Genomic DNA, 144179 nt, shown 5'->3' on the forward strand with positions numbered 1-144179 from the left:
TAGTTGGAATATACCTTTTCAGCCTCTTTCAGAATCTCAGTTCCTGTCTTCGTTTTTCTAACATGTGGAGTAACACGGTAGTACTGATAGAAAGCATAAAGTGGAGTTCCCATTAATTGGCAAAATAGTAGACCAAAGCAGTATTTACCCCCGAGGAAATCAGGTGATAGTACCTTGTGAAGTAATTGAGTGATGGATCCTAGAGAATAAGAATAATTATGACAAGTTTAATCAAGTGTGACTTCAATTCTAGCTGCAGTTGCATTGGAGACTCTGGCACATGATAATCCTCAATAATCTTAAAAGTGACTTGTTTTCTGTGGCAAGGGTAGCTACATATTTTCACCAAATTACTTCAGGGCTATATCAACACTGTGATTCTAGAAATTAGTCTAGACGGAGGGACTTGTTAATTTTACCCTCCTCTATGACATCATGATGATAGAGCCTGATAAACAATAAGAAGGTATCTTGGATCCTCCCTGCTTGAAATGTGGTTCTCAGACCAGCAGCAGCAAACACTTGAAACCTTTTAATAGATGCAGAATTGCAGGATTTCGGGCCTCACCCTAAGCCTGCTGAAATTAGAATTTTCATTTTAGCAAGATCCTCAAGTGATTTGTATGTACCTCAACATTTTAGAAGCTCTGCACTAAATTCTTTAGAAGATGGCTGTATATCTGGGTATTCACTTTTCTTGAAGGGCAATTGGTCTGAGGTACAAATCTGTATTAATTCATGAGCAATAGCAAATGATTTAGGCACAGTATCAGGGTGTCAGAAGGGGCAAGATTAGAGGATTGGTGACAGGGAGGTCTAGTGAAAAGGTTTCTGGATGGATCTTTTGGATAGATCTAGAACATGACAGTGTTCGCCTTGTATGTGGACCCCCATTGCAGAAGAGACTCTCAGTAATCAAATGAAAGGTTAATTTACTTGCCCAAGTTCATACAGTTCCTATATGAGGAAAATGAAATTCAAACCTAGGCACTTTGGCTCCAATGTCAACATTAGAGATGCTGATGCCAAGCACCCTCAAAATCTACCTATAAAAAATTTAGTAGAGCAATCTACTGTTCATGATGCAGGTTCCTCAGTGAAGGGCCTGGTGAAGACAGTTGCCTCAGAAAGCGGGAATGCGAAGAAAAAATAAAAATAGAAAAAGGGTGGGGACACTCCCTTTTGCTGTGCATGCTTTGAGGACTTGGATGAAGAATAAAAATATGATTAAATAAAGTGTGTTTAGATACATGAGCTAGAGAATGACCAAACCACAACCCACATGTTGTGGCCTTCTCCAGATTCACTTTTTGGACTCTAGAACACATCAAGCCTAAAAGTCAGAATCAGGTAAGGATTTGGACAGAGAAGTGAAGCCCATATCTGTAGAAGTCACTACTGAGAAGAAAGAAACTAAAGTTCAAGGTTCATTTCCTGTTCTTCTCCTGGTGCTTGATTCAATTCTACTGTTCAGCTAAGTAATTCCTTGCTGGTTTATCATTTGGGAGTCCAGCCCCAGGGTGAATTAAAGATTAAACACAAAACATGACACTTCCACCACTCACAAAACTAGAAAAATACATTAGAAAATATCTAACTAATCTCAGAATTGACAAAGAATTTAAAATCCTAAAAGCAATGCAAGAAATAATAATATGTATGGGATGGTTTACATGTCTCATATTTCTAAACTTCAAAAACAAACTTCATATGATCTCCCTGATATGAGGAAGTAGTGATGCAACATGGGGGCTTAAGTGGGTACGAGAAGAATCAATGAAACAAGATGGGATTGGGAGGGAGACAAACCATAAGTGACTCTTAATCTCACAAAACAAACTGAGGGTTGCTTCGGGGAGGGGGGTTGGGAGGAGGGGGGTGGGATTATGGACATTGGGGAGGGTATGTGCTTTGGTGAGTGCTGTGAAGTGTGTAAACCTGGCGATTCACAGATCTGTACCCCTGGGGATAAAAATATATGTTTATAAAAAATAAAAAATTTTAAAAAAAAGAAAATGGAAAACTTATAAAATGTATTCATGGCAAATAAGACAGGCAAAAATGTTTTTAATAATAATAATAGTATTTAATGACTAAGAAAAATCCAGTTTTTCTTTTTTCCCTTTTTTTAAAATTAGTCTTCTTTTTAAAAAAGGGGAGAAAAAGAGAGCTAAATCAACAGTTGAATGTTTCACCACAAGAAGACACTTACATGACCAAAAAACGTATTTTAAAATAACCTCACTCATAAGAAAATAAATGTGATTAAAACACTGAAAATCTGTTTTTAATTCATTAATCTAACATGTAAAATAATTCTCAATGCTGGCCAGGTTTTGGTGAAACAGGCATTCTCATTTGCAGTTGACACAAGTATACATTCGTTCAGTTTTTCTGGGAAAAGCAGCAGACCCATGTGCTTCAAGAGACTTACACCTAATTATTTGACCTAGTTTTTCATTTCTAGGAATCCATCCCAAGGACATAATCATAATATGCACCAATATTTGAGTACAAGATTATGTGCTACAGAATTTTTACTGGAAAAATTATAGACAACTCAAATAGTAAACCATAGGGAAATTGTTTAATAAATTATGGTCTGGCCATGTAATACAAAAATATATGAGGCCATTAAAATTTGTGTTTTCAGATAGCACCAATAACATAGCTTGAATATGCTCGTGATAAATTGTTAATTTAAAAAAAGTCAGTAAATAACCTAAACAGATATGATTTAAGTAATATCGATAAATTCAAAGGTTGACATAGAGCTACATTCAGAGTTAACACTGTTTATATCAGATGGTAGTATGCTGCAGATGATTTAATTTTTTTATAACGCATATTTTTAATATAATACACATATGCTACTATTATTATCAGGAAACAATATGAATTTTAAAATTACCTGACCTGTTTTATTCATTGTTGTGATGTTTCTTATTCTTACCTTTTAAAATTGTTATTCTTACCTTTTCTAATATTTTAGAGTACTTTGGGGAATAGCTATGAGACGAATGAACACACAGAAGTGCTTTGAAATATCTTTGGAGAGGTCATTGGCGAACTCTCTGTTTTTGAAATTTTTAAAAATAGTTATATTATTTTGGCCTGTGCAATTTTTCCATTATTTGATGCTTATTTTAAAAAATACGTAGCAGCTTCTTTCCTACAATATTTTAAGGTAGTTTATGATAGAGAATATATGCAATATGTTATTTTGTAAGTAGATGGAAATGTTACAAGCAAATGGAAACTTAGGGCTAGAAGAAGAAAGGAAGAAGCAAATAAGCTATTGGTAGGCATTGCCATAAATTTCTGTGATTGAGCAGTAGACATGACTCTGTGTGCATGTGTGGCTAGCATAAAAGAAAAACCATTGAAAATGTTATAGGTCTTATTATCAGGAAGGCAATGGCATGCCTGGGGAATAGGCTAAGAGCGGGTGGGGAAAGGGTCATTAGAATGTTGGAGGAGTGGAGCATGTATAGTTTGAAGTCCTCCTTCAAAGGTGATTATGGTTAATGCTCCCCTGCCAGACATTCTCTCATAATTAATGTCTGGCAGAAATGGGGTGTTAGGAGAAGACTCTCCATGGCCCTCTCATCTTTCTGCAAGTCCTCTAACTAGAGGTGCTGATTACCATTATCTTTGCAAGGATTTTTGTGCAGGAGACAGCTTTTAAAGAGAGAGATAGTGTCTCCCTCTAGAGCAGAAGACAGGTTTGCTTCCTGTCCAATATGGTAAAGACAGTTTCTTCCTCTGGAGCAAAAGTCACATGGATTTGGTGGCGCCGATATAAAAGGTTCAGGTCTCTAAACACGGGGCTTTTCAGCTGCGATTCAAGGTCACTGTGTGTGCAGCATCCACCTGCACCCCTGTCTCACATCCATGGCACTTGGGAAGCGAAGAGAAGTGTGGCAGACACGGTGCTAATGCTGTCCGCTGTGCGATGAGTAGCGAAGTTCATGCACAGGGTGCATGTCTTTTGCTAGCATCTGTGAAGCTGGAAGACTAACTAATGTATTAGCTTGAAAGCAGGGTAAAATTGCAGACTGTCCACAGTTTCTGACAATGATTCGAAAGAGGAAGCTTTTCTTGAAGCCCCAAGCTCACAGGCTTGGGCAAGTCTGAGAAAGGATGCATACTGAAGTGAAAGTAAGAGAAAGGAGGAAATCATTTATAGCTAGTGAGGGCCCAGGTACATTTACTTGAAGGAAGTTAATTACAGTGAACGGTATATGAATTAATCAAACAGGTTAACGAGGTAGGTAATAAACAAACCCTAGTGATTCCCAAAGATCATTTATTGCTAGATATTAGTTAATACTAGATACCTTGCTATTTGTTGAAGCAATGGCTCAAAAATTTAATTATTTTTAAATATCTTCTTATTCATGCCAAAGAAATCAAGCTAAAAAGATGTCTTCTTTCTGTGTAACATTTGTACATAATGACACCAATGCGAGGCATGCTTAAGTCTTCACACTTCAAAGAAATGACCTTTAAGCCACACTTAGGGAAAGTAAGCTAAAATCAGTGGGCATTCCAGTTGCCAAGGACACTTGTAATCATTTCCTTAATTGTCTTTGACAATCTTATCATTAAAGATGTGGGACATTAATTAATGATGGAACATCTATTCCTGGAAAAACAGGCCTTGGAGGCACAATAGAGAGCTTATTCTCCGTACATTCTTTGTGAACGCTGTTTCTACAGTGTGGGTCGTCCATGTTGCAAGCGTTGCCCGGTTGGCGTGTAAACATTTGGAGCACTCGATTGTATGAGAATTGGACTGAATAAAACCAATGCTGATAATGCTGAAAATATGTTCAAAACCAATGTTCCCTAAAGAAGCTTTTATGCCTAGATTAGTATCAGTGTTTAATTGACAGCCTCTTCACTTGGTTAATTACTTGGTCTATTGTGGCAGGGAGAGGGAGAAAAGGACAAAAAGCATTTGTGTTATGAATAGTTGCCAATAAGGGAATCAAATGAGAGAAGTCTGAACACCCAGCTATAGAATACTATATTACATAAAGTCTTCCTTGTATACTGGATGAATTTTTTTGAATGACTGTCCTCAGAAAAATGGAAATTGTTGAAATAGGCCCTGTCTTTCAAAACACAAATTAGTGCCTTTGTGCTTTTAAGATGCCATGGAGGACAAACTCTGGGGCGAACTTTTTGCCTTCATGTACCTCTGTTGTAAAGACAAGGAAACAGCAGCTGAGATATAAAAACATATATTGAGGATTTATCCTTCGTACCTTTGAACTTCTTTATCAATTAAACGTTTTTCACAAAAGGAAACAAAAGACGTTGAGATACTATGAAAATACATGCACACATTTATTCTTTATATCTTTAATTTATATACTAGAGTTGTAAGAGCTGTTTCTTTTCTAGATTTTTTTTTAAGAATTTATAGCAATCCCTATTTATCTTGCAATAGTATGATGCTGTTCAAAGGCACTGAAAATTTAAATATATTCAGAAAAGGAAGCAGTTGTAGTTGTCTCCTGTCCTGGTACATCCTCATCAGTCTGACCTTCAAATGAAGTTGTTCCCCAAGGCTGAGTCGAAGGCTTAGCCTATGGCCTCTGCTCTTCTCTTTTTCCAAGTACTTCTTTGATGACCTCATCTAGTCTCCTGGGTTCAACTATCATCCACATACTGATGATGCCTTTCATTGTATTTCCAGCCTATGCTTCTTCCATGAACCCCACTTGGATGTCTGTGGAGTATCTTAAACTTACTGTGTTCCGATCTGAAACCTCCATGGTCCCCTTCTGCTCTGGACCTCCCACTGCCCTCCTGTTTATTGCTCCACTTTTTCTCCACCCCTTCTTTTTCCTACAACCAGAATAGATCCCAGAAACATTGTGGGTTATATAAAACAACCTCTCACCACTTTATCATTTCTTACGTATATATTACTATAGTCCTCTGAGACCCATCTCCTATTCTCTTCTCTTTCATACTATTATTCATTGTCTTTCTTTAAAACCTAAGCTCTTTACATATGCTACCTCATTTTAATTCCCATAAAGCATTCTGGCGTGAGCACAGTTATGCCAATTTTATAGATAACCTGAATATCAGAGAGGTTAAGGCATTTATAAGGAGCAGAACCAGACTTTAAGCCCAACCTTCCTGATTTCTATGTTTATGTTCTTTCTATTAAGCCACATCGTGTATGATATTCAGGATATTAAACACCTGTTAACTTAATGAAAACATTAGTCAGCCCAGTTGTTTTCTGTCATCAGATACTGATGGAATGAATACTTCATTTTCAGGCATTGGTTTTGTTAGAAACAAACCTGTATCTAGACTTTAATAAGCCTCTTGCTTCATATGGGCTGGAAGCTGAGCACGTCACTGTTCTCTGTGGGAAAATCAATGGGAACATTGGACAGGGAGCCAAAGAAAAGCAGAGGGAAAGAGCATGACTTGGCTCTACCAGTCAAAACTTGATCTGTGCCACGGATACTCATTCAGATGAATTTATGGGCTTTTTAAAAAGATCATCATTAGTGCCAACAGTCAAAGCCAAAAAGTCATGCCATGCTGATGGATGTGAGGGACACTACAGAATTAAGTAGTCAGGCAAGTCCTACTGTTTTATCGCCAAGTACATCATACTCGGATTAATATTTAGCAAGATGTTTACCTTTTTGTTTCGGTTGAAAAAAGAAATAGACCTCACAAGTCATCTAATTTGTCCTCTTCAATTTAGGCTAGATTGGTCTGTGTCCAGATGAATATCTTCTGTGTGCTTAAAGATTTCCAGACCAGAATTCTCCTCCGTTGCCTTATTCCACCAGAATGGCAGCGATCATGGCACTGATTTTATGCTGATCTCTGTACATAAATATGATATCAGCCCAACAAAAGTCAAGATTAGACGACATTTACCGAGCACTTATCATATGGATTCAAACAAAATAATAATTGAATGTGCTGAATGTGTTTATTTTCTGTGTATCCCCACTCAGAACATTCTTTTCAATCTATAAAAATGAGTTTATTATTACTGAAAGTGTAGTTTCTATCCATCATGCTTAAAGTCCAGTTTAAGATTTGGAAACACCAGGGGCACCTGGGTGGCTCAGTGGGTTGGGCCTCTGACTTCGGCCCAGGTCATGGTCTCAGGGTCCTGGGATCGAGTTCCTCATCGGACTCTGTGCTCAGTGGGGATCCTGCTTCCCCCTTTCTCTCTCTGCCTGTCTCTCTGCCTACCTGTGATCTCTCTCTGTCAAATAAATAAAATCTTTTAAAAAATTGGAACCACCAGCCACTTTAATAATAGAGGCATAATGGAATGTTATACAACCAACCAATTTTCTAAAGAATACATTGATACCATAAGATATCTTCTTAAAACTGGTAGATGCAAACAAAACTGCTTATCTAATTTGTTTCTAATCCCTGCATAACACATCCAGTTTGACTCTAGGATATACTTGGATTTAAAATTTACTGTGCCAAGATTGCAGTGAGATTTCCTAGATATTTATCACCAATGAAAGAAACGCCTGTAATGTTTATCCCAGAAATTCACACACAGAATTACAGTACCCTGCTGCTCATTACAGGTTAAGAGGCACGTACGTGGGGAATTCAATGCCTCAGTGATTGTCAGGGCCACAGTTTGACAGACATGGCTGTGTTCCTGCCAGAGGGATAGGTCTCTATTTCAAAGCAGGCAAAATGCGAGGATAAAAGTAGAGAAAGAAAAGAGCTCGTTAAGAAGTCAAATGAAAAAAATGATTAACAATATTTGGTGGGTAGTATAACCATAACATACCAGTTCTATGATTATCCCAGATTATAATTTAAATATACTAGTGGACATCTGACTAATTTGACTGTAATTGTCTACCTTATTCATTACATAGTTCCTTAAGTCTAGAATTTTATTCAATTCCTACACATACATACACATACACACATAACAATTAAATAAAATTCTAGATTTTAAGTATAGAATTCTCATCTCCTGGTCACTCTTTAAACCTTATAAGTGAGCTGATTTTTTTCCATCTGAGGAACTGAAACTGTTCATGTCAAGGTCACCAATGTTCTCCATGTTGCCAATCCCAACTGACATGCCCATCCTCATCTTAATTGGATTTATTAATAGTGTTCAACACAATTGACTATTCCCTCTTACCTGAAACACTTTCTTCTTTTAACTTCTATGAAACATATGCTTCTGATTCTGAAGATGCCCTATGACAAGGGAATTGAGACGGTGGTGCCAGACTACCTGGGTTTGAATCTTAGCTCATACACTCACTGACTCCAGGGGAATTTGCTTTTATTGACTATAACTAACAATCCTCTTATGTAAGACAAATGATACTAACATTTACCTGGTAGCATTCCTATAAGGATTCAATGAGCTAATATTTATAAAGCATTTAGAAAATTGCCCAGCACATAGTAAGCCCTGTAAGAATGTTAGCTGTTATTATTATTAGCTGTTCCTGACTACTTTTTCTTGGTCTTCTTTGCTGACTCAACTATGGGAAGAATCACCTGAGAAACTCTTGGAAATACCTGCGGTAAAATTTAGTGTAATAATTTTCAGTACTCAGTCTGGAATGGGCCCATTCCATAGACTTTGGAATATAAAACATATATATAACTTGATCCCCACATTGTGCCAACATGGAGTACTGAGGACAGGATTTACTGTAAAAACCATGCAAAACATATGAAACAATTGTTTTCAGACATTGGACACCAGACAGCACAGGACAGCGATTCTTAATAGATGGGAAACAAACGAGAGGAGCTGTACCGTGCCCAGCTTAATGCTTGGGGAGTCTCCAGGCTACCTCGCAGGGAAATGGAGCCCAGGCAAACCCCAGTAGTTTCCCATAATTTAAGAGATGGAGTTGGGAGTTCAGGGATACCAAGGTCAATAGAGTTTGCAAGACAAAATACTGGAGGAGAATTCTGCATAAAGACAGCATTTGGGAAATCTGCAGAGTCCCTCTGCTCACCATCTATACCTGAAGACTGATCAGCACATGCATGTAAGGAGACTGAAGCTTCGGGGGGAAGATTCAGTCTCTCTTTTAAATAAAAGAGTCAAGTAGAGCAATCCTAGGAGCTGTTATTCGGAATAGTTTATATACCAACAACCACAGTATAAAACCCTTGTAATATATATGGCACCAGGTAGACTACTCTGAAGGGTACTTTCTCAGTAGTGCAGAAAACTTGCTTGAGTCTGAAGGCTGCTCTAACTCTGGCTGACAAAGCTTAATGGCAAGGCTTGAAAGGACAAAATGATTTCTAAGTTAACGTAACTGCCTGTTGGAATGGAAACTGAGAATGTTTAATGGAATACAAGACTATCTAATACTCAGTAAGGTGAAATTCACATCTAGCATTTAATAAAAAATACGAGGGGTACAAAGAAGTAGAAAATGTGACTCATCAGAAAAGCAATAAAAAATGAAATCTTGCCATTTGCAATAACATGGATGGAACTAGAGAGTATGCTAAATGAAAAAAGGCAGAGAAAGACAAATACCATACAAGCATTTCACTCATATGTATACTGTAGGAAGCAAAACAGATGAACATAGGGGAAGGTAAGGAAAAATAAAATAAGATAAAAGCAGAGAGGAAGGCAAGCCACAAGAGACTCCTAACTATAGGGAATGAACTGAGGGTTGTTGGAGGGGAGGCGGGCAGCAGACAGGGTAAGTGGGGGATGGGCATCAAGGAGGGCACTTGTGATGAATACTGGGTGTTATGCATAAGTGATGAATGACTAAATTCTACTCCTGAAACCAATACTACATGATGTGTTAGCTAACTTGAATTTAAATAAAAACTTGGAGGAAGAAAAAAAGAAAGAAAAGCCAATGAATACAAATAGATTTAGAAAGGTCACAGATGGCAGAATTAACAAGTAAAGACACTGCAGTTGTTATAACTGTAGTCCACATGTCCCAAAAGAAAGAGGAAAGCTAAGGATGTTAAGAGAGCCATAGAAGATATTTCTTAAAGGCAAAACTGGAATTTTTTAATGAACACTATAATGTGTAAGATGAAAAATACAATGAAGGATACTAGTAGCAGATTAGAAACTGCATAATATTAGTAAATTTAAAGAGAATATAAAAAAATAATTATTAAGAAAGGAAAAAATCCTGAAAAAAACTCTACAACTTTAGTGATCTTTGGAGCAACTTTCAACAGCTTTACATATATTTAATTGGAATGCCCAAAATGGAGGGAGGTGGGTAACGGGAGAAAAAGTTGGGAACAAATAATGCATTAAAATTAAAAAATTTGATGATTAAAGCATTAAACTCACAGATCTCAGAATTGCAATGAAACATAAACACAAGAGACATGAAAGACTATAAAAAAACCATACCAAAGTATGGTACAATTGTACAATCTGATGGTACAATCAGACAGTACAATCAGATTGCTTCATACCAACTGAAAAAAAAATTTTTTTAAAGATACATTTGCATTCAGAAAATAAAAATTAGAAGACAGCGCACTTGCTATGAACATGCGATGTATGGTACTGTTGAATCACTGTATTGTATACCTGAAATAATATAAACTGTATGTTAACTATATTGGGATTGAAATTTAAAAGATAAAAAACATTGGAATAATATTTTTAAAGAACGTTTAAAAATTATGACATAATCCACATATCATAAATTTTAATTTTAATTTAAAATCCTTTTAAATTGTACAATTCAGCAATTTTTAGTATAGTCACAATTCCTTGCAACCATTACCACTATCTAATTCCAGAACAATTTTATCACCCCAAAAACAAACTTGCTCCCATTAGCAGTCAGTCCCCCATTCTCCACTCCAACCCTAGCCACTACTAATCAAATTTCTGTCTACAGATTTGCCTGTTCTGAACATTTCATATAAATGGGAACATACAATATGTTACCTTTGGTGTCTGGCTTCTTTCACTTGGCATAGTGTTTTCACAATTCACGGATGTTGTAACATTTATTAGTACTTTATTTCTGTTTATGGCTGAATAATATTATTGTATTGATATACCATATTCTTTTTATCTATTCATCAGTTGATAGACATTTGGATTGTTGCCAGTTTTTGGCTGCTATGAATAATTACTCACATTTGATACTACTTTTTGTGTGTATTGATACTATTTTTGTTTATATTTTAATTTCTTTTAAGTAAATACCTTACAAGTGGAATTGCTATGTCGTTATGGTAGTTCTGTTTAATTTATTAAGGAAGTTCCAAATTGTTTTCCACAATGGCTACATCATTTTATGTTCCCACAAACATAATGTATGAGGGCTCCCTATTTCTCCACATCCTTACCAACATTTATTGATTACTGATTATAGCCATCCTAATTCTGTGAAATGGTACTTGCGCTTTTGAGTTGCATTTCCCTAATTAATGATGCTGATGGTCCTTTCATGTGCATATTTGCAACATTGTTGTGCAGCTATCACCATCATCCATTTCCGGAATTCCTTTCATCTCACACAGTCAAAATTCAATACCCATTAAACCATAACTTCTCATTTCCTACTCTCCTAGTCCTTGGCAATCACTATTCTTCCTATCTCTATAGATTTGTTTACTCTAGATACCTCATATAAATGGAATCATGTAATTTTTGTACTTCTTATGACTAGTTATCTCACTTAGCATAATATCCTCAAGGTTCCTCCATGTTGTAGGCTGTGTCAGAATTTCCTTCCTTTTTAAGGCAGAACAATATTGCATGTGTGTGCGTGTGTGTACTACATTGTGTTTGTCCATTCATCTGCTGATGGAAACTTGAATTGCTTTCATCTTTTGGCTATTGTAAATATTGATGCTATGAACATGGGTGTACAAATATATACTTTACTGTCTGGTTTCAATTCTTTAGCTTGCTCATATGGTAATTTGATTATTTTTTTAAAGAACACCATACTGTTTTCCATAGCAGCTGTATCATTTTACATTCCCAACAAGAGTATCCAAAAATTCCAATTTCTCCACATCCTTGTCTGCACTTGCTATTTTGTTTTTGGGTTTTTTCTTTTTAATAACAGCCATCCTACTGGGTGATCTCTCACTGTGATTTTGATGTTTATTTGCCTAATAATTAATGATATTGAGCATTTTTCATATGCTAATTGGCCATTTATATATATATATCTTCTTTGGAGAAATGTCTTCTCAAGAACTTTACTCATTTTTTATTCAGTTTATTTGGTTTTCTTTGTGTAGTTATAGAAGTTCTGTATATATTCTGATTCATAACCCCTTACCAGTTGTATGATTGGAAATATTTTCTCCCTTTCTGTGGGTTACACTTTCACTTGATTGTGTTTTCTGATGCACAAAAGTTTTAAATTTTGATATAGTCCAATTTATCTATTTTTTTCTTTTGTTGACTGTAGTTGTTGTAAGTCTGGTCCATTTTGAGTTAATATTTTATTATGGCATAAGACAGGGTTTCAAATTCATTCTTTTTCATGTGGCTAGCTAATTGTCTGTTTCATTTGTTGAAAATATTGTTCTTTTCCCATTGAATTGTCTTGGTGTTTTTGTAGAAAACCAATTAACCATAAAAGGAAGGGTTTATTTCTGAACTCTAAATGCTAGTCCATTGATTTGTGTATAAATCTTTATGTCAATATCACACTGTCTCGATTATAATGGTCTTTAATAAGTTTTGAAATGTGTAAGTGTGAGTTCTCAACTTGGTTCTCTGCCAAGATTTTTTTGCCTATTTCAGGTTCTTTGTATTTCCATAGGAATTTTACAAAATCTTGTCAGTTTCTGAAAAAAATGGTAGCTGAGATTCAATGAAAATTTCATTGAATCTGTACATCGCCTTGAGTATTATGACCATCTTAACAATTTTAAATCTTCTAATATATGAACATGATATGTTCCCATTTATTCAGATTTGCTTTAATTTCTTTCAGTGATGTTCTGTGGTTTTCAATGAATGAGTATTAAATTTATTTTGTTAAATTTATTCTTAAATATTTTATTCTTTTTTGAATGGATAAATGGAATCATTTACTTAATTTTATTTAAAGTTTGCTCACTGCTACAGCAGAGCTAAGAGCAGAGTCAGACATGGGGCTCAATGTCATGACTCTGAGATCATGATGACCCCAGCTGAAAACAAGAGTCAGTTGCTCAACCAACTGCGCCACCCAGGCACCCCTCTAAGAAGTTTTTAGATTGCTAATTCAATCTCTTTATTTGTTACAGATCTATTCAGATTTTCTTCTTTAGTCAGTCAGTAGTTTTTGTCTTTTTAGTAATTCATCAATTTCATCTAGGTTATATAATTTGTTGACCAACAGTCTCTCATAGTATTCCTTTATAATCCTTTTTATTTCTATAAGCTCAGTAGTAATGCCCCTTCTTTCATTCCTGATTTTTTAGGAACCTAAGTTTTCTCTCTATCATAACTGTAGTTAAACTTACATAAACTTTGTTAGTCTTTTCAAAGAAACAAACTTTTCACGTTCCTGCTGGTTCAGTCAATGGAGCATGCAACTTGACCTCAGGGTCACAGGTTCAAGCCCCATGTTGGGTGTAGAAATTGTTTAAAAATTAAAAATATATATATTTAAAGAAAAAGAAAAAAGATAAACAACTCTTGGTTTCAAATATAGCCATATATGGCTAAACTTCCCCCTAAGCACTGCTTTAGCTGCATCTCTTAGGAGCTGGTGTGTTGTGTTTTCCTTTGTTTATCTAGAAGTTCTTCCTAATTTTCTTTTTTATTTCATCTTTGACCCACTGATTATTTACAAGTATGTTGCTTAAGTTCCCCATATTTGTGAATTTTCCAGATTCCTTTCTGTTACTTTTTTCTAATTTTGTTCCATTGTGGTCATATAACATAGTTGAATGATTTTAGTACTTTTAAATTTATCAAGGCTGTTTTATGGAATAACATATGTTCTCTCTTGGAGAATGTTCCATATGCACTTGAGAATGGGTATTCTGGTATTTGGAGTGGAATGTTTTATAGATGTGTATTAAGTCTAGTGGTTTATGTGGTAATGAAGTCCTCTAATTCCTTGTTAATCATCTGTCTAGTTGTCTTATCACTGAAAATGGAGTACTGAAGTATCCAACAATTATTGAATTGTCTGTATTTCTTTTTAGTTCTGTCCATTTTGGCATTATGTGTTTTGGGACTCAATTCTCAGGTGCTGTGCTAATAATTCTTGTATCTTCTTGATAAGTTAAAGGTCCTTTTTTATTATTGACAATGGGATACATAAAATGTGTAAATTTACACACAGATATGTCACTATTTGTAATTTTGACAAAAGCTTTTTAAATTTTTATTAGAATAAAAATTCTAATAAGTTCATTTCATGAGATTCCCATCAAAAAGGAAAAAAAAATATGTGGTGAGTTTGGAATACTCTGTACCACATTACCAAACACATTCTCCAGGGGAATAACTTCCTTTTTGATTAGGTATTAATGAAAATGGAAAATTTGACTTATAATTTTACACGTCAGATAAGAAGAAAAGTTCTCTAAAAACTAGCTTCTACCTCAAAATAGTTAAGACCCCATTTCTCCTCTACTGCACATTCTTTGGGTATTGGGGTTATAGGACACTATCAGAAAATTTTCTCTGCCAGCAGGCCATTTGTTTGATATTTCCTCTGTTCCTGGCCTCTTGTGTCACAGTACTAGGTGAGTTGTCACAGCAGGCAGAAGGAGTATTCCTAGGACTTAGCTATACTCAAAAATGACTGCAAATTTCATAACTGTATTTCATTAGACCACAGCTCATTGAATCTTCAATTCAACTTTCTATTAACCGGATTCCAAAAAAGGATCATGTCTATGCAATAATGCCACCCCAAAAATAAAGGTCAGAATGACCAAGAGAAAGTCAGAGTGGAAAAGGATAGTAGTCTTATCTAGTGTTGTTAAATTATCTTTCTTTTGATGATTTTATGAAAAGAGATGAGACATATACACATTGCTAGGGCCTTCCGGGATCTTGGAAGGAGACCTGCACAAAAGTGAGGGACCTGAAATTTACACTTAGGTAGCTTGTTATACATCCACCTCTGGTACCAACTCAAGAAGCTTTGTTTTTTTGTTTTTTGTTTGTTTGTTTGTTTTAAGATTTGATTTATTTATTTGACAGACAGAGATCACAAGTAGGCAGAGAGGCAGCCAGAGAGAGAAGAAGGGAAGCAGGCTCCCTGCATACCAGAAAGCCCCACGTGGGCCTCGATCCCAGGACCCTGAGATCATGACCTGAGCCAAAGGCAGAGGCTTTAACCCACTGAGCCACCCAGGTGCCCCCAAGAAGCTTTGTAATAATAACTGTCATTCAGGCATAAGAGCCATTCCATTGCTGAATGTTAGTGCTCTTCAAACCATCACCAGAAACACTCTTTTCTTACACACTCATTTGGTTAACTACACTCACCAAGCACCCACTATATGCTATTGTTCTGTACTCAGCCCTAGACATGCAATGATGTGCAAGATATACATGCTGTTTCCACTAAAAGAGCTGAGAGTCAAAGGCAATACTTGTCCCTCCCCAGCTAGAACACTTCAGTTTGCCATTAGCCATCTGCCTTCTTAGTCCTTGTCCCGCCGTGACGAATTCTTTAGGCTACTTTCAGGCTAAGCCTGGCCTGGATCACCATACCTCAGCTCAGCTCACAGGACCCACATGGCTTCCCATCACACTGGACTGTAGGGTCAGATTCCTTATCCTCAGTTACAAGGCTCCTATTGCACTCCCCTGAAAGACTCAGTGAGCTCATTTCACTGTGTTCCCTATCCCATTACCCCCGTTCAGCTCATGAGAACTCCCTCTGCCATTTGCCCTTTCCATCCAGATACTCTTCTTTTGGATCTTCATTACCTCACTTACAGAATTACCTCACTCTGTGCAGAATGCTCCTCACACTGGGGAACTACTTTACTCAAAGCCACCCACAGCATGCCCAAAGCCTCCCTGGATCAAGTGCGATAGTCTGTCTGCATCCCTTGCCATACACTTTGGGGAAAAATTATAGCCTCGCTTTCCACATAAAATCAAATTACTAATTATCATTTAGTCCTCACCAGGAGTATGATACATTGTATTTAGTAATCATTTTTTTTAATACGTGGTTTTAGGTAATAACTTTCTATGCTTACTTTCAGCTAAGAAATCATTCTTTTCTAAGTGGGATTTAGGAGGAAAAAGACTTACAAATGATGAAATCTGGTCATGTTCATACACAACAGTAATCTTTATTGTATGATTCAGGGCTAGAGTTCATTGAGGTGGTGTTTGGCTGGCTTAGTTAGGTTGGCTCCCCAAATTAGCTTTGCTTTCCAATCCAGATGTAGAAGTGTGAAATGGTCACCAGCCAAATGCAGAAGGACATACAATCTGGCTGCAAAACATGGTGACCTAGCTAGCGGAAAGATGAAACTCGACACAGACCTGGGGATGTGCTCACACTCCACGCCGGGTGTTTAAGAATCTGGTAAGAAGGACCTTTAAGCCTTGAGGGGAAATGGTGAACTTGAAAATGTCTTAGCTGAAAGGTGCAAAAGGCTCAGACCAGACTTCTTTGGGAAGGCGGTCTCTGTCCTTGAGGATTACATAGAGTAAATCTATTATCATTACCACAGCCTGCTAATGATAATCGGGGCGCGTGTAGACTGAGCCAAAATTAATTATACGCAAGTCAAATATTCCAAGTGCATAAACAGTCTCTGTGAATCGATGAGACATGTGTGGCCCGAGGATGAGGGGATAACAGGTGTATGGTCGTTGTTTTCTCAGGGCTGGTCACATGAAAGGAGAAAGCAATGATGCGTGCAGCTGTATTTATATCCTGTATTCAATCATGGAAAATGCAGCATTCAATTTCATTGTCCACCCATTGAAAGTAAGTCTGGAATAATTCTTTTAGGAACCTCACAAGTTACTGGGACAGAATTTAGCCCTTAATTATTCAGCTCTGTTGGCTTTTAAAATGTAATCCTGGTCAGTAAATAAAGTGCTTAGAAATCTGTGAAGTGGAGGTAGGTAAGACATATATATTTTGTGAGAGTCTCTTAGATATAGTGGCACCATCCCATCTGAGCAGGCACAATGCCTCTCTTAACAGATGGCTGGGAGAGAAGGCAGCCAAAAGACCATGTATGAACAACAAATGTGCTTGCTAAGGGCGGGAGTCCAAGTGGCGAATGTCGAAATTGTTTTCCATCCTAAGCTTGCCGGCCTGTGGCAAAGGGAGTGGGGAGTCAGTTGACTCTCGTACGTTAAAGTAAAATGATCAAACAGCTCCCATGACTGTAGGGAAGGAGACCAGCAGACTTGGGAGTGGCAGTGTTTTGAACATGGCATTACAAATGCTTATCGTCCTTGTATCCTAACATGGAAATTCCTCTTTGTATCTGTTAGCATCATATTTTATCTGTTTTTCATTTATATAAGCTAAACCATGGGTGTCACATATACACAGGCAATTTGGCATCTCTAGAGATGAAAAGTATTTCCATTAAAGGGATTGGGTGCAAAATTACTTTGCTCAAAAAGAGATTATTTATAGGAGGTGAGCTGTCTTTGAGGGCTTCTCCCTTTCTTATTGTGCTCTAAGCAACTTTCCACCAAGAAAATTTGGGTATAACTAGTTTCTTATCTTCTGTCTTGTGCAAGTGCTATAAAGACGTAGTGAAAAATCTTAAGTTTTGCTTGCACAAGTCAAGACCTCTGGAGTATAAAAGTGCAATTTATGTGAATTTTAAGGCTATGTTGTTGAATGATAATTTTTACATGAATGAGAATTTTTCAATATAGTCTATGGATGGAAGCAAAATTGTAATACAAACACCATTTTTTGAAGTCCAGCATCAATGGGTGAAGGGTGTGTAGTTTGCATTTGTGTATGAGGATGGGTGCTATATGCAAATGACTACGTACCTTTATTTATTTTCAGTATTCACCCCAAATGGTACCAAAACGTGACAAAAGATGGAGCAAACAGATAGAAGTACAGTCTCAATTATATTATCATTGGGTTCCACTCATGTTATATACAGTGCGGAGATAAAGACATTTAAAAAATATCAAGCACTTTCATGTTTTTTAAATAAATGAGACTCTTTACATAAAACAGGACTTAGTTACTGGCTCAAGAATTCTCCCATCTGCTGAATCTAAATAATGCAGCAGACACTTGTTGATTATCCTAAGATAGTGAAGCAGTTTTGTAAAATACTTTCACAGGAAGTCTTTCTTGCTCTTATTGCCACATTTTGTCCTTTGAGATTTTACGATTAAAATCACTCATACTGACAACTTGTGTTACTTAAAAATATTTTATATAATTTACCCAATCCAGGGAGATTTTCTCAAACTTTTATCAAAACCTAAATATTATTTATTATGGTAACATTATTGAGTTGCTCATCTCTGGTTTAAGATAATGTTGCTTTAAAACTATATAGTTTAAAACGACCTCTTGGTCATTGCTGAAATTGCTAACTTCTGTTCAGAATCTAGATTAAGTTTAAATTTTTAGTTACCTTAAATTTTATAGAGCTATAAAATAGAGTTAAAGCTTACATAGTTCTGGAATAAGAATAGTATTTTTATAAAAGTAGAATATATAATTTAAAATATTGAAAAATCTGTTTAATACAATGAGACATCCATGACCGTAGTTTGAATTAATTATTGAGCTAGTGCTGCCCCCTACTGACACTACTAGGAAACTTGATTTACTTGTTCATTACCGTCATTACCTTGCACAAAGCCAGTTAATATAGGCTCAACTTCTCAATCTTGCTTGCACATTAGAATCACTTGGGAAGCTTTTTAAATAATCCCCATTCCCAACCCCTAAAAAAATACTCTTTTTTATTCCATATGGCCTGACATCAGTCACTTTTGTAAGTTCCCCTGAAATTAGAATAGGTATCATATTAAGAAATGCTACTTAAGGCACGGAGATCAAGTAGTCACAGTTGTACCCCTGCGCCGGCAGCCTTTAACACAGCCATGAACACCAGTCTCTGTCACCTGTTCTCCACTGTCAGTTTCAGAGACGTACTTTCCGGTCCCCAAATTTCCCGATTAACGATCGGCCAGGTCAGCGCACATGCACAGCAGTATATACAAACATACAAGCAGAGATACATGCACATTCACAATGGCAGAAGCTGGCTTATCCTTCTGCTTCCTCTGCACCTCGTTTCTTACTGTGAACTTCCAACCAAAACTCAGCTTTACCAGTATAACTCACAAGGCTCTAAAACGGATACCTATTGGTCCTACTCAGAAGAAGAGGGAACCGCTCTTCCTCTCAGCGGCCTGGGGTGAGAAAATGGTTCGCTATTCGCTTGACCCGGAAAACCCTACGAAATCATGCAAGTCAAGAGGTTCAAATCTCCGTGTTCACTTTAAGAACACACGTGAAACTGCCCAGGCCATCAAGGGTATGCATATCCGAAAAGCCACCAAGTATCTGAAAGAAGTCACTTTGCAGAAGCAGTGTGTGCCATTCCGTCGCTTCAATGGTGGAGTTGGTAGGTGTGCCCAGGCCAAACAGTGGGGCTGGACACAAGGTCGGTGGCCTAAGAAGAGTGCTGAATTTTTACTGCACATGCTTAAAAACGCAGAGAGTAATACTGAACTTCAGGGTTTAGATGTCGATTCTCTGGTCATTGAGCACATTGAGGTGAACGAAGCCCCCCAAGATGCGGCGTGGGACTTAACAGGGCTCATGGTCACATTAGCCCATACATGAGCTCTCCCTGCCACATTGAGATGATCCTTACTGAAAAAGAGCAGATTGTTCCTAAACCAGAAGAGAAGGTTGCACAGAAGAAAAAGATATCCCAGAAGAAACTGAAGAAACAAAAACTTATGGCCCGGGAGTAAATTTGCACAGAATAAATGCAAATAAAAATTAAAAAAAATAAAAAAGAAGACGAGGGAACCAAAATAAGAGGATGGTATTGAAATTGAAAGCAGGACGGCGTGCTTTTTATCTTGAAGTAAAAAGTGTGTGTCCACTTCTGTGTGCGCATTTTTGTGTCTGTGTTTCCTGTTTTCTTCATCGGAATGTAATTCCAAGGAAAAAGAGGCTTTCTGTTTTAGGAAAGTACTTGGCACCCAGTTGTCATTTAAGAAGCATTGTTTTATAGACCAAAAAAAAAAAAAGAATGCATGACTGAGTAGGCTTACAAATGAGACGGGGTGAGAGATAGTTGGATTATAAATAAATGTTCAAATGTGCAAGAAGGAAGAGGGAAACGCAAGTTGAAGGAAAGAAAACACCAACTAAAAGATTGAAAATACATATTGCGGGGCGCCTGAGTGGCCCAGTGGGTTAAGCCTCTGCCTTCAGCTCAGGTCATGATCTCAGGGTCCTGGGATCAGCTCTCTCTGCTCAGCAGGAGGCCTGCTTCCTCCTCTCTCTCTGCCTGCCTCTCTGCCTACTTGTGATCTCTGTCTGTCAAATAAAATCTTTTAAAAAAAAAAAAAGAAAGAAAGAAAATACGTATTGCAGTTTGAAGAAAATGACAGAATGAAAAGAAAAATTTTTTATTTAATTTGTGGAAATCTGTGAATTCTGTCAAAACCCAACTATTCTAAGACTAGCCTTAGAGGTTATTTAAAAATGCATGGCTAGGCACAAAACTAATGAGTCACCCCTGGAGGATTCCAGAGAACCACTCATTATTTTGATAACTGGCATTAAGAGAGAAATATTCAGTCATTTGTCTTGCCTTTCTTATCCAAACTTTATCACTAGGTAATGAAATACTAGTATACTTCTGTAGAACTATTCCAATTAATAAATGAATAAGAAGTCATTGAATTAGAATATCATTATTTTTTTACCCACAATGTATGAATGGTTTAGTCACTGAGTGTTGAAAGTTGGCAACAGGACAAAAGGAGTGATGATCAGATATTAGATGCCTCTAGGTGGAAGAACACACCATACCTATGAAGCAGTCTTGCTAAAAAGAATTGAGCCTAAATCTGCTGACTCCTAGGTCAAAATAGCAATTTTGTTTCCCAAAAATGCAGTATTTTATTTTTATCACAGTTACACAATATACAGAAATATAAAAGCACCCCCAAATCTATTAAACTATACCACAGAGATGCAATCAACAAAATCCTATCCTAATGGAAGGATATTCTATAGAACAAAAACCTGGTTTCATAAAAAATAAATTGTAAAAAAAAAAAAGTAGAGTAAATAGAGGAATCTATACATTAAAATCTCTTAAAAACCATACCAACTAAGCACAGTGTAAGCATGGTATTTGAAACCTAATTGCAATAAACTGTAAAAAAAATTAATAATATTTATAGGCAATTGGGATTTGAACACTTACTGGATACTTGTTTTTAAGGAGGTATTACTTTTTATGTGTAATAATGATATAGTTAAATTTTAAAAAATCCTCACCTTTTGAAATAAATACTGGAATATTTGTGGCTAAAATAATATGTATGAAAGTTATTTGAAAATAGTACAACTGAAGAAAGCTAAAGGGGGTGTAAACACTTTGGATTGGCCCTGACTGTTGATGAGTATCTGGAAGGGAGTACTATCTTTTAATTTTAACATCTTTTAATTTTAATTATCTTTTAATTTTAATAATTGAAAAATTATCTCCTGAAAACAGAGCTTCCTCATGACAACAGGAGAGATTGGGGAAGGATTTTCACCCCAAAACTATTTTAGACATGGAGAACAAAGAAAGTAGAAAGAGGAAAATATTTTTAATAGATTATATTGTGTCCACAGTGAGCTATTTATTCTCACTGTTTTTCTCTGGTTTAAATAATGTAATATAGTCATTTCAGCTTGCATGCCAAGAGCATTTTCATTTGCACAGAGGGAGAAAGAAGCACTCTCCGTGCTGGGGATTCATGGGAAAGAAAAAAGAGAGAAGTAGTTGCATAAGTGTTGCGTCACTAGCACGTGAGGAATATTTATTCATTCTTCCCTGGAATATTTTTATATTGTTGCTATTTAGAAGGTGTTTTTACTTGGGGCCTTTGAATTTTTCTTTCCGGTGGAAAATAACTCAGGCGGTTGCGCTTTTTCATTCTAACCCATAACATGAACCGTCAGCAAGATGTCAGGAGGTCCCGCTCTCCCCACCGCCTCAAAATGCCCTTTTGTACCTCGGAGCAGGAGCTTGGTTCCTAGAGGACCAGATACAATGACCGACCTGGAATTTAGACATCTGGTCACCTACTCGGGTGTTTCCAGCAGGGGGAGCAGTGAGTACGGATTTGCAGACCCAGGAAAGGATGAGGTTCTTTGGATGGGAGAGAGGGCAGTTAGACACCCTGTTCTAAGCTCTGGTTTCCTGCTTCACCTCAGTTTTGCAGACCATGGAGCTCCTGGTTGGTAAATGAGTAGCCACAAGCAGATTCTATTCAGTCTTTACCCCACAGGCATATAAGATTCTTGTGCTAATGGGGAGCCAGGGGTCATAAATCCAAGATTCTCTCTTTGTGTGTGATTTTAATTCTTCCTCAGAGCTAGAAGAAACTTCAATTCTCTCCCTTTATTTAAGTCTCCCATACCCTTTCCTCTTTGCAATTTCCATTTCCTCAAAGCCCAGCCAACAGTGAGGCAGGAGCTTATTTTTGTACTGCTCACTTTAGGTTAAGGACAGAGGCTCAGGATGGGAAATATGCCCTGTTGTGTCCAACCAGGTGTCCCTTTACAGGCCCCAGTGATAAAGACAGAGGGTACAAACCTTGCCCAGAGAAGCCCGAGGACGAGTGGGACAGCTGCTTCTTCATTCACAGTGAGTCAGCAAAGGTGAAGCCATACCGAGTGCTTTCTGTGCAGAGCTGTGAGGCGACTAGCTCCGGTGGACAGGCTGAGACACTTGGCACCTCTTCCACTCTCTGCCTTTGAAAATGAACCAAGCCACAGAAAGAAAGGCTTAAAGGGACCGTGAGAGCAGCTGGTCCACTTTGGCCTCACCGTAACACTCTAAGAACACACCAGCCCGGCTCTGTCAAATCCTCATTCTATAAAAAGCAAGAGAGACCAGCACCAGCTTAGCTGCTTCCGTGACAATGCATGTGGTTTAACTCCTGGGCATCAGCGGCCTCCTTCATTGATGGTTCTTCCCACAGAGCCCAGGGAGAAGAGAGCTCGAGACACTGGGTCCCATTAACATCATTTTGCTGCTGTTGTTTAGGGCAATGCGAATTAGTGTTCATAATGTCTCTTGCAGAAAGAACTTTTCCTCTTGCATCAGAAAATCTGTATTCTAGATTAGTGCTGCTCAGACTTTGGTGTACCTAGGAATCACTTGGAGATCTTGCTGGACTGTGGTTCTGGAGGAGGGTCCAACCTGCCCTCTCAGTGTATAGTCCATAGGCCAGCCCCATGGCACCCTTTCGGAGCTTGTTAGAAATGTGAAAGCGAAGATGTGCAACCATTTTTTTCCTTCTGTATGTTCAAAGATCTCTGATGCTGACATGCTGCTGCTGATAATGATAACAATAATGATAATAATAATAATAATTTAAAAGTAGCTCTTATTGGGTACTTATTGCATTCTAGCAACTATATACATATTCACTCTAAGGCAAATAACCCTGTCTTTATTTCACATATGAAAAACCAGAGAAACTAGACCTAGGACGCCTGAATGGCTCAATCTATTGAGCCTTTCTATCTTGGTTTCCACTCAGGTGGTGATCTCAGGGTCAAGGGATCCAGCCCTGAGTTGGGCACCAAGCTCAACGCAGAGTCTGCTTGAGATTCTCTCTCCCTCTGTCCTTCCGCCCCCACCCCCTGCACCCACGTGCAAATTTCTCACAAATAAATAAACAAATCTTAAAAACAAAAATAACTAGAGCTCAAGGAGGACAACTAAGTTCTTCAAAGTCACGTGGCTGGTAAGTGCCCCCATCCAAGTTTATCAGTGTCAAAGCTAGAGCTGTCTTCACTGCTCCATGTCGCAGTCACTGAGATCCTTTACACGCACGCCTCCCCACTGACCCCGGTGAGATTCCCTGACTGCTTGCTTCCCCAGCCTCACCCATTGCTTGATCTTCCCACCATTTTTCCCCCTCACACTTGGTTTGTCTAGAGCATCTGCCCAGGACCTTGTGCAACACAGCTGGTTAAAGTGGGACATTTTAAGTTTTGGGTGGAGTATGGTATAGTAACAAGAGTAGATTGGGAGTTTGTGCAGCAGACCTCTCTTCTTTTCTTCCTTTCCTCCTTCTCTCCTCCTTTCTTCCTTTCTCCTTCTTTCTATTCATCTCATTCTTCTGCCCTTCCCTTACCCTGCCTCTCTTTCTCATTAAACATGTGCCCAGCATTGTGGGTACAGTAGGAATCAGGTATAAGAAATCCCTGTCTTCAAAAAGCTCTGAGCCCAGTGGGGAAGGCAGGCATTGTCCTGGGCTGGATGAAGAAGCGTAAGACACTATGGGCTCAGTTCATAAGCTGACCTGACTGAGTTTGGGTCTCACATGTAGAAAGGGTAGGTCCTGATTAAGCTACCAAGAAGTTGTGACAAGTCATTCAATTTCTCTAAGGCCTTGTTCTAAGGCCAACTTTTTTGGCAATGACACATCCCTTCATTGTAAGATGGGAAGGCAGTGTAGTTCCTTTGAAGAAGCATCATCACTGCTTTAAAGAGTTTGAAGCCCACTCTGAGTTGTTCCAGTTAAGCCTGATTTATATTCATATAAAATAGAGAGCTTGCTGATATTGGAAGCCATGTCTGAAATTGCCGGTGTGAAAATAAGCAGCCATAGAAAGCACTGAAAGATGTTAGTCAGTGAGTGATTCATAAAAGCCAATCTGAAGAGTGAGATCAAATTTGCCAATTTTATCTTTGGAGAAATTAGACAAACAAGGACCACGAAGATAGATTTCTGTTGAAATGATTTGCTATATTTTCTGGGTAGGGAAGGCCTTTTTTTTTTTCTGAAATCCTTTGCTTCCTAACTTTTTTGGCAATGACACATCCCTTCATTGTAAGATGGGAACGCAGTGTAGTTTCTTTGAAGGAGCATCATCACTGCTTTAAAGAGTTTGAAGCCCACTCTGAGTTGTTTCAGTTAAGCCTGATGGTTCAGTCGCATCCTGGTGAAGCTTTTTTTTTTTTTTTTTAAAGATTTCATTTATTTATTTGGCACAGAGAGAGAGATCACAAGTAGGCAGAGAGGCAGGCAGAGAGAGGGGGGAGCAGGTTCCTTGCTGAGCAGAGAGCCCTATGTGGGGCTTGATCCCAGAACTCTGAGATCATGATCTGAGCCGAAGGCAGAGGCTTTAATCCACTGAGCCACCCAGGCACCCCTCATCCCCGGTGAAGCTTTAAAAACCTGGATAACCCATAGGATTTGCACCAAACCTCGCACTGATTCCTAGTGCGCCACTGCCAAGCCTAAATTACATCCTCTCGCTGGGTCCTGGGATCCTGACTGGCAAAGCAGAACCCCTTTAGCAACCTCACGGGATTGCAGTAGGATTCAGTGAGAGGACATATGGTATTAATGTCTCTACATGGAGCAGCAGCTCAAAAGAGTTTAGGCAGCCCTCCTCTCCACCATTGGTCAGCCTCTTCAGGAGAAATGTCACTGAGACAAAGTTCAATCCAGAATCCTTTTACTTCAAACTTGAGATGAGATCAACTAACTGGTACCTGCAGAAACCAAAAGATATTTTCACATTCTTCCGTTATTCCCTCACAGAATCTCAAAGTGTTTACACCTCTGTTTTCTCAAGAGAGGGGGGCAACCCTGTGGGCTGTGATTCCTCCAGGACCCATGGCGGGTAGTGAGAGCGCAATGAGAACCCCTTGGTCCCCAACCCTGGAACATAGCCCAGGTGGAGAAGTACTATGGTCAGGATTTCCATTACATATTCTCTCTGCTCTTGGATTCAATGAAGCACAAGCCAGCAGGAAGAACTTGAGCTCACCTCTTTCAGAGGTGAACATAGCCCTGCTCTTTCCTCCCAGTGACTTTTTGATCCTCTGTCCAAACTCAGTTTCCTTTGCTGTGTCCCAACCAAGCCTGTGACTTTCCGTGTGATTACTTTCTCCTCTTGGGGACCATAACGGTTTTTTTATTGCTACCCCTTAGAAGTTTAAAGTACTGTCCTGCCAATGCTGTTATAATTTCCTTACCATGTGGAGATATTATTCCTATCCAGACTCAGCCTCAGCCCAACTTCTGAGATTTCTAAGAGGAGGTATGCCCTCTGACTTCTTCTGAGACACTCTTCTACCCTAAGTCTGGCTTTTTAGTTATTAAGTGTCCTCTCAGGTTTATACTTCAAGAACAATTCTGAGTTCCTGCTCACAGCTCAGTCCAGTTTGTGGCTTCTAATGAGGTCCACTGGGTTAGGACCAGGTTTTCCTGTTGACACCATGGCTCCTGTTCAGTTGTACAGATAAGTGCAAGGCAATGGACAGAACACCCCATGGAAAGCCCTGCATCTACGGTTGTAGTCCCAGTTCTGTTGCTGATACTGACAAGGGGACCTTCTTAGGCCCCATTTCTCATCTGTCAATGAGGAGAGCTTGAGCAGGCCGAGGTCAAGGGTTCTCCTCCCTCAGCACATGCAAAAACCATCCCAGCAGTTGGTAAAAATTGTAAATTTACCAGATCCAGATCACCATGTTTTTAAGTAAGCACTAAAAAGTCAGGTTAAACATTAGCCATTGAACTTCACCTTGATAAATACTGGATCTGTAAGATTATATCTGTGGCTGTATTGGAACTCTCACCTTCTGGTCCAAGTTCAAGTACTCTCAGGTTCCCCATCTGAAAACCTCAATGTTTCTGCCCCCCCTCACCCCACCCACCACCATGTTCCTTCCACCTAGGGAATATCTTTCCAGAGGCTTTCTGAAATGTGATTACCCTTTCCGTTCTGGTGATTTTCTTAGCTGACCTAAGTCAAGAATTATATTAAGAAGGTCAGCTTAATAATTATATTAAGAATTATATTAATTTACAGGTGGGAATGGCTACTCCACAGTACTTAATGCTTGACAGAGTAGATTTTCCACATATTTTTTGTTACATGAATTGCCAATTTAATGAATTGAACCATGATGAGAGGGAGAGCTGGTTTAAAAAAAAGAAAAAGAAGGAAAAACTTTAATCAATGTTGATGTCTATCTAGGGATATTTTGGAAATTAAAATTAAATAAAGATCTTCAGACATAGGGTAGGAGACAATTTGAAGTTGAGGATTCTCTCATGGTCCCCACCAAGAAGTAGGAAATCAGAGCACCTGAGTCTACCCTGGGTATCTGGGACATTTTTGGCAGGTTTCTGCATGGCCACTTCCTCTTCCTCACTTGTTGGATCACAGAAGTGTTCACACATGGTTTTCTGTACAAGTTCTTCTGTTCTTGCAATAAACATAGCCCTTGTCCTGTTTGTTATTCTCCACATATCCCTTCATGAGCTTCAGGCTCAGAATCCCTTGAGGGCTCTTGATTGTTCTTGTGATGAATTCTGAGCTCCTCCATGTGGTACACAAGACCCTTCAACATCTAGTTTTCTGCCCATCTCTCTAGACTATGTCTTGTTCCACACCCTTCCCACACATAACAATGTCCCAGTATTCTAGCTATGTGGAATGAATGGCAAGAATTGTAATTCTCTAACTGGTTTTCTTTTCTCCCATTGTCAGCAATGTCCTTCACACTTTGTCTAATAAACTCCCAATTAATTTGAAAGACAAGGTTAGGCACCTCCACCACAATAGGCCCAGGAGGCGCCTAACCTGTTCCCTCAAAGATGTCCATGCCCTAAATCCTGGTACCTGTGAATATGTAACTTTACAGATATAATTTACATTACAGACTGTAAAATAGGGGTATTAACCAGCATTATCCAGGAAGGGGGCACATTGTACTCACAAGGACTCTTAAAAGCAAATAACTTCCTCTGACTGGAGGCAGAAGACAGATGCAGCAGAGGGGGAGTTGTGGGGACTCCAAGTAGAGAGACTTGAGCCCCCAATATTGCGGGCAGGCTACAGGAACGCCTGAGAAGAAATAGGAGTATTGTCTGGAAACAAAGACCAGATCCTGGTTGCCAGCCAGCAAAAAAGGGCTGGCTGCAGTCTGATAACCACAAGAAACTGAATCTGGCAAACAATCAGATTGAATTTAAATGTTCCTTTCAGTAGAGAACTTTTTATGCTATTATTTGGACTCTATAAATCTGATGACACTTCAGAACAAGCCCTTGTTCACATGCTTTACCAAATAAGAACAATCAGTTTAGGCTTAACATTCAGGGAAGAGGGAGGCCTTTCCTGTTTTATTTAACTCTCTGTCTGTGATAAATCCAACACTGCACTTGGAGATAACCCATAGAAGTGATAAAGGAAGAAGCTGAAATTCTCCTACCTGACTAATGTGATTATACAGCGCTATCTCCTTCACCTCCAAGTGCTGTTTCAAAGACTTCCTCTTGTACAGACAGTAACACAGCCAGCTTGAGATGCTAAGTGATATTTAACCCTTGGCATTTTCTTCTTGCCATTTGATTTTTGTGATAAGTAGGTCTTTTTTCTCTCAATGAGAACTGATTGACACTTATGTTCCCCCTAATGCAGTAGTAAAAGATTTAATAGAAGTGGAACATGGTTGCTACAGTATATTTTCAGGCACTAAAGATCGAGCAAAATGGAATAAGGGCCAGGTGGCGGTATCTGCAAACTGTGCTAATAGCTCCATCAACAGATGTTTAATGTACTTAGAGTTATTCTCCACATCCTACTGTTGCTAATACATTTCCTCCCATACCTCCTCTCAACACAAAAATTTTGAGAGGAAAGGAAACATTAATAACTCCAAAGTGTTTAATTTTAAAGGATATTTAAATCTAAATACTGGTCATAAGGTGACCTATTTGACCACTGGATGACTTATTGCAGGCTCCAATAATTTTGTTGCCATCATTAGTACAAGTTGTTAGCCAAGGGAAAGCTTAAAAATGTAGAGGTCTTCTCCTTTATTTACCCTTGGATTGAACACTGCTTTGAAGTTATTTTTTGATGGATCAGAAATCTAGAGGCGCTACACCATGATGTTTTAGCCTTGGGTACAGGCGAGGCCAGCCAGCTGCCTCACTATGTACGAGGAGGGTGCTGGCCTTCTAGGGAGAACCCCTGCTTTCTGTCCAGCGTTTTCAGTTCTATGGTCAGTCCATCAAGTCAGGAAACCAAAATGGAGGAGACAGTTTAGAGAGTCACAAGTCAATTATTGGGGCATGCATTTATTTTTTTACTACAGTGGGAAAGAAAGAATGAAGAGTGACTCCCCCCTGGTGCAGTACCATCTGTGAATACCTGGGGAGGTTTTCTTCTGTGATTTTCTGGGCTCCAGGTTGCTAGTTACAGATAATAGGGCCTGGGAGTGGGGGGAGGTGATGAGCTAAAGGACAGAAGAGTTCTGTGAAGGGAAGATAAGCAGGCATGATAGTTTGGGAGCACATGGTGGTGGCCTTCTAAGAGCTTCTTAGAGCAATTTGAAGAGAATGTGGCAAGGGAGGGAGGAGACAAAAGTGGGCCAGTCCAAGGGGAGTCCTCTATCCAGGCAGCTGCATGGACAGATCCTCGTCATCATGTACCCCCTCCTTGTTTCTCTGTTCTATCTCCTTTACTTGTTTTCACCTGATCAGATCGTCAAGCTTTTCCATTTTTGGAATTTTGATATGGAGGAAGAGGCTTACACACAATGCTGCCTCAGGCTCATGAAAGTCATGGTGCAGCCATGGTTGACCATTCCCATTTGACAAATTTTAATCTTTAAAGTAAAGTATTCTCAAAGTGGGTTAGATATAATGTATTGCATTGGTAAATGAGCATAAGAAGGGAAAAGGCATCTTAAAACAAAATGGCAGTGTGTAGGTTTTCTGTACCGTTCTTTTTAAGTTAGCTGTCAACAACAATGGAGAGAATAACTTCTTCTCTAAAATTAGGCTGGAATGAAAGCACCAGAGGGAGGTTGAAAGAGCTTTGGAAAGGAAGCCAAGATGCAGTCTCTGGTTTGTTCCTGATGAGCTCTAAACAGTTATGAAAGTTTGGGAAGGTCTCCCAACCTGTGTGGTCATCAGGGCAATTCAATGACCACCACTGTCCTTTCTAAACCGGGAAATGTCTCCTGATCCTAATCATCAGGTTTTGTTTCTGCTTGAGGGAATGCCCACTAACAGCTCTGCTTATAACCAAGAATAAAAGGCAGGTTAAAGTAGAAGCAAAATTGAGTAACATGAATCCTTGTTCTAATGCAGATTGAAATTGTAGAAGGACTCATTTTATGTGAGATTCTATTTCTACTTAGTAACATTAGCAAATATAATTAAAAGTATTTTCAGTGTAGTGTAGACATGATGATTTGCCTAATTAAGGCATGAACTTGAGAAGAGAAAAGGCATCTTAAAATGAACCAACAGGATGTGGTCTTTCCATAATAATTGAGTTCCACAATATGAAAAATATCAACAGTTAGGCAGAAGAACCTGCTCCCTTGAGAAGTAAGGGATGTAGTGACTCCGAGTAATGAATTTTTCTAATGAAGAAAGGCACAGAGTAGAAGTTGAAGACCAAACAGAGAGGAAAACACAGATATTAAAACAAAATAATATTTAAAGGGATTACAGTATGACTTAGTCAAACCATAAATGGTAATTATAAAAACAATGATGTGAAATATAATGGGAAAGCATGATTGAGATATAAAAAAAGAATCTTTTCTAACACTTTTAATTCATGTCAATGAGACAGAATTCATAGGTTACATATTCTGTTTTTCTACTTACCTTTTTCTGATTGTAATGTTCTTGAAAAATACAGAAAATATAAAGAAAAAGCACCATAAATCCTATATCATAGTAATACTGTTTACATCTGGTGTATTTCTTTTCAGATATACAAATTTAAAAATAAAATTTGGATCATACTTTATAAGTGGTTTTCTATATTTCTTTTCCTAGTATTGATTTTCATGAATATTTCCCCACAAGATCAAATAGTATTTAAGAACCTGGTTTTAAGTGGGCCTATAGCATTTGTTGTCTGGATGAAATCATTCTCCTATTGTTACAAAAATGCCACTTTGGGGGGCACCTGGGTGGCTAGGTCAAGGTCTCGGTCTCAGAGTTGTCAGATCAAGCCCTGCATTAGGCACCAGGCTCAGCATGGAGTCTTTTTGACATTCTCTCCCTCTCTCTCTGCCTCTCCTCCCCCCAGCTTGTGTGCTCCCCCTCTCTAAAATAAATCTTTAAAAAATAGAAGTCACTATTCATCATCACATGGTAATGGGCAGTTAGGAGCAATAGATTCAATGATCACATAGTAGCATGCACAGATCTTAATCCTAAGTGGGGAAAAAAAGTAGGAAACACAATAAGATACATAACATAAAAATCACTCATTTAAGTAAAAACATGTGCATTTAAAACAATAGTTCACAGTGCACAAGATCAGAGCTCAGCACACATACTCATTCTGTAACACAGCCTCAGCAGCATTGACTAACGGTGAACATGTCGTACCCGCTGTGACTTACAGTTCCATTCCTGGGCAAAGACCTGACAGAACTATGGATATATGTTCACCAAAAGATGAACCAGAAGGTTCTCAGCAACACTATCAGCAAGAGCAAAACCAGAACATACCCAAATCTCAACAACAGAAGGGAAATGAACAGCAAATAGTTACAACCTGGAATGTTATACAGCAGTAAAAATAAGCAACCTTCACTTGCACACAAAAACATGAATGAATCCTAAAAGCACAACATTGAGCTGAAGAAGCCAGATATGCAGGAGAGCAAATGGTATGGTCCTGTTTCTAGAATGTACAAAGCAAGCAAAAGTAATCTCTCCTGCTCAGTCAGGAGAGTGGCTCCCCTTGGCCGACAGTGACTAGAAGGTGCCCAAGATAGGCTTGTGGGGTGCCAGCCACATCTGCTCCTTGATCCTGGGGCTGATGGCACAGGTGTGTTCAGTCAAGCTGCACACTTAGGATAGACGGAACTATTTTTTATGATATTGCAGGACAGAACTTTTTTTTTAAGTTATACATTAAACACATTAGAGTGGTTGTCTATCAAGGCGGAAATGAAAAAAATGAATCAAATTTTTTTTAATCAACTTTAAATGTATGGCTTTCAAGAGCTTATTGCTGAGGAATAACAAAGAATTTCTTAATTTAATCATGGGTTTTAGAAGAGTAAGTTGTTCACTTTTTGCCTCAGGGCTTTTTAGAAAATGTATGGCAAAGGATGAAATGACATAAGCCACTAGATATAAGTCTTATTACTAAGAATTGGGGTAATTAAATCTTCATACGTCTCCAAAAGTGAAATGAAGTGTGGTAATTATGATTCAGAAAGCAACTTCCTTTGCCTTAATGTAATGTTTTTAAAATGGTACCTTTTTAGTAATTTTCATTTTTAGAACATGGTATTTATTTCTTTTTGCTTTTCTTTTCTTCACATTTTAACCTCAACACCAACCTTTCCAAATGTTGTTTAACATCATCACAGGCACTTCCTGCTGGAATGGGCGATTTTTCCTTCCAGAACAACCTAAACAGATTAGAAATCACAAAATGCTTCTGATTTTAATTCCCAGTAAAGAATTGCTAGAAGAGTTGTTTTAGGTTATCCTGGTGACATTTATTAAGATCAGAAGGTGCAGAGATAAGACCATCAGAAATGTTTATCTTATTTAACTATTTAGATCCTCCCACACCTGCTTAGTTCAGTGACCCTAACTATCCTATAATTGCCTATACTAAATGCTCAGTGGGTGTGAGGCAAGAACATACCAGCTGAAGCAAAATGCATGTGGTTTTCTTTTACATCTGTTTTTGTGGATGGTTCTAATTCCATTTCATGGATAAGATGAAAAAAAATTTCACTAATTGAGTCACTTATGATATGAGCCTATTGTTAGGCATGTAGGAAAGCTTTCACCAGGCACTCTAATTTTATTTTTCAGTAGTATAAATGTAATTGAAATAAAAATTTAATCTACAAGTAATTTTTTGTCTCCTCCAATTCTTTTTGTTTTGGAAAAAAGAGGATAATTTTTATAAAGATGTTCAGCTTAAGTTTTGCCCTCTGGTGTGACTTTTTTAAAAAGCAATTTTATAAAACATCTAGCAATTGAATCGTTTCTTAGTATGTCATTGCTTTTTCTTTGACAGTTTCTTTGGACATGAGTCTTATGAACATATAATTTCAGAATGACGTCCTCTTTCTTTTTTTTCTAATGACGTCCTTTTTTAATGAACTGCAAACTCATCTCTGCGTCAAACTCCTTCTCTGCATCCTTATTTTTTCTAATTGCTCATTTTCGCTAAAATTGCACACTGTGTCATAATATTGGGTTCCAGTAGACCTCCCCACAACTCGTGTATGTACATCTATCACATAGGGAAATAGGTGCGAATGTATAGAACTCTTCGTTCTTGAGGACATGCAAGGAGTAGAAACACAGAATCATGTGCTCTGTAGTTTACTGAAGCCCCATGGAAAACCCTACTGCAGTAGCTATGCAAAGTTCTGGTTAAACATTGTCCTAGCGTTTGCTCTGCTCCGTCTGTTGTTTTTACGCTAGACTCAGCTCAGGTTGGAGGCAGTATTGACTTTGTAATTAAACCATTTTACCTTCAGAATTTTGTAATCACTGCATTGAAAGCCATCTGTTGTGGTAAGAGGGTAAACTCTTTTTCCTTTCTATCTTGAAAGAAAAAAAATCTACAGTTGCCTTTTTTTTTTTTTTTTAACTTTCAGAGTCCTGATTTTAGGGCCTTAATCTGTTAACCGAGAGGAGGAGGAAATTCTCTCTGAGTGACAGAAAAGGAAGCCTGTTGTAGAACTCACAGGAAATACAGAGAAAATCCCTGCTGTTCTTTTCCAAGGGTCTATTGTTTCCATTTGCACAGGCAGAGCTATTATTATTAATTTATTAGAGAAAGCATGGGGTGATATTAAAGACAGGTTTTGACACATTACAAAGTGTTGGAAATTTTCCTTGCCAACTTGCCATGATATGGTCAGGATTCTAAAAGTGTGCTTTTTTTTTTTTAAGATTTTATTTATTTTATTTATTCATTTGATACACAGAGAGAGAGCATGAGCAAGGAGGAGGCAGAGGAAGAGGGAGAAGCAGATTCCCCATTGAGCATGGAGCCTAAAGTGGGGCTCGATCCCAGAACCCGGAGATCATGACCTGAGCAGAAGGCAGACACTTAACCATCTGAGCCACCCAGGTGCCCCTAAGAGTGTGCTTTTGACGTGGGTAGCCTGCTTCTTATCGCAGTGAATAAGGAGGGCTCATGACTCAAACAGAATGTTCAGAGAAGGGGAAAATACTTTTTACATAAGTGGCTTAGGAAATGTATTGGCTTTGTGGTGATAAAGAAGCTCTACTTCTTGCCTTCTCTTCCCGGAAAGAAGAGGAAGAAGAGTGGCCCCTTCTTGCACCTCTGTTAAACCTTTTTTAAAGAGCCTGAAATAAATTCCATCCCTCATGCTCAAACGGTCCATACTGCCTGAACTACCAGTAAATTGCACATTTTGCATTGAGGAAATGTAGCAAAAAGGGTTTGAAAGTACGAACTTTAGAGTCAGAACAGGACCCAAGTCATGGCCATATCACTTTTTCATTTGTGGTTGTGGGGAAGTCATTTAACTTCCCTAACCTGAGGTCCTGTCATCTATAAAACAGTGAAAATAGAGGTATTTCTGGCACAGGGTTTCTATGGGGTTTTTATTAGATAATGTGGCCAAATGCTTTGCACAGTGCCGGGCATGTGGGAAGCACAGAGGAAATCTGTTTGTTTCAATCCATTACATTGCTCAGTTGCATGTAGCTCATCAATCAAAATACCTGGAGATATGGTTTAATAGTGGACTGTTAAGGCAACTTTGTAGTTCTCTTTGGCTGACATCATATTATGTACGTCCATCTGGGGAGAGAAACAAAGTAGGGAAGTAACTGCCAAGTATCATAAAACTCATTATTAGTTGAATCATTCCCCCCCACCAATAACTTGGAGACTGAGCAAAAAGTCCAATTCAGAGATTCCTCTTAAATGGCCTATGGCAAGCCAGCAATAGCTGACTATCCCTTGGGACGGGTGCTATCAGGGCGGGTGGGGGGGGGGGGCGAGGAACAGGGCGCAGTATCAATCCTAGGCAGAACAGTATTGTCTCAGAATGGAAGCTTTAACTTCCTGATGCTTGGATTTAATTCAATCCTGCTGCTTCCTAGATATGTGACTTTGGGGAGCCCACCTAATGTCTCCAGTGTCTAGTTTCCTTATCTGTAAAATGGAGAGAACAGAAGTACCTACCTCATAGGGCTGATGTGCAGAGTTACTAAGGTAATGGCTATAACCTGTTTAGCACCATGCCTGGACCACAGCAGACACTCGGTAGATTTATTTTTTATTTACTTTTATTATAAGAGAGCCATAATGAATATGTGATAACTGCCTATTGAACAACTGTTACCACCAATGTCATGAAGGTTCACAAATAGTTAAGAGTATCCAATTTCTCTTACACATTTACTCACTCTCTGCCAAACTCAGAACTTTATTCTTTTATAGCATTATTGTGACCATATTAATAGAAGCTATTATTAAAACCATGCTTATGTCAGACAACCAATAGGTCCTTTTACCCTGAAATGGAAGATGAGTAATTTACCTTTAGCAACACACAAAAATTACTAGGCACATAAAAATTACTTAAGAGTGTTCATTCAGTTGAGTGTATCAATAACATAGTTGACCCTTGAAACCATGGATGTGAGAAAATGTTATAGGATGGTTCTGATTACAAATGATATAAAATACAAGCAAAAACTTCATGAAAATGTATCCTATCTGTGTTTAGAAAAATAAGAGATGCGTAATTTTATTTGTCATCTGTTATGATGAGCTCGTAACTGTTCATAATATTCCAAAACAATTCTGATACCTATAAAAAGCATTGTAAACTCATAATCCAGCAGCACATTACGATATGTAACTGTTCTAAATGGAAGAAAACTTTAGAAAATCTGTGAAAAAAATATATAAGCTTCAAAAGAAACTAAAACTAAGATAAGGAAAAGAATTTCTAGAAATAGAAATTATTTCAGCAATTCCTGGGATTTTTAACTGTTTGAACATTCCATGGATTTAAAAAAAAAAAAAAACCCTATCTCACATGCCACAATTAGTTCATAAAGCAATACCTTCTAGAACCCTGAACATCAAAGAATTTCTATCTTCCTTAAAAGTCAATCTGGTTTACAATCCCCATGGAGTAGGGAATTTCTCCTGGTTGAGAGATAGGTGCTTTCATGAACCAGCTATAGCTTAGCAACAGATCAATGGTGCCCCCTTGGGCTGTGGACCAACTCCTTCCCTCTGAGCATGGAGGATAGGGAGAGGTGGGATGGAAAAAACCTTGAAGTCTCTCTGGAGGGAAAACTGTCCAGCAGATATCACAGCTGAACAACTAATCTGGCTCTGCTTGGTCAGTTACAAGTATTCCTTCAGGCATTTATGTGAATATTATTAATAACATGCTATCATTAACCTTTGTCCAGTTCAAATACTTTTCTTATTCTTATCAGCACAGATAAAATGAGGTAAACCAGATGTGAAAGAAAGCTCGGGAACCCATCAGCTGTGCATCAGCCACCCGATTGTTCTTCCGTGGTTGTTCTCCTCTTGCCAGTCAACCCGTTACAAAGTCCACTGCTTTGATCTCAATCTGACTCTATTTGACAAAGCCCGTTGCAGATGCTCATCGTGGAGACAGCAGATTACAGACAATGCCGTGCAAAAGAAAAGCTATCTTCTAGCTGTGGATACACTGACAGCTATCTCTTTAATCTGGGATATGCTTGTTTCGAGGAGTCGGGGTAACGAGGCGGCCGTGGAATGGAAGGCATCTATTTAAGCCAATGACAAAATCTTTCCGAGACAGACCAAATTCCGCAGCAGCAACCAAGTAAAAATTGTTTATTCTATAAAATCATGGAGATTCATTTTCAAAAAGTGGCTAGAAACACTGATGATTCCCCACAGGCAGCCACTTATGCCCCACTTGGGCCCAGAACCCATCCATTTTCAGCTGTTGCATGTAAGCAACAGTAATAGAAGCAGATGATGGGGACTTAATGCGGAATACAACTAGTAAAAATACATTTTGCCCTTTGCTATCCCCATGATTTTGGAAAGAGATCTTGATTTCACTTTGGTCAACAACTATGGAAGGAAGAATGTCATTTTAACAATTTAGTTCAAAGTAATCTTTATTATAGGATATAAGGCTTCAAGTTGTCGAAAGTGCAAAGCCCTTTTCTCTGTAATTTGAAATTTATCAGAATTGAGCAAATGACTGTGGATGTCAAAAGAATGACCTTTGAGTTTGAGCCTCCTGTTGAGGTGAGCATGTTGCACACTGCTCAATTCCCTCCCTGCCTCATCAGCCCTAGAATGTCAGATAAAATGGCATTGTGTTCATGCTAGACTTCAAAATCTTAGTCATTTTTTAAAAGATTTTATTTATTTCTTTGACAGAGAGACAGAGAGAGAGCATAAGCAGGGGGGAGTGGCAGGCAGATGGAGAAGGAGAAGCAGACTCCCCACTGAGCAGGGATGGAAATATGGAGCTCTACCCAAGAACCCTGGGATCATGACCTGAGCCAAAGGCATTTGTTTAACCCAACGAGCCACCAAGGTGCCCCCCAAAATATTAGTCTTTAATCTTTTAAAGTTAATGAGTAAAACCAAAGCCCTTTCTCAGTTTCACTTCCCTTTAAAAATTGAAAGCTACACTTATCTTCAAGTCAAGCAATCTCATGCTCAGAGTGACATCATTCTAGAGCTGACTTGATGCTTCTCCCCCACTCTTATCATTCCAGCCAATCCTCTTGTCATTCACATTTGAGAGCTTCTCACATTCTAAGCTTCCTATTTATTTACCTCCACTAAACACATTCTCCAAAAACTTTTACTTGTCTAAATGAAGCAGTTATTGTTTTAGTTCTGGTTTCAGCTGGAAGGCTACAAATAGTCTGCTATATTTCAGTTTTCATCTTGCTTGCCTTGGGCAATTGCAACAATATCTCTAAAATTTATTTTGTGCAAATTGGTCATCAACCAATCATTCCCCTTGACTTGGGGCCAATACAATGAGATAATGCAAAGAATTTCCTTGAGAACATGGCAAGTATTCAAGGTTGTTCTATTTACATATTTGGTTCATCAGGTTCAAACAGGGCTGCTCAGAGGCAGAATTCTCAAGAAAACACACTTTGGCCTCAGGTCACTAATAAAATATTCAACGTTGTTTGGGATTGCCACTGTAACTACCCTTTAATTACCAACTCCTAAATCTTGATAGCGTATACATTACAATACAAAATGTTTTATATTTCTTCTAATTACAAAGTAATGAACAAAATTTAGTAATTGTAAGAAATTGTGAAACAGAAGGTCTCCTAGAATTTCCTCTACCCTGGAAATTCATTAGCAACAAAATGAGGCCAAATTCCCTCCCCAACATTTTCTTGTTATGGTTATACCTTCCTGCAAAATGTATGTCTTCAAGAAAAGTGTGATATTATGTAAACTAGTTTGTTATCCACTTTCCCACCCCCTATCACATGGAAATGTTTTCATGTTTCCATGTGTTTCAGAAGAGCACCAGGTTTTAAAACTCATTTGGGGTTGGGGGAGAACATCTCATTTTGTAAAGTGTTTGCTTTCAGAAATAGCTAATGTTGCTCCAAATATCAACTGAATGTGTTAAGCTCAAATGGACAGCAAGAAGATATTGCTCGATGAACCTATTATCCTCCTTAAATGCTAGCACTTCCAAAGTCTCAAAGAATATGGAGGATTCTAAGCATGACTTCTCGTTCTTACTGCCAGCGGGCGGACCGCGGCGGTAGCTCCATGGATACCCGGAAATCCACACCCTACCAGGGATCCCTGTGACGTCAAAAGCAGGAACTGTTCTCTGGCTCTTTCCCTATTCTTGTTTCTCACCCCTCACGCTTTTCTTCTCTTTTTTCTATGCATATATTAGATGATGTTTCTAATTTGAATATGTTGCAGGAGATTATCATTTCCATGACAGCAAGAGTACAGGGTTTATTGGGAGCCACCTGCAACCCATTTTCATGTTCTTTTTAAAAGTGAAGAATTTGACCGCATGAGAAGAGCTAGGGCTCAGAGACGCTATGCAAATTCATATAAGAGTATCTATCTTGTCTTGAGTCTTCTTTCTGTTTCTCTTTTTTTCTTCCTTTTCTTTCTCTCACTGTGGTAACCAGGGCATAAGGGCAGCTGGAACATGTGGCTTCTTATTTGATCAAGGGTAATAATCAACCAAGCCCAGAGGAAGGTAGGCCAGCTTTCCTAGCTCACCTGTGAAATAGAATCTCTTTACGTGGTCTCCAATTGTGAGTCCATCTGTGCCACCATTAAGGAGGAAAAAATGGACAGAAATAAAGGCCTTCCCCCAGCACAACAAGAATGAATATTTAAAGTTCATTTGAATATGCATATGGAAGGGCTGCCACTGGATGAATGGAAAGGTGTCCTTTCCTCCTTTCTGTGAATCTAAAGAGCCGCAGATGGGTTGCTTTTGTTGTTTGCTTGTTTATTTTCATTTTCTTCTCCTGCGTCATCATTTTTGTCTTTGCATTCCTCTTTTCTTCTTTTTCAGATTTTAGGCAGAGGGCACAATTCTCAGGATTATACCAAGAAACATGAAAACAAGAAATTCTATATTTGCTAATCATGGTTTCCAGAACAAATGGTCTCTGTTTGTGAAGAAAGACAAAGTAAGGGAATTCATTCCTGGGCTTTCACAATATTTGCTACCCTAATATGTTTCTTCCAGAACTTGAGGAAAATTTATACGGTATCTTGGAGTTCCTATGAATCCTGACTATTTTTCAAATACAAGTCATTCCAAATGATGTTAATAGGTGAGATTTCCCAAGTTTCTGATGGAACAGCTCATTAAACACCCCTGGGCTTCTGGGCCATACTGATGCTACAAGCTCCTTTCTTGACCATGTCTGGTTCTAGATGCTATTTCTGGGGTGTAAGACAGATTTTAATTACTAGTGCTGCTCTCCATGCAGACAAGCATCAGAAAATAAAATGAAGTATCCTTGGTTATCGCCATTGGTTCTGGAGAACTCATGTTACACCTCAGCGCCAGAGTGCTTGGTGCTCAAAAAGATTTGTTGAGGTAGGGTTGGGGCAGCAGGGTGATGGACACTGGGGAGGGTATGGGCTATGGAGAGTGCTGTGAAATGTGTAAGCCTGATGATTCACAGACCTGTACCCCTGGCACAAATAATACATTATATGTTAATAAAAATAATTTTAAAATTTCTAAAAATAAAGGGAAAAGAGAAAAAAAAGATTTGTTGATTGACATACCAATTACTTCAGAAGAGGCTTCTAGAACTGCTAGTGGAAGGAATTGATAGTTGGCTGTGGGATGAGGGCAGTGAACAAAGAATTGTCTTGACAGCTATGAGCTTCAGAAGGGAAAGATAGGGAAACACAAACAGGAGAGGGTCATTGTTGGAAAGTGAGATGATTAGGAATGAGAAGAAGATATGACAAAGACACCAAGAAAAGTCACATGTTATCCTAAAAGACTGTTTTGATGTTACTATTTTCACATTATGACTATTCTGAATTTTATACGCATTCATGAAATCAAAAAGACAAAGCATTAAATTTCCAGGTTAAAAGAACAGCCATATTACAAGCACAGAAGGACACTTTCACTGCACTTCTAACCCTTACTCTGTCCTCCAGGTCACACATGGAGATGGAAGAGTGAGTCTGAGGGCTGAGTTGGGGGTCAGGAATGGCATAAGGATATCTACTGTGTGCTTTATAAAAAGCTGGAAGTTTAATATCCACCTCTAGATTAGCCTAAATATGTCTATGGCATTTTATTCCTATATCAGAACTTCCTACTCCACTTAGGGACAAAGAGAATAATATATCTTTGTGTGTTCTCCATACATGTGTGTATAATGCATTGGCTTAAAACCTACACTAATTCAATTCAAGAAGTCAGAGAATCCTGTGAGATGTGCCCATTAATTTGGATTTTGCAGAAATCTCCACCTCATCATTAAGCTTTGTGGGTGTATAGCTTTGATAATTGATCTTGTCTTTTGGATGAGGGAAACCAGATCATGTGGTCATTTTATTACTGATGTAGAAATTAAGAAAGAAGAACGGAGTTGAGTAGAGAAGTCTTTCTGGCTAGATTCTGCTTTCACTCACCAATCACCAGGTCCGTCCCATTTTTCTTCTGCCAGGATTTTGTAGGAGAGCTTGGAAAAACAAGACTTACAAACGGATGGGTCCTGTTGCAGGTACTGACAATGTGTGTAAAGAGATAAGGAACAGTATGTGAATAGTGAGAAGACATATAACAATTAATGCATCCAAGTGATGCAGCTAAGCCCGGATGACAACATCTCTTCCACTATGTCACTCCTTAAAACCTCCACCTCTCCTATAACTTCAATGACTTCTACTATGCCAGTTACTTCCCTGTAATCCATATGCTTGCTTAAACTTTTCCCACTCAGAAAGAAGAAAAACAAACAGCCCTCTTCTAACTCTATAGGAAATTTTAAAGAATGTTCCATACTCACTATCTTCCTTTTCTCACTTCCCACTTACAACTCAGTCCAAATCTATACAAGCTGACTTTTGCTCAGAATCCTCCACTAGAACTGTCCTCAAACAGCCCACCGATTTCTACCTTTCCAAACCCAATAGATATTTTCCAACCCTTTTCTTATGGAGCACCTATACTACATTTGTCCCTGCTGACCATCACATATTCTTGAAATTCTCCCACTTTCTTGACCTCAGGTCACAGCTTTCCCCTTTCTCTACTCCCAGCTCTGACCATCAGTCTCCTTCATGAACGTTCTCAGTATCTTCTCTTTAAACACAAGACTTTTCTCAGGGATCTTCTCTTGGCCCACTGTTCTGCCTACCTATGATTCTCCCTGGGCAGTAAGTTTGTCACTTACAGTTTTAATTAACACCTTACCCTAATGACCAATAAGCACAAATTTCCAACCTTTGCTGTTCCCCCCAAGTTTTAGAATAGAAACAGGCCCATCCAAGCATACTTCAAAAATATCTCAAAAAATAGAATTAATTTGCATGAAATGATTACATTTCTTGTGACCCTTCACCCATATATCTTTCACGGAAACACACATGCTCCTACTTCCTAATCCCTTATTGGCATCACCACAGACTGGCTCTTCTCTTTCTCATCACACTGTCCACCAGGTCCATCCCCCATGGCCAATTAATCAAATCTGTCTTCTCTTGTTTTGAAACCTGTTGAATTCATCACTAGAGTTGAGGCCTAAACCACCTTTTACCTGGAATATTGTAGTATCTTCCTCACTGATTATACAGATTGTAGAAACCCAAAGAATTCCAAGCACAGCTTTTATATAGCACACAGGGCTTCGTCCTGTGAGTTATTTGTACTCCAATAGAAGAACAAGCACATAGACCTGCCTCAGAAAAACCAGTCCCAGCGCAAGTTGGTCTCCTCAACATAACTTAGAAAAGTCCTTGATTGTTCGATGCTACTGTTTGAACTGACCTTGGGTTGAAAACTGGATTTTATTCCTTCATGGGGATGTGAGGAATATTTGTCCAAATAATTCCTTTTATCTAAGGGAATGTGTGATACATCTAGCCTTGAAAGCAGAAGGCAGATGAGTTGCTAGGCTATTGAGAGGTGTGTTTGCATGGATAAATACTTTCAAGGGAGGGAGCCATGTGTTTATAATCTCATCAATATTAACTGAACTTGAAAGAATGAATTGTGACATTGACATTGATAGGGGATCAAATCATGACCTCCACAGTGCCTGAATTTCACTCAGCATGGTTGCTCGATTTACCCTACTTCACTCTACTTGTGTTCTCCATTGGGCAATTCGTTCATCATCTCTCACCTAGACCACTGGCATATCCTCAGGGACACGCGAACATGGATATTTATGTGTCAGAAGGTCTTTTTTGACAATGAGACCAACAAGACTATTTTGTGATTGTCTATTCTAGAGGAATCAAAAGAGTTTCTCTTTACCTACAGGATAAATGTTAATGGAATTTGTTTAAAAAGTGATTAGAGAAGAAAATTTCAGTAGTACCAACAAGTTTTATTTAACACTTCATGAAATGATAGTTTCCATTCAGAAAACTGCAAAATGGGATGGAAAGCAGGAAGCTTTTATAGGATAAAGGAAAAAAGAACAAGGAAGGAAGCAATAAAGGCCAGAGCCGGCCTGGTATTTAGGGATCGGCTGACAGGTTATACCACGTTATTTGTCAAGGGCGGCATTTACAGAAACACTTAGTGATCTAAGTTTCTGTTTGCTGACATGGCACCCTGGACAAGAGCAGCTCCATCTGTGCCTAGAAATTTATTTCAACAAATATATTACATAAGGTTTTAGTGAGGTTGAATGTTCATATCCAGTATCAATATGGAAATAATTCCCACTTAAGAATATTTAAATAATGTGGTCATTCCCTAAGAATTTTATTTTAAACACTTTCAGCGTGACGTCCGTTTTCCCCATTCCCAAAGTAGGCAGGTAAAAAATCATTATGGGGATATATTCATAGTCTAAGCATGCCAACTCCCAGACATGCTAAAAACTGACTGAGATGTCACAGAGGTTTTGTCTCCTGGACATCAGACATGCCAAAAGCACCTGGAAAATTTAGTTCATGGATGACTTCGTACATTTAAAACAAAAATCAAGTGTATGCATTTTCATGTTGGGATTCAGTGAAAACAATGCTAGATTAGAAAATATTCTAGACCATAGTATTTCCAATGAATCAGAAAATTACTTTTTCTTTTCTTAAGTCTAGATTTTTTTTTTTTGGTCTAAATTTCATCTGTAGAAAATTGGTTAAGCAAATTATAATATATCCATCTGAGGAAATTCTAACAGCTACTAAGAATCTTCTGGTAAAGGAAACTAAAGGACAGAAAAAACGTTCATCATCTACTACTAAGTGTAAACCAAGTGTGCACAGAGAGATGCTCTTGGGTTGTATATGCATAGAGGCATGTGTACGTGTATAAAAATAGCATTTATAGATTCTATTTGTAAGATTGAGTTTATATGTGAATTTTTCCTGTTATTTTGCATTTCTGAACATCTTTTGCTTTAGGAATTAGAAAAATATTTAAATCTCTGCAAGGGAAAAACCTGCTCCCCATCTTACCTAACAAAACCATTTATTACTACCTAACTGCCTCCCCAGAGTTAGGAACACTGGCCAATGAGACTTAAACTGCCAAAAATATACAGTTTATATCACTCGCTGCTGCATTGCTGAACTAAAATCTATGGGTAACACTCTAATTTTTTTTTATCTTTTTAAATTAAGATTTTATTTATTTACTTATTAGAGAGAGAGCGCACGCATGGGGGGTTGGGTCAGAAGGAGAAGCAAACTCCCTGCTGAGGAGGGAGCCCAATGTGGGACTCTATCCCAGGACCCGGGATCATGACCTGAATCAAAGGCTGATGCTTAACCAACTGAGCCTCCCAAGCACCCTAAAATTGTAATTTTTTAAGCCGAATAGGTTCTCCCAATTTAGGGTTCACTTTTCCCCATTGTAATTTAAGAAATAATTATGAGATTTTTTTTTAATTTTTTATTTTTTATAAACATATATTTTTATCCCCAGGGGTACAGGTCTGTGAATCGCCAGGTTTGACTTCCTCCAAACTTAACCGGCCTACTATTTAGGAGCATACTGTTGACCTTACTGAGAACATAAACAGTCATTTTAATACTATTTTGTATATGTATTAGATACCATATTCTTACAATAAAGTGAACTGGAGAGTAGGAAATATTAAGAAAATCATAAGGAAGAGAAATACATATATAATACCATGCTGTATTTATAGAAAAAAGTCTGCACATAAGTGACCTAGGTAGTTCAAACCTGTGTTGTTCAAGGATTAACCATACACACCTCCCAACAACATATTTATATTTCTACCACATATGTATTTCCATAAACAAGTAATACTTTATGTTTTCTTAATTTATATAAATCTTGGATCTTACCTATTTTCTCAAACTTGCTTTTTCCACTCAACATGATTATGTAATGACTTATTCTTGTTAATATGTGTAGATTTAATTCATTAATTTTGCCTAAGTATAGTATTACGTTGCATGAATTTTTTTTTCTTATCCATCTATTGATGGTCATCTAAGTTCATTCTAATTTTTTTCTCTGTTGCAAATAATGTTGTTAACACCCTACCTTCTGTCTTGTTAAGCAAAAGTGCAAACATTTATTTAGAATGTGTATGTGGAACCATGACTTACAAAGGCATTTTCCAGGCAACCAATCAACCAATCGGTGAGTTAATCAATATTTACTGAGGGCCTAGACTACTAAAAGAAGTAATTAGATCTTAGTTTTAGAATAGAATATATTTCAGCATTACGATTCAAAATAAAATCAAATCTAAACACAAAAATAATAGCACGACTCTCCTTTCCAAGTCATGTTTCAGATTGGTGACTATACCAGGGCAAGCCCAGTCTTGGTCAGTGTTTCTACTTTGTGCAGGTCTAGGCCCTTGTGAGATGACAGTGATTGTTGATTCACCCTGGCTCTGGCTTCATTGTGTTGTTTGGTACACAGCATCTTGAGCAATGGACCTAAAGGTGATTATTCATTCTATATTCAAAAGTGTTCCTTACCATGCAATTTTAATCAAACGTGTTTATTGGAGAAATACATCAGTAAACCTAACAATCACCTCAGCCACCCCAGAATTTATAGTCAAGTCCAAAAGACAGAAAAATAGTATGTGATGTGTCATGCTGAAAAAATAGGTCTAGGATCTAAAGGGAGTTTATAGGAGAGACACTAACTTGGACTTTCCAGGGAACCTTCTCAGACAATGCAACATCTATACCAGGAGGTTGAGTAGGAATCATCCCAACACAGGAGAAGCAGATGAAGAGGAAGAGAGTTTATTTTATTTATTGAATTCTTGTGTATTAACTTGTTTTAAATCTCAACCTTGGCCTCAGTTAAGCCTCTATCTGCCTATACGTCATTGAGGTCTATCAAGGTCTATTTCCTCAGCCTTTCAATATCATTTTGTCACACATTAGAAAGACCGAGGATGGAGCCAAAATTTTCCATTAAATGAGGTTGCCTTCGGTGTTGTTTGTGTCAAATGCCAATGTCCTGAAATATTTTAAAGCTATTAAAGCTATTGATTTTTATAAGCATTTTATCTCTATTGACCATTTATCATTCACATTGCTACATTTTCTACTCTGACTATAAAACATAAAGGAAATCCCAGTACATACAGAGTGATTACTTTAGACATCTAAAAATCCTATGAACCTTCCATCTGCAGACAAAGTTCCAAAGAGCATATGCATTATATTGATTAATATTAGGTCCAAGCAGGAAGAATGAAAAAGCCCTAGGCCCATGCTAATGAGTTTGGGCCTTGTTCTGAGATCAAAGAAAAGCTGGAGAATGGTCTTGAGCAGTATGGTCTGTTAAGAAAGATCCGTCTGGAAGTGATGGAGAAATGGACTGAGTTGGGCTAATACCAGCATCCCAATAAGAGATGAGAGTTTGCTTTGGGACATTGTCCATGAGTACAAGGAGGATGAGAACTCAGAAAGATAATCAGAAGGAACAAAGGGACCAGAAAAGGGGGCAAGGAGGAAAAGGTGAAGATAACTTCCTGATTTCTGGCTTCCAGAGCACTATAATGACAAGAGGGAAAACAGGGGGAGAACACAATCTGAGAATGAAGCGAATGGCTCCCACTCTGAGCGTGCTGAGCCTTGGGTTCCTGCAGAGCATCTTGGAGGAGACGCCCAGTAATCGACTGTTCAGCTTAGTGGCTTGGGAGAGTGCTTTTGGTTAAGCTAAAGGCTTTCCTGATAGCAATAATAAAGAGAACAGAAAACACCTTGTCCCCAGCCTTGCAGTTATGAAGACATTAGAAATGTCCAACACTTAACAATTTTTTATTATAATTGTAACCATGTATATTTTTTGAAATACTAATTTAATTGACTTTTAAGGGGGAATAAAAATTAATCAATGAAAAGTATTTTCTTCCTAATATAAATTTTCACAGAAAAAATCTCATATATTTTAAAAGATTTTATTTATTTGAGAGAGAGAGTGAGAGAGAGAGAACACGAGTGGGAGGAGGGGCAGAGGGACAAGTGGACTCCCTGCTGTACAGCAGAGCCTGAGCATGGAGCCCGACAGGGGGCTCGGTTAGGGGCTTGTCCCCAGGACCCTGAGATCATGACCTGAGCCAGTCAGATGCTCAACTGACTGAGCCACCAGGTGCCCCAAAATATATTTTTATAGCTGTTTATTACAATCCTGTGAAAACAAATCAGACTGAAATAAACATTGACAGCTCACTCCCAGAATTACTGATTAATCAAAGAAAAATTTACCTCTTTTGAAACTGGTAAAATATGTATAGACACAAATTATTTTTAAATATTGCTTGTAATAATGTTTTCATATCTAAACAATCAGACCATATTGTATCCTGTGAGAGTCACTTCTATATAACCATATTGGGATAGTTAATGATTTACTACATTTTGCTTTTTTCCTTTACTGTTCCATAATAGATTCTTATTTAATTACACCAGCTTAGGTTATCTTGATACACGAATTTAGCAATATAGCAGTCTACATTACAAATAAGGGCATACAAGAACAGTTGGCATTGCATTCAGTAACATTACCGATTCCACTGGGATTTGAAGAATAATGATAACTAAGAACAGTTACTATTTGTTTAGCCTGTGCCATATGACAGAAACTATCTTGCCAAGTATTTTATAAGCAGTAGCTCAGTTAGCCCTCACAAAAACATTTTGTGATAGATAATATTATTAAACCCATTTTACAGATGAGGAAAATGAGGCTCAGGAAAGATATTTGTCACATAACTAGTGTGGTCTCAAGCACAGATTTGTCTGCTCCATAGAAAGCATTTTCTGTGCTTCTCCACAATTTGTCTCTATTTTAAAATCATAGCTTGTGTTAATCCTGTCTTCATGTTTTAATAAAAATTTGAAAAACCAGTTCAGCTCTGCTGTGTAAGGCAAATAGGTGGTTCTTGGGGCAGTGTCTTTCCTAGAACTCAAGACTAGGATACTTCTTAGTCCTTACTGCACCCTTATCTCAATCTTTAATGGTCTTATCTTTTTAAATACAGGGAACCCCAGGAAAAGCCATACAAGCCACTTAGCATTGAAGTCTGTGATAAAGTCAAGCTATTCTCCCTGGTTTCCCCAGTTCACTTGTCCATTCTTCCCTTATATTCCCTGGGGAGAATTATTTGAGAGAACTGCTAATATGCCAAAAGGCTATCTTTCATCAAAGGATTAATGAACTCTCAGAGGGGTTTCTTTTCCTTTTTTTTTTTTTTTTTTCAAATTTATTTGACAGAGATCACAAGCAGGCAGAGAGGCAGGCAGAGAGTGAGAGGGGGAAGCAGGCTCCCTGCTAAGCAGAGAGCCTGATGCGGGGCTTGATCCCAGGACCCTGGGATCATGACCTGAGCTGAAGGCAGAGGCTTTAACCCACTGAGCCACCCAGGCGCCCCCTTTTCCTTTTTCAAAGTTTTATATTTTATTTTATTAAGTTATTTGTTATTTTTTTTTTATTTTATTAAGTTATTTGTTAAGAAAGAGAGATAGCATGCAAGACAGCTGCAGGTAGAGGGAGAAGCAGGCTCCCTCAGCAGGGAGCCCAATGTGGGGCTCCAACCCAGGACCCTGGTATCATGACCTGAGCTGAAGGCAGATGCTTCAGCCACTCAGGCGTCCCACTTTCAGAGGGTTTACTTTGTCAGTGTGTCGTCCAAATGCCCCAACCCCTCCCTCAGGCAACTAAAAACTCAGCTTCCTGTGAAAATACATCTGGTACCATCTTCAGGCACACTTGTTAGAAAGTGTCAGTTAGATGACGTTTCTTTGGGTAGCAGAGTGTTGAAATGAATATCATAAATTGTAGAAGTATCTGGACAATGAGTAATAAGTGAAAAACAATAATGTATGGGGAGAGGGGATGGCAAATAGTACAAATATATAACCAAAAATTCAAAGACGAGAAATCTTGCCATTTTGCAATATAAAAAATGGGAACAATTTTATTTTCCACAGGGATCATGCGTAAAGCATTAATAAGCTAAAGCACACAAAGCTAAATGGCAAATCTTGATTAACAAACTGCCTACGAAGCTCATATTTGCCTCCGTGTGTTTAAAGATGCTTGAAGGCTGTAAACCATGACCCTCATTCTATCGATTGGTAAGAACACCACCCTTGTTTTTAACTAATAAAAACAATGGTTTCTCTTTACTTTAGAGCAGGTATCATATTGAGTAGTTAATTTTTCACTTTTGTAAACGTGTTCCTCATCCAATTCTCACTTAAAGACTCTATGACATCTATTTTAAGAGGTAAAGTCACCACATCACACTGAGAAATTTTGGTTTTGACCTGCTTTTCACCTTTAGTTCCCTTAAACTTTAGGGTCAAAATTAATCACGTGGGCAATATAGAAAATGCCATTTAAAAGCAAGAAAATATTTTTTTTTCTTACCTGGTATTTAAATACATTTTTCAAGGGAGGAAGTCTGGGGTTGAATTTGTGGAAAACAAATAGAGAATTCTATTAAACCTAATTTTATTGGCTGAAATACTCATTTTTGAAAAGAGAACCAAATTAAGACCTTCATGAAGAAAAGCAACACCTAACACTAATATCATGTTACATGTCAATTATATCTCAATAAAAAAATAAAATGATGATATTGATTTCCTTAATTATGTGTTGTCACAGAACACATAAAAGGAGCTTAAAGGCTATTTTTAGTAGTAGGTTCTAGGAAAACAGTGGTGTTCATTGAAAATATTTTAGCATTTCAGAATTCATAAAAATCTCATCTTGACATTCTTACCAGCCTTGTCTAATATACTTTTATATATATTCACAGTCGTATTTCTTATGCTTCATCAATAAGTCATTATGATCATTAAAATCTGAAGGCCTAGGGAGTATCCCTCTAGATTTATTCAGGATGCTCTTCCAAACTCTCTGGGGACTGCTACATCTCTCTCTCTCTTTTAAGGCTTTATTTATTTACTTGTGATAGGAAGAGAGTGAGCAAGAGAGCAAAAACAGGGGAAGAGAGGGAGAGGGAGAAGTAGGTAGCCCGCTGAGCGAGAAGCCCCACAGAGAACTCGATCCCAGGACCACAGGGTCCTGACCTGAGCTGAAGGCAGGCACTTAACAGACTGAGCCACCCAGGTGTCCTCTGCCACATCTTTTCATCTTTTACTTCCCCTCATAGGTTCTTTATAGGTTGCGTTCCTGTCCTGAATACTCATCCTGCCTGCTCAACACTTCCCCCTCCACTACCTCCTCCCCAGCATCACCGGCTTCCCACTTACCATTCCAGTCTCAATATGTCACTTCTTGCAAAAAATTTCTCTGACCAGCTATTCCCACCCCATCCCTGCCCTGAAAATATGTTCATGGGCTCAGCTCTCATTATTTCTCTGAGCAGGCTTTACTTCTTTTCACAATGTCAATAAATTGTTTCTTGGTTGTAACCAGTTGTGTAAATGCATAGCTTAATGTCTGCCTTACCTCATAAAGTGTAAGGGAGGGACCTTGTCCTTGTTAACAGTGTGAGCATACTTGTTGTTTGTTAAAATGTGGTATAATACTGAGTATCTCTTGGAACCTTCAACATATTAACTCCCTGACAAAACTTGGCCAAGCCTAAGAAGTGACGGAGACATTTCATTAAAATATTCAAGCTATAAATAAATTTTAAGTCTTGACATTAAATTAAATATTTATAAATAATGAGACAAAGTTCTTAATAGGAATAGGAATCTAGAAGTATTCTATATTTGTATGTATGTCCGAAGCTTCCTGTGCTATTGAGTGAACAGAGAGAACTAGAACCTTCTAGTTATGACAGAATTTCTAGATATGACAAATAAAATAGTCAAACGGATGAGTGGTCACTTTTATCCCCATAAACACCTGCATGAATATGACTTAAATTATAGACATTAGAAAAGAATTTGAGGGAAAAAATCAGGGATCTCCCCAACTGGATTAAATTCTACAAAAAAAGGAAAAAAACCCCAAATATATTAATTTGCTCATTCTGGAAATAGACTATTTTTTTATAATTTTTTATTTTTTATAAACATATATTTTTATCCCCAGGGGTACAGGTCTGTGAATCACCAGGTTTACACACTTCACAGCACTAGACTATTTTTATGAGAAACATTTCTACCATAATATTATATGCCCAAGATCAATAAAAATTAGCACTATTTATCAGATTTTGATATTGGAAAATTGAAAGCCCTTTTACCAGTCAGAGCAGAGACAGGACCTTATTTTGTAATGAAATATCTCAAAATTAATGAATAAATTACTCATTGCAGCTACCAATCTTTCCCAGCCATTGTTAACACCTATAATCAAGAGTAACTGAAATTTATTTTCTTTTCATTTAATTGGTGTGCTTTTGGAACAGACAAGTTGTGTTCTCTGCCATTTACAAACCTGAGCATTTAATTTAGAATTCAATAATTGAATGAGATAGTACAATAACATTTTATATAAACTCATCATTTCTTATCTTTCTCAAAGTACAAAATGTGCCGTATGCCATAATCACTATTGTTTACTCTTCTGGAAGGTTTATGTTTAAATTTCTATAACTCACCTGCGATTATAAATCTGCCTTCAAAATATAGTATGACCAGTTTCCTACTTCAGGCCTCAGAATAGTTCAGAGCTGTTAATGGGAGACTTGTATAACAATTAATTTTTCTCCTTGTTATAAAGAAATATGAGTGCCTATAATATCCCTTTTTAGGGAGTTCCAATATCACACTCATTTGTCTCCTGCTTTTTTTTTTGAAAAGTTGAAACTTTGATTTGGATTTCAGAATTCATTTATTTCAAAGGGTTTTCCCTTATTTCTTTCTTTTCTTCTTCTTTTCTTTCTTTTTTATTGGGGGGGGGTGTGGATGTGTGAGTGGGGGAGAATACACCATTGGAGCTCACTTTCAAGAATTGGCAGTATTTTTTGTCTTGTTTTTGTGGACTGCATTTGTATGAGCATAAATTCAGTGGTTGAAAAATATCACCAGTGAGCCTCTAATTTACTATTTATCAAGTTTTTCTGAAAAAGAGGAAACCCATAGTGCTGTGGACTGGTGGCGTAGGCAGAGCAGGTGTACACTGAATGGTTAAATGGAGATCCTATCACTAAGGGCTCCAAGGATAAATCTGGAAGGACAGAGGACAGACAAATGGGCATTGTGTCTCACTACTCAGGATGGCACAGTTGTCAGCTCTGGTGTTCTAGAGATCTAGCTCTGGGTACTTGTCGTATCAGTGTCCTGTTAGAGAGACCTACCCATTGCTGCCTGCTGGACCCCCTCACAACCTGGCTTCTCTCTAGCTCTCCTTCTCTCTCTTTCTTCCTGCTTCTAGTCATATTCTACTGCTTGTTTGCTTCTCTAGGCTGTGTGCATGAGGTTCGTAGTCACAGTTCCTGGAGAAATCTTATGATTGGGTTAGGTAGATACCATTTAATATAGAACACCACTGCAGGGCAAAGTTTGGGGAACCTTTTCTCACAGCCTACTGGTCTACCTACAATGCTCTTGTTTTTTTGAAGTGGGACAGTTCTTCATTGTGCAAATCGGTTCCACACATTACAGGATACTCACATCCTGGGTCCTGACACTAAATGCCAGTGCACCTGCTCTCTTTAGACATCACGGTAATAAAAGTATTCCCCTTCCCATTTGCAAAATGGACTCTTGATCTGGACAACCTTGAGGGTCTCATGGAATTTTCTCTTTCAAAGCAGAAACAAAGAGAAAGGTTTTAGGTCACAACTGTAACTGGAATTTAGCTTAATTTTTTAAAAACTCATTTCTAAGCTGAAACCATACTTGGAAACATATAACTGAGGAGAGCTCTAACTTGTACGAGTATAGTACTACCTAGAGAGAGGAACATAAACCAGATTGCTCCTGACCTTTAATTCTATAGTAACAATATACCTGGGTTTTCATTTTTCTTCAAGCTATTATAAAATAGGCTCTTGGTGCCTAAATTGTATTAAGAATCCACTGAATTATTTGAAACATTCATTTTTCATTATGAAATTTCTATTATAACTGCTATAACATAATATTTGAAAGGTAGTACCCTGAGAATTGAATTTATAAACCTTTAACTTTTTTATTTCCAACCTTAATTTTGGACTTCCCATAAGCATGAGCTTGCACAGGTCACTTCTTTATAATTGATACTCCACAGCTTCTAAAAATTAATTGAAGAATCATTTATTTACTTTTTTTTTGATAGTTATTTTAGTTTTTATTTAAATTCCAGTTAGTTTAAAAAAAATCCAGTTAGTTAATACATAGTGCAACTTTAGTTTCAAGTGTAAAACTTAGTAACTCATCACTTACATACAGCACCCAGTGCTCATCGTAACCAGTGCCCTCCTTAATACCCATTGCCCATTTAACCACCTCCTTCCAGCAACCCTCAGTTTGTTCCCTATATTTACTTTTAAAAACAGAAACAATGGGAAGCCTGGGTGGCTCAGTGGGTTGAGGCCTCTGCCTTTGGCTCAGGTCATGATCCCAGGATCCTGGGATTGAGTCCCACGTGAGGGTCTCTGCTCAGCAATGAGCCCGCTTCCCTTCCTCTCTCTGTCTGCCTCTCTGCCTACTTGTGATCTCTGTCTGTCAAATAAATAAATAAAAATCTTTAAAAAAAAAAAAAAACAGAAACACTAAAAAGCTAGGCAAGATTCTTTAACTACATTAAAATTAACCTAAAGAGTAGCAGACAATGCCTTGAGCATCCAAGCTTTCGATTCATGAAAGAAACAATTCTCAAATTCTTCTAATTCATGCATGACTGGTACTGCTTCTCCAGCAGCATTTGGAAATATGGAAGATGTTGTTAGTGGTCACAAGGCTGGGTGAGGAGACTGCTTTGGTATTTAGTGTTTGAGGGATGGAGATACTCAGCCTTGTCCAGTCTGCAGGATAGGCCTGTAAAATAGAGAACTGTTCTGCCTAAAGCCAATAGTGCCCACTCTGAGAAAATTATTATACATCTAATAGAGATAAACTCAAGTACCACCTCATGGGGAAAATAGCAAGTTAGTCTTCTTGATGTCAAAATTTAGTACCTTATCATCAGCCAGGAGCACATGAAGCCCAGAGACAATGTTCACTTGTCTTCTGCACTCTCTCTGCTCCAGATCATTTTTCACCATCTACAAAGGGGCTATCAATCTACAGTCAGCTATTTACACTGTAATGCTCTGCAAATAGGGTTAAGGAAAACTTTAGAGCCACTACTAACATACTTCTTTTTAATCCCTTCTATCTAGTCAGTCGCCAGTCCTTTGATTGTACTAAATGATGTTCATGCCTCTTCGGAATGATGCTTGGCCTTTTCTCCCGCTCCTGTCACTAGCTTCCATGTAGTCTCAGCGCTTCTCAGTGGGACATCTGGATGAGAGAAACAGCCTCCAAATTAGCAATTGGGCTAGTTCCACTTCTGTCTGGTCTACTTCCTTTTCCAGCTGTGGCTGGCAGTTTCTCAAACATCGCTTCCCCCATACTGCTTTTTACTCAAAAATCTTCTGTGAGTTTCCATTTCCTATCATCTCAGCCCTCATCATTACATCAGAATTTAGTAAAGGTATTGGCGGAGGTTATTTGGTTTTTTTTTTGTTTTACTGTCTTTGTATTTTAATTTTCATCGTTTTCAACTTGCATTTTCCAGTGTGTCTCCACAAAACAGATGCTGAATACATATTTAATTACTATACAATGGAAATTTTGTTCTTAATTTTCAAGACTTCTGTCCAAACATTTCTTTAAAGCTGTTTTGTTCTTTCCTTCAGTCCAAGCCCTTATTCATTTCACTCCCTTTTGTACTCTAACGATTTTACTACAGCAAATAATAGAACATTTATGGCTATTTCTCATGATTTGTTACTGTTGCAAAATTTTTCTGCTCAATTAATTAGCTCATAAACTACACGCTACTAAGCACGCTACTGAGCAAAGGGCAGCAACACTCCGGCAAGTCCACAATTCATTGTTTATTGCTTGCTGAAAACAATTCCACAGTTTGTCTTCACCAAATTACATCATGATGTATAATGGGTATTTGGGGCTTACAAATCCTTTAAAAATGTATCCAGAGATCACAGTATAACCCAGTCCCTGACACAAATAATCTAAGGCCTGTCGTGCGAGTATAGGAAAAGGCTGTGAAGTTAACGGAGGTTTGCCGTTACAGGCCATGCTCTTACAACAGACTTCTCAGCTAAGACACATAGTAAAGAGAAAGAAATAGAGCTAGAGAGATGGTGTATCAAATTCTATTAACTCATGTGGAATGAATTCCTCACTTCTAAATTTCCCTTTGTATTCAAATGATCCCTGAACACTCCTTCACTCTCAGTTTCTAAGCCAAGTATTTGATGAAAGACTGCTTCCAAATCTGTAGAAGTTCAAATAGTCTATCTTCCACAATTTCCTTATATTTATATGCATGGATATGATTTGTAAATATTCTTGAATTCTGATGTTTTGACCAACCAGCTGTAGTCTTAAATTTAATAGCCAAAGGAGCTTTGCCAGCAAATCCCAAGCATTCTTCAGAAACAGTAACAGCTCTGAGAGAGATCAAGGCTTTAAAAATATTTTCATACTTTATTTCTTTCATTTCTTCTTATCTCTCTTAAGTAAAGAGGGAAAGCATTTATAATCTCCATTCAGTTACATAGAATTGACATATCGCTATGTAACAGAAATCATCACTCTAATGCCCAGGATTGAAAGTCAAGCAACTTTGGTCTAGAATGAACTTAATTAAGTCTTGACCCTGTAAACATTTCCATAGGAGGTAGAGCATACACATTTGACTTTTGGTCAAATAAGGGATAGTAAACAGTGATTCTGAGACCCTAATAAATTAAATTTATTTTAAGGCATTAAATATTTTCCCTTTATAGACCAAAGATGAAGGAGCACATAGATTTTCAATAAATTAGGAAGAAAAATATTAAATCTTCATAGCTGAAATGTTTGCATCTTCAAAGCCCCACTAGTTCCAATGATAATGTTTGAAACTATAATTAATAATGAGATCACATTTTAAACCATTTGTGTGCAAGGCAAAGTCTGCAAATATATCCACTCATTAAGGAGTTCTCCATAGTTTTGTATCAGTGACTTGAAAAACAATGTCCTGTCACTGTATACTCCATTTTCTTTACTATGATGGCAATCTGAGTGAGTAATATTTGAGCAGTAGAGACTTTTGGTTTCATTCCCCACCCAACATTATTGATTTAAGTGCCTCCGGCTGCTGTTCCCATGAACACAGTATTGATGGGTGGTAAAGAGGACACCATTTCTCTACCATTCGTTCCATGGGAGTCCAGGGTCTCTTGAGCTGGATACTGATTGGAAGTTCCATACATACACTGAGATGAGGAGGAAGGAATTGGTGTTTGTAAGCTGGATGCTGTAAAGGAAAATATAATCAGTGATTGAATATTGACTACAAAAAATTTTTGATATTTTTTCTTTGCAAGTGCCACTCACTCTAAGCCTCTTTATTTATTTTTGTATTTATCACAATATCTATGCTATTTTCCCAGAAATTGTTTTTTCTTCTGCGCAGTTCACAAAGGAAACTCAATTTCAAACTTAAGTTAAGAGACAACCTTATCACCCAAATAGATCCCAAATCTACCTCCTCTTTCCATCCACACTTCTATTGTTCAAACCACCATCTTCACTGCTTTCTCACACCATACACAAAAATAAATTCAAAATTGATGAAAGACCTAATGTGAGAAAGGAATCCATCAAAATCCCAGAGAACAGAGGCAGCAACCTCTGTGACCTTGGAAGCAGTAACTTATTGCTAGACATATCTCCAAAGACAAGGGAAACAAAAGCAAAAACGAACTATTGGGACTTTATCAAGATGAAAAACTTTCAACAGCAAAGGAAACAGTCCACAAAACTAAAAGACAATCTATAGAATGGGAGAAGATATTTGTAAATGTCTTATCAGATGAAGGGCTAATATCCAAAATTTATAAATAATTTATCAAACTCAACACCCAGATAATCCAGTCAAGAAAAGGGCAGAAAGGGGCGCCTGGGTGGCTCAGTGGGTTAAAACCTCTGCCTTCAGATCAGGCCATGGTCTCAGGGTCCTGGGAGTGAGCCCCAAATCAGGCTCTCTGTTCAGCAGGGAGCCTGCTTCCTCCTTCTTTCTCTGCCTACCTCTCTGCCTACTTGTGATCTCTTTCTCTCTGTCAAATAAATAAATAAAATATTAAAAAAAAAAGAAATGGGCAGAAGACATGAACAGACATTCCTCCAAAAAGACATGCAAATGGCCAACAGACACATGAAACAATGCTTAACATCGCTTGGCATCAGGGAAATACAAATCAAAACCACAATGAGATATCACTTCACACCAGTCAGAACTAACTGCTAAAATTAACAACTTGGGAAAAAACAGATGTTGACAAGGATGTGGAGAAAGAGGATCTTTCTTACACTGTTGGTGGGAATGCAAGCTTGTACAGCCACTTTGGAAAACAGAAAGAAAGCTCCTCAAAAAGTTAAAAATAGGGCTACCCTATGAGCCAGCAATTGCACTATTAGGTATTTATCCAAAGGATAAAAACATAGTGATTTGAAGTGGCACCTGCACCCCAATGTTAATAGCAGCGTTGTCCACAATAACCAAAATATGGAAAGAGCCCAGATGTCCATTGACAGATGAATGGATAAAGAATATGTGGTCTACCAATGACCCAGCAATTGCACTACTGGGTATTCATCCTAAAGATACAAACGTAGTGATCTAAAGGGGCACGTGCACCCGAATGTTTATAGCAGCAATGCCCACCATAGCCAAACTATGGAAAGAATCTAGATATCTATCAACAGATGAATGGATAAAGAAGATGTGGTATATACACAATGGAATACTATGCAGGCATCAAAAGAAATGAAATCTTGCCATTTGCGACAACATGGATGGAGCTAGAGCGTATCATGCTTAGCGAAATAAGTCAAGCGGAGAAAGACAACTATCATATGATCTCCCTGATATGAGGAAGTGGTGATGCAACATGGGGGCTTAAGTGGGTAGGAGAAGAATCAATGAAACAAGATGGGATTGGGAGGGAGACAAACCATAAGTGACTCTTAATCTCACAAAACAAACTGAGGGTTGCTGGGGGGAGGGGGTTTGGGAGAAGGGGGTGGGATTATGGACATTGGGGAGGGTATGTGCTTTGGTGAGTGCTGTGAAGTGTGTAAACCTGGTGATTCACAGACCTGTACCCCTGGGGATAAAAATATATGTTTATAAAAAATAAAATATTAAAAAAAAAAAAGAAATGAAATCTTGCCATTTGCAACGACATGGATGGAACTAGAAGGTATTACGCTTAGCAAAATAAGGCAATCGGAGAAAGACAACTATCATATGATCTCCCTGATATGAGGAAGTGGAGAAGCAACGTGAGGGGCTTGGGGAGTAGAAAAGGAATAAATGAATGAAAAGATGGGATTGGGAGGGAGACAAACCATAAGAGACTCTCAATCTCACAAAACAAACTGGGGGTTGCTGGGGTGAGGGGACTAGGGAGAAGGTGGTGGGGTTATGGACATTGGAGATGGTATGTGCTACCAGGAGTGCTGTAAAGTGTGTAAACCTGGAGATTCACAGACCTGTACCCCTGGGGCTAATAATAAATTATATATTTATAAAAAAAATTCTTTTAATTGTATAAAAAAAGAATATGTGGTATATACATATATATACCAGAATTTTACTCAACCATCAAAAATAATGAAATCTTGCCATTTGCAACAATGTGGTTGGAACTAGAGGGTATTAGGCTAAGCAAAATAAGTCAGTCAGAGAAAGACAAATATCATATGATTTCACTCCTTTTTGGAATTTAAGAAACAAAATAGATGAACATAGGGGAAAGGAAGGAAAAATAAAACAAGACTAAATCATAAAGGGAGCTAAACCATTAAGAGACTCTCAACAATAGGAAACAAACTGGGTTTTGTTGGAGGGGAGGTAGGGATGATGGGGTAACTTGGTGGTGGGCATTATGTGATGTAATGAGCATTGGGTGTTACATGTAACTGATGAATCACTTAAGCCTCCCTCTGAAACTAATAATACACAATATGTTAATTAATTTATTTTAAATTAAAAACAATTTGAAAACAAAAACAAAAAAACCACCGTCTTCTTTTACCTGAACCAACATATCAGCCTTTTCATTGGTCTCATGACCCTCACCTTTGCCACACCCTCTCATTGTGCAGGGAGCAGCTGGGATGATGTTACTGAAGTGTAGAGTAGACTGTCACTCCTCTCAAATGCTACGATGATGACTTCCCATTACTCTTAGAACAGAATCCAAGCTCCCTGCCCTGGTTCACAATACCTTCTATGAACTCGTCTCTGTCCGCTGATTTATTTTACTCTACTGTTTTCATTCACTATGCTCAAAACACACTGGCCTTCTTTCTGCCCACTGAATTTTCCTTGTTCTCCTTTCGGAGACTATGCACTTATTATTTCTTCTGCCTAGAACTCCACCATCAGGTCTTCATGTCAATGCTTCCTCATGACTCAGCTTTCAACTCCAATGTCTCTGCTTCAGGATTCTTTTCCCAACTATGTTACCAAAAGCAGTTTCTCCATAACTATTTGCCATTTTACCCTACTTAACTGACTTCAGAGTATCCATCATTATCTTTTTAATGCATTTGTCTATGCATCTACTGTCTTAAATCTCCTTACTAGAATGTAAACTTCTTATAGATAGAACTCCATCCCAATCACCGTTATAAACTCATGTCTATAATGAAGTTTGGTACATAGTAGTAGATTCTCAAGAATTTGACCAACTTGCTCCCCGACACTACATTTCCTTCATGTATGGTTGCTGGCTTCTCGTTGCTGTTTATCTCGTTTTTCTAACTACCTGCTCTGTCCCTGAAAACCAGTCATTATAACTAAGGAAACAGTGGGTCCTAACTTCCCTTGCACTTCTTACCTCTTACTCTAGTCTCTCTTTTCACTCAGAAGCCCTCTTTGCTATTTACCTATAAGCCATCTCTGACAACTAAAGCTTAGAATCCATCCTACACCCAAGCTATGTTCCAGCAAAGCTTCCACTATCTCTACGAGTAAACAGAACTAATAGTAACAATAGCAACACGTACATTTTAGTCTGATGGTGAGGAAACTTCCTGAAGTGGAATTTTCTGCTTCATTAGAGTAACCTAGAAGCAATGACCATCTGCAGATAGCATGAGATGAGCTGCTAAACTCTGCTCAGGGAGCATCTGTGATGGTCACCGAAAAGGAAGAAGTGCTTCCTATTGAGTTATTGGAAAAGCACACTGAGAGGGGAGAGATGGAATTTATCTCATCTTCCCTTATGCTTCAGTTGGGTGTCAATGCTCTCGATTTATGCTAGCTTGAAATCTATTCCACTGGAAGATTTCAACCATTGCATATAAGCATTAACACTCTGCCTTGATACTTACATGCAACTATACTTGTGCTATGGGAAACTAAATATATATATATATATATATATATTTAAATTATAACTAAATCTATCCATATATATATATATATATATCCACATATATTTTTACCCCTTTTTTCCCAATGCACTGATGTATGGAGTTCCTACTCTGTGGCAGACACTTGGTGGCTGCTGCTGACGCATCTAGTATGTCACAGAGATTTCACAGGGAGAGCAACCTGGTTGCAAGAAGATGCTAGGGGACTTCATGGCAAACACACAGTTTTGCTCATTTTTACTTAAACTGTATGTATCAGAACAATAAAAATAACAACATTTTCTACAGAGCTGTCTAATCCCATTTTACATATAATTGAGAAAACAACAGTAACGTTTATCCCAAATCACCACTGTTTTCAACCTGGAGTGGCTTTGGGGGTACTGCTGGGGATTATGGGGTCCAAAGACACCTCTTGGCACTGCCCTTGGGTCCAACAGTGAACAAGAGAGAGTGAGAAAAAGACATCATTCCTGCCCTTGTAAAACTTAAAGTCTTTCCAACTGCATCTGATGGATTTGATTTATTTTTTGCAAACATAAGAGGTGTCAGCTTTTGAAAGAATAACAGATTTAGCACTAGATTGTGCAGTGACATATATACTGGAAAGACTTCAGATCCAAAGTGATAGGTCACCTCTAGGAACAGGAGGGCCCGGTTCACCTCAACAGTCACCCTCCAAAGTAAAACTACATACCTGAGGTTCACAGCTTTTTAAAAATGTTTTCAGGAACTACTAAAATAATTTACCTACTACTGGAGTTCGACAGGCAACTGAAGGTGATGTGTCTGCATAAAACGAGCTGGTCTGCTTTCTACTACTGTCATCTAAAAGGTTAAGTGGATCGTGGATGTCACTGTAGGGAGGCAGTGAGCGAACACTGCTGATGACGGACACGTGCTGATTCACCATCGATCCAAGTCTATGAGGCTCTGGGTAGTTTACGTTGCTTCCATAGTATCCTATAACAGAAAATGTCAAGCATGTACTCTTCACTTACTACAGAGAATATTCCAGGAAGGAAAAAAAGGGACAAGGTAATAGAGTAGAACCCTAAAGATCCATGGTATTACATTCACATCTCCATTTACTATAGAGTTGGATCCATGCTTGTATATGATATGGTTCACTATGCTGGTTTTTTCTTTTTAAAAATACAAAGGAGTGGGACGCCTGAGTGGCTCAGTTGGTTGGGCGGCTGCCTTGGGCTCAGGTCATGATCCCAGCGTCCTGGGATCGAGTCCCACATCCGGCTCCTTGCTCCGCAGGGAGCCTGCTTCTCCCTCTGCCTCTGCCTGCCATTCTGTCTGCCTGTGCTCGCTCTCTCCCCCTCTCTCTCTCTCTGATAAATAAATAAAATCTTTAAAAAAAATACAAAGGAGTTATCCTATTGTTAATTTTCAGATATATAACTACACCTCTTTCATATATTTTCCTCTTCTGAATTAACAGGATCTTCCTATAAACAAAGAAAGCATGACTAACTTCTCATAAAGACTACACTACTTGTCAAATACCAATTTTATCCACAGATTTAAGTTTCTGGAAGAAGGACTGGCCTACACTAAGAGAGAGGACACTGAGCCTTCTTTGGGGGCTGAGGAAGTCTACAGATCTTTCCAACTCCCTAAACTTTAAGTGTTTTATCAGATTAACAGGGACATTGTTTGGGTCCTTATGTTGTAAGATCTGCTGCTAATTCTCCAGAAGAAACATTATTCACTAGAAATATTTTCAAGGGACAAAACATTCTTCTCTTGGACTTATTAAGGGAGATCTCAAACAGTTTGACATAGTTATTTTTCATCATTTGTGGCATTTAGAACAGCAACTTTAAGAAACCACAGGAATTAGGGACATGTTTATATGTGGAAGAAATGAGCTCCATATATATAAGATTCCATGAGCTTTAGAAACTTCACATGGGGTGACATGCTGCTCAGCAGACGTGGAGCTCACTGTCTGATTTTTGCCTTCTTGCCATCTCAAAACCCAGAAAGATTCTTTAAAAATTTCAATACCGTTAGGTGAACTAGGAGGCAATGTTGTTCCTTGACAGCTGGCAGCCCCTGTGTTGCTCAGGAAATTGAAGCTTCCTGTGTTTAAAAACTGCATACTGTGTGTATCTTGGCTGTGTGAGGATGGTCCATAGCTGGAAGGTGGTCGAGAATTATATGGAGACCCAGCACAGCTGCCACTGAAGAAGTCTCTAGAAAGCTGCTGTTCACTCCAGGCCATGCATCGACCATGCTCAGGACGATGAGGGTACAGTCCTGATGGAGGGTGAGGCTGTGCCCTAAACACAGTCTGATAGTTAGAGTTAGTCCCATAAAAGTCATGGTTGGCTTGAGGGTGGGTAGAATAAATGGACTCTGGGAATGTTGAGCAGTGTGATGGGGCTGACAGGACGGGGCCCACACTTGGAGGTCTTCCTGCCATTGGCCCCTGGTTAATGACGCTTCCTCGGCTTGCCATGGCTGGAGAAATGGGTGGTGTCATCAGATGACCAGTACTCTGGGAAAGCTCCATTTGACCTGGAAACAAATTCACAGAGCATTCACCAGTGGCATATTAAAATAAATGGGCACACATCTTTAAAAATTATCTAAAAGATGTATTAATATATATATTTTTCTAATTTGGTTCATTCCCACTCTCTAAAAATAACAGAACTGGGGAACACTAAAAACCTGGGTTTAAAAGATACCATCATAAACAATGAATTTTGGAACACTGAAAAAAAAATAAAATGAAAGATGCCATCACAATAAATAAATAAATAAATAACACCATTGCAATATATGTATATTTCACAACATGAAGACATTTAGTATTAGTAACTGTGGAAAAAAGTCCAGGATGTCTTCGTGCTTCCATGGGTACGAAGATAGTTACAGCTCAAGCTTGGGAAGGTCAAGGGATCTTCACATTTCTTCATAATTAAAAACCAAGCTGAATGCTAAGTGGTTGATTTTTAGGGTAAAAGGAAAAGGCAGTAATGTCAAAACAACCACAGCTTCAAAGCAGCGGATTCAAAACATCATGCAAACACTACTGACGAACAATGAGTTATGAATGCCACCTACTCCCTGAGAGTCTGATTTTCCACTGGTGGGATTGTGCCCCTGAGCTAAAAGGCCCTTCCAGGTTTAAAATTCTGTGTGTCCAATGAAGTTATACCTATGAATTTCAGAAAAGACATAAGGCAAGAAACAGACTTAAAATAGTATCTAGTAATGAGTTCAAGCCAAGCCACTAAGCATTCAGATGTACACAAAGGGAGCTCTAGACCAGAGAGGAAAATTATTGTAATGGTTATCCTAAAATGACCATATCTACTTTTTAGTGAAGGAGACATAAACTCAAAAATAAATAGGAAGACCATTTTTTTGACTTTCAAAGCATCTTCAAGATTTTATATATAACAAATCTAATTTTTTCTTCTACTAAATGAAAATAACTAATTATTTGTATTTCCAGCATAGCTGGAATGTGGTATCTATGTTCATAATGGTATTGATAAAAGTGTGAATGACAAATGCTGAAAAAGTCACAAAAATATAAAGCTTTAAGAAAAGTTAAGACAAGCCTTTTTTAATTCTTGGAATGGCTGGATGTTACCCAGTTTGAAGAAAACAAAGAAACAGCCTCATGAGAGATGGCATGCAGCTTGAGTGTCCCATAGTGTACCTGGGAGTGGCATGGTGTCTGTAGTCCCAGCAGGGAATGGGGGCAGAGCAGAGGGTAAGCCTCCAGGATGGCTGGATGACAGAGGAAGATAGGCTGTTTCCACATGGCTTTCATTCTTCACGGTGTCACTGGAAACAGTGCTCCCTTTATTCCGGTTGGCCAGAAAGCATGAACTTGGAGAAGCAGTGAAGGCAGCTTTACTTGCATCTGGAAAGATTTTTTTTTTTTTAATGGAAAATCTAACATCATTCCCATATTCCTAATAAAGAGCCCAAAGAAAGGGAACTGAAAAGGTTTTAGGGTTATGTCATAAATCTGGAAACTCCAGAGGATATCTTCCATGGGAACCAAGGCTGGCAGATCTTGGGTTGTGGCAGTGGTGCTGGGGTTTTGTGGTCATTATAATCTGTACCTTTGTGAGTGTGAGGTGTGTTCTGAGGGGACACTAAGGAATCCACTTTGGGAGTGGACAGTCTTCAAAGTGCAAGTCATCACATCCCAAATAGACATGTTCTCTTCCTTCTCCAAATTCCTGTAGAACTTATATCTATGCCATTTATAAGGTGGTATACCACAGGTGTTATCTCGAATTATGGTTATTTTTTATTATAATCACCTCACCACCTTCATTTAAATTCTCACAAGAACATCCATTTTCTATCCTCCAGAACTTCCAGTAAAATCTCTTGACTACTCTATGTGTAAATAGCGGAGAGAAAAAAAAAATAGTGTTTCAATAAGTGTTACCATCCTGTGTTAGTTGTGACATGCTTGGGAAAAGAAACCTCTGAGCTGTTTACACATGTACTTACAAACTCCTGAATTTAGGCTCAAAGAAAGAAACATGCAAAGCAAGATATACTTTTAAATTACCTGAATTCTTCATATACTTGTCCAGTAAATTCTGTAACTCCTGCTCTTTGTCATTATTGAACTGGGTCTCCATGGCAAGGAGAATGTATTCATCCAGAAGCATTCGGATCAAATGGAAAGAACCTTGTTTGTGGATGGGAATGGGGAGAGGGCAATGTCAGATGAAAGGAGGGAGAGAAGGAGAAGGAGAGAGAGAGAGAGAGAGGTCGAGTTATCTTTGTGACCATCTCACAACACTTTACAAGGAGCAACTGAAATCAACAAATACTTGTTGGACTTTAAATGACCTGCTAAGACCAACATGCTTAACCTGAGTCTCTAATCTTTCTGTGTACTGCCTGCCCAGCTTACTGTGTGTACTGTCCTGCCAGCTCTTTGGCCACTAATTACATCAAAGGAAAATACGGATGAAAGTGAGACATGCTTTATGCTTTAAGAGGGCACACACTGGAGCGTGATAAGCTTTAGCCTGGGGAGAATGAGCTCTACTCTGCTCTATTTCTGTTTACTTTGTACTAAATAATTAGACAATGACCACTAGGGTCTGAAAAAATGTATCAAGTAAGATGTCTTTCTAGCCTGAAACAAAGTTCTCCTTGGTTTGGACAAAAGCAAAAGAGTCATTTTCATTTGGAAGTTGTCCTGGAAAACCTTAAACTTCTTTGAACTATTCCACAGGCTTCCCAGCAAAAGGCTGGTTTCATCATAACGTCAGGCTTCAACATATATTTTCAGAAACCTTACATTTAAGCAAGAGATTTCAAATAAAAGACTCAAGACATTTTGTTCATCCCTCAGTGCAAGTTCACTGATTTTATCTAATTCCACTGAGAATTAAACAAAAACAATCTAGTTAACTATAACCTATTTATAATATGAAGATTTCTCAAAAAGCAACTACTAAATGCAGAAGTGCTGTCCACGAGCTAGCATTATGGCTGCAAAATTCAGAGTCCCAGCAATTTTAGGAAAACGAAGGTTTTCAATTTTTGAAAAAGCTAACTTGACTCAATTTGTTTCATAAGTCAAGTTGATCAGGAAAGATCTTTCAGAGAAATATGAGAGCATGTCTTCTCAGCTGCTCTTTGATTCCTGGAGTGCACCTATGGGGTTCCTGGAAAAGATGAAAAATTTGCCATACTGCAATGAGTAGTGTCTTTGTAAAATGATGTACTAATGATTTTTACTTGCTTGTTTAACAACAAAAAGGTACTGATGGAATGTAATAATAATAGCTGCTATTCATTAAGTGTTCAACAGGTACTAGACTCTGCTTTTTTCATGAATATCATCTCACTAAAATGCCCATACAGCCCAATAAAAGGAATATTCATCCTCCCTTTTTTTAAGGGCTTCAAGTTCTTATCTAAAATCTAGTTAGTTAGGATACAGTGTAATATTGGTTTTCAGAGTAGAATTCAGTGATTCATCACTTACATATAACACCTCATATTCAACACAACTAGTGCCCTCCATAGTACCCATCCCCCGTACAGCCCATCCTCACCCACCTCACTCCCCCCAGCAACCCTCAGTTGCTTTATAGTTAAGAACACTCCATAGTTAAGAGTCTCTTATGGTTTGCTTGCCTCTCTCTCTTTGTTTTTCTTCTTTCCCCTATGTTCACCTACTTTAGTTCTTAAATTCCACATATGAGTGAAATCATGATATTTTTCTTTCACTGACTGACATTTCACTTAGCATAATACACTCTAACTCCATCCACATTGTAGCAAATGGCAAAATTTCATTCTCTTTTATAGCTGAGCAATATTCCATTGTATACAGACCACGTCTTCTCCATCCATGCATCAGTCAATAGACATTCAGCCTTTTTCCATAGTTTGGCTCTTGTTGGTAATGCTGCTATAAATATTCATCCCCTTTACAGTGAGCAGAGGCAGCTTGGGTTAAAACCAAGCCAGAGAGAAGCAGTATTTTGTTAGGATTTAACTGCCTGTGGCCTGAATCCACAAGCCAGGGTCGTTACTACCATTGTCTATTGGCTCGATAATCAGATCTGAGAAGTGACAGTGCCCCATGTTTAAAAACCAACAGGAACTGTGACTGGAGAGTGAACGATGTGTTCAGGGAGGAAGAGCCTTATAAAGTACATGAGATACCAAAACTGGATGCATTGTTCAAGGTGAGGTTATGCATTACTCGAGCACCAAAAAAGCTCCACTTAAGCAGGAAGTCTTGAGCCCTCTTCTTTAAAGATCTTCCATTTTGTTTGCTGGTCTACAAGTAAAGGAACAAAACGAAACTGTAAAATCTGCCATCTCGTTACTATATGCATCCTACATAAAATCAAGAGGTTGAGAAGCTGTCTGACAAATGGACAGATGGCATGACGTGCAATTTATTTTATCAGATATAGTGACCTGTCCAGGGATTTTAATGTCTGTCTGTCTTTGTTGTCATTTTTAAGGCTAATAGATCTTTATTCTGTATGGTTTTGTTACCTAACAGAACTGGACAACAAAATAAAATAATTCACAAATTATTTTTGTGAATAAAAAATATTTTGTCTCATTTTTCTTTGACAGAACTTCAAAAAAGAACAGAAGGTGAAGTGTCAAAGAAGGGTTATATATTTCTGTGAATGATTAACTCTAACTTCTCTGCTCCTGAATGATAATCTGTTTTCTTCCAGGAGAGAAAAAAAAAAAAAAGTCCCTACTCTACAACTAGTTTCCTTGATAGGGCATGGCTAACACCAACTAGTGATGGATCTATTTGCTCTTACTGCCTTGCTTCATGATGGATGACTTGCACATTCTCAGAAAGAGTTGAAAAAACATAGAAAACACAAAATACTGTGCTCCCAGAATTTAAAAATAGAAACACTTAAAACCACACTTTCTGTCAGCATTTATGAAAATTTACTTTTACAAAAAGGGCCAAGTCTTCTCAATTTTTGTCTTTCACTATTGATGTTACTCCACTGTTAATTTTATGGACTGACAGGGAAGGCATAGTGCCTTGTAGTCCTTTGTCAAAAAATGGTAAATAGAACTGAATCTGCCTGACACTCTCAAATCTGGCCTGTTTTTAATTTTGATATTTGAGCATATTATTTACAAGTCTTCAAATGCTATTCAAAGCATTTTTACACACAATCACCCCTCCCCCATCATGCAAGAAATTATAGCCAGTTTAGCATTTACTATGTGAATCTGTCATTGATATATACCTTAATAACTCTCTGCTCTACCACAGTATCCAACCATTCAATAAAAGCCTCCACAGTGGCATTCTTCTTAAGAAGATCTTTCAGTTCTTGGAACACTGTGATAGAGTCATCTACCATATTAAAAAAAAACAGCAACAAAAACACAATATTATTCTATTTTGAACCCAAGAGAAAACCTGAAGCTAGAAATCATTAAGAATTCTATAGCATAAAAGGAAAAGACAGATGAAATTAAATATGTTATAAATAAAATTAAATAAATTAAATAAATAATTAAAAGAATTATTTCATATCCTGAGAGTAAGTAACAAAAACATCCTTAGTTATTTACTCTTCAAAATTTGAATAATAATTTTAGGTCTCTTGGTACAAATTGGAATAAAATCTTGTGTATTATATAAGTATGTTATATACTAAGGAAGAGTAAATTGTCATTTATAGCTGATTATTGATTCTGAATCCGAAGATTTCATTAAATGCAACAGATTCATTGAAAACTGATGAATGAGTTAAGCCAAACTAGTTGATCTCCTGCTTTCTGACCTATCCTTTACCTTTAGGGAAAATTAAATTTTTCACTGCAAAACTGAGCTGCTTACATGAAGAATCTTTTATCTTTTAAAAGTTAAAGGGGCCATTTAGGACTATCATTTATTAAAGAGTTTGAAGCTTACTGAATCTCCAAGGATAATATAATTTTTGCTAGGAAACAGAAAACAAAGCTGAAGTTGGACCACCCCAGAGAGCAGCCAATCATTTGTGCAACAGCCTATCAGAGGCTGCACATGTCTTTTCAGAGAAAGAGAGCGGGGAAGGAGTGGTTTGCTATAGCTGGGAGACAGAGCCTAGTTGTCCAATCACACATATTGCCTTTGTAAATTTTGTCGGATTGTCCAAAACTGGGCAGGGAATTTCTGCTTTGAAAAACAGTATTATGTTGAAATATCATTTTGATATGCATCATATATTATATGAGGCTAAGAGTGTAAAACACAGGGAAGTGTATATGCATGTAATGTAAAACTGAAAGAAAACCGGGATGCCTGGGTTGCTCAGTGGGCTAAGCGTCTGCCTTTGGCTCAAGTCATGATCCCAGAGTTCTGGGATCAAGTCCCGCATCAGTGTCCCTGCTCAGTGTGGAGTCTGCTTCTCCCTCTGCCTGCCGCTCTCCCTGCTTGTGCTTATTCTCTGTCTCTGAAAAATAAATAAATGAAATCTTAAAAAAATGTAAACAAACAAAAAAACTGGAAGAAAACTCACAACACTCAAAAACATTTCCACTATTTCCAGGTTATTTTTAGGCAATGAGATTATGAGTGGCATTTATTTTCCTCTTAATATTTTCTACATTTTCCAGGTTTTCCACAATCTGTACCTACAATTGTTTTCAAGTAGAGGACAATCTCTTCTAATTAAAAAAGTTTCTAAAAACCAAGTTTTCTCAAACAGTTCTTTTTTGGTCTAAGGGGACTCCCACTCCCACCTCCATCAAAGAGTTATCCAGCCCAATATGTCAATGGAAGCAAGGCTGGGAGACCCAGCTCTAAACAGAGGGAAAACTTACGTTCCGTGTAGATATCAGATTCAGTGTCTGTGCTGCCAGAAATGGTGAGAAGGGCCTGTGATCCAATACTATTCAAATCAACCTTTTCAATATCAGATACCATGGAATTCACGACATGCTGGTCAAAGAGAGCTGGTCTGGCAATCTGCGTGAAGAAAGTATAAAGACACTAAATCATATTATCGATGATTTATCTAAAGGAAAATTTGGCTACCGGAGAAATAGTTCCTTGAAAGAAGAGTATCATGAATGTTTTCTTATTTTAAAACTAAAAACAATAGCTGAGACTTGTGATCATCTCTGTTAAAGCTTTGAAAACTATTTTTGAAACTAGAAAATTATTTTTTTAGAAGATTTTATTTATTTGTTTGACAGAGATCACAAGTAGGCAGAGAGGCAGGCAGAGAGAGAGGAGGAAGTAGGCTCCCTGCTGAGCAGAAAGCCCAACGCAGGGCTCCATCCCAGGACCCTGAGATCATGACCTGAGCGAAGGCAGAGGCTTTAATGCACTGAGCCACCCAGGTGCCCCTAGAAAATGAATGTTTTAATCCATGGTCACATAATAAGGATTTCACAGGGTTACATTTCTTATCTGGAACTATCACAACAAGGTCTTTTAAAATTTAGGGGACTAGAAACTTTCACAAAGCAAACAATTATCTGGGGGGGAGGGGAAATACATTTTAACAATATACAAACAGTAATTTAAGGATTACTTTCTTCTCCCTATTTAAAAGACCCAAATCAGTTGGTAGCTTAACATGTGTTATTTGTGGATTTCACAGTATCAAATATCACATGGGTTCAGTCACCACAACCTTAATTTTTATTAGCTGGATTCATGTAGCAAATAACAGTTTTTCATTTTATACTGCATTCAGAAGTTTTGTGTCTTTTTTACTTTTTATTCTGAAATATTAAATTTATAAAAAAGCTGCAAAGATAGTGCAAAATATTTCCATATACTCCCTATTCAGCTTCTTCTAATACTATCCTCTTACCTAAGCATTGTTTATTGCCCAAATCAGGAAATTAACATCGCTACAACACTGGTAGTAATTCAAATTTCCATCCATTTTTCCACTAATGTCCTTTTTCTGTTCTAGCATACACTCTGGCATCTCATGTTGCATTTAACTGTTGCCTACTTGATCTCCAATCTCTGAAAATTTCTTACTCTGCTATCAGGTAATTCATTTTTTTAAATTTGGTGACTCAAATACCAGCATACCTGAGCAAGATGTAAGAAAGATGTTTGTCGTTTCAGGGAGGATACAAATCTTCGCACAATAGGTATCTTCTTATCGGTTAGAGCTTCTGGCAAGTTTTCCAAGGATGAAACAACCCACTGTTCCCAATTTTTAGCAAAATTCCTTATATCTGCTAATAAGCTACACACACACACACACACACACACAGAGAGAGAGAGAGAGGGAAAAAAAGCCTATGTATTAAATGCTAAATTATTCAAAATGCATTACATAAATGTAGTTTAATGGAGGTATACTGTTATTCTATGATTTCAAGAATATGACTTCGAACTCGGATAGATTAAGCCTAGGTCTGCCATTATCTCCTTGGTCAAAATAGTCAGTCTCCTCAAGCTCTGGTTTCATCTATTAAATAGGAATAAGATTAGTATTTTTGTCACAGGATTGATAGGAGGATTTTTATAAGATAATTCATGGAAATTTCTCTGGTCTAACCTTGTATGCAGAGAGTAATCAATAAATAATACCTTATTAACATTAGCTCACGGTTCAGTCATTTTTCTATAAAATATTTCTGGGGAAATATAAGTATGCATCTTGATTTCAACAGCTTCCTGAGAGACATCACAGAGGGATCATAGTGCCATTTCAGATATTTACTGTTAGTTTCTAGTAACCTATTCTGATAGTCCAAATATAACTGTGAGATACATAATTGAAAATCTACTACAGGACCCTATTTAGAAAATTGCAAATGTTAGTTGTGCATATACACAATATTTGTATATATACACAAAAATTTTAAAAAAACATTAACCATCTACACACTATATCCCAATAAAAGAGATCTAAAATTACATTTGGGATGGCACTTATACTGATAAGCAGTAACATCATAGAGGAAAAAGAACAGAAGTGGAGTTCGAGAGCTCTCAATTAAAATCGTGGCTCTCCTTCTTACAAATTCATTGATTCTGGGCAAATAAATTAATTCCTTCTGCTGCCAGTTTCCTCATTTGTGAATATGGTATCATAATAGCTTCCAGGGAATAGTCTGACAAGTTGTGTTTTAAAAAAATCCAATTGTTCAATGATAAGGAATAGGTTAAATAAAGTATAGTATTTTTCAGGTGCTAGAAATCTATGCAACCATTTAAAAAGATAATGCTGATCTGTATTTTATATGAAAGATTTTCACAGCATACCACACTAGTATGTATACCATGGTTCCTTTTTTTCAAAATGTGTCTATTTTTCAGATACTCTTAGAAAAAAGTCTACGAAATAATAACCTAATACATTAAGAATGTGGAGAGATTATGAGAGCTTTTTAAATGTATTTGTGCATGTTTTTCATTTTCTACAAAGAACCAGTTGCCTACTTAATAGATAAATACATAAATAGTCATTTCAGGTGGTTGGAGGAGTTAAGTGAAATAGTTTATGTAGTCTCAAACCCATGACGTGTTTAATAAACGCGAGCTATTATTTATTAGATCAGTTGCATGGCCGGATGTCTGCCATTAAGTGCAGCCATTCTGCTGTGATATAGAAGTGTTTTTTTTTTAAAGATTTTATTTATTTATTCGAGAGAGAGAGAGACTGAACATGAGCAGGGCAGAGTCAGAGCAGGGAGTCCAATGTGGGACTCGATCCCAGGACCCTGAGATCATGACCTGAACAGAAGGCAGACGCTTAACTGGCTGAGCCGCCCAGGTGCCCCTGTGACATAGAGGGGTTAGGAGTACTTAATTCAGAGCTCAGACTAGATGTTTCAAGGTTACACATCGATAATTTAAAAAAACGATTGATTAGAATGATACCAGCTACTATATAAATAAATAAAACAATCTAGAGAAAAAGTAAATAAAAAATTTGTTTTATCAATCATCATGCATTTATTGAGAATCAACTATGTTCATCTGACATGTATTTGTGTTCCAAAATACTAAAACAAATTTCACTTTTTCATTACACATTGTTTACAGATCAAAATTTGGCTTTTTATTTTCAAGTTTTTATTATTCACACATCAGAAAGATTTTATGAAAAATCTTCAGGTGTCATTTCAATTTGAGATGTTTACATTGAAGTATAATTGACAACATTATATTATTTTCATGTGTACAACATAGTGATTTGACATTTGTATACATGTGAACTGGTCACACAATAGTCTAGTTACCATCTGTCATCAGGTGCCAGAGAGGATGGGGGTCTCCAGGGGTGGGGGCAAAATGGGTGAAAGGGATCAAAAGGCGCATGAAGACACATCTTCATTAAAAGAAGGTAATAGTTCTGTTATGCTACCTTATGATTTTGCAATTAAGACCAAAGTTAATAATAAAGATAAAATAGTTCTTTAATTTTTATCATTGTGGTTATTTTCCATCAGTTATCCCCACTTACATTCCTTTAGCCAGTTTCCATTGAAAAACTTTCTCATTATTTCAAGGTCAATGACACCTAAATATTTATTTTTCACTTGGGTTTCACTCTATTAAAAGGATTTCAGGATAGTTCCATCAATTTTGTTCATTGAGGTTTCAATATAAGGATTGAGGCACATCTCCTAGCTACTACAAAGGGACATGAACAGGCAAGTAATCTTGATAAACAAATGAATTTCTACTTAATGTTTTCCTTTAATATGATGGATAGGGTTAAACCCTACACTAAGAAATTACCAGTTCTATTGACTGAACCTACCTTTCAGGCATTTCTTGCATTGTTGCAGGAATGAGAACATCTGTAAGAACCTTAATCACAGCAAAAAAGAGTTAACATAAATCCTTACTTAGTATTTTCATAGAAAGACACTTATTTGTCAATTACTTTGTATTCCTAGCTTTCTAGAAAATGATATATTAACTCATTTCTGGAAGTTATATTTTTATCTCTGAAATGAATGTGTGTGTGTGTGTGTGTGTGTGTGTGTGTGTGTGTGTGTGTGAGGGGTGTGTGTGTGTGTGTGTGTGTGAGAGAGAGAGAGAGAGAGTGAGAGAGAGAGAAAGGCAGGGTGGAGATCTAGAAACATTACAATACTAGGTTAAGCAAGTAACACTGCTATACTGGGTCCAGAGAGTTAATTATCAGAACAGAAAGAATATTGAAAGGAAGGGCTAGACTGAGCCCTAAACATGGACAAGATGAATAGGACTTGAATGAGAACTCATAGAAAGAAGAAATTAGATAGAGATGACTGATCCCAGCTCAGGAAAAATTAGACTAAGGAAGTGGGGACCAAATAGGATATGGGCAAAGCAGATCCACAGAGCCCACTGATAAACTGAGTGGTCCGGCTTGACAAAGACGACCAAGAGGTCTAGAGGAAAACGTATTTTAAAATTTGGGTAGACGCTAATCTACAAAAGCCTATGTGTCCTAGCAGCAAAATGCACATGTATTCCATGTGTATGAGAGAGTAATGTATATGCCCAGTAAGTTAGTTAACAATGAATTGACCTTGGTAATCATGTGCTGTTTTATAGACTGAAAGCTGACCCCTCCTTAGAGATGGAATGAAGGTGCTGCAGAAACTCGTTCTACTGTGCCTCCCTAGGTACCCCATGAGGAGTGCATTTAAAGGTCCTTAAACTTAGGACTTTAGTGTTGGATGAAAAAAAAAAAAAAAGACCATTTGGAAAGGAAAATAAAAAAGAATATGCTTTAAGGATATTTCTTGGAGGTACTGAATGACAGTCCAAACAACTTTACCCAGGTTGAAATGCAGTTTTCTCCCTCAGCTTGGAACCTTAGTGTTGCTCTAACTAAGGGACACACTACCAAGAAATTAGTGTCTCCATCTTCCCAGATAAATGTTTGGCTAGAAGGCCAACCAGCTCATCTTGGTTCATGATATCTTTGTGACCCTTCTGCAGACTTATTTGGTCTGAGAACAGAAATCAAGGCTAATTCATTAAAGCTAGAGATTTCCAGTATTTTTAGGATGTTAATCCCACAAGGGTACTTCAATCTGCTTTTCCCCCAGAACACCAATAGTGAAAAAGCCATTATGCTATTTATTCATTCTGAGAACACCTTAAACAGTTACTAAAAATTAACTAAATTTTCATGTATTATTAGCAACTATAGGACAGTTAGAATCATTCTTAAATGTAAACAGAAATTTTGTTTTCATATAAATGTACATTAAAATACATACTTATTAAATATTGCTTTCTCATCAGAAAAAAAAATATTGTTTCTCCATCCAGAAATAACAAATTTATTGTAAGTAAAATGGGAAAATGTAGACACAATGCTCATTAAAACATACACTGTTTGTGTTTAAGACACCCCAAAGAGCTTACCTTATAAAGAATTGAGTCACAAACACAGAAAATGTCAATGATAACAGGGTTTTCAAGCAGGGGAAGAAGATGATCAGGCATTCCTTGCCAAAAGTGTAATAAGAAATGCTGGATCTAGTTATAAAGCAAAAAGTATATACATTAAAATTCTTTCTTAATGTGAACTCATAAAGAACAGGACAATAATGATCCGCGATGCATTCTTTGTCACCCTTACCTCTTCAAAGTTTCCATTAATTGCATTGTCCAGGATGCACTGGCAGTGAGTTTTATACATCATTATGAGGGTATCAACCTATTTCAAGGAAGACAGTGCTTAACCAAAGAGTCCTTTCAACCCCGCCTTCATTTCTTTATGCATTCATTGGTTCATTCATTTATTCAGCATGCATTTTTTAAACTCCTGTTATGTACCAGGCATTGTGCTCAATGTCGAGGAATCAAAACCAAAGGCACAGTTCTTATTTCCAGGAGCCTACAGCCTTGTGAAGGGAGAAAGGCAAGCAAACCAACACTTACAGCATAGCGTCATGTGAACAATGAAAAAAGGTGATTGTTCAGGGAGCTGTGAGCCAAAGCAGCCTTGTGTTTTTCTACCTAGTAAGAAGATTATCTTTGGTTGCAGGAATAAACATAAAATGGTGAAATATATCACCTCTTCATACAGTTGTAATAAGTGGGTTCTTGGGCAGTGTTGCCTAGTGGTTTCCAGTGTGGGTGGTGGGGTCAGCTAAAATCAAGTGCTCAGTTCTCCTGCCCTACTGTGCACAGGATGCTTGGTCTCCGAACCCTAAGCTTTTTGTCTTTAAGTAGGACGAATGATATATTACCCAGATTCAAAAAGATATGGTGCACGTAGAGCAGTGTCTGGTACACAGGAAGATCTTACTAAATATTATCTGAAATTAGTAAGAGCAAATGACTCGAAAATATACCCAAGAAAGATCTGAATGGTGAGTGTCTATTAGAAGAGTCTCTGTTTCCATGTTACCACAGACATTTGGATAGCATAACTAAAAGTTGTAAATATATTCTAAAATCCACAATGGTTTATTACTAAATAATATTTCAACAAACAAAGCTAAGCTTAGAAGTGTACCCACGGACTGCCTAGGTTTGAATACCAGCTCTGATCTCTCACTCACAAGCTATAGGATGTCAAGCGAGCCACGTAACATTTGCGTGTTCTAAATTCGTCACCTGGAAAACGGAGATGATGATAACAGTAAATTTCTAATAGGGCTGTTATGAGGACTAAACAAATTAACGCAAACAAGGTGGCTGGAATAATCCATAACACATGTTGAGAGATTGACTGCTGGAGCTATTTTTATCCCAACATGGTGACGGTGACGGTGATGGCAGTGTCTTACTCTAACCTGCTCTCCAGCCTTTATCCCTACAGCCTAGTGAGAGCACACACCCCTGTGGTGTAGCTCAAGGCTCTATCACAGTGATGTGCAAACTTGTTAATCTCCCTGCAAGATTAACTGTATGCTGACTACAGGACGCCTCTAGCAGAATATGTCACCATTGATGGAACTGAGACAAGCTCTGTACTTTAGGCAATATTACATTTTTAAAATTTATTTTTTATTTATTTCCAGCATAACAGTATTCATTATTTTTGAACCACACCCAGTGCTCCATGTAATCCGTGCCCTCTTTAATACCCACCACCTGGTACCCCGATCTCCTACCCCCCCGCCCCTTCAAAACCCTCAGATTGTTTTTCAGAGTCCATAGTCTCTCATGGTTCACCTCCCCTTCCAATTTCCCCCAACTCCCTTCTCCTCTCCATCTCCCCATGTCCTCCATGCTATTTGTTATGCTCCACAAATAAGTGAAACCATATGATAACTGACTCTCTCTGCTTGACTTATTTCACTCAGCATGATCTCTTCCAGTCCCGTCCATGTTGCTACAAAAGTTGGGTATTCGTCCTTTCTGATGGAGGCATAATACATTTTTATATAGGTTGCCAAGACTCATGTTTAAAAGTAAGGATAAAGACAGTATGAAAGATAGAGGCTTGTCTCAAGAGAAGTTAGTGAGTATGTGGTTGGGGGGTGGGTGGCAACTGCCTCGAGTGACACCATAAAGAGGTAGAAAGTGGCCCCTCGGCTTTAGCCAACCCCCCACCTCACTGGGATCAACTTCTCCCTGGAAAGTCCCATCCTTTCTGCTTCAAGAAAGCAGGGGCATAAAGTGCTTCACTTCAGCCGACCCCTCTTGCTAGAAACTGACAAGTTATCTGGGGAACTTGGCTACTGGCTAAGAGGGTAAAAAGCAGGGTCCAGCTGTCTTCAAGGGACAAAGAGAAGTGTTAGTCCCTGGTGCTCATGATAAGGACCACTGGGAATGTCCTTAGAAACCAGGGGTTATTTAAGCATCCTGATACTTGAGTGAGAAATGATTTACCAGTTTTTTAAGTTGACAGGAAGGAATTCCTTGGAGACTAGCAGAGAAACTGAAAGAAACTACAGGAAGATGTCCTCACTTCTCTTTTTTCTTTGCTCCTCTCCCCATCCCATCTGTCTCACCAGGAATATTTACACAGCAAACATCTTCATGATATGTTTGCATGTAAACAATTCTCTCCACATGGGGGATCCAACAATACCCTCCCCAAAGAACCATGTTGCCTGGAACGTCACTGATTTCCACAGGTTTCCCCACAGACTGCCATATGTTAGCATTTACTGAAGTCATAATATCACATAACATCTATAACGTTAAAAAATGATGTGATAACCTTGAGAAACATGATGGGAGAGAATGATACAAAGTGGACACACTTCAGGAGACTTGCTTGGAATCAGCATGTGGGAATTATCTTCAATATTTTGCCTGTTCTTAACAGGAAGAGTAGGTCATCAAAATGAACCCCGTAAGTTACTGTGCATCTCTACTTACCTGTCAATAGATCTTTTTGTCAATATGTTATTATATTGCCAGTTTCCACAGAAATCCCACTACTAATGTAATCCAGTTGGACATTAGTTATTCATACTCCTCTTGAGGTGCTCTTTGTACCTCAAGAATATGAACTGACTTAACATATATATATATATATGTTAACTATATATATATATATATATATATATATAGTGTTTTCCTTAAGGGGCACCTGAGTGGCACAGTCGGTTAAATGTCTGACTCTTAGATTCTTCTCAGGTCATGATCTCAAGATTGTAAGATCAGTCCCAGGACTGGCCCCACCCCTGGATCCCCACTCAGTGCAGAATCTGCTTAAGATTTTTTCTCCCTCTCCCTCTGTCCCTCCCGCCCTGCTTGTGCACGTTCTCTCTCTATAAAATAAGTAAATAAATGTTTTTTAAAAAAGGTATTTTTCTTAAGTACTAATGACAAATTAACTTGGGTTGAAAGAAAAATGCAGAAATCATTTGCCCTGGTTTAATACTAATAGCAGGAACTGTTAGTCATTCAGTAGATACTTAGAAAATGACTTTAGAAGTCCAGAAATAGAGGAGGATTTATCCTTAGACTTTACTCTATAAGCACTGAAAAGTCACAGTGAGGCTTATTTATGAACTGAATCCCATGAAACTGCTTCTTCCTTAACTTTCAAAAAAAAATGGAAATATATAAGGGAGCACAGAATTTTCTAATGGAAAGGAATCTTTGCCCACTTCTAGTATAGTGCTTGCATTCATCCAGGTATCTACCCCTCAATGCTTGGAATAAATTCCGTCCCAGGGAAGTGTCTGATGACTGTTTACTGAAGTGATATGAGGCTAATTAAAACATAAAGCTTATAATTAAAGAAATTGTATGTGATATTTTCTTCCTTGATACTGAGTTTTAAATAAAAAATACTCTGTAGTCTTTTGAGGTTTATTTTACCAACTTCTGATTACATACTATCATGGAGATGGTAAATAATTAATTGGAAAGTGTTTAATCAATGTTAGTAAACATTTGTCCCTCCTATAAATCAGTCAATTATGTTTGATTATGCAGATTTCTGACTGCTTCCTGCAAGTGCCATGAGATTCCCAGCAAATTGAGATATGGAACCAACATATCAGAAAATCAATAGAGAAGTATCTTTAATTGATACCTTGTCTTTAGAAATGCATCCTTGGTACACAAGGTGTTGAGCACTAGGGAATTCTGGAAGAAGTGTTCCAGTTTTTGAACTTAGTGAATATTTGCGAGTGAAGCCACCCTATAATAGGAAAAATGGAAAGAAATAGATCATTATCAACTATTTGGATCCAAAATACAATTCTAATAAAATAGAAACCCATACAATTTCATTCTTCTTCATCCTGCAAACCACGACGACAGTTAAGGAGATTTTGATAAACTGTCTAGATCATTCAGCTGAATAAACAAGACATGTCGGCAGAGTTATTGCTTCTAAACCATAAGCAATTTCATAGTCAGGATATTTTTCTTACTTTGGGCTTTACTTTTGAGTATTGTCAGTTTGCACAACTTTTAGAAATTTAATTTTAATTCACACTTGTTAATGGCACAAGTTTTGAAAGATCCACTTTTAGAACTATTGCAATTATGTTAACTATAAGGGATCAAGAACTGCCAAATCCAGTATGGATTACCAAATTATTTGTGGACTAAGTAAACAAGACGATAAGAAGTTAATTTATGTAGTCTCAGAAATAATTAGTGGTAGAATTGTGAGTGGACTCTAAGTCTTCTGATTCCCAAATTAGTACCCTGAACTTTCTCACCTCAACCTTCCCCTACCCATATTTAGATAAGTGTTCTCCTTCCAAATCCCTTGAGGGGAAAGTACACCTCTGGTAGTTTTCAGAAAATTAGAAAAAGTGGCAAACAACAAATAATATACAATGCTGCAGGGTTGACATAGTTACAAAAAATCCACACAGAAAGGGAAAATGCATATTTGTGACAGAACCAGATCCTCAGTAAATCAGTCTCCCCAGGTCATAACTGATTGTTCTTGCCCCTCAAATAACGATTTAACAAACAGGTTTGTAATAAAAAAAAAAAATTGGGGCAAAGAATGAAATTGTGATTATGGTAAAGGAAGCAAGGTATTCCTGGTAAGGACAAAATTTCATTCTTTCTCATAGTTTTCCTATATTTTCTTCTAGAGTTTTTGTGTTTCTTCATTTGTCTTTGCCATATTGAAGAATTAATACTTACATAAGTTGGGTTCTTACCCTGTCTTATCATTCACAAACTTTGTAGACTTACAGACTTATGTGCTAAATCAAGAAGAAGTTAGGAGGACTTTTCAGTCTTTAATGCAGATATCTTAGATATTTTGATTTCTTATTGACTGATTTGATATAAACTTTCCAAAAATTTTATATTAAAAGTGCAGTATGTTCAGGTTAGGTTTTAGTTTTCATCCTTGTACCCTCTATTTTCAAGTATGGATAGAGAAGAATTATTCTGATTAAATAGTTTTTAAGAAATTAATAAAGGGGGGCACCTGGGTGACTCAGTTGTTAAGCATCTGTCTTTGGCTCAGGTCATAATCCCAGGGTCCTGAGATCAAGCCCCACATTGGGCTCCCTGCTCAGTGGAGAGCCTGCTTCTGCTTCTCCCTCTCCCTCTTCCCTGGCTTGTGTTACCTCTCTCATTGTCTCTCTCTCTGTCTGTCAAATAAATAAATAACTCTTTAAAAAAATTTTTAAGTAAAAAATAAATTTAATAAAGAACTACTATATACATGATTAACTATCATGAACTGATATGTTAGCACAGTTAATCCCAATCTACTCTATTTAATCAGTCTTAATAATTCAAGATAGGCACTCAAATTCTAATTATAGGAAGGTTAACACTTTTTTCTTATATCTTTTCTCATGGGTGGAAAATCATGTTTATTTGTCCCAAGAAGTAATTTAGTGAAATCAGAAGAGAGAGAGAAACAGAAACTGAAAAAAACGTCAATACATAGTGTTGTGTAAAATCTAAGTTAGGAATTAGAGAATAGTCTCATTTCCATTAGCAAATATAATTAATAATCAAAAAAATTTCCCCAAAGAGGGGGAAAAACAGGTTCAGAAGATGTTTAATAGGTGAGTTTTATCAAGCATTCAGGAATCAGATATTTTCAAACTTAGAGTTTTTTAGACAGTGGAAAAGAAGAATCTTGTTCCAGTTCATTTGAAAACTTCTTTGCCAAAGACAGACAAGGACAGAAAAAGAAAGAAAAAGGACAGGCCAGTCTTGGTTATTATCATACTTGAAAGAGTACTGAACAAAATATTAGCTAACCAAATCCAAAAGTCTATAAGAATGGTTATAACCAAGCTAGGCTTAAATTCACCACATTGACAGAAGAAAAGAAAGGGGAGGGGAAAATACCATGTATAATCATCTCAATTGATACAGAAAAAGCATTTGTTAAAAATCCAGCTACCATTCACTTCTCTCTCTGCCTATGCTAGAAAAATAAGAAATTTTCCTTAATCATTCAATAATCAAAATATCAAAAAAATCAAAATAATTATCAAAAATCCATAGCAAATATCATACTTAACAGTAAAATACTATAAATGTTCTTTTAAAAATCACAAATAAGATAAAGTTGCCTACTCTAGCATCTTTTGTTCAACACTGTACTAAAGTTAATGACCAGAGCAGTAAGGCCAAAAAAAGTAATGAAAGAGTACATATTGAAAGGGAAGAAACAAAACTAGCATTATTTACAACTGATGTGGTTGATTACATTAAAAACTAAAACAAACTGCACAAAAATTGTTACAATTAACAACAGATTTTTTAGCAACACTGGTGGATACAAGATAAATAAAAAAGTCAGCTGAATTTCTAAAACCAAGGAACAAACATTAAGAACCTGCAATAAAAACAACACTGTATAAAATAACAACAAATATTAGAAGATGCCTAGGAATAAGTCTAACAAAAGAAGTGCAAAATGTCTTTAAGAAAATGATCAAACTGGGGCACCTGGGTGGCTCAGTCAGGTGAGTGTCTAACTCTTGATTTCATCTTGGGTCATGATCTCAAGGTTTTGAGATTGAGCCCCAGATTGGGCTCCATGCTGGGCAGAGAGTCTGCTTGAGATTCTCTCTCTCCCTCTTCCTCTGTCCCTCCCCCCACACACCCTCATTCCCTCCCCAAGAAGAGAAGAAAAGAAAAGAAAAGAAGCTTTATCAAAGGATATTAAATTATAAATAAGAAGGTTCAGTGTTGTGGAAATATCACAGATTGATCTACTTCTTCAATGCAATTCCAATCAAATCCCATCAGGGTTTTCTATGAAAATTAATAAGCTGATTCTAAAATGTGTGTAGAAATGTAGAAATGCAAAAAACCAAGAATAGATACAACACTCATGTAAAGATGAATCAGCAAAAGGAAAACAGAAAAATTCAAAAATTTGTGGAAATTAAATATACTCTCAGAAAGAGAGATCACAAGTAGGCAGAGAGGCAGGCAGAGAGAGGGGAAGGGAAGCAGGCTCCTTGCTGAGCAGAGAGCCCAATGTGGGACTTGATCCCAGGACCCTGAGATCATGACCTGAGCTGAAGGCAGAGGCTTTAACCCACTGAGCCACCCAGACACCCAAAATTAAATATACTCTTAAACAACCAACAGATCAAAGGAGAAATCACAAGGGAAAATAGAAAATACTTAGAGATGAATGAAAGTAGAAATATGACACGTCAAAACTAGAGGATGCAGTAAAACTGGTGCTAGAGGGGAAATTTTTAGCTATAAATGCTTACATTAAAAACCAAGAAAGAAGAAGAAAAACAAGAAAGAGTGGCGCCTGGATGGCTCAGTAGGCTAAGCCTCTGTCTTTGGCGCAGGTCATGGTCTCAGGGTCCTGAGATCGAGCCCCACGTCAGGCTTTCTGCTCAGCGGGGAGCCTGCTTCCCCCCTCTTCCTGCCTGCCTCTGCCTACTTGTGATCGCTGTCTGTCAAATAAATGAATAAAATCTTAAAAAAAAAAAAGAAAGAAAAATCTCAAGTCAATAATCTAAATGAACAACTTAAAGAATTAGGAAAAGAACAACCTAAACTGAAAGTGAGCAGAAGAAAGGAAATAATAAAGATCATAACAGAGATAAATGAAATAGAGAATATACAAACAATAAAAAAGGTCAATGAAACATAGGTTAGTTCTTTAAGGTCAAAAGTGACAAACTCATGGGTAGAGTGACTTCAAAAAAGAATAGAGAAGACTCAAATAACTAAAATAAAAAACAAAAAACTGGGGCGCCTGGGTGGCTCAGTGGTTAAGCCTCTGTCTTCAGCTCAGGTCATGATCCCAGGGTCCTGGGACCAAGCCCCGCATCGGGCTCTCTGCTCAGCAGGGAGTGTGCTTCTCCCTCTCTCTGCTTGTCTCTCTGCTTACTTGTGATTTCTCTCTCTCTCTCTCTTTCAAATAAATAAATAAAATCTTAAAAAAAAATAAAAATAAATAAAAAACTGATTCCACTAAGCAAGAACTGTAAGACTGTACATGAAAACTGTACATCAACAAGTTGGATAACCTAGATGAAATGGATTAATTCCTAGAAGCACAAATTCTACCAAGGTGGAACAACAAAGAAAGAGAATATCTGGATCAGTCTATAACAAGTAAGGTGATTGAATCAGTCATCAAAAATCTGACAAAGAAAGGTTCTGATCCTAATGACTTAACTAGTAAATTATACCAAACATATAAAGAAGAAATAGCATCAGTTTTTCTTGAAGTTTTCCCAAAAACTGAGGAAGAGGGAACACTTTCTAACTCATTCTATGAGGCCAAAATTATCTTGATACCAAAGTCAAAGACACCATAAGAAAACAAAACCAAACAATGCAATAAATCTTATGATTTATAATACTAAGTGAACTCAGCAAAATATTTAAAAGATTATACATTATGACCAAGTGAGATTTATTCATTGAATGCAAGGATGGTTTGACACATAAAAATCAATCTGTGTCATATACCACCTTCACAAATTAAAGGGGAAAAAACACAGGATTATTTCAAATGATGAATTTGACAAGGTTTGACACACTTCTATAATAATAATTATCAAAACACTTGGAATACAAATAAAGTCCCTCAAGGTAAAAAAAAAAAAAAGCCATATGAAAAACCCACAACAAACATCATATTCAATGGTGAAAGACTGAAAATATTTCCTTTAAGATCAGAAACAAGACAGGAATGCTCATTTTCAACACTTCTACTCAACGTAGGCCTAAAAGTCCTAGCCAGAACAGTTAGGTAAGAAAAAGAAATAAAATGCATCCATATTAGAAAGAAGTAAGTAAAATTATTTGTTTGTAGATGAAATGACCTTATATGAGGAAATCATAAGGATTCCACCAAAAAACCCTATTAGAAATAATAAGTGAATTTAGCAAAGTAACAGGATACAGTCAACATGAAAAAATCTGAAAAGAACTAAGAAAACAATTTTATTTATAATAGCATCAAAAAGAATGAAATGCATGGTAATTCACATAACAAAGAAGGTGAAAGACTTGTTAATGGAAATTAAAAAACAATGCTCAAAGAAATTAAAACATAAGTGGAAAGACATCTTATGTTCATAAATTGGAAAATTTATTGTTAAGATGTCAATAGTACCCAAAGCAACCCAAGGATTCAATGTAAAATCCCAATGACGGTTTTTTGTCAAAATAGAAAAACAGATCCTAAAATTCACATGGAATCCAGGAGATCCCAAATTGTAAAAATAATCCCCCCCCAAAAAGAACTAAGTTGGAGAATTAACACTTTCTGATTTCAAAATTTACTACAAAGCTACAATAATCAAAAGAAACTAGAGGTGACACAAAACCTGACATACAGATCAGTGAAACAAAATAGAACACCCAGAAATAAACCCTCACAAAAACTGCCAAATGATTTTTGACAAGGGTGCCAACAATATTCAATAAGGAAAGGACAGTCTTTTCAACAAATGGTGCTAGAAAAACTGGATATTTGCATGTAAAAGAATGGAGATAGGCCTTTACTTAATACCATGTAAAAAATTAACTCAAAATGAATCAAATACCTAAAATATCAGACCTAAGCTATACAACTCTTAGAAGAAAAGACAGGGCAGGGTGCATGGGTGACTCAGTTGCTTAAGCATCTGCCTTATGCTCAGGTTGTAATCTCAGGATCCTGGAATTGAGTCCCACATTGGGCTCCTTGCTTGGCAGGGAGTCAGTTTCTCCCTCTTCCTCTGTCCCTTCCTTTGCTTGTACTCTCTCTCTAATAAATAAATAAAATATTTTTAAAAAAGAAGGAAAGACAGGACAAAATCTTCATAACCTTAGATTTGGCAATGATTTCTTAGATATGACAACAAAAACAAAAACAGACAAATTGGACTTCATAAAAATGAAAAACTTCTGGGCATCAAAGAACACTGCAAATGGAATAAAAAAAATAATCAATGCAATAGAAGAAGGTATTCTCCAATCATATATCTGATATGGGATTAATATGCAGGACATATAAAGAACTTGTAAAACTTAACAATAAAACAAACAACCCACTTCAAAAATGGACAAAAGACCTGAACTGACATTTCTTTAAAGAAGATATGTATTAATCAACAAGCTCATTTCATAATGATATTTAACATTATTAATCATTAGAGAAACTTAAATCAAAACCACAAGGATATACCACTTCACCTTCATTAGGATGACCAGTGTTAACAAAACAAAACAAAACAAAACAGAAAACAACAAATATTGATGAGGACATGTATGATTATGTACTGTTGATAGGAGTATAAAATGGTATAGTTGTGTAAAACAGTATGGTGATTCCTCAGAAAATTAAATAAGAAATTACTATATAATGTAGTCATTCTTCTTTTGGGTATATATCCAAAGTATTTAAAAGCAGGGTTTCAAAGAGACATTTGCACACCTATGTTCATAGCAGCATTATTCAATCCAAGCGTCCACTGACAGGTGAATAAATAAGCAAAATGTTGTATATAAATGCAATTTATATTGCCTTTAAAAAGAAGGAGATTCTGACATATGCTATATCATGAATGAACCTTGAGGACATGATGCTAAGTTAAATAAGTCAGTCACAAAAAGACAAAATATATGATTCCACATATATGAGCTACTTAGAGTAATTACAATCATAGAGACAGAATGTAGAATGGCAGATTTCAGGGGCTGGGGGGAGGGGAAGGAGGGGTTATTGTTTAATGAGTTTAGAGTTTCAGTTTTGCAAGACTAAAAGAATTCTGGAGATAGAGGTGGTGATGAATGCACAACAATATGAATGTATTAATACCACTGAACTGTGTACTTAAAAATGATTAAGAAAGTCAATTTTTCGGCGCCTGGGTGGCTCAGTGGGTTAAGCCGCTGCCTTTAGCTCAGGTCATGATCTCAGGGTCCTGGGATCGAGTCCCGCATCGGGCTCTCTGCTCAGCAGGGAGCCTGCTTCCCTTTCTCTCTCTCTGCCTGCCTCTCCGACTACTTGTGATTTCTCTCTGTCAAATAAATAAATAAAATCCTTTAAAAAAAAAAAAAAAAAAGAAAGTCAATTTTTCTATGTGTAGTTTACCACCACCACCACCACCACCACAACAACAACAAAAATTGCAGATGAAATAAGAAGTTAAGTGCTAAGAGCAATTTTCTACTTTTCGAAGAATATATAGGAAAATATTTTAGGATCTACAAATTTTTAAGAACAAGATACAAAAAAAAACATAAACCATAAAATTAAAAAATATCTTCTTGAAAGACACTATAGGATGTTGAGCCATGCCACCAACAGGGTGAAGTTATTTACAACACATAACCTACAGGATATTACTAACTAGAATATAAAAAAACTCCTAAGAATCAAATTTTTAAAATAGAAAAATTATGTGATCTGAGCAAATATTTCATAGAAGAAAACTGGCCAATAAAAATCCCCAAAAATGTAAGCTTATATTTTTTATATAGTTACTAAAAATAATTTTCAAATGAAAATCACAGGTACCATTTTACACCCATCAGACTAGAAAGAACTAAAATATCATTCAAGGCCAAGTATCAGTGAGAATGTGAAACAAAAGGAATGCTCACACACAGTTGGACAGACATAAATTAATATAACCATTTGGAAAACAACTTAATTGTAAACAGTAAATAACATTAAGCATATCCTAGAACCTAGAATTCCATTTCTGTACCTGTTCATAGAATGTTCATAACAATATTGTTTTTCAGCCAAAAAAAAAAAAAATCCACCAACAATGGAATAAATAAATGCATTGTGATATTTTCCTATAGTGGAATATTATACAGCAGTACAAATAAAGGTATTAAAACTATATGTAGGGACGTCTGGGTGGCTCAGTGGGTTAAAGCCTCTGCCTTCAGCTCAGGTCATGATGCCAGGGTCCTGGGATCGAGCCCCGCATTGGGCTCTCTGGCTCAGCAGGGAGCCTGCTTCCCCCCCTCTGTCTCTGCCTGCCTCTCTGCCTACTTGTGATCTCTGTCAAATAAATAAAATCTTTAAAAAAAAACCGATATGTACATCAACATCAATGAATCACAAAATTTAATGCTGAATGAAACCAGAAAGTCACCGAAAAATGATTCTATTCTATGTGAGACAAATAAATACACGCAGTAATAAAATGAGCAATGATAAATAACACATAGAACTATCCACCATTTTAAAGTGTACAGTTCAGTGTATTAAGTACATTCATATTGTTGTATAACCATAACCACATTGTTTAGATATATATTCATAACTGATCAAATTTGAGGAAAAATAAAGGAGTGATTAGCACCAAATTGTGGAGAACAGTAACTTTTTGTAGGTAGGGAAGGGAAAGTGATTAAGAGTAGGAGCACACAGAGGACTTCTTTCTGTTAGTCTGTGGGGTGGGTCTTGAGTTTTTATCTTATGGTTATTTTTAAAATGTGTGTGTGTGTTTGTGTGTGTGTGTGTGTTTGTGTGTGTGATGAACAAAAAAATTCTCAATAAAAAAATGTTTGCATACTAAGGAAACACATATTAAAGAATGAAGTATATTATATGTCTTCTATATAAATATCTATTTAAAACTCTCATCTAAATAAGTAGTAGTTTTGTGTCCTAGCAGCTAGCAACATGTGGAACATCAACAGGAGGCAAAAGTGCCCAAGAAAATTTAAAAAAATTAAATATGTTGGGTTAGCAATGGTGTGCAAAGTTGGCATAAATCAAATAATAATATGCTGTCTAAAACAAAAAGAAAGGAACAATTGACAAGCAGGGAAAAAAGTAAAACATGATCATTTTAATCACACGAATATGTTTGCTATTTTAATTGCACTACAATTGGTGCCAGGTCATAGGCCGGGGTGTGTGTTGGGTGGGGGAGAGTTCCCCTCATCTGATGACTTCAGTACTCTTGGGTAAACTATTAAAAATCTTATGTCCCAAAGAAAACAAGAAGAAACCTACAGAAAAGAAACAATATGATTAGAAGGCAAGAGGGTCTGATTTATGAGGAAAGATTAAAGGCTTTAAGCAGCACAGTTTGGCTAAGTGATGACTAAAAGAGAGCATGATAACACTCCGCAAATATTTGCAAAGCATATACCAAGGAGGGAGGATTTGTTATTTATCTCGGTGCAAAGTTGTTAAACTGGCCATGAATGGTCGATGTTAAGGAGAAGGAAATTCAGGCTATCAGGGAAACTTCCTGGTTGAAAGGTACGAAGTCAAGAGGCTGACTCCCTAAGAAATAATGGCAACTTCACTACTGGACCTTAGTTAAAACAAAATTTGGCTCATGCTAGAGATTCACAGGAAAAGAAAGGCTTTCTTTGATCAGGACAAAGTATTGAGACTAGGTTTTCTTAGTGTTATTCCCGAGGATTAAACGATTCTGAAACATTCTCTAAGACATTTCAGAAATTTGAACCACTACATTTATGAGTAAAAATTTAAAATAATCGAAATTCATATCACTATCTGATAATTACTCTTACCATCCTCTTCTTGTCTTTTTGTTTTACTTTTCTTGTTTTTCCATTTGTTTACTTTTATATCATGAACTATTTAAAACTTTAAAAAAGTACAGATAAAATGTAACAAATAGCCATGTATTAACCAACCTGATTGAGACATTACACATATGAAATACAAAAGCGTCCTCTGTAGCCTTCCCTAATCTTATTCCCTTCCTTCCCCCACAAGAAATAATGTTCTTTATTTAGTTCACACTGCTCCCATTTAAACCTCTAAAACTTAATCCCATATGTAAATACTAAGTATTTAAAGTAATATATGCTATTGCTTTAAAACTGGTACCATACAGTATGTATCCTATACTCAATGAGTTTTCTCGCTCAACTGTACGTTTCTGAGATGAATCTAATTTGATTCTTATAGATTTAATGCATTCACTTCCAAAGCACTGTAATATCACCTTATATAGATATATTAAAATTTATTCTCTCACTGTATTATAATGGACATTGATTTTCCAGCATTCTGGCATCACCAACCACACTCCAATGTGCCTGCGTGTACACAGTGTGAAGCTTTCTCCAGGAATGCAGTCATAAGTTGTGTGCACCTTTGTCTTTACTAGTGACTGTCCCTCGTATGGTTCCTTGGAGTTCTTTTGCTCCATACTTGTAACAATGCTTATGTTCAGACTTTTTAACTGCTGTTATTCCAATAATAGTGGAATGATTATTCATCATAGTTTTAATTTGCATTTTCCTGATTAAAATTTCCCTGATTGAGCTGAGCCCTTTTCATATGTTTATGGAGAAGAATGATATTCAATATATTTGTTGGCCATATGTTATGAAACCTGGTCAGTTAGAAGGGGTGCCATGAACACCAATACTATTTCTAATTATTTTTTTCATCTTGTGTGAATTGCACGTTCATATGGAATGCTATATTTCTATTGGGTTGTCTCTTTATCATGGAGTTGAATATTTTAGATATTCTTTTTTTTTTTAAAGATTTTATTTATTTATTTGACAGAGAGAAATTACAAGTACACTGAGAGGCAGGCAGAGAGAGAGAGAGAAGGAAGCAGGCTCCCTGCTGAGCAGAGAGCCCGATGCGGGACTCGATCCCAGGACCCTGAGATCATGACCTGAGCCGAAGGCAGCGGCTTAACCCACTGAGCCACCCAGGCGCCCTATTTTAGATATTCTAAAGCAGCGTTATCTGACAGAACTTTCTGTGATGATGAAATTGATCTATGTCTGCACTGTCCAATACTGTATGTGGTTATTATGGACTTGAAATGTAGCTAATATGTCAGAGAAACTGAATATTTTATATAATTAATGTTACATGGGGCTAGTAGCTACTATATTGCACAGCAGAGTTATGAATATTAATCTTGTCACTCATCTATGACATATGGATATCCAATTTTATTTACATATATGAAGCCATATATGCATATATTTGCTTTTGTGTCCTTTTTTCTTCCTATTTAACATTTTCCATGTCATTAAAAGAGACTCTAAATAAATGAAATAATATTCAGTCCCATAAAAGTCCTACAAATGATGTAACCATTTCTTTATTAGTAGTAATTTAGGGGCACACAGTTTTTTACAGTAGACAATCACAATTTTTGCATGGCATTTTATAAGAATTTTCTCTTACTTCTTTATGTGAGATTCATGCAAAAGTGAAGCTGTGGGAGAAAGAGTATGAACAGTTTAAAGACCTGATACAGGCCTTGCAACAGTTTTCCAGGGTGTTTGTTCAGTGTTCACCAGAAGGACATGAAAGAGCTTATCTTACCATACCATCTCCACCATCATAGTAATTCCTTAATATTTGACAATTATATAATTTTAAAAAAATTTTTGCTTATTGGCAGTGCATCTTTTCATGCATTTATTGGCCTTTTCTTCTTTATGTGTATTTTCTATTCACGTCTTTTACTCTGTTGTGTTGTCCTCATATTTTTCTATAAATTGATAGGATTTCCTTATTAGTAGAAGTATTATCCCATTGTCATATTTGCTAAAAATATTATCTCCAGCCTTTCTTTTGACTACAAATTTTATATATGATGCTTTTGATACAGAGTAGTTTTTAACTTCTCCCTTCTATATTTTTCCTTTGAAATTTCTTAAATTGTTTTCATCTTAGAAAATGGAATCATTCAGAAATGAGGTAGATATAAATGTTCCCTTCTAAGTATTTTTTATATTCAATAATTTATATGAAATTCATACAAGGAAGGAGATATACATTTTTTCCAAAATAGTTCATTTTTCTAACTTTATATGATGAAGGATTTTATTTATTTATTTGATACAACATCTTCCTCCAAAAAGGACATAAGACAATTCACTGAAGAAAAATTTTTTTCTCCTTCATTGGGTGCAATGTCTCTTTGATTGTACAGTAAACTCTTATGTATAGTAGGGTCTTTTTTCAGGTATCTAATCTTGGTTGTAGATTTGTTCCACCTGCAGTTGAGTCTGTATCACAGTGTCATAATATTTTGATATCTCGCAGACAGGTCCCTTTTGACTATTCTTGTTTACCTTTCTCTTAACTATTACTTTCTGCATATTGTTCTAGGTCAAGTGTACAGTCATTTTAATCGCTTCCAAAAATTAGCTACCCACTCAAAATTGTATTGGGGTATTATATGTCTAAATTAGTTTAGGAAGAATTGGTACATTTATAATATCTAGCATAACTATCCAGGAATGGGATATGTGTTTTCACTTAAAATTTCCATTTAAAGTAAAAAGTTTCTGCACAGTGAAGGAAACAATCAACCAAACTAAAAATTAATCTACTGAATAGGGGAAGATATTTGCAAATAACATATCTGATAAAGGATTAATATTCAAAATATATAAAGAACTGATACAACTCAATATCCAGAAACAAATAATCCAATTTAAAAATGGGCAGACATCATGAAAAATCATTTCTCCAAAGAAGACATACAGATGGCCAACAGACACATGCAAAGATGCTTGACATCAGGGAAATGCAAAGCAAAACTACAATGAGATAACGCCTCACACCTGTCAGAATGGCTAAAATCAACAAAACAAGAAACAACAAGTATTGGTGAGGATCTGGAGAGAAAAAAAAAAAGCCCTTTGACATGTTGGTAGCAATGCAAACTGGTGCTCCCACTAGAAAACTGTATGAAGGTTCCTAAAAAAATTGAAAATGGAATTATCTTGTTATCCAGGAATTGCAGAAATTACCCCCAAAATACAAAAACACGTGCACCTTTATTTATAAAAGCCAAACTATAAAAACAGCCCGTGTCCATCAACAGATGAATGGATAAAAAAGATGTGATGTGTGTGCATATATGTATGTATGTATATATATGCACACACACACATCACACACACACATATATACACATACACATATATATGTATATACATTATATATAAAAATAGATTATTCAGCTATTAAAAAGAATCAAGTCTTGCCATTTACAACAGCATGAATAGAGCTAAAGACCATAATGCTGAGCGAAATAGGTCAGTCAGAGAAAGAAAAATACCATATGATTTCTCTCTTCTGTGGAATTTAAGAAATAAAACAAATGAGCAAAGGATCAAAAAGGAGAGAGAGAGACAAACCAAGAAACAGAATCTTAACTATAGAGAACAAACTGATGGTTACCAGCTAGGAGGATGAGGGAGCTGGGGGATAGGGATTAAAGAGTATACTTACATTATTTTTAAAAAATAGATTTAAAAAATAAATAAAAATTTCTTTTATGCCTGTATTTTTTCAAGTAGGTAATATGCTTCTCTTATTATGGTTGCTCCTAAATATTTTGCATTTCTTCTGGTTCCTGCAATTTAATTTTATAATGCCCTGCATTTCTTGTTTTTCATAGAGATTGTTTCCACCTCTCTTAGTAGGGTATCTGTGAGAAAATTAAGTCCTATAGAAAAAGATTTGAATGACCACTTTCAGAATTTTCCAAAGAATGGTATTTGGCCAGTACCATTCTATATGCCTAACTTGTTCCTTACATACCTACAGTCCTTACGTACAGTGAGTCCCGAGGGCTACAACTCTGTGGCATCCTGATTGAGAAGAACTGGGACTTTCTTTAAGCTCTTCAAACTCTTCTTACCCCATGACTTTTACTCACTACAGATGACCTAACTGACTAATAATACCTCAGAGAGAAATATAAAACCACCAAACTACCTCAATTTCCTGCCACAAAATCTACTAATCTACTTGCAACTGAACTTAAATTTTTCCTCTTTCTGTTCTAATGAGAAAAGTGTTCCTTCCCTCTAGAGCCGCTTCCTCCACTCTGAAGCTCTTCCCTGGGCTCTCAGCTTTCCCCTCTCTTTTATATCTCCAGTCTCTCCTCTTTATTGGATCTGTCTTATCAACATTAGAATGATAGTCTAATCATCTTTCAAAACTAAATTTCAAGTCCTCCTCCAACTATCAACCTCGACTTGGCTAAATCTTCTACATTCACTGACACTTCCCACTTATTTCACAAACCAATCAAACCCCAGCTCTCCACTGAAAAGTTTTTTCCCAAAGTCATTGATTCTCTCTGGTTAACTAATACCATAGACCTTTTTCAGCCATTGTCTTCATGAGCTTTTAGTGCCATTTTGTAGCAGTAACCATTCCCTTCTGTTGAAAGCATTCTTTTGCCTCTGTGCCACTAAATTCTCCTCTTTCTTTTCTTACTTCTTTGGGTTCTCCTCAGTTATCTTACCAACCCTTATCTTTTTTTCCCTGCTTTTCACAATTCTTTTCTCATGGCCTCTTCCGTTATCATTTGGGTTTTTCCCTAGACACTTTTATCCATTACCATGTCTTCAAACCCCATCAAAGTAAATGTCTAGCTAAGTACTCTGTTCTAGTCACATACTCAGCTGCTCACTGCAAGTCTATACAGGATATTTCATAAGCACTTCAAATACGGTAAGTCTCAAACTGAACCCATTATCTTTCTATTCTTTCTGCCTGCTTCTTTTCCAGTTTCCTAGCTAAATCACCCACTTTTCTTCATCCCTAGAGCTATTATCCTAGTCCAGATATTCTCATCCAGATTTATGCATATATCTATGACAGGATGCTCCTCTTGTCTGCCTTCCCATATAGCACTCATTGACATTTGGTAAGATCTGAGGCCATTTTTGGTTGTCACAAGGGGGAGGGTGTGGAATTTGGTTAATAGAAACCAGAGACACTGTGATGGGGCTAAACATCCTTCAGTGCACAGGACATCCCCCACAGCACAGAATTATGTCACCCAAATGTCAGTAATACTAAGTCTGAGAAACATTAACCTATGCTGTTACCTCTATTCCATCCACCGGTCCTCTCCTCCCCAAATCCACTCCTCCAAACCCTCACTTATTCTCAGTTCTTTCCTTAAATGTCACTTCTTACGGGGAATGTCCTTAACCACTTCAACTAGGTTAACACCTATGATACCCTTTGTAATTACGTATAATTACTTTTTTAAAAGATTTTATTTATTTATTTGACAGACAGAGATCACAAGTAGGCAGGGAGGCAGGCAGAGAGAGGGGAGGAAGCAGGCTCCCTGCTGAGCAGAGAGCTCGATGTGGGTCCTTGATCCAAGGACCCTGAGATCATGACCTGAGCTGAAGGCAGAGGCTTAACCCACTGAGCCACCCACGCGCCCCACATATAATTACTTTAAAGACGTGTTTTCCTGCTACACTGGAAAAGAGCAAATCTGTCCATTCACTATTTGTCCCCTAGTACCTGTAACTCCATATACCTAGACATTAATATCTTGCCCATAAGTTTTAAAAAATAGAACTTTATTCAGAATATTTTAAATAGCAAATACAACTGTTGTAAATTAGCAATGCTAACACCTATTTTCCCTACCTCACAGTTATCAGTGTTCAAATGAGCTGAAGTACAAGTAGGTTTATACTGAAAGTCTCACGTCCTGAGCAAACTATGATGGCTGATCACCTCAGGTACAAAATAATTTTTTAAATTTTGACTTTGTTAAACAAATGTTCTATTATCATTTTTTAAAGTATTTGGAGCAGTTCTGAGTCTTTAGGATGCCCTCGTGTTCATTTCTATAATCATCACAATAACAATACTCTATTATTGTTTCAGGTGTCTTTGGAAATACAGGCTGTGTAGCCTAACAAAAGTATTATATTTTAAATTTATTAACGAAATCTGCATCTGAATTTGTAGTGGACTCCTCTGAGGAGGAAACAGTACACCCAAGAAGCACTTTTTCCTTTATTCTGTAAAGTGAGCCTTGCCATACACATGTTGTAACAGCTGATGGCTCACTGGCACCAGCAGCCTCATCAAAGTGGTAGAAAGAACACCTGAGAGAAATTACTTAAATTCCCTATTGACATAAACTTCAGTCAACTGAAGTGTATTTCTAAGTCAATATTTTTGCACTTTCACAATTGTTTATCTAATAAAGAGCTATTATTTCATTGATAAAAAGAGCAATCTAGAGGATTTTATTATGTAATTAGCCATTAACTGTATTAAAAGCATTGGTGGGAAGAAATTGGTCATTTCAAAGGGTTGGGGGTTTTATATTATTTCTTAAGGTAATATGCTTGCATCATTTCACCAAACTAATGGGTTTACAATTTACCTCAGGTTCAGATTTACCACACAACACATTGTCATGTGCCCTTAGTTCTATGGCACCTCTTTTTAATGATTAGATAACTTAAGGATAATGAAGGCCTTATCGTGTGCCTAATTAGCCATGCAGTCCCTAATGGTAGTCTAACTCATTTAGATAAAAGCAGTTTGCTGATCTGTTCCTTGGCTGGGGGTAGGGAGAGGGAGGGGAGTCTAGGGAGAAAGTGCCTGAGTGTGTGCATGCTAGAGACACGTACCCTTTCTCCCTGGCTCCCACCCCATCTCCACAGTGTAGAAGAGATCAGCAAACTGCCTACACACACGAGGTTCAAACAAACCACAGCATAAAATTTGGGCTTCTTGATAACTATTAAAGGTTTTGTCTAAATGGGTATATTCCAAATACCAATTTCTTCCATATCCCCAGCTTTAGGCTTTCTGTTTATATTTAAATGGAAATTTCTTAGATCAGGAATGGTCTTTTTTTGCAATCTCTTAAGTTTCTGATATTAGGCAAGAATAACTGAAAAATTTCCCTTCCTAGGCTAACTGGAAATTGTTCAGTATGTCCATGTAAAGAAACATCAATTGCCCCAAATCAAACTTAGCTCTGTCTGAAGTTCTCAATCATTCAACAGGCTCCTCAGAAATTAACATTTTTTAGTATATTTGCCAGCAAGGATGGTTAGCACTTATTGTTCAGTTTGCAGTACATGTTATGGCAGACACAAATAGAAATTAAAATAATTCTTACCTCATTCTTCAGCTTGCTTCCAGAAAACCTTAAAAATCAGTACATTTTCATTAGTTAAAATAGAAATATAAAATTACAGCAATCAAAGAAATGCAGAAGGCCCACTAAAGTGGTGACTTCAATCATGATTAGTGAAATAAACCTGGAGAAATCAGTTTGATTTTCAAAGAGACCCACACATTCTTCTCAAGTTACTTAAAAAATAAACTATTAAGGGAAAGTAAAATGAAGAATATTTAAGGAAATCAGATAGGATCTGAGGCAAGCAAAGCATACTTGACATGAAATATTTATTTTTGTCCAGGCTATACCTTCATTTTCCAGTAAATACAGCCAGTAAGCCACCATTATGTTCTTTACCACATCTGAGTTCATCTTGGTATGACTTAGGTGACCCAAATGATTTTTTTATACAAGTTACTTTGCTTTTCAAATTAATTTATTCCTTTGCAAGCTAAGAGCAGATTACCATAAGTTAACATCAGATGCAGATTTAATTATTCAGAGATCCAGTATTTTAAAAATAATAATTGTATAGTATCACTGGTTTTGTTGGATGTCACCCCACTTATTCATGACCTCCTTTTGATAGCTAAGGATATATTAGAGAAGTGTGTTCTTTTATATTCATTTGTGTTTTTTCTTTCATACAGATTCAGCAGGTCATTAGCTTTAACTCACTTAAGGTAAGCTGGTATTCAAAGAATGTATTATTAGAGATGACTTATAATAAACTTTTCATCTCTGTAAGGTGTTGATCGAGCACATAGATTTTTATTTTATTTTATTTTGAGTAGGCTCCACACCCAGTGTGGGGCTTGAACTCAGGATCCTGAGATTGAGTCAAACGCTCTATCGACTGAACCAGCCAGGCAACCCAACCTCACAGATTTTTAAAACAGTTTATCCCTTGGGGGAAAAAATACATTTTTCTGCCTATATTTTATCGAAACCAGCCTGAAAACAGACCTAGTCTTATGAGTAAATACTAATTTAAAAGCAATTCTGCTTCCTTGATTTCTCCTTTTAATCTCTCTGGGAGATCTTGTTCACTATCAATTTCTCATTAATGATAGTAATTATATAAATTCCCTGGTAATCTAGACCACATCGTTGTAAATGTCCATACAAAGTTGAAATTAAGGTCTGATGCTTTAAAGAAAACATTCCAATAAACAAAATGAGAGTCTTATTCAATTGCTATTATGCATCGGTAAAGAAATGCAGAGAACTTGTCTTGAAAAAAGTAGAACTCTACCTTGTCAGGCCCTTTCCAGAATAAACGGAGTGGTAATATGCACTGCTCTCTTTGATGCCAATCCCATAATAATGATACCTAGAGCAAGGACAGAAATCGGCTCTGTGTTAATGAAAGCATTTTTTGAAGGGGAAAAGGAAACTAAAGTATAGTTGAAGGAAAGCACAAGAACTGCAACCCCTTTATCACTTCCTTTCCTGATATTTTTTCAAATAGCACCTTAATGTGCTAAATCCCCTTGATGGTCATTAGCCCTACTTATGGTCATTAGCCCTACCCCCTAAAATAAATTGGGTTTCAAAAACCAAAACATTTGTCAATGTAGACATTTAAATGTAGTCACCTAAATTTGTAAATGTCAGCACAGGCTCCAAGTATACCAAGTATCTATCTGCAAACTGCTGTTCAATTTGAACATAGTCAATTGAACAAGAAAATGATAGGTTTCCTTTACAGTGTATTTAATGGATGGAGAAAATAGTATGACATTGCATGGAGGAAGACACCAATGTCATGTACAGGGATATGTATGGAACATGTGATCCTCCAAGTTATTTTCCTCATGAGAAATGAGAAGTCCAATTCCTTGTCATTTTCACTTCAAAATTTTGAGCAACAATGAGGGGAAAACTATGTCATGAGTCAATGGAAACATGCAACATGCAAAGTAACAGTGTTACAAATAATTTGTTATAGATGTATCTATGGATCCTGAGCTACAGACAAGAATAGCATTTCATCAGTTCTCAAGTTGCAACTCATTCTTCTCAACTGCAGAATTCTGACTGATGATATACCCAAGTACAAACACTGCAACTATTATACAAAAGCTCATCAAATAGTGGGGATTGAGGAAGTGTGGCCAACACCAGCTAACTTCCACATCCCCTCTTCTTCCCCTCCCATAACCCATGCAGCAGCAGCACTTGCTTCCTTATCTATTGTTTCTATTTGCATTCATCTAAAACCAGGTAAGGAATGAAATAAACAGGAGTAAAGGGCTTTCAATAGGACTTCAATGTGACCATATTTAAAATTTTATTACTTAGCATCATCACCTGCGTTTGAAGTGGACAACTAAGTGAAGGATCTGTTTCAGGGCCCCTTTTCTGATCTAACAATAAAATAAATAAATAAATAAATAAATAAATAAATAAATAAATAAATGACTTGGCAGAGCAAATTCACCCCTAAACATTTTCAAGGTCTAGGACAAGAGTACAAATGAAAGCCCAATACCATATATTTAAGTATTTAAATATAAGTCAAGCTAACAAACCACTCAATAAAATACCCCTGTTCTTCTATCTTGACAATATACCTCCATGATGATCGGGTAGGTGGGTTTGAATTTAGAACTCTTCATGTGTGAACATGGTGGTGGGAGAAGAGCCATCCTCAGCCCTTCTCTTCCCAGGCCCTGCTCTTCTGTTCACTATGAGGAACCTCTTGTGAACACACAGCCTCCATGTCCAAGATCAATCCAATCCTTCAACCACCACCACCAAAGAGCTATTACCTGTGGTCACCTTTCAGATCTATTTAAACTGGTGGAGCACGGCACCCTTTTCAGAATGGGCCGGGGAAGAGTCCCACATAGGAGGGAGAAGGCAGGCGTAGGGCTGTTTGGACAGAGAATTCTGGGGCCCCAGGGACCTGCAATGTGGGCTAGAAAGAGAATGTGGTCTTGCAGTGGACATATTTACTCAAGCTATGGACCCCTAGTCTCCTGAGAAAAAGAGCAGTGGGAGAAGGGCCAGCAGAGAGCCTTTCAGACTGTGAGGCCCAGAGATGGCTTCTCTCCCAATAAGTTCTAAGGGCAAAGAAGTCACTTTTAATGACCCTTCACTACTTGAGATGGAGAAGAAAGAATTTTTAAATATGAAAATAAAAATTACATTTATTATAATAAACATATTTGAGAAATGGTAGGAGGGATGATCAAGGTAAATGGAGATATTATCTGAATTCTGTGAACTGGGAACAAGTTTTCAATACAAGGACAATAAAGAGTCTGTTAACCTGAGCAGAGGAGGTTTATAATTGTTCCTGTTTTACAGTATCTAAAATAAGAAAATCTTAGAGTAGACGAGGAAAAGAAGAACCCCTAAGGTATACTGGAACAGAGTATATTGGAGATGAAGGAAGGATGAGAGTGATGGAAACGCCAAAATACGGACCTGACTTAATTCTCCAGTGAGAAATTAAAAGAAGGAAGCTTATTTAAGTCGCAAAGACCTTACCCCAAAACAGCTATAGATAAGGAGAAATACCTAAAAACCACAAAAAATGAGCAGATAGATTTAGATGTGATTGGGCCAAGTATATTAGAATTAGTTAATGAACCTAAGAGTCTGAAATAAGTATTAATATTTTCTTGATTAAATTTTGGAACAAAGATAGCAGAGGGAATGTCTTTGTGTTAAAAGAGATAAAGCAAGGGATGTTTGAGAAAAGCGGATCAATTATAATGGAAATATATTGTAATTTCATGTTCTCTGGCACAGTTCTCTATTTATTCTATAGATGCTAGAGTTTAAATAACTGTATTTTAGCCACTTGCTAAAGTAATATATGGTAAGCATTGTTTTAAAAGTTGATCATTTTCTTTTATTAGAACTTTGATCTTCTTGTTTCTCATCTATGATCCTTTTTTCAACATGCACATACTATCATACTATGGTAAGATGGTTCTTCACGCAGATTGGAGAAGAAATTACATTGCCCGGAGGTAGACAAAAGCGTAGGACAAGTGGAAAGGATAAGCAGGAGTTGAACAAGTATTAGAAGACATACTGTGTCCTCATGACTATGCTAGATGTCAATACAATGACAAAACAGACATGGAAAATCAGGTCAGGAATGTGCTTCTCTACACCCTTGTTCATGGCATCCTGAGCCATACCATTTGCCAGTCATGGAACACTGACCACACTGACCAATACTGGACATATTTTACTTCCATTTTTTAAAAGCACCTTATGGTCACTTAAAAAAAAAAAAAGCTGCAACATCCTTTAGGATTCAATAATACTGACTAATACGAATTTGTAATTTTTTTGTACTTATGACTTTTAAGAAAAGGGTATTCTAATGACACAATTCATTGGTTCCTTATTTTTCTAATAGGACTGTATTATTATGCCCCCTCTTTTCCAGTCATTAGGGAAAAACATCTTTAAAAATGGAAGTATGGGGGTGCCTGGGTGGCTCAGTGGGTTAAGCCTCTGCCTTTGGCTCAGGTCATGATCCCAGCGTCCTGGGACTGAGCCCCATATCGGGCTTCCTGCTCAGTGGGAAGCCTGCTTCTCCCTCTCCCACGCCCCCTGCTTGTATTTCCTCTCTCGCTGTCTCTTTCTGTCAAATAAATAAATAAATAAAATCTTTAAAACAAACAAACAAACGGAAGTATGTAATGCTTCCAACTACATTCAGAGTCAAGATTTTATACTTTGCCATACCCCTGCTCCAACCCCAGCAAAAGAAAATCCTTTTAAAATACTTTAAAGATTTCATTTATTTGTTTTTGCTAGAGAAAGAGAGACAGAGCAGTAGTAGAGGGGGGGGGGCAGAGTGAGAAGCAGACTCTCCAGTGAGCAGGGAGCCCAACCTGGGACTTGATCCCAGGACCCTGGGATCATGACCTGAGCTGAAGGCAGACGTTTAACTGACTGACTGACTGAGCCACCCAGGAGCCCTAAAATGCTGTATTTTATTCACGGGCCAAAAGTAAATGACACTATCAACCCAGACACAACTGAGCACTCTGTTTCAACTGGCTATGTTGCCTTCATACTTGGGAAGCAAAAGATAAACACACACACACACACACACACACACACACACACACGTACATATAAGCAAAAGATATATAGATATATAGATATATATAATTTTGTATTTCAATTTTGTTTGTAATTAGAAATCTTTAAGTGAAGATGTTTTGAATATGTTTGCACTCAGCGTAAACACTCCTAGCTTAGCATGAATCTTATTAAGCAAGCATTGATATCTAACAGGAATCACCAAGACTTATACCACTGATCTGAATTTTTCATATTTGATAATCCATATATAAACAAAGACCCTTTCTATAATGTAAGCTCCCTATAATAGAAATCAATAAACATTTGCTGAATAAATAAATGACACAAAAAAAGTTAGAAGTAACTGCATTATAGAAAACTTTACAAACAGGAATTTTTCAATGAAGGCCATGCACCTTGTATCAGATACTTAAATATATTAGCACAATTTTAAATTTGGAAGAGATTAAAGAATTTCTTGTCTAACATGGTGTTAGAAATATACTAACTCCTTTAACCTTTTTATAGGTTAAATATAAGAAATATACTAACTCCTTTAACCCTACCATGAGCACTGTTTAAACTAATCTATTATTGTCACAATTACTTGCTCTCCACAAATCATGTGTTTTCTCACCTTGGCACCCTTACTTGATTGAATTCTTCATTGGGAATGCCCTTCTTCCTTTCTGTCATGGTTTCTTAACTTACACCCCAAGGCATAGCTTTAATGCATGAAGCTTGCCTGGTTTCTCAGACAAATCTAATCTCTCTGTCCTTTAAGCTCCTCTCCTCTCTTGGTCATTTATCCTATGTAGCTTTATACCTCATACCACTGGTGTGTCTCTACATGGCTTAGCTGTCCCACTAAACTATAAGGTTTAGAGGAAAGGAACTGGATCTTTTCCTTCATTGATACTCTCCTTAGAAATTACTGTATAGAAAAATCCTCGCTTATTGAAAGATGAATCAATGTCTCCTGCTAGAAATTTAGACACTTATAAAACACAGATTCCCTTATAGCCAACAGTTTCAATAATGGCCTCGTCATATCAAGCATTCCTACGTCACCAGTAAAATACTGGGGTCAAACAAGGGTGGTATAGCTAAACAATATGTACAAAGGACATGAAATCAGTGTATTTAAGCAGAAAGACTATGGCCAGGAATATAAATCTTAATATTTCGCAATGACCACTGTAATGCTTTAGCACTTTCATATCTAGTTTCTTCTGGAACCTATAAAATAAATAATCTTTCTCCCTTAACCTTCCTTTTAGTCTACTAGATACATGTTATCACTTGAGTGATGATTTAATGTCTTTGAGAACAGAGAAGAGATAATAAATGAGCAGCTCTGTCTTCCTAACAGCTAAAGGTAAACCTCATAAAACCAGGGGGAGTAATTTCATGCAAAGCATACATGGATTTTTCATCTCAAGCCGAACATTTTACAACATGATTTTACTGTTAATATATTCCCCTAAAATAAATCTTGCTAGGAAATATTTGCCAGAAATATTCCAGTACAACAAAGACATATGGTTGGTGCATGTCAAATAAAAGGTAAGGGTTGCACAAGTGTGTGCTAGCTGGTTATTTTAATTTATATACTGCTACCCAATGCTGATTCTGTGGGTTACTCTGAATAAAAATTTCCAAACATTTCAGTTTTTTCTCTATATATGATTCGTATCCAATTTTATTTAAAAGGATATGTGATAAATGTTTAAAAATCCTGGGTATGACTAGCTTATTTCTCTCAGAAAATTTGCATAATACAAGGATCTTTGTGGGGCGCCTGGATGGCTCAGTCAGTTAAGGGGCAGCCTTTGGCTCAAGTCATGATCCTGGGATCCTGAGCCCCTTGCTTAGGGGGAGCCTGCTTCTCCCCTGCAGGCCATTCCCTCTGCTTGTGTTTGCTCTCTGTCTTTCTATCTCATTCAATCTCTCTATGTAAAATAAATAAAATCTTTTTTAAAAATGCAAAGATCTTTGTGATTATCTAATAAATTGTGTTCATTCATTTGTGTCAATTGCCCTTAGCCTTATTTCAAATGACAGATACCATTTACATTTGAGCAATAAAGATTTATTAATTTGTTTTGAATGTCTGCATTTTGAGGTGAACATGTTATAAAATATAAAAAATTTTTAATAGGACAAATGAAATTATTGCCGCTCTTACTACTAAAGTATTTACATTGTGTCTAACACTTTTCTTCATTTGCTGATAAATTTCTACTTGCCCCTATAGTTTTTCTTTTCTAGTTCAGTCATTATATAGAATTCCTGAAACATATGTTTCCACTGAGCTAGTAGCCCCGATGTTAGTTTACACTACACAAATGATCACTGATAAGGAAATGATGGGATTAAGCTGTTCAGGGACTTGCAATAACTTACTATGATAAGAGCAGCTGCCGTATCAGTTTTATTAACCCACTAAATCACTACTAATAAATAAGATAATAGCTTTTGTCCATCATGTCTGAAAACCAAGATTCAACTGATCAAAGTCTACAAGAAATTAAAATGTAACTTCAAATCAAACAGTCTACTGTGTACATGAAATCTACATGGTGGTCTCCACTGTGTTCTCCCTTATTCTTCTGAGCTTTTCTGAGCAAGGGTGAGAAACAGGTCTTCTTTCTTCATCACTATGTCCCTGGGGCCTAGTCAGCACCGATACTGAACAAAATGCTCATTAAATAAATGAATATTAATAGTGAAAAATTTTTGATTCCACTGTTTGTATCTTAAAAACTTTAGCACCATGCTTTATACACTGATAAAAATATCAATGGATTGATTATTGATATAATCCATTCATGACATGATAGGCAAAAATTACTTTTCATTAGTTACTCTTTAGTGCCTATCTGATTTTGTTTCAGTTACTTTTTCAAAACCCAGATTTCAAAAATACTGCACAGAAAAAAAAAAAATCAAATGTATATTTTGGCATTGTTAGTAAATCAAAGAGAAAACAACAAAAAACTCAAAAAACTCAAAAGCAAAGTGAGTTTTTATCTTGGTATTGAGAATGTGTGGAGTCTGCCACTGAGGCTTCTTGGCAGGGAGGGGATGGTGACTGTGAAGGAAGGGACAGAGAGCAGAGCTTTGTCTCTGTAAACTCACTGACCTTGTCCCCAAGGTTCACTCAGGTGTTAACTTTTAAAGACCTTCTCTGCCCAAGCCTCTCCCCCCACAACCAAAGGCAGCAATGGCTTCTTATGTAGAACATGAGACAGGCCCCTGGAAACAATTATTCAATTTTTAATTGTTTCTAATTTTGACATTGCGTGATATCTGGTGATCTGTGGTATCTACCTAGTGATTCTGTCCATTTGGATTTTTTGTTTGTTTTTATTTTATTTCTTTTTTTTTTTTTTAGTTTTTATTTATTTATGATAGAGGGCAATATCAAGAGAGGGAACACCAGCAAAGGAGAGCTGGAGAGGGAGAGCAGGGAGCCAGATATGTGGCTCCATCCCAAGATGCTGGGATCATGACCTGAGCCCAAGGCAGACACCTAATGACTGAGCCACCCAGGTTCCCCAGGGTGTTTAGTTTGTTTTTAATGTATGTTTTATATATTTTATCTCTTCTTTTGGTTCAGTAAATTTTTGCTTCATTTTATTTAGTTAAACTTTTTCATCTTTCACTTTCATGAGGGGAAGTAGCAGCATGTGCAGAAAGGTGGGGAGTGAGGACCAATCATTTTAATACTCAGTTATGTCAGAACTTAGAGAAACAGAACCTGAAAACAGATACAAAATTCACTCCTGTTTTTTAGATCCTACTAATCAATCTCTTCCTCACAAAGAACAGTGTTTCCCCAACTACCAGATTTTATACAGGGAATAAAATTTGAAGAGGTTTGATGAACCCTAAAGGTATCCAAGGACAGTTTTAGAAACAATGATGCTATCTTTTGCCCAGAATATAGAAGAATCTTTTGAGTTAATCATGATCTAAAATAAATTCTGTTTGAAGGACTCAAATGAAATGACTGGACATACTCTAGTTATTCTATGACATTTGGGCAAAAATTGAGAGCTTATGTTTTTAAATAACAATCATTAGGCAGCTGTATATTATTATATTTTAATATATGATCCACAGAAGTAAAAATAAATCAATACTAAATGTATTTATTTTTTAAAACAATTCAATAAATATCTAGTGATATCATAAACACTACTGCAATAAAATAAGTTTTGAAAATAATGGTAAAATTTGGAGAAATTATAAATTCCTCTTTCTCCAAAATATTCTTACTTCTTCATTCAGTTTCACCAACTCATATTACTATAGACATAAAATATTTTTTATTTTTTTTATATTTTTATATTTCTATGGACACAAAAATATTAAACTTTTGAGATATTAACTAGTCATTAGAAATGATGACTATAAAGATAATATACCAACATAGAGAAATGTTCAGGACAAAAATTAAAAGCAAAAAGTAAATGTGTGGGGGCGCCTGGGTGGCTCACTGGGTTAAAGCCTCTGCCTTCGGCTCAGGTCTGGGATCGAGCCCCGCATCGGGCTCTCTGCTCAGCAGAGAGCCTGCTTCCCTTTCTCTCTCCCTGCCTGCCTCTCTGCCTACTTGTGATCTCTCTCTCTGTGTCAAATAAATAAATAAAATCTTCAAAAAAAAAAAAAAAGTAAATTTGTGGTTGTGCCACACATTTGTTTTTATATAAAACATAAATATCTCTAAATAAATATAAAATAATTTAAAGTGCCTTATGATTAAGGCTTCAGAAAATATTAGCTGTTTAGGAGAGCTTGGGTGGCTCAGTCGGTTGAGCGAATGCCTTCTGCTCAGGTCAGGGTCCAGGTTCCCAGGGTTCTGGGGTCAGCCCTGTATAGGGCTTCCTGCTCACAGGGGAACTGGCTTCAGCCTCTTCCCCTGCCCTATATTCGTACGCTTTTTCTCTCTTTCCTTCAAATAAATAAATAAAATCTTTAAAAAAGAATCTAAAAGATTCTGAAAGAATCAGAAGAATCTGATACATTAGTAAGTTTTTAAAACAGATTAGGCAAAAAATAAAATTTAAAAAAATCAAAAATTCAATTAAATAATTATTTTCTTGATATGGCTGATATGAGGGGGGAAGTAGGATTTACTAGTTTACAAAGCACAAACTTTAGAGTCAGATAAACTTTGACTTAAATGCCAACATTGTTATTTTACAGCATGTGTGTGGCTTCAGACAAGTCAATCACCTTTGAACTAGTCTTCTCATTTGTAAAATACGGTAATTCCATCTTGTATTGTCACTGTAAGGATTTGAGAGTGTGTGGTTGTGAGTGTGCTTGTGTGTATGTGTGTGCAGTGCTCGATAAATAGTAACTTTTAATTGCATTGCTGATTTTGGGATAGTTTCATATTATCAAGGACAGTCAGGTTGAAAGCATATTCATTTCTCCACCCATTCCTATACTTTACTCATTTAATTCTCACAACAAACCTGTGATACGGACACTGTATACCATCTTTACTGATGAAAAACTGAACAATTCATCTGGTGTCACACAGGGACTATACATGGGAGTAATAGAATAAAAGTTCAGAATTGCCCAACTCTAAACTTCATGCTCCTAACTCTAGGCAACTCTTAGAAATAAATAAAGATGGGAAAACTATCTGGCTAAGAATAATTACATCAAAACATTGTCAATTGCAAGATACACAAACTCTCCATCTCACTGTATCATTCAACATCCTCAGTTTCCCTATGGAAAATGCCTTTTCCCCAGGATATCAAAATACCATGAATATAATAAGCAAGCTACAAAAAGCAAATGGCATATCAGGAAGGTAGGAAAAAATTCAAATTATTAATGCTTCCCTCTTGGGCACATCTGCTCTTAGATGTCAGATAAATTGCCTGAAGTTACCACATATTGTTACGTAAACCTAAACGCTGGAGCCTCAGAGTGTCACAGTGGACACGGTTAATGATTCATCCCTAATCCTGAAGGCTCCTTCTAGGATTAATTGGCTTTCTCTGCAGCCTGCCTGCCTGTCCTCCTGCAGACCCATAAAGAGGATTTCTCTGCATTGCTTTGGCTCTTTTCCTACTACTTACCTACGTCAAACACTATCTGATCTTTCCTCCACCTACACAAGTCAGTAGGAGTCAAATTCATTAGAAATCAGCCAGTTAAACTGATTGAACTTTGAAAGACAAGTCCTGACTTGGTTAGAAGGGAAGAACTTACTTAGTGGTTTTCAATCTGGCATTTTATCACTTCTTCTCAGACCACAGGTTGTTAACATTAATAGGAATCAGTTAAATAAATATTCATCGATCATCTGTTATGTAGCCGACCACACAAAGGTTATGAAAGTGAATGAAACAAAGTCTCTATCCACAAAATAGTATCTTTTGAGGGGGAAGAGATAAGTTAATTTCACATTAAGATAGGTAGAATGAACTGCTCTGAGGGCACAGAGAGGGAGCGTACAGTTGAGGGAAATTGGAAGGGGAGATGAACCATGAGAGACTATGGACTCTGAAAAACAATCTGAGGCTTTTGAAGGGGCGGGGGTGTGGGAGGTTGGGGGAGCCAGGTGGTAGGTATTATGGAGGTTACATATGGCATGGAGCACTGGGTACAGTGCATAAAAAATGAATTATGTTAATTCATTTAATTTCTGTTAATTCATTTAATTTCTGAAAAGAAATTTAAAAAATAAATTAATTTTAAAAAAAGAAATCATATGATCTCCCTGATATAAGGAAGTGGTGATGCAACATGGGGGCTTAAGTGGGTAGAAGAAGAACCAATGAAACAAGATGGAATTGGGAGGGAGACAAACCATAAGTGACTCTTAATCTCACAAAACAAACTGAGGGTTGCTGGGGAGAGGGAGGTTGGGAGAAGGGGGTGGGATTATGGACATTGGGGAGGGTATGTGCTTTGGTGAGTGCTGTGACGTGTGTAAACCTGGTGATTCACAGACCTGTACCCCTGGGGATAAAAATATATGTTTATAAAAAATAAAAAATTTTAAAAAAATAATAATAAATAAATAAATAAATAAATAAATTTATACCTGGGGGGGAGAAATCAAGAGATAAGTAAAAATTCAAAAGAAGAGGGAGTTCATGAGGCATTCTTTTCAATGGGTAAGCTTTCAACATACCTGCAAGGGAAAGGGAATTTTCCATGGAGGAAGACAGCGTAAACAAACGAATGACATCTGAGGAAGAGGCAGAGGGTACTGGCCCTAATTTGATGGGAACACAGGTTCCATGCTGAGAAGTGAGAAGCAGGTGGTAAGGTAGGCAAATGGCTTGTGACTAAACCATAATGGACCTTGAATGTCAAGGTGAGAAAAATCTGCCATGAGCTGCTAAAAGTTTCAGAAGGTTGATTTCAAGAGTTGTATTGAGTGGACTGGAAAAACAGAGTGAAGGCCAGATTATGAAAGTGAGAATGGAGAGAGACCCGTTGAAGAGAATTCATAAAGTGAGATTTATTCTTTCTGGCAAGTGACTAAGGCTGAGCTACCCCACAGGGCGGCTCCTCGACACACGTGAGTACTGACCCCCTGAAACGGGACTAATCTGAATGGAGATGTGCGCTCGGTATAAAATACAGCCTGGAGCTCAAACGCTTAGCAGAGAAAAAAAAGAGCATAAAATATCTCAAATGTTTTCCATTTTGATTACTTGGGGAAATGACAGCATTTCAGATATACTGGATTACATGAAACATTAAAATCAAATAAGATCTTTTCCTTTGTACTTTTTCCAATGTGGCTACTAGGAACGTTTGAAATAAATACGTGGCTGTGTTGTATTCCATCCGGCAATGCTGAACTAGATGTTAGGACAGGAGAAGATGCTGCGTGAGCTAGCAAATGAATAGCAAAAGATGGAAGAGGAGTTATCAGTGTTGTGACAGGGAAACCCTGGGAGACACTTCATACACTGATTTATCTCGAGAAGGCTCTGTCAGCAGGTTCACACGCTAGATGGGTGCCAAGGAAGATGACTAATGGTAAAAATGAGCCATGGAGTTTCTCTTCCAGTAAAGACAGGCAGTAGGACAAAGGCATGGGATCACTGGTAAGGGAAGTGAGCAGAGTTGCTCTTTCAAGGAACAGCAACAAGAAGCAAAATAACAGAGCAAGTGTGAAGAGTCTAGCAGGTTTGAGATGATTTTATTTTTATTAACTGGAAGAGACGCGAATATGCTTGTAGGCAGAAGGAGAGGCAACACTGAAAACACAGAGGGCAGAGGCAATCATGGACGAATGAGAACCTAAAACTGGGGGTCCTACCGAGATGGCCACAAGAGAAAAGAAAAGCTGAAGCTATCAAGAGAGAGATCTTACTTTATGTTTCTATCTACATGAAGAGATGACCAAAGAAGTCATTTGTGCAGATCATTTGTCTTGAAGGGAAGAGAAGAGGATGTTAAGAAGTCATTACTTGGAAAAGAAACCTAGAGAAAGAACCCAAATCATGCTTCAACCCCTGGCTTTGGCCTTGCCTTTGGGAGTGCTGTGGGTTCCATCTGGCCACTTCCTTAGCTATGGGCACTCTCCTTTCAGGACACCGACGCCTTCAGTCGTGGCCTTAAGATTATGACCATGGTTCATTTACATTATTTCATCAGAAACAAGGATGTATTACAATTTCCAGTATAAATTTTGCTTTTTAAACGTCATTCTAAAATCCACTTTTTTCTCTTCTTAGTTCTTACAATTGGCGAAAATCTGCTTCATCAAGAAGAGAATACCTGCTTCCACTCACTGATAAAGACAATCCTTAATTTTCCATGTGTCAGTCCTCACATACAGGTATCACATATCACTGATACATGCTCATCAGCGGGTCTTACTTTGAATGGCCTCTGGTTCCAAGTCGCCGAGTTGTCAAGAGGGGAAATTTCTGGCGAATTGTCTGAAAGGAAAGTCAATCACTTTAGTTTTTAGGAAGTATGTGGTTCTATTGCAAGCAATTTGTAACCAATTAATTAGAGAAAGTAAATGTTAAACTTTGAGTATATTTAGTCTGGAAGAAGTAACATCGTACATATACCATATTGATAAGCAATAATATATTATCGGAGGCAGGAAGATACTTTTCTGATGAGATTATTTCACTGCTCTTGTCTCAATTTCCAGGGTGAATCATGCCAGTATCTGATTTTGCTTAACGTGACTACCAAAGCAACTGTTACTTTATTTATGTACTTAAAAGAAAAATTTGAGTATCTTTATAATAATTTTATCCAGAGGCTTGCCACAATTATATCTCCATCTCCAACCCTGCCAGAACACAGGAAATGTTCTTTACCTTACCAGATCTCCACAGCAGTGTTTTAAATGTTTTCTTCTCTATGTTCCTTTCTCTAAAATTTGCTAAAAATTGGCATTAGCAATTAAAAAATGAAATCTTTTCTATTGGAAACAGGAAATTGTGGGATATCCTAAGGGCTCCATGGCAAAGTTCTTATAAATGTTCACTTCTTGAGGACTGGTTCTGTGGTTCTAATCAGATTCTCAAGGGGCTCCATGACTCCCCAAACAGTTAAGACCGCCATAAGTTGGACTCATTAAACAGCTGTGCTAACGTGGACATTAGAAATTGCCTTACACAACTTCCTCATTTTAGGCAGTGAGTGAACTGAGTTTCGAAAAGGTGAAGTGCTTTCAGAAGGTCTGACAACAAATTAGTCACTGTCTAGGCCAGAACCGAAATCATGAGATTACCATGCAGCATATCACACTGACTCCCACAAGCAGATAGGTTTTCATATTAAATGTATAAATTATTTTATATTTTATTATTATTATTATTTATTTATTATTAATTATTTTATTTTTTATATTATTTTATTTTCAAAAACTGAGAAGCCAGACTATAGCATTCATTATTTCCTGGACAATGAGTCCCTCTACAGGTTAAAATTTGGATTTCAGTTTACATGAGATGCCATCTTTGAAGCTTAAGCTTCCTACGTTTTTTTCTGCGCTATCCTCGGTTTCTTAAGACAGCCGAGCATAAGAAGAATCTCAAAGAACAAGGTTTTCCTAAGAGACTGATATTGTTTCCCGGTTCTCGAAATAAGGCCAACATATATAAATAGAGTAATGCCAACTCTATAGATTCCCATCCTAACCATATAGGTTGGGCAGAAAGGAATGTGTTTAACTGAGCAATATTTAATCAATCCTCTCACAACGTCTTGGAGTTTGGGGGTGTATTCATACTCAGAGTGAAGTGGAGAATCAAGGGAACTCTTAACGAAAGAAAGTAAAAATTTATTAAAAACCCATATACTTGGGGGCACCTGGGTGGCTCAGTGGGTTAAAGCCTCTGCCTTTGGCTCAGGTCATGATCCCAGGGTCCTGGGATCGAGCCCCACATCAGGCTCTCTGCTCAGCGGGGAGCCTGCTTCCCCCTCTCTCTCTGCCTGCCTCTCTGCCTACTTGTGATCTCTCTCTCTGTGTGTCAAATAAATAACATCTTTAAAAAAAACCACAACAACCATATACTTGAACCAGCGAAACAAAAACCACAACCACCAATTGCATCCACAAGATACTTGTCACTTCTACTTAATTTCGCTTCTCAGTACAGGCCATTACCATACTTCTTAATACATTCCTCTTTGAAGGGAAATGTTACTCCTCAAAAGGAGATGCCTTTAATGTCACATGAAGTCTTCTGATAGCCAGGGTTCTAATATTCAAAGCATAAAGTAGTTCAAGGTAAAACCTATAGTAGGTAAAAGCAAGACAAATCACATAGTAGTTTCAAATACACCCGTAAGAAATTTCATTTATGCTCATGAGAGAAATTTCTGAATATTCTACATGAAAACTTGCTCAGATGAACGTGTTTGTACACTGTCTACCTAACATGACTTTAGTTGTTAAGTAGTGTAGCCAATACATGTCATTTACCTTTCCAAAGGTGGCTGCACAGGCTGGCTCCAATTTCTCTTTCCTGCAGAAATCTAAATAGTGTGCATAAAGGATACACCGTGGAAGGCAGACTCCCTCACATACGATGTAATTCTCTTCAAGCCTAAAAAAAAGAAAAGGCAAAAAATTGGGTCCAACCTTTCCATTATTTCTCCTTTCCTTTCCCCTTTTACATTAGTCTAATGACTGCTTTGAATACAAACTCTATATAAATGAGTTCATGAGTGGACCCAGGTAGATTTGTTTTATTCTGGATATTATTAAAAGTCAGATCACAAGAACTAATGTTAGAAGAGCAACAGCCCCAGTGAACACCTGTTAGTGCAGTTAAAATACCATGGTGAACATAATACCACTCCTCCCTGGTCTATATCCCAAAGAACAAGTCCTACTTCTATGGAAATCCTCCCTATTCATTATGGTTTGCCCTGTGAGGTAAAAACAGGAATGGTGAAATTGAAGATGACATTTTTTTTAAGAGGATGTTCTAAGCCCTAACGGGCTGCCCGGTTTTAGGCCAGCAAATACCTACAATCTCTGACTTTCATTCACAAAATAGTTCTGAACCCTAAATGGTTAGGGAAGCATGATGATACATTTATTTGCAAAATACTTCAGAATAAACTCACATCACTTAAGTCCGAAATGGTACTGATCTATTTCTCCTCCTCTGCCTTTTGCTGTGATCAGTACTGTAACAACCTAAACCGTAGCATACACTTAAAACAACATGTATGTCTCTAAAGACATTTCCAAACTGACATATATAAATTCAACTCTGTTATAAACATAATTATGCAAATTTTGAAAATTTAGACATAATTCCATTTAATTTGAATGTCTACAATTGCAATTAAAAGTGATAATATAATAAATATAATATAACAAATGTGATAATACATATTTGCTACAAATATCTGCATAGCATTCAAGAACTCAGAACTTGTAGATTGTATTCCCAGTTTGGCTAATAATTTAGTAGGTGATTTTGACCAAAATTTGTGTATACCCATTTTATGTATAGCAAAATTATAATTATTCCTATATAGGAACAATGCAATAAAGAGTACACTTTCAGATTAAAAGTGAGTTCAACTATCCAAGATCTCTGATTTAACAGATTCCCAAGACACAGAAGATAAAAGCTAAAAGAGAAGTTCATCAGATGTAAAGCATCAGATGTCCATTTTTCCATGGAGAAAGGAAAAAAGAACCAAACCCCAGTAAAATTTGCATGCATGAAACCAAACTCCTGGCTAATGGTTGGTTGAAAACTGGAGTTACTCAGCCAAATTTTTCACTTTATTTTTCAGTTGTAATTTTTAACCTCCCTAATAATCTACACAATCTTAAGGGGAAATTCTCCAAATATAATTAATTCATTTCATTTTTTAAAAAATATACATTAGATTGTTTTACAGGAAAGGGTATGAAAAATTCAAACAAAAATTACAGAATTTTATAGTTTCAAAAAATATGAAAATCACTAAGAAAACATTCAACTATTTAAAGATTGTATTTTAATGGCAGGTATGAAATGTCAACTTTTCTGCCATTTTGATATTTTTGTAGGCATTGTCATTATCTTCAAAATAATCCTAGCCATGAGTACAATGTTAATTTGGGGTATGATATTTCTTCCCTTAATTATAAACCAATTATATTTATAAAATTTTAAAAAAGAGTTTGTTTCCACTAAGTTGATTTGAACTGAAAAACTGGAAGTGATCACTCAACAGCTTTCCAAAATGTATCTTTAATCAACACTTCTGCTCCAATTATCCTAATAAAAGAGTTGTATCCCAAATATTCCAGATAATTAACTCAAGCATTTACTGCTCCAGTGTATTTTTAACCAGTAAGTCTGACATCAACTTCAACAGTTAAGTCATAACCTTAGAAGAATATTCAGTTCATATTTCAAATATTTGAAAAGGTTTAAGTATATAGTACAAAAATTTAGTACATGTGAATTGTAACCCAAATAACTGAAAATAAAATTTAATAATTTTTGTGGTAGTTTCTTAGATACTATTTTTTCTACTGTATTTTTCTAAGGTTTAGATCATACTTTACATATAAACATTGTATACAACTTATCAGTAAATAGACCTTTTTAATTACTTGCTTGTGATTTGAAATTCAGGAGGAAATTTTTATCTTATTTCTTCATAGTATATGGGAAAGCTTAGAGTTTTTACTTTAGATCTCTCTTCCTTTTAGATAATATTACAAAATGCTCTCTGTACGTAGAAAACCAACTGGCATACTCTTGGTTCTGAAAGATTTTCCACAAAATCCAATTCGCAGGTGTTATAAAAATAGTTGAACATTTATTTAAGTTATTAGTAACATTTTAACTGATTTTTCTATGTCTTCTAATTCAAACATACTTCACCAAATGACCAATACACAATTGTTAATTTGCCCTCATATGGATAAAGAATATTAAGATCCTTCCTCCTCATAAGTCGTAAAGAATCATGTTTTATAAACACAAAACTACCACATAACAGATATCTAAAGGTCAAATTGATTGTATGTTATGCAAAAAGACATAAAAACATTCATTATCGCTGACATTTGACAAAATTATAGTTTGGGTCAATAATGAACAAAGTGATGGGGTTTTGTACTGCATATCATTTTTCATTAATACCAGAATACATCTCCACTCCAAATATTCAGTGGGGGAAAAAAGGATAAATTTCTTATTGGCATTTCCCTGAAAAGTCTGAGGGAAAATCAAATTGAAAAAAGCGGATTCTGAAGATTTTTTTTTTTTTTTTAAAGATACTGACTTTTAAGACTCAACAGGTGCTGAAAGGTACCCTTTTGGGAGTCTTACCACTGCAGGGTGAGCTGAGTCTGCTTCTTTTTATCCTTCATCATTTGCGTGATGGTTTTTTTCTGAGAGAGGTGTAGATCGGCTGCTTTGGTTTTGCTGTCGTGACTCTCTCCATCCTCTTCTTCAGAGGAAAAGTTACCATTGCTCAAATGCATTTCTGATTGCAAGTTGAAAGGATGATAAAGAAAATCAGAATTGAAAATCAATTAAGTAGTCTCTAAATGTACCCTGGCGTCAAACGGGGTGATCTAAGGGGCGGGGTGGGGGGGTGGTGATGAGAAGAGAACTACGCAAAATCCCTTAGAGTTAATTTTTAGTTGACATTTTCCTGGGGAAAACACAAAAATCTGTACTTGAATGTTGTACATGTCTGTTATGTTTGTGGTGTGTTTACTTTTATTACTGGATGCCCTTCTTAGACTTCACCCGCTTCCCAGCCACACGCCGCGCGGGGCCGGAGCACTCACCTGATTTAACTCCCGCCGGCAGCTCCGGGTCTTCCCCTGTCTCCGCGCTGCCCAGGGCGCCCCCGGGCTGCGCTTCAGCCGCCAGGTACACCCTTTCCCCGGGGTAAATGAGCGAGCCCTTGCCCAGGAGCTGCACGCAGCACTCCTCCGGGGCCTCAGGGGAAACTTGGGGCGTAGACTGCGCCTGCAGGAAGGCGTCTTCCAGCACCGGGACCTTGGCCATCCTCCTGGCCGCGGAAGACCTGGGCACCCGCCGCTCGGCCGGCGCCCGGCGGAGCCCAGAGCCCAGGGCGGGGCGGGGCTGGGCGGGGCTGGGGACCTGCGGCCTCAGGGGCGGGGGCGGAGGCCGCAGGCTCCCCGGCCCCCCGGCGTCGCGGAGAAGGAAGCCAGTGCCCAGGTACAGCTCAGACCTGGGACCCGGGTGGGCCGAGGTGCCTTTCTCCACCTGTCTGAGGTCCCGGGAGATGCTAAACTCGGAGCTCACTTCCCCAGCTGCGCCAGTCTCACCGGGAGGCTCCGTCCCCACCTCTCGCCCCTTCTTTCATCCCTTTCTCACAACGTGTGCTGGGCCGGAGGACACTTTTCACACTCAAAGCTCCCAGAAAGATCCGAGAAATCCCCACTCTTTTGTCCGAGGGAAGCGTGGCTGCAGCTGTCCCCATCCCTAGGCTCTTCAGACACAAACGACGCCCTGGCTGAGCAGCCTTGATTCTGCGATCCAGGTAGAGGAGGACCTGAGAGCAGGGCTCTCAGTCTTTGCAGCCCTGAGCCTGGTTTGCTTTTTCTCGGATTAATCTTAGGGATTGGTGAAGGCTCTTCTCAGAGACGTGGAGACAGACGCCACCGCGTCCCTCTCGTGTCCAGACTACTGTGCTCCTGGGTGTACAAGGGCTCAGAATCCCAGACCTCACCTCTTTCGAGGATTCATTCGATCCCTGCAGTATTTTGGGACTTAAAGCATCCCTGACAAGTCCTTATCTATTATACCTAAGGATAGTGCAATGGACATTTGTTGAGATGAAGGATGAAACCGCCCTACTTCATTTCCAAGCCAAAATGACAAGAGAGTCAAAAAAAAAAAAAAAAAAAAAAAAGACTTGTGCTCTTTTTAAGAAGGAGAAATCTGTAGAGAGTTCAGGTGTGTGTTGCCTGACTGCCACAGAATCTTTCATTCCTTCCATCTTCTGCTCTTTTGACGTGTGTCTTTTGCCTACTGTATGCCTAGTTCTCCCCAGAAAGGCAAGGAATGTGCTTTGGCTCACATTGCCTCACCACAGCCAAAAACCTGCCATCTTCTTGTAGAGCATTAGAGAGAGAAATCACCCCTGAACTTGAATTTAATATTAAACTACATCAAAATTTTACTTAGGAAAAACCAAAATGGGACTCATGATGGTAGATGGGTGAAGGGTGAATTACAGAGAGGAGTAATATAATCTAAAAACATTACCCGGCATAGGCAACTGAGATTACCTATATTTGAACATTTTTAGCATCACCTAAGAAAGGCATCCTTTTGCTGTCAAGTTTTCAAAACTGGTGTCATCACGATACCTGATTTCAAGCTTTACTACAAAGATGTGATCACCAAGACAGCATGGTACTGGCATAAAAACAGACACATAGACCAGTGGAACAGATATGGACCCTCAACTCTATGGTCAAATAATCTTTGACAAAGCAGGAAAAGTATACAATGGAAAAAAGACAGTCTCTTCAATAAATGGTGCTGGGAAAATTGGATGGCTATATGTAGAAGAATGAAACTCAACCATTCTCTTACACCGTACACAAAGATAAACTCAAAATGGATAAAAAGACCTCAACGTGAGAGAGGAATCCATCAGAATTCTAGAGGAGGACATAGGCAGTAACCTCTTCGATATCAGCCACAGCAACTTCTTTCAAGATATGTCTCCAAAGGCAAAGGAAACAAAAGCGAAAATGAACTTTTGGGACTTCATCAAGATCAAAAGCTTCTGCACAGCAAAGGAAACAGTCAAGAAAACAAAGAGGCAACCCACGGAATGGGAGAAGATATTTGCAAATGACAGAACAAACAAAGGTTGATATCCAGGATCTATAAAGAACTTCTCAAACTCAACACACACAAAACAGATAATCATGTCAAAAAATGGGCAGAAGACATGAACAGACACTTCTCCAATGAAAACATACAAATGGCTATCACATGAAACCTGAAAAAAATATTCATCATCACTAGCCACCAGGGATATCCAAATTAAAACCACATTGAGAAACTACCTTATACCAGTTAGAATGGCCAAAATTAGCAAGTCAGGAAACAACGTGTATTGGAGAGGATGTGGAGAAAGGGGAACCCTCTTACACTGTTGGTGGGAATGCATGTTGGTGCAGCCTCTTTGGAGAACAGTGTGGAGATTCCTTAAGAAGTTAAAAATAGAGCTTCCCTATGACCCTGCAATTGCACTACTGGGTATTTACCCCAAAGATACAGATATAGTGAAAAGAAGGGCTATCTGTACCCCAGTGTTTATAGCAGCAATGGCCACAGTCGCCAAACTGTGGAAAGAACAAAGCTGCCCTTCAACAGATGAATGGGTAAGGAAAATGTGGTCCATATACACTATGGAGTATTATGCCTCCATCAGAAAGGATGAATACCCAACTTTTGTAGCAACATGGATGGGACTGAAAGAGATTATGCTGAGTGAAATAAGTCAAGCAGAGAGAGTCAATTATATGGTTTCACTTATTTGCGGAGCATAACAAATAACATGGAGGACATGGGGAGATGGAGAGGAGAAGGGAGTTGAGGGAAATTGAAAGCGGAGATGAACCATGAGAGACTATGGATTCTGAAAAACAACCTGAGGGTTTTGAAGGGGCGCAGGGGGGGGGGGAGGTGGGGAGAGCCAGGTGGTGGGTATTATGGAGGGCACTATTGCTTGGACACTGGGTGTGGTTCATAAACAATGAATTCTGTTACGCTGAAAAGAAAAAAAAAAAGTTTTCTCCCTACCTGGTACCTCCAGCAGCTGGGTTCAGGCTGGGGCTACCCACCCATCCATGCACCCAGAGGTCAAAGATCAGAAGCTATTACCTGCCCCGCCCCCCAGGAAAAATTTATCTATCAGTCTCCTCTACTCAGTCGCCCAAAGCCCCAGAACTTTCTCAGTCCATGGAGCTTAGCTCTACAAGTTTAGAATGTTTCCCTTATAGAGACACCCTCAGACTCATTGTGTAAAAGTTCTAGGGATTATCTATGTGTATATAAAGACTCTGCTGCTTATATCACATAATCAGAAAAAAAATTCAGGGAAATTATTGGGAATTCTTTTTGAATTTTTAAAAATACTGACCTCTTGTTATCCAGGCTAATTGTGTGTGTTTGGGTGTGGGTGTGTGTAAGTCATACAGACCCTAAATGAATATCTGGCAATTATCCAGTTGAATTGGACAATGGAAATACAAACCAAACTCATTTAATGCCCTTAGGAACTTTTTGCCTAATTTTAAGTAAACCATCTGCCAAACAGTATAACATTTAAGTTCTGTGCTCCTAGTCAGAAATGTAAATTAAATAGACCTATAACAAGTGAAGAAATTGAATCAGTAATCAAAAATGTCCACAGAGGGGCACCTGGGGAAGGCAGTCTGTTAAGCATCTGCCTTCTGCTCAGGTTGTGATCCCAAGGTCCTAGGATCTAGCCCCTTAAGTCTGAGCCCCATGAGCCCCATGTTGGGTTCCCTGCTCAGTGGAGAGTCTGCTTCTCCCTCTGGACACCCACCCTCACACTTGTGCCCTCTCTTTCTTAAACAAATAACCAAAATCTTTAAAAACAAACAAACAAACAAAAAAACTCTTCCACATAGGAAAAAAAAATTTCCACATAGAAAACCCTAGGACAAAAGCCTTCACTGGTGAGTTACACTAAATCCTAAAAAAAGAATTAATGCCAATTCTTCTCAAACTTATAAGAACAAGTGAAAATAGTGCTCAAGGCAGGGTGGGGAGGAGTGTCATTACCGTAATTTTAAATTTTTAATTAGTTTAATTAACTTGAGTTCATGAGACCAATGTTTTAAAGATGTAATGATAAAAGTCACAAGATCTTAGGCAGGAAAATAGGTAAATATGGAGAATGATCTCTTAAATAGTGATTCTTTTTTTTTTTTTAAGATTTTATTTATTTATTTGACAGAGAGACAGCGAGAGAGGGAACACAAGCAGGGGGAGTTGGAGAGGGAGAAACAGGCTTCCGCTGAGCAGGGAGCCCAACACGGAGCTCATCCCAGGAAATCACGGGATCATGACCTGAGCTGAAGGCAGATGCTTACTGAATGAACCACCCAGGCACCTCTTAAGTAGTGATACTTAACCTTAGCTTTTTAAATTCCCTTTAAGAAATTTATGTAAACCATCAACTCTCTCCCCAGAGGAGGGGAGAAGGCTCATGAATAAACTCACATATTATATACGCAGAATTCTGTTTGCAATTTGACAGATCCTGAGTGTTTAAAAAAAGAAAACTAAAAAATTTTATTCAGTTTTTTTAAAAGGGCATAATGATATCTGAAACCGGAGATTCTTGGAAGTTTCAATGACAGTGTCTTTGTGACTGGAAGCAACACATTAAAGGGGAAAGAAAAGGAATTTGGAGTCACACACATTTGCACTCATTCTCTTTGTGTCTTTGGACACTTAACCTTTGTTAACTTCTCTCTAAATTTTCTGAGCACTCTTTCTCCAGCTTCCAACTCCATTTGTTTTCAGTCATCAGCTCCACTGCCACCACCTGAGAACAGGGACTGCTCTTGGTTACCAGACCACCATTGCCCACAGTCAGAGAGAGCCCAAAAGCCTCAGTGTCTGCACACTCCATGGGTATCCCTTAGCCAATAACTGGTGCTTAGGGAGAATAAAAGCCTAGTTCTCTGACCTAACAGTAGATAAGTCAGAGTTGCAAGTTACAACTCAGAGCTCCTTTGTGGAATTACACTGAAGCATCTTTGGCTGGACTATTCCTGAAATCCCATCCTTGTTTGGTTTCCTCCCGTTCACTGTCTTGCTACCTCTACTCCTTTACCTGGTTCTCCTGGAAATAGTTCTTTAAGAATCACTTGTAGATGACTACTTCACTCAAGTTCTGCTGACAGAAACATCACATTATAGGGCTTATGTAAGAATTAAATGAAATATTATAAAGTCTAATACAGTGCCTGAAGCAGTATGCCTTTATAAAAGGTATCTAATATTTCATTCTGCAACTTAGATCTCTTTTAGTGCTCATAGGCAAGGGAAGAATTTTTTTCCTCTTTCATTGCAAAATGATTCTGAAAAGCATCTTTCTCCTTTCCTAGACTATTTCTGGGCGTAGTATAATCCGAAGATGTCATTACTATAAAACATGTGAAATCACATATCTCCTCTAATTTTTCTTCTTTTCACCAAGACCGCTTTTTAAATATAGAAAAGACTTCTTATTTTGCCTTCAGGTAATAAATTTCATGTAGTTGTTACTTTCAAATGAAAGTAAGGACAGTTATGAACTAACATAACTGAAATACAGTTATGTATACATGAAGCAGATACTGATTTTGACAAAGACACCAAGACCCTTCAATGGAGAAAGAATAAACTTCAACAAATGCTGCTCAAAAAATCAGATATCCACATGCAAGAGAAATGCTTTTCCACATGAATTGGAAACTCTCCCTCAATCTGCATACAAAAATGACAACAAAACAGATCAAAGACTTAAATATAAGAGCTAAAACTGTGCAACTATTAGAAGAAAATCTAAGTATAAATCTTCATTGCCCTGGATTAAACAAATATTTCTTAAATATGACACCCAAAACACAGGAAATAAATGAACAAATGACAAAATGAACTCCATTAAAATGTGTGCATCAAAGGACACTATCAAGAGAATAAAAAGACAACAAACAGATTGGCAGAATAGTTAAAAATCATCTACCTACTAAGAGTGTAGCACCCAGAACATACAAAGAATTCTTACAACTTGATAATCAAAAGATAATAGCCCAATTTAGAAATGGGTAAAAGATTTGAATAGACATTTCTCCAAAGAAGATATACAACAACCAATAAGCACAGGAAAAGATGCTCAATATTGTCAGCCTTAGATAAATGCAAATCAAACTCACAGTAAGGAAACCACTCACTCCCACTAGGATTAGAATAGCTATGACTTTTTTAAGAAAGAAAATTAATGTTGGTGAGGATGTGGAGAGAAAGAAGCCTTGTGCACTGCTGGTGGGAATGTAAACTGGTGCAGCCACTGTGGAAAAGAGTTTGGCAGTTCCTTACAAAAGTTAAACAGGGTGACCAGATGACCCAGGAATTCCACTCCTAGGTTTATGCTCAAGAGAACTGAAAACATGTTCACACAAAAGCTTGTATGCAAATGTTTGTAGAAGAGTTAAGCATCAGAGTCAAGGTAGATGCAAGCCAAGTGCCCATCAGTTGTTGAACAGATCAATACAGTTTGACATACCCATAAGAAGGAATATTATTCAGCCATAAAAAATTATGAAGCACTGAGACATACCATAATATGGATGAAGTTTGAAAGCATGCTACATAAATAAAATCAAATATAAAAGACCACATATTGTTTGATTCTATTTATGAGAAATGTCCAGAATAAGCAAATCTGTAGAGACAGAAAGTGGATCAGGGATTTCCAGGGGCCGGAGGGAGAAGGTGATGGGGAATGACTGCTCAGTGATTATGGACTTTCTTCTTTGGGTAATGAAAATGTTCTGGAATGAGAGGTGACAGTTGCCTAACATTGTGAAGATGCTAAAAACCACTGAAGCATACACTTCAATGGTCAAAATGGTGCATTTTATCTCAATAAAAAAATTTTTAATAAGCAAAGTCAGGTATATAAAAAAAACTACTTAAGAATCTGCTACATTCTTACCAGATAAAAGTCACTAGTTTGGACAAACTTCACAGGCTTATTCTTAAAATATGAGTCATTACTTTTGTAATTGCCCTGTAAATTTCAACAAATTATATCTTAATTCCTTCTTCAAGTCTCATTTCTTCGTCCTTCAAACTTGGTTGTGCCATGTTAATTTAACTTTCTCTTTCTCTCTTTTGTGTTTACTGCATGTAGGATGAGAAGGAAATAATAGGAAATAGGGAATGAAGAGGAGAAGGGAGAGAGAGGGTTAAGAAATGATTGAAAAGACTGAAGGAGTCAGTAAAATAAAAAAAGGAAAGATGAAATTCATCCAGTTAGAAGTTAGGAGACAGAGTTGATGGCTTTAATCTCTGTATGGGCAGAACCATTTTTTCCAAAACTGCTATAGCATTGGCTATAGCCAGATTACATCTGGGCAGTGATCCAGACCAGGAAAGGGAGTGTCTGGCTAGAAATGCAGTGAGTGGTCAGCACTAAGGTGATTTAAAGGAAGAATCAGCATTTCCTGGTGACTAGTGGGCAGGTATTGCATGTAACAGAAAAGTTATTTCCCAGATTGCTGTCTTCAGGAGATATCAAAGAAAATAAGAGGACTTTCTATGTAAAATAATTGCTCAGCTAATGGCTCTGACTCTGTCCCAGAACACACTACAGTCATTGCCAAACACAATGTTATCAGACAGGCAACTCATGAATAACAGCTACCCCTTTTACTAGCATCATTCCAAAAACAGACACGTGTCTCAAACTCAGAACAGGGACGTCAGCCTGCACTGGGGTACAGAGCTATAACTCAGTCCTGAATCACAAGTGCCTTGATTGAGAGCTGCTGAAACCCAGTCCAGTGTCCAGACATTTCATCAGATTTTCCTCAAGGCTGTGAGAAGATGTTCTTCTTGGTTTGTAACTTTCCATACTGTAAATTCTACTGAGTGACTGATGCAAGTCACTTATTTGTTGTTCTATGTGTTGTTTAGGAAAATAGAAATGGAAGAAGAGAGTACATGGGTGCTTTTTACATTACACTCATAACTTTTCTCTAGATTAAAATTGTTTCAAAATAAAATTTTAAATAAGTGAAATAAGCTTTTTTTTATTAAAGATTTTATTTATTGATTTGTCAGAGATCACAAGTAGGCAGAGAGGCAGGCAGAGAGAGAGGAGGAAGCAGGTTCCAAGATGAGCAGAGAGCCCGACGCGGGGCTCGATCCCAGGACCCCGGGATCATGACCTGAGCCAAAGGCAGAGGCTTTAACCCACTGAGCCACCCAGGCACCCCAAGCTTTTTTATCTTTAGTAAAAGTTGACCTATACTTGTTTATAAAAAATATATTTACATAATTCTAGGGATGCATGCACATACATAAGATATGTTAAGGCCAAGGAAAGATGTGTTTTTGTTATAATGCTACTGTTAAAAATGGAAAGAATAGATTTAAAAGGTTTCAATATTCACTTCTCTAAATAAATTAAGTCACCCTATTTTTATGGAAAGTTACTTTGTTCAAACTTTATGTTCACTGTCTCCAGTAACTTTTATCCTTCACATATAAATAACCACTTAGCTCTCTCTTCATTTCCAATTAAAATATAGTCTAATGATCTTTTTTAGATTAATATAAAATGAATTATATGCTTGTAATAGTGAAGAAAGAAAATGGGTTAAGTTAGTCTTATACAAAACTAAGTAATATGCTCCTTTATGTGTATTTGAGAACTTCTTACATTTGAGAATATATACTGTATATACAATAAGTATAATAAATAGCAAAAATATGACCTGCTGATCAAATTAAATATTAGATGTGTATGTTAAATAACAACTGACACATAGTAGATGTCTACCAAATATTTGTTATAAAAATGAATGGAAAATAATGTCAACCCTCCATCTTCTCCTTCATTCTACCAAAAATGATTTATTATGACCTAGAGGTTCAAAAATAAGTAAGACATGATTTTGCTCCATCCAGTACTCTCAGTCTAGTGGAAAAGGCAGATATGTTTTAATATGACATGATAAATATTATAATGGTGGTAAGCACAAAGTGCTTAAAGAGCACAGAGGCAAGAATGACCAGCCCAGATCAAGGGCAGCCTTGGTCCAAGAAGGTAGAAATTTTCATAGAGTATAACATGTGAACTAGTCTTAAAGGTCTGGTATGCAATCACAGGTGGAAGACAGAAGAAATGGAATGTACACAGGCACGGAGGCAAGAAAGACATGGCTGGCTGGAGGAATGGTGGCTGGGTGCAGCTGGAGGATAAGGAGATCACGGAACATGAATGATCATGAGCTGCGATCAAATCTTGAGGGCCTTGTTCAAGCTAACAGATACACATTGCAACTAATAATAACACATCACTGAGGGGTTTTCGGAAGAAAGTATAAAGAATGAGTGGATTGTGGGGGAGGAGAGTTAGAAAACCATGTGATAAAACAAAATAAGGGGGGGAGTCTGGGTGCCTCAGTGGGTTGAAGCCTCTGCCTTCGGCTCAGGTCATGATTCCAGGGTCCTGGGATTGAGCCCTGCATCAGGCTCTTTGCTCTGCAGGGAGCCTGCTTCCTCCTCTCTCTCTGCCTGCCTCTCTGCCTACTTGTGATCTCTGTCTGTCAAATAAATAAATAAAATCTTAAAAAAAAAATAAAAAATAAGGCTTGGCCTAGGACAAAGGCGGCGAAGGCAGAAAAAAAGAGGCAATTCAAGAACGTAATGAGGCCTGATACATGGTGATTGTGACAAATTTTTACAGTACTGGCCCCTCCAGTGATTCATGGATCCTTCATTTATGCCATTGGGTAATCCCCTCTTATGTTGACTCTAAACTTGGCCATTAGCAGACATCAAGCAGAGGCTTGAAAAGCATTTATGCATTCTCTCACTGATGCTGAAAACTTTGAGACCATTACCAGGTGGCCAAGCCCACACTAGCTTGCCAGAAACATGTCATGCCCATTATTCTAGTTGCCAGCTAGAATTAGCCAATAACTAGAACAAACTACAAGACTGTGATGTAAATAAAGCCATTCTAAAATAACCAGCCTCTGGCTAATGTGCCAGCTGAGTGCACTGTCATGAATGAGGCTCAGGATTAAGCTCAGCACAAATTGCTGGCCCATAGAACTGTACACGAGAAAATAACTGTGGTTTCAAGCCACTGAAATTGGGAGGTGGTTTGTTACACAGCAAAAACTAACTGATACAGTAATGGGCTAGCTGATAGTTTATCCCCTGACTGCCACAAAAAGTTGGTCGTACTTCGGAGACTTAGGAGTAGCAGTAGCTAGTGGGAAAAACAGTCTGAAAACTGAGTGTGCAGTGATTTTGTTTGGCTTTCATGGTTTTTGTTTGTTTGTTTGTTTACATTTGTTTTTTTGGATAAGGAAGAATAGAACTCAAAGGTGAGGGAAGTTTTGAATAATCAAACTTACTTCAAAGGGTTTATATAAAGATCCAATGCAGTAATAATACACCAAAACACCAAATGAAAAATAATTGTTACCTTATAGGTCTGTATGTATGGATTATATGTACTTATTTTCTATTTGACTTTAGGAATTCACACAAGTGGCTATACACGTACACAGAGAGAGAGATAGGCATTCACACATCCCATTTTGGGGAGAAACAACTTGGGGTCCCCCAGTACACTTTCAAACAGCTCCCTAAAGTTCCATACTATAGGAGGAATATAATTTTCATGGGCAAACTTCTTCTTCCAAACACAAAGAATTGTGCAGTTGCTTCTTCAAAAAGAAGTGTTCACACAGAGACACACACACAGTATGGGTGTGTGAACCCTAAATCCTCTCAATAAATGAATCGTGTTTCAGGCTCAACAAACTCAACTTTATTTTTGAATTTTTTAGTTACAGTAGTTACCACATATTTTCCTAGTGCATTGGGGTTGGAGTGCCTACTATTCCAAATAATAAATTATATAATAAGATTTGCTAGTTTATAGAGCATTTAATTTCAAAATATAATGTGTAGTCTACAAGAGGAAGACAATAAACTGTTCCAGGTCATAGCAGTATTCATTTGGGAGAAATCACTGGGCAAGACCAGAATGCTTTTCAGCCTTACTATTCTTATCATAACAGGGCAAATTTAATTGAAATTAAAATACTTACATTGTAAGCATAAAATTTTAGTCATGTTTTACCTACTATCATGGATAATATAGAAGAAATATAGAAGAAACTAGGTGATCTAAAATTTAAGGCAGTATACATGATTTCTCATACATTTGTTTTGAATGGTTTGTAATCAAACTGGTTCCAAACTTCTTTATCTTCTCAGTGGACTTCTGCAAATCACTCCTTAGTTGTGAAATACACTCTAAACAGTTCCTTTACTTAGAATCCCTGTTCCAAGATTATTAAAGATTGTGGCTTTCATTTTTTCCTCAGCCTTCCAATCCTTCGAATTTTATATGAAAGACATGTGAAGATGTTAATTGTAATTATTTTTCTGTATATAATAATTAAAATTATAGTAATTTTGATGAATGAATTACTTTTTAAATACAATATTGAAATCAATAATTCTTGAGAACTCATGTAATTTCCTCAAGCTACAGAAGATTAGTTTTGCTTAAGTCATGAATTCTGTAACCTGTCACTGAGAAGAATGGATAACTTTACCTACTAACTCCAGGCCGTGGTTCTAAGATTGTGTGTGCAATGCATCTATTCCTCATCCCTCACTCTGTCTGGGCTCAATACACCATCTTTACTGAACAATTTATCAACTCGAGTTGCTCAGTAACTGCTACTCTTTCCATAACTTGCTGATTTGGGGTGCCAGTAGAGGATAAGTAATGAGAGAATGACATAGTAAATTAGATCAAGAGAAAAGGTAGTTAGTATATTTAACACAAGGATTGAGATGATCCTTCTTGAAATTGGACCATCTGCATCAGCATTACCCAAAGTAAATGTGAAATGTGCAGATACACATTCAGAACCAGGGTATTACTGCATAAATGTATTTCATCCACACAGTATCACATATTATGAATTTCTCACAGTAAGACAAGGAAAATCGGGCTTCAGAAGACACAGGGAAGGATATTGTGTCCCAGCCTAAGTCATAGTCTAAGATCTTAGAGAGGTAATAGAGGATGCTTTCAGGCAGATTATGGCTCATTTAGAAAGGCAGTGTGGAGGAGAGAGTGGAAAGAAGGAGGAGGGGAGAGTGAAGTGGGCAGGTTGAGGAATGAGAAGGTGATCACAATCTCCTAGTGGCCTCAGTGGTGCTTTCCCGGTTTTCCATACCATGGCTCATGTAGAAAATGGCCAAGTTTTATACAGCACATTGGGGTAAACACATGAGTCTGCTCCTAGCAAGAGGGAAAGAGACCAGAGACTCTGAACACTGCAAGAGACAGGGGATCAATGCTATCTCTTTGAAGACATCCTGTTGGGAAAATGCTCTGGGAACATCCATCACTCTGTTAGTGTTCATCGCTGCATGCCCTCAGCAAAGCCTGGCACTGGCTTTATCTTTTCTACTTTGAAGGATAGGAAGGCTAATGCCAGGATGCTGCTGGGCCATTTTCCAGCTCATTGTAAAGAAGGAAATGGGAGAGTTTCCCCATTTCCACAGTCAGTTATGGAATACTATTAAGTGGACATAGCATTACATGTAGAACATTTTTCTTGATAACTGTTATTTAAATTTGAATGAAATAATTTAATTGTTGTATTAGAAAGCATGTACAACTTACATATCTTGCCTTTTCAGTTAGCTATTTTGATGAAATGAAGTGAAATTTCAAGAGAATTTTTATTACTTTACATAAAATATGAGGCTATAATATAAATACAAAATATAAAACAAGAAAGTACAAAATATATAGAAAGGCAATAGAACTTGTTTCCATATCAGCATCTTTAAAAAAATCATGTATTCCAGGTAAAAAAAAAAGCAATAAAGATGAGGAGAAGAAATCAATAAGAGATAAAGAAGTCAAAAAATAACTTTGATATTAACTTTTATAAAACCAAAAATAGCTAAAACATCAAACAATTAATATTTCAAATAAAAATGCTTATTGATCATTTTCCTAAATCAAGTAGTACTAAAAATTAGAATTACCAACCTAAACATGTCAAACTCGGTTGAATTTTAGTTCAACATTGTATCTTTCTACATTAATTAGGCATATCAAAATAAATCAGAATATGTAACTTTGAAAATAATGCATCAACTTAAGAATTAAATGGCACATAATATAAAAGCATACTATAGCAACAATTACATTAACATGGAAAGCAAATAACGATCACACCTTGCGGGTTGATCTACTTGTAATTTCTGTTTACTCATATCTCCAGAAATGTAACCCACTGACAAGTAGGGCAACTTAAAATCAGATGTAAATTCAAGTCGCATATAAGCTTACTCACCAACTGACAGTATGGTGAACTAAGCTTCAGTTTTATGAACTGAATAAATAGCCACTTCATCCTTACAGCATAGCCATTATAACCACTAATTTGTAACCTAAATCACATCAAAAAGGTGGTTGATGATCTGTTTCTAACTATGAGTTAGTTTTGAAGGGAGACATGAGAGACATAAAAGTTAATTGATCCCTCCAGAAATAGTAGGGCATTTATCAAGGTCATTATACGACTTGCTAGTGGACCACATAAGGAAAATTAGACTAATGGAAAATTCTTCCACAATGTTTCCATTAAATAATCTATGGATTCCCAGCTGCCTTCAGAATTCACTTAGAGTAAGAAATAAGAAAATTGAAGATGACTATAAAGAAAAAAAGGAAATTGCAATGGTTGAGACAGGAAGTGATTAAGGTAAAAAAGAAGAATTTTAGTTGAGTCAGGGTCATGGTAAGGATGATTTCTGTTTCGACCCTATCCAAGTGTATTGGTAGTTACAAGCCTCTGGAGAGAAAAAGTAATTCCACAGTGCCAACATATGGCATCTCTTAGACTTTCAGTTGTTTCATCATCCACTTTGATGTGAATGAATCCAAATATTAAGCTAGAAGAATTGGTACTCATGAAAATTTGTGAAAATATGAATGCATGTTGTAGATAATGAAATTCTAGTCTTAACTATTTTTTAAATTTTTTAAAAGATTTTATTTATTTATTTGAGAAAGAGCACAGAGGGAGAGTCAGAGGGAGAAGCAGAGACCCCACTGAGCAGGGAGCCCAAGGTGGGACTTGATTTCAAGACAGTGAGATCATGACCTGAGACCAAGGAAATGCTTAACCAACTGAACCACTCAGGCACCCCTGGGTTTAACTTTAATGTTATTATTATAAAGACAGTGTATATGAAAAGGTTGAAATCTTACAGGGCTTGTTTTAAACAGAATTAAATTAGAAATTAGCAACAGAAAGATACCTCAAAAATCCTCACATATTTGGAAATAATATATTCCTAAGTAACACATCGGTCAAAGGGAAAAAAAAAATCACAAGAGAAAAAGAAAATCCTTTAACTAAATGATAACAAAAATATAAGCTATCCAAATTTGATTTTGAACAAAAATTGGTAAGATTCAGCTATTACAGTACTTACAGGAAACTGTGTAACTTTAAATGAGTACACTAGTAAAGAAAAAAGGGCTTAAAATTAGCGATCTAAGTTTCCATCTCAAGAAGTTAGCAAAAGAGAAGCAAATTAAAACCAAGTAAGTAGAAGGAAAGGCATAATAAAAATATGAGGAAAAATCATTTCAATAAAAAACAAACATTAAAGAATACTCAAAAAGTTGAATATTTGAAAAGATTAGCAAAATTTATAAACCCCTACCAGGAATAATTTTTTAAAGAGTGAGATAAAACACAAATGACCACTCTCAAGTATAAAGGAGGTATTACTATAGGTCCTGGATATAGCAGAAGTCAATATTTCTGAGCAAGGTTTGACTAATAAATTTTAAAATCTAGACAAAATGGACAATTTTTTTCCAAACACAACTCATTAACAGTGATTCAACAAGCAATGGAAAATCAGAATAGCTTTATTATATTTCTAAAAATTGAAATCACAAACCAAACCTTTTCCATAAATAAAACTACAGGTCTGAATGGTTTCATTAGAGTTTCCTCTCAAATATTTAAGGAAAAAGTAATGTCACTCACACAAATTTTCACAAAAACAGAGGAGGGAATGCTTTCTAATTCACTTGATAAGTTCAGCAAAACCCTATTACCAAAAGCTGACAAAGACATTACACAATAATTATCAACGAAATTGAATCCAACAAGATATCATAAGGATGATCCATTTCGAAAAAGAGCTTTTATCCTGGGAATGCAAGTGTACTTTGACATTCTAAAATCCATCAATATAGTTCACTACCTTAACGGAATAAGGAAAAACAAACATCTTAACTACCTTAGCAAAATAACGAAAAACAAACAAACAGAAAAGGCATTTGACATAATTCAGCACCCGTTTGGGTCAAAACACTCAGCAAACAAGGAGGGATGGGGTTTAACTGGGCTCACAAGGGGGAAACCATTAGAGAAAAAATTAAAAAAATAAATATTTGAGGCTCTGCTTTGCCTATTATCTCACAAAAGGAATCACGTTAGTAAAATTGTTTTGCATTTTGGGTTTGCAAGCAGTCACAAAGCTGGTGAAGATGGTGATGACAATGATAGTGATTGTTTTCTAACTGGAAAACTAACTGTTGACAAGATTAAAGCCTTGTGTACTGTCTTTGGCTCAAAAAAATACAGTACAGAAGATGTCTGCATGTTCAGAAAATTTGGGTGAGCTAAGGTTTAACATACTTTTCTTTCTAAAACTAAACTAAACTTACTTCTGGATGACCTATATCTGCTTGGTGATAGATAATGTAACCTTATTAATTCAAGATAAACTCATCTACTCCAATAATTAACGAACATTTACTGAGTATTTATATGTGCCAGGCACTTGGGATTCATCAGTGGGGGGAAAAAAAAAACAGAAAAAGATCTGGTCTTTAAGGAATTTCTATTCCAGCCAAAAAGATAGACAATTTAATAAAACCATGAATAAACAAGTTGTGTAATAGGCTAAAAGCATGTAAATATGGGAAAAAGTCAAAATATTACCAGATAAGTGGGACCAAGAGTGTTGGGGGTGGTGGGAATATGGGGGCAGGGCAAGGATAGTAAATAACATTAAATAACATTAAATAAGGTGAGCAGGATAGGCTTCATTGAGATGGTGACATTTGAGCAAATACTTCAGGGAGAAGAGGGAGTTAACCAAGTTAGCCAAGTGGCCATGTGAAGGGACAGTATTCTGGGCAGAAGAAATTGCTAAAGACATTAGCAGGAATGTGTGGAGTTGTTTTTCAGGAGAGCAGAAGGCCAGTGTGGCAGGAGATGGATGAGCAAGGAGGACAGAAGCAGGGAGAGAAGTTAGATAGGTAATAGGGACTGGATCATGTAATGCCTTGAAGATCACTGCAAGAACTTTGGGCTTTACCCATTGCTGAGTTCTGGACAGAGAAGGGACAGATCTGACTTATATTTCAGTGCTCCCTCTGGCTTCTGAGTTGAGGATGGACTGCAGGGGAATGTTCTGGTTTATCTATTGCTGGCTAGTAATTTACCCTAAAAAGAATCTTACAAAACAACCACCATTTCATTACACCTCTTGGTTTTATGAGTCAAAAATTCAGACAAGTCTCATCTGGGTAGTTCTTCTGTTCCACGTGGCATCAACTGAGGTCATTCAGTGGTATTTTGCTGATGGAAGGGCTGTTCTGGAGAGCTCAAGATGGCTTCTTGGGTCTAGCATTTTGGACAGTTGGGCTCAGATTGTCAACCTACACATAGTGCCACCACCATAAAGGACTGGGACTACTGGATTTTTGCATAGAGCTGTGGCGTTCCCTGACTGTTCCAAGAATCAGGAAGTGGAAGCAGTTTATTTCTTCAGAGCTGGGCCTGAAAACTGGCATAGAGTCACCTCTGTGATATTGCATGGATCATGGAAGTTACAGAATCAGCCAAAATTCAAGGAGAGGGGACACAGATTACATATCACATGTCCCTAAGAAAGAAGTGTCAAAGGATTTATGACAATCTCTATAGTCTATTCTCTGACCACAAATAACTTACAATCCTCCACTTATTTTTTTTTAATTTTTTATTTTTTATAAACATATATTTTTATCCCCAGGGGTACAGGTCTGTGAATCACCAGGTTTACACACTTCACAGCACTCACCAAAGCACATACCCTCCCCAATGTCCATAATCCCACCCCCTTCTCCCAAGCCCCCTCCCCCCAGCAACCCTCAGTTTGTTTTGTGAGATTAAGAGTCACTTATGGTTTGTCTCCCTCCCAATCCCATCTTGTTTCATTTATGATGCAACATGGGGGCTTAAGTGGGTAGGAGAAGAATCAATCCTCCACTTATTAAAAAAACCAACAACAACAACAAAAAACCACACTCCTTCCTTCCCTAAATACTTGTAATACCAGCTTCAAGCTCAGGTTTAGGATCTCATTGTCTAGATCACAAACTTGCCCCATCTTCGGCTTCCCTCAGCCTACGAGAACTTTATCTAATCAGGGTAGGGAATCTGCTTTGACATCATCACACATTTTGTCAAATCAAATTTACAAGTCAAATACTTCCTGCCCTGTTGTCTCTGGGCTTCATCATTGCATCCTTTTCTCTCACAGGTCCAATTCCATCCATTGAAAGACTTCATTTTAAGACTATTGTCTCTGCTCATTTTTTTTCAGATTTTTTTTTTTTTTTTTTTTTTTTTTTTTGGTTGGGGGAGCTTATTCAAAACATAAATCCTTTCTTTGTGTTTGATCACCATGAGAAAATTTGTGTCAAAGTGCAGAGTGGACAGGCCTGAGGGGAAACCCAAGGCAGAGGGGCAGTTTAGGAGGCCATGGCAGCCTTCTGCACTTAAGACAGCGTGGACCCAAGATCCTGCTTTGGACTGGGGCAATGATTTGTTCTCTTGCCCGGTGATAATGCTGAAAATTATTTCTTCCTTAGGATAGACTGACTCGATGCAAAAACTATTTTATTATTCTGTGATTTATCATTTCATAAAGCTCTGAAAAGTTCTCCAAACCAAATAAGTGCTCAGTGCACATTAATCATTGTCATTAGTAGTAGTAATGTATTTCTTGGAAAACTAGCGATTTTCAGTTCTTTCAGTAATTGTAATACATTATTCTGTAGAGTTACCAGTAGGTGGGGATGTTGAACAACATTTTTCTGCGTTGTTAAAAGACTTGTTCCTGACTTAAAAAAAAAAAAAAAAAAAAAAAAAAAAAGGCCTGTGAATAAACAGCTGCCTTATTATATTGCATAACCTATTTTTAATGGCACTTTTCCCCCCAAATAATAAATAACCTATAAGGTTTCATAATGACTATAAAAATGATTGGATTCAGCCTAGAAGGTGAACTCTGGGGATCCTATAGAGAGACCTTCTCATTGCATCAAGTCAATGGTTCAGCCCCTTGCCTCTTGACAGCTTAGTGGACTCTAAATCAATACCTCATCTCAGTCTGGGACTCAGGGGTTCGAGAGTGGATTACAAAATACAAATAAGGGCCTGTGTCTGACTCACTTACTGAAAATACTAGAGTAGAGCCTGACTTGACATCCTCTCCTTTTATTAATAATAGCTATTAAGCAGCTACTGGTACCAGGTGTTAAATTAGGTGCTCTCTATACTTGGTAACATTGTATCTGCAAAGCAGGCCTAGGTGGGCAAGGTTATTAGCTCTATTTTACAAAGAAGGGAATGGAGAAATGAAGTTATGTTACTTGCCTAAACTCTTTCAACTGCTAGGTGGTAGAGAATTTTAACTCACCCTTGGTTGACTCCTGTTTTATTTTTCATCTGCCTAATAAGACATCAAAATTCATTTATCGATTTTTAAAAGAGAGACTAAGTTAAGCCTGTATGTTGTAGGTCATACTTCCGTGTAAATATCTAATTGATGGTCTGTTTCATCCTCGGAGCCCATTCTGAGTGAAGAGCTTAAAGATTTAGTGAAACTAACAAAGGTTATCTCTCCAGTGAGGAAACCACAGCACTCAATAGCAAATGTAGCTTCCATCTCGGGGCTGGGGGCTGTTGGCATCTACTTGGGAGCTGCTGGGTTAGCAACAAAAGAACAATGCTTTTCTGATTTACCAGGAGAGTTCTTTCCTTGAACTTGTCCTCCTGACCTAAATAAGACATTACTTTTCTCTGAAACTTTAGGAAATAACAATAGAGAGGGATTTGAGAAGACAGAGGACAGAATGCTAAACAATATTTTAAATGTCTCTGCTTAGCAGAATTTATAAAGATCTCCTTAAATGGACAAACCTCATTTTCAAATGGGCAAAACACTTAGATCATGCACCTTGTGGAAGATAGCTCCATGTGGTCCTATCTCTCTAGGGTGAATAAAGGCTGAAAAGTGGGAACCCTGGGAGCCTGGGAGGGAAAGAAGGGGTCAGACTACTTAGCTCCACCCAAGTGTCTCCTATTTTATTTAGATAAAAAATCATTTTATCAAAGGACAATTAATAACATCTTAAGGAAGTGTAGGAAACATTGGTCTAGAGAATTTATTCTTTTTCTCTGTTTCTAGTAACTCACATAAAATTCTCCATTGGATTTTCGTAGCATCCATGTCAGGAAGTCATCAGACGCCTTCTCTTTGTAGGGATTCTCTCCTTCACTGAAATTCTAACTCATTAGAGTCTTGTTTTCTTGTGTGTGTCCCCTAAAAGATTTTTTTTTTAAAGTGGAGTTAAATTTTTTGCTTACTTTATAATTACAAGAAAATGCTTTCATCATTTCTTGTTTACTACAGTAAATTATAGTGTTTTAAACTAACCAAGAAAGTGAGATGTGAAAATACACAAAGAGATAGTAACAGAGTTCAAAACTTGAAAAGTATCAGCTTTTATTCCTTTCCTGTTTTCCTTTTTGAAGCCAAATGAGGAAACTCTTTGATCTTTTCATTTTCCAAGTTAGACTTATTTTGTTACTGTTAGGTAAACACAAAGACTGAACCATGAAGACCAAATTAAATGTTTCAGCCACACCTCATTAAAAATTATATTTACTACATACTTACTAAGAGAAAAAAAAACAGTTTGCATTTTATCTTTTCTTCCATTTTATCTGAATATTCTGGGAAAAATATAATAATAATATAATAATATTGAGAAATATATAGTTTTCTTGAGCTTTTATCTACCTCAAGTTATAGTCTCTTTAACCAAATAACACGACCTTCTGAATCTGTTTTAGCAGATTCATCCTTAGTGTATATACGGATGGAAACTGAGAAAGGAAAAAAATATGAATTTTAGAATTGGTAATTTTTCTAAGTAATGACGTCAGCAAATTCTGATGTCTCAACTTTTTAAATATATCTAGAATTTGACTACTTCTCACTTTCTCCACTATTACCAGATTTATCAGAACCAGCATTATCTTGCCTAAATTATTGCAACAGCTATCAATTCACCTCCAATCTATTCTCAACAGACATAAAATGATCATTTTAAACATGTGAATCAAAAATATATCGCTCTCTTACTGAAAATCGTCCAGTAAGTTCCCATTTTAGAGTATAAAGCAAAATCCTCACAATGATTTGTATGGCCCTCAAGATATGGTCCCCTGTCATTTCTCTAAATCATTTCTTACTACTTTATGCCTTATTTTCTTTTCCTACAAATACCCTGGCCTTCCTGCTCTTCTCCCTCTTTGGGCTTTTGCACTCACCTCTACCTAGATAACTCTTCCCTCCCACATCCACAAGGTTCCCTCCCTCACCTTTAAAAGTTTCTTTCTTTTTTTTTTTTTTTTTAAGGATTTTATTTATTTATTTATAAACATGCACCCCAATGTTTATCGCAGCATTATTGACAGAGAAAGCATAAGCAGAGGGAGCTGTAGAAGGAGACGAGAAGCAGGCTCCCCACTGAGCTGGCAGTCTGATGCAGGCTCTATCCCAGGACCCTGGGTCATGACCAGAGCCTTTAAATCTTTCCCCAAATATCATCTTCTAGGCTTGCCTAACCAAAATTCCAACCCTACTCTGGAACTTTCTATGTCCTTTTCTGCTTTACTATTCTTCACAACCTTCTTAATACCTTTTAAAATATGATAAACATACATTTGATATAATTGTTTGCCTCCTTCATTAGAATGTAAACTTCATGAGAGATGTTTCCCTTTTCCCATTTTGTTCACTTGTGTTTTCCCACACCCAGAACAGTGCCAGAGACCTAGTAGACACTCAGTAAATATATATGTATGCATGTATATATGCATATGTATGTGTGTATATGTATATACATGTATATACATACACATATACACACAAACAATAGGCACAGTTTAATATGCCTCTTTCCCAAGAAAGGAAAACATCTACAGGCAAATGAAAAGTAACTTGGATCAATTGCCAGCTAACTGTCTGAGGCTAATTTAGATAAAGCATGCCTCAGAATAGAATTGCAAGTATCAATGATCCAAGTTCTTCCTACACTTCCCTAAAGCCCTGAATTCCTACATAATCAGTTTACCTTTGATAGTACCTCAGGGAATTTGGTAATGGTCTATCAGCATATGATTCAAAGGGTAACATGCACCCCAATGTTTATCGCAGCATTATCAACAATAGCCAAAATATGGAGTGAGTCTATGTCCATCGATGGATGAATGGATAAAGAAGATATGGTATATATATATATACAATGGAATATCACTCAGCCATCAAAAAGAATGAAATCTTGTCATTTGCAACAACATGGATGGAACTAAAGGGTACTATGCTAAATAAATAACTCAGTCAAGGACAAATATCATATGATTTCATTCCTACGTGGAATTTAAGAAATAGAGCAGACGAATATAGGGGAAGGGAAGGAAGAATAAAATAAGGTCAAAGCAGAGAGGGAGGCAAACCATAAGAGACTCTACAGTTAAGAGAACAAACTGAGGGTTGTTGGAGGGGATGTGGGTAGGAGGGATGAGCTGAGTGGGTGATGAGTATTAAAGAGGGCACTTGTTGGGGTTGGCACTGAGTGTTGTACGTAAGTGATGAAATCACCAAACTCTACTCCTGAAACCAATCCTATAATATACGTTAACTAACTTGAATTTAAATAGTTTTTTAAATAGTCTATCAGCACAAATTTATATATGACTCAACATCATTTCTTATTTCCAACTCTCATTTTCTACTTACAAATTTAAAGAATTGTGTACATTTATTTCTAGAGTATATGAGGACAATCATGGGTTCAAAGAGATAAATTGAAACAACTGGTCAGTTGACTAACCAACTTGGATTCTATAAAGCATTCATATGTAAAATAATCTTTCTAAATTAGTTATCTTTTACACTATCTTTTTCAGCCATACTAGAGAGGTTTCTATCTATTTGTTCCCAAGAGCTCTATTATCCCTTTGTACAAGAAGCTTTGAAAAAACTCTTGGTGATTGCTTGCCAACTGCAGCAGTCAGATCTGCAATAATTCACCAACCTAGTCTAACCAAAGTTGTCTGCCTTTGTTTGAGGGATTAAACCTGTTGATTGCCTGGAATCTCAAAGGAGAAGACCTGAGCTTGTCTCTTACACAATGTCCTATTTTCCTCCCCAAATCACCAAACTCTTCTTTTTGCTTAGATCTATGTGAAATCTATGGAGGCAAATATTTTTGTTGCTGAGCAAATTTGCATTACTTTCACTGGTAACCTGTTCATATGCCAGTTCTGATTTTGTTGTATATTATCTATCATTTACTTTGGCCTGTTCCTTGCTACTGAAATCAAACTAAGAGTTGCACAAAGACACATATAAAAATTGTTTATCCTTAAAACACAAACATGTGACAGTCACAACATGAACTGTGAACCTAATGGAGTAGATTGAAAACAAATAACAAGTCTGTACGGTCTGTTGGGTCTACAATCAGCCAGGTGCTTACCATGCTGCCTAGAATTGGAGAGCAGAGCACTGGTGTCAATGATTCCCCAAACAAGTCATCATTCTGACATTACAAACTGGAGAAAACCAATGTGAACTTGGAGTTCCTGTTTTTAGCTTGTGAATGGTCTCCACCAATATTCAGCTTTGAGTTCTTCTGGAGGCTGCAGGTTCTCAAAGCAACATCCACCAGCTAGGAAAGAAGGGTGATCCAAGCTGTAATCATACATTTCTAGACTGTTCCGATGTACTCATTCATTTGTTCAACAACTAATAAGTGAGTGTCTACCATGTGACTGGGCACTCTATAAGATACTGGGTATAATCAAGTAAAAATATGAACATAATCTCTGTCCTTATGGAGCTTTAAAATATAATGGAAGAGATGCACTGTAAACAAAAAATCAACAGCAGACACTTAACCGTATTCATTTTCTTCACAGCAGATACTCATAAATGGCTGTGAAGAAAATGAATACATTATCGAAGGGAGTGAGATGTAAGCCAGAATCAAATACAAGGGGTGCCTCGGTGGCTAAGATGGTTAAGTGTCTGCCTTCAGCTTTGGTCATGATCCCAGGGTCCTGGGATCAAGTCCTACTTCCGGCTCCTGGCTCAGCAGGGAATCTGCTTCTCTCTCTCCTTCTGCCTCCCCCCTCATTCTCTCTCTGTCTCTCTGTCTCAAACAAATAAAGAAAATCCTCAAAAAAATTTGTTTAAAAAAATCAAATACAAGAAGGTTGAAAATCCTCCAGTATCAACATCTGCAAGGTAAAAGAATGTCTTTACACTTTTTCAACTTTGAGCCCAGCAGAGCAAACCGGGCAAGAAGGAACAGGTTTCTTGCCAATGCAAGCATCTATTGTGTGCAGAATGTTTCTTTGGGAATGTGGGGACATTGGGGAACAGTTTGTAAATGCCTGAAAAAAATACTTTTACAAATTAAGTAGTATTTATTTACCATAAAGAAAAGAGATCCAAGTGGTTGACTTGCACTACGTTTAAATACAGGGAAAAAAAACAACAAAATGAATTAAACAGTAAGACATTCACTCAATCAACAAACTCTATCAATAGCACTGAAGTGGTGATATGGCAGATTTGTTTTTCCACTGAATTTACAGTTTAGTTTGATTTTAAAAATGGTTTTCAAGCATATGCAGCTTGTTATGCAAAGGACCAAATCCGTTCAGTTTTTTAATAATGCCACTAAAAATAAAATATGGTTTGCAATATGAGAGATTCAATTAATACATAAGAGAAAAGTGAAGCGATGATTGGATACTGAAGTAGATCTGTCACAATTTTTATTTTCTTGCCTATTTTACAATTAGTTACAGGATAGGCAAAAGAAGTCCTTTTGTAAGTGGAACAGTAATACCAGAAGGGAAAAGATCATGACATGCTGCATTAACACACCATGTGAGACAATACAATAGCCATCTAAATGGTAACCTAAAATAATCAAGTTCTTCCCTTCAGTGAGAGAGGAAAACACACACACCCCCCCCCACACACACACATGCACACACACTTTCGAGGGACAAGAAAACATTTTATTTATTTATTATTTTTTTAACCCACTGAGCCACCCAGGCGCCCCAAGAAAACACTTTAATAACAGTATCTTTTATATGATTTGTGGGAAAACTACAAAGGAAATAACTCTGAAAAATGAACACCTGGCCTGTTCTGTGGGAAATAATAGTCTATTTCTCTTGCTTAGCTTCACCAGGAAATAACTATCCTTCACTTCCTTTTGCGGGAAGTAGGGGAAGTAGGTCCAGGGTCCTTAGGGTAGTGATCTAGTTGTCTTCTCTGAGATGGAGAGAAGTGACTTGTGGGTAATAACTGTTCACATAATCTTTTGGCTGGTGCTGTTAAATGCTGATGTGTATCAAGCAAATGATGAAGTTGTGCCTAGTGAGGATGGTTCAAGCTACGAATGGGTAGCAACAAAGGCTGAATCATTATCTCAGAAAACATTCCTGGGTTTCCTGGGAAGAGAGGCTTAAATCGAAGACAGTGTTTTTAACTTTTCTGGGGGTAACAGACCCATTGACAAATTGATAAAAGGACCGAATGCTCCCCCCAGAATAATCTACATATGCATGTTCACTCAAAATTTTTACACAATTTTAAGGGATTGACAGACTTCCATGAATTTCATCCACAGATTTCCAGAGATTCCCTAAGTAGGCTAATGTCTCTTTTATGTTGCATATTTTTTTTAATTAATTTTTTATTTTTTATAAACATATATTTTTATCCCCAAAGGAAGTTAATGACCTTATGTTAAAACTATATATGAAATGAAAAAAAAAAAAAAAAAACACTAGGAGAGAAATTTTAATTAACCAGAGAAGATGATGTAGGGCAGAACAGAAGTGTTGCGGTGATAAATGAGAATTCAGAATTCAGTATGGAATAGCACAGTGAGGAAATACTGAAACAAGATGCATAAATGCAGGGAACCTGATAGGGGAAAGATTGCAAGAGGACCAAAAGTTGACTGTTGTTTTATATCCTTGCTAACAACCATCTCTGATCTTATGGATCCATTTGAAATCCAACTAAATGCAATAAAATGCTGAGCTACACAGTCAGTGAGGTTCATTGGGAATTTAGGCCTTTGCCATGTAATTTTACCCTTTGCTGAAGTTTTACTGAACTTTGTCATTTACAGGACAATGGTATTCTTCCAGCACTCCCTGCTGCTTATGCAATATGAACTGATATTTGATTTTTGCAAGTGAATAATAATAATGGACTACAAAAATGCTTATCATATCTAACATGTCCTCTGGCTCACATTGGCTTACTGGGGCTTATCTTCTATGACCTCATTGATGACTTGTTAAAAAGATCACACTGAGCAATACACTTGTAATGTTGCTCAGTACATCACAAAACTGAATTTTTTCAGAAAGACAATAAATTATGAGATGTGCAAAGACCTATCAAACCCCATCAGCCCTACAAAAAGTGTCTGTGTTGTGGAAGAGATAATAGTTAAGCACACAAAAAATGAGGAAAGAGTAAGAAGAGTAAGTAAACATAGAAAACATCAGCACAATAGATGGCAGGTGAAAGTACCTAACTGTGGGATTCTGGGCTCAGTCCTGAGCAGTTGTGTTCCTAAGGCTACGATCTCCTGTTACAACTACTTGATAAGGGATTCTTGCAAAAGAAACATAAGGAACATACAAAAGCACTCAAATTTCACGTTGACCAAATAAAATGTCATTTTGGTATTGTGCTTTGAATACCTGCTTCTTGTAGCTAAATATATTTTTGTTTGTGCAGCCCTGAAAAAAAATAAATAAATAACTATCAGCCATGGACAACACAGACAGATGGATCAGAACAAATTCTTAAACTGTCTTCTCCGTAGGCTGTAGATCCTGGCTTCCCCCTGCCTAACGCTGGGGTGGGCTTCTTTCGTTTCAGGGTGAGCACACTGAGCTGTTCCATCAGGCCAGCTATGTGCAGGCAGAGCGGTCACTGCCCAGCTCGTGCAGTCCAGAAATCCCCCTACAAATCCCAGCCATGCTGGACCTCCCTGCAATTCCTCCCGCAGGTAACTGAAATCCATTGTTTACATCGATTCCTCTAATTTTGAAGATGGTTCTGTTTTAAAAACCTCATTGCAGATGCAAATAGCGCTGTGGTGTCATCATCAGTATGAAATGTAACGAAGCAGAAAAGAAGACTATGGAGTTGAAGTGGGTGAATGGACAGATGTCATAGCAGGAGAGAATGAGCACATGCTAAGAACTGACAGGTGTCCACCTTACTGACCAGAAGTTTCTTAGAGTGTTGATGCCATACTGTGAGCTTCAGGCCACAGAGGACCATTTCCAGCCTGACCTGAACCAGTCTGCACTGCAGTCTTTCAGGTTTGGGGGTGTGAGTAGGGGTCAGTCCATCATCAGTGCTGTGATGACAGAACAGAACATCCCTACTCACTGAGTATATGTCCCTGCTGTACTTGTCTAAGCAGGGCAATGGTGTCTCTAGGAGAATTATGTGGGTGGTGCTCTCGCTTCCATACTATTCCTCTTAAATAATATTAACCAGATAGCGCTTCACATCAAGATAGTCACAAAGAAATACAGAACCTTGAGATCAAAAGGAGGAAAGAACTATTGCCATCAGCAATTCATCTCTCAAACTTTCTTCAAGAGTTTTTATCCTTCAGAAACTGTGGAGTTTTTAAAATATTTTATTTATTCGATAGAAAGAGAGAGCGTGTGCACAAGCAGGGGGAGCAGCAGACAGAGGGAGAAGCAGACTCCCTGCTGAGCAGGGAGCCCGACTTGGGACTTAATCCCAGGACCTGGGATCATAACCTGAGCCAAGGCAGATGCTTAACCAACTGAGTCACCCAGGCACCCCTAGAAACTGTTGTTTTAAAAAGATCTTTTGGATTAGTAATAGTTACTGCTGTTATTACATATCAAACATATGTAAGTATTTTGATTTTTTTAAAAGATTTATTTATTTATTTGACAGAGAGGAGCGCGAGCAAACACAAGCAGGGGGAGCAGCAGGAAGAGGAAGACGCAGACTCTCCGCGGAGCAGAGAGCCTGATATAGGACTTGATCTCAGGACCCTGGGATCATGACCTGAGCTGAAGGCAGACACATAACTGACTGAGCCACCCAGGTGCCCCTGCAGTTGTCTTTAATAGTAGAAAATATGTAGTAACGGTAGACTCAAAGTTATGGCTAAAAGTGCTGTCCATAATTC

The 144179-nt window shown here is 37.4% G+C and overlaps 1 protein-coding gene and 1 pseudogene across 4 annotated transcripts; one reads left to right on the forward strand and one right to left on the reverse strand.

Moving 5' to 3' along the window:
* Positions 1 to 19383: 19383 nt before the first annotated feature.
* LOC309864273 (large ribosomal subunit protein uL22 pseudogene) lies at positions 19384 to 19993 on the forward strand (annotated as a pseudogene). The gene has a single exon. The product of its transcript is annotated as a large ribosomal subunit protein uL22 pseudogene (transcript).
* A 35395-nt stretch (positions 19994 to 55388) lies between these two features.
* RFX6 (regulatory factor X6) lies at positions 55389 to 116759 on the reverse strand. 3 transcript variants are annotated; one of them, XM_082730408.1, is made up of 19 exons: positions 116512 to 116759; positions 116045 to 116201; positions 113176 to 113299; positions 111105 to 111166; positions 98425 to 98502; positions 97167 to 97194; positions 79892 to 79999; positions 76025 to 76102; positions 75808 to 75921; positions 74204 to 74253; positions 71515 to 71674; positions 70284 to 70428; positions 68720 to 68829; positions 67647 to 67764; positions 65524 to 65646; positions 64651 to 64857; positions 62982 to 63494; positions 61710 to 61922; positions 55389 to 56829 (listed from the first exon to the last, which is right to left on the reverse strand). In XM_082730408.1, the coding sequence occupies exons 1-19, from the start codon at positions 116732 to 116734 to the stop codon at positions 56654 to 56656; spliced, it is 2787 nt and encodes a 928-aa protein (XP_082586534.1). In that variant the 5' UTR covers positions 116735 to 116759; the 3' UTR covers positions 55389 to 56653. The 3 variants fall into 3 exon arrangements, with proteins under 3 accessions (XP_082586534.1, XP_082586535.1, XP_082586536.1); XM_082730409.1 differs by lacking the exon at positions 76025 to 76102; XM_082730410.1 differs by lacking the exons at positions 97167 to 97194; positions 98425 to 98502; positions 111105 to 111166; ... (1 more) ...; positions 116045 to 116201; positions 116512 to 116759 and adding an exon at positions 81260 to 81362.
* Between the last annotated feature and the right edge of the window lie 27420 nt (positions 116760 to 144179).

This window comes from Mustela nivalis, assembly GCF_964662115.1.
Source record: "Mustela nivalis genome assembly, chromosome: 5".
Classification (NCBI taxonomy): domain Eukaryota; kingdom Metazoa; phylum Chordata; class Mammalia; order Carnivora; family Mustelidae; genus Mustela; species Mustela nivalis.

Bases quoted from the DNA above. Each gene is read 5' to 3' on its own strand.
- RFX6 (XM_082730408.1), bottom strand. From the start codon at position 116,734: ATGGCCAAGGTCCCGGTGCTGGAAGACGCCTTCCTGCAGGCGCAGTCT. The intron at 75,922-76,024 runs GTAAGGGTGACA...CTTTATAACTAG, and splicing joins TTAATGGAAACTTTGAAGAG to ATCCAGCATTTCTTATTACA. The intron at 74,254-75,807 runs GTAAGCTCTTTG...GCTGTGATTAAG, and splicing joins GTGACTCAATTCTTTATAAG to GTTCTTACAGATGTTCTCAT.